Source organism: Phragmites australis, chromosome 2 (assembly GCF_958298935.1).
Source record: "Phragmites australis chromosome 2, lpPhrAust1.1, whole genome shotgun sequence".
Classification (NCBI taxonomy): Eukaryota; Viridiplantae; Streptophyta; class Magnoliopsida; order Poales; family Poaceae; genus Phragmites; species Phragmites australis.
Window position 1 is genome coordinate 34,905,606 of NC_084922.1, and position 144,179 is coordinate 35,049,784.

A 144,179-nucleotide genomic window follows, 5' to 3' on the forward strand; every position below is an offset into this window, starting at 1 on the left:
AAACTATAAATATTTTGACAAAATTATCGTAAATCACAAAATTACATATTTAAACAATAGTTTCACAAAACTACAAATTTAGCGTCGTTTTTATCATAAAACTATAGATATTATCGTAGACCTGTTAACCTGACGAATGGGCTCTGCTTGCAGTCATAAACTCCTGAACAGACCGTTTCATAAGCTAACAGCTGCTATGAGATTGCCAGTATGGCTCAACCGTCATGGTAACAGGGTTACGAACATCTCCTTAGAATTTGTAGTTTTTTATAAAATCAACGTTAAATCTGTAGTTTTATAAAATTATTGTTTAAATATATAGTTTTGAGATAATTTTACGAAAGTATAGGTAGTTTTGCGATAATTGGTACTAATCTGTAGTTCTGTGAAACTACTATTTAAATATGTCGTTTTATGATAATTTTATTAAAATATATGTAGTTTTGTAAAATTTACTTAAACTTATTAGAGTGGGTTGATGAAATAGAATAATAATAACTCATGCTTATAGATGACTTCCAAATATCTGTGTCGTGCGATTGGTTTGGTGCAATGGCCCTGTTGGCACTGATTTATCTCGCATGTACATCACACCAATACCTTCACGTGTGATGCATTTACTTTTTACTTGTCTTAAAATGACCCAGAAGCTGGTCTGCCTTTTTAATGTGTGGATGAATAATTTGGTGAAGGAAATTGAGTTCATGCAGCAAATGTATATGGTAATCTCACGTGATATATGTGGACGATGATCCTAATCTTCATGATGTCTCGTATCAATCCACACAAAGAAAAGGGTAAGGTCTCTCTTTTGCATAAATTTTGGAGCAGTTTAAACAAGAATCCACGCAAAAAAAAAACTGTAAAAGATGGTAAGGTTTCTCTTTTTGCGTGCATTTCGGAACAGTTTACACAAGAAACCACACAAAAAAAAAAACTGTAAAAATGGTAAGGTTTCTCCTTTTTCCTGCATTTCGGAGCAGTTTAAACAAGAAACATAAGTTCATGTGCAACGATTTTTGTTGTCAAAGTTGAGTGAAAAGAGTAGATCATTGTTAAAGAAATAAAATTTATGAGAAATAAGGGCTTACTCGGAATTCATGAACTTAGTAGAAATTGTCATGATAAATAACTATTTTTAAAGATTCATCCAAAAAATCCTACTCTCTGAACAAGTTTCAAACAACGATGATTTTTGCAACACTTATCATCTAGATGGAACACATTTATATTTTTATCATATACACATTTTGCTGTTACCTTTTCCATTATATGGAAATATTTGGAATTAAATTTGTATTGTGTACGACCTTTAAATTTTTATTATATTTCGCTAGCTCACATATATTCTATTGAGTCCTATGGTTGGTAAGCGTACCAATATTGAAACACCATTTCCTCACTACATGAAAATGATAAACTGAACTTAGCTAAAAAATGGTTTCATAATTTTATAGTTTTGTTCAATTTCACAAATATATTATAATGGAAATTCATGATTGAAGTTGTATTTATCCGGAGAGAACCGAACCATACCCAAAAATAACACTTCTTTACTAGTTTTCAATTTGAACAAAAGTTAAAAAAATTCTAGAGCAAACCATCTCCTACAAACAGCTCATGAGTGCTTGTGACGGGTATTCTTTTATCAATCATGGAAATAGGGAAATAAAGAGGTATAGTGTGACCCCTTTGTTACTATCCACTTTTTTCAACATACACAAGACATGACAGAAGCCTATCTTTTTGTTCAACCAAACAAAATTTCTCCACCCGTAAAAGACAGCACACCTAAGCACATCTCCAGAACCCCAAGTCCCAACCAAACAAGACATTATGGGGACCGTTTGGTTGCATGTATATAGCTCAGCAACTAGCAACACGCTCGAATGGTATGCTATATACAATCTCTGTCAGCCTAGTTAATTCTATCTAGTGAACCTAGTCGCCAATGCAACATCCTCTCTGATTCAAAGGAAGCCTTATAGTCTACCTCACCGGCCATATTTTTGGCATGGAAATTGAGTAAGCAGTGAAGCATTTCCCTGCGTGCAGATCTTGCCAAGAACGAAAAGAGAGGCAGGATATATCAGATCAGGTAGCACACGGCGTTAATGGAATGCGGTTGCGGCTTCTACATCTCAAAAGGCGCTTTGAGCTAGCCACGGATAGTTTAGTATGTGTCTGGTAAAGCTTAACTTTAAGAATTTTTGAAGCAGATCATTTCTAACTTTAAAAAATTTTAAACTAAAACTACAAACAGATTGATAGTCTTGTTAAATATTTTATTCTTATTTTAGACTGTATATATATATATATATACTACTTTTTTATCCTATAAACTCTAAATCGTACCTAAATCTTAGAGCTAAAGTTTTGTCAAATACGATCTTACTTACCAGACACACCAAAATGTGAGAGATTGATGTGTCCTACACTATCGATTTCCCCACCCAGATCTATCTATCTATCTAGGCAAGGTTTGAAACTTTGTCGAAAATTGGTCGATATTCGTGAAAACTGGCCAATTCTGTCCGCACCGAATTCTAAATTCAACTGGTTTTCGAATTTGAATTCAAAAAATTCAAAAAATCACAAAAAAAATCTAAAAATACTAGAGACAATTTTATGACCTTATATGTTTTTTTTTCAAAAATAATGTCCTTTACATCATATTTGATGGAGAGAAAGTTTGAAAACAAGAAAAGAAAGGTATCTTTAAAAGCGTGCAGTTCATTTAGTAGGGTTCACATTAAGAAAAATATTAACATGCAAATACATATTTTTTGTGTATAGGATGTACCTTAAGAGGATCTATAAAATTAGTTTCACTTCATTTAGAGCTTTATTAATTTCTCCATAATTTTTACAAAGTTCACAAACATAAAGTGAACATGTGAAGAAACAACATTTTAATTAACTTTTTTATGTCTATCATTATTTTTCCTACATAAAGCATAATATAAGTAAGTTAATAAAAATGGTTTCACTAATTTTGGAGGTTTGATGGGTTATTTATGAATTAATTTATTTGCAATACATTTACACAATCCTGCAGGTTACCATAACTATTTCATGAGTTTATGTATTTTCAAAAGACATAGGATTATGTAAGAAGACTAAAAATTGGTTTCATGATATTTAGATTAGCAAATAATTAACTATGTATTTAACTAGGTTTAGCAAATACATTTTCTCACAGAAAATATTCAACATTTTATGATTATAAATACTTTTATCATGTATAACCAATAAAATTTGTTTCACTTGATTTGAAGCTTAGATGAATTAGTTATTGATTTTATAAAGTTGAGATATTTTTTGATTTTTTGTTGAACTTCACTTAAATTTGAGAAATACGCTCGGTAAATTGGGAAATTCGACTGGTTTTTGATTGACTCGTTTAAAATTGTTCAATGTGAAAAATACGATCGGTAAATTGGAGAATTCGCTCGATTTTCGGTGAAATTCAACCGGTTTTCGCTGACTCAATTCAGTCGGTTTTTATCTCTGATTTATAAATTTAACCAAGTGAATATGTGTGAATTCTCGCTGAATTTTTACCGGTTTTTTTGGTTCTCATGAATTTCGAAAACTTGGTGAGGAGCGGTTTTTGTTGACCAAACGAATTTTAGATCCTTGGTTGTTGGTAGTCGTGGACTAGTTTTATTGGCTCAAGGAACGTGAAAAGTTTTGCAGCAGCATCTTTTCGGGGGTCATGGACAATAATAGTGTAGCAGTTACTCGATTTCGAAGAAGAAATATGCAGTCATTTCTAAATGGATCGATGTGTTTTATTGGCTCACGCGGCTTTGCTTGACACCATGTGATGCAACAACATTTCAGGCACGTAAATATCTATCTTCACTTCTTCAGTAGCGAGCATAGGCATAGCCAGGAGCGAAGCTACTTGTAACTTTGGGTAGTCTATTGGCGATTTTTTTTAATAATCTGTCCATATCAACCATATAAAATTAAACATATTATTAAATATATAATGAAGCGGCATCGGATCATTTCGGCTTAAGCTGGCCCCTGACAGCGACGGACGAGCGTGAGGAACGGCGTCAGCGTGCACTCGTCCCAGACCGCGAGGCACTTTGCCACTTGTGCCGCGGCGTGGCGCGACAGAATGTGGTAGGATCCGAGTGCGCCGACGAGTCGATCTCGCTGCCGGATATGTCGTGGGCAGTGGGAGTGCTTAGCGTTTATTTGATAGAGTTTTTAAATAATTTTTTTTGGAATTATAGGAGTTATGTTTTCAGTTTTTATTATATAAGTGGAATTCGTAGGTGTAATTTATTTGAAGTGAACTAGAAGTTGAGGAGTTTAAAAAAATAATTTTTTCAAATTTACTTTCTGTATAGTATCACTTTCTCTATATAATTTATTTTAAAAAATCACTTTCAAATACAGAATCGCTGCCTTAAAAAAATTATTCTCCACGTAGAATTTAAATAAAAAAAACTACTAAATAGTCCGTTATTTCGCATCTGGTAGCCAAACGAAAGTCATCTCCGTGGATCGACTCATCATACGGTCACAGAAACACATCCTCTCCTAGATCAGCTGGTACTGTTCAAACCGCCGTTCAAGATTTCGAGCGCAAGACGACGTGCAAATACACAATTTCAGGTGTCGAAAATATCTCGACCGACAGTCAAGGACACGAACAGAGGACTCTTCCACATCAACTGTCACGTCACGACTCACCTCTGCCACGACATGCTCGGCGATGATGGGCATGCAGCAGGGCGGCATGCCTCTACGTACGCCGGTCGCTTGACTTCTGAAACCTAGCCAGAAAAAAAAATAAATTAAACACACATATGTGATGTGTATGGTATAACTTGAGTTAATAGCTACTCCATCCAATTATATATATCATCTTACAAATAATTAACTAAAATTTTAAAACTTTAACTAACAATAATTTTTAAAATATTAGTTTAAAAACCTTGAAATTATATTTGTATATTTATTTATATAAATATTTTTATAATATCATAAATTTTAATATTCAATGAATATTATAAATATATTTTAATAAAAATAATGATCGAAAAGACCCTATCTTATTAAAACAACGTATATTTACGACTGCGCGGAGGCCCAGCGTCCTTTTTGTCGCGTGCGGCCGTGTCTTGTAAGCAAATCGTCGGTTAGGACGGCCTGTTTCATGCTGACTCATGCGTGCTAGCTGACAAACAGAACGGGCATTACCACTCCATGGCCCCGGAACAAAAAAACATTTTGCTGTCCTCGAGCTCGAGGTGATCATAAAGGGTACTTTACATCTGTTTGTATTAGGTGCACCATTTGCCCGTGCACAAATGCATGGAGCCGACAGGTTTACCCTGGTTGCCAGTCAGGTCGTCGAGCATGCATCATGGATTCATGGTGCTCTTCGGACTTCTTAATCTGGAATTTATAGCCGAAATTTTTTTATATCGCCTTTGTTCTTTTCAAGACTTGTGCAAATAATACGACAATACCTTACTACAATGATATATTGTGTGTGTATATATATAGACACTTCTATGGTGGGTGCAGACGTTAATGTATAATTCCAACTATCCGGTTCAAATTCTAATGACTATCATTCTACACATACACAATAATTTTTATTGGTAAAACGAGTGTTCACTCTAAATAACTGTATTTGTGTGAGAAAATTTTACGCGCGTCGTTCTTATGATAAAAAAGAAAGAATTGCAAAACACAGACAATAACATAAAGCAAGATTGTACCTGGGAACACTATGCTTTGACCACTTCTTAAATCCACTTTTGTTCCTGAACTATGGTGTTGGGTCGATTTTGATCTTAATTGTAAAACCGTGTAACTCTGACCTAAAACTATTTATCTTGATGCACTGTATACCCTAAGCTCGCTCGAAGCGGTTTAAGGTCGACATGATGGTAGTTTTGTAATCCACGCTGGTGCATGTCTTGCCAACAAATGTCTGATTGCATATCTAAGGGTGGGGTTGCAGACGTATTTGTCGAGCTTATTGTTGTGGATGAACAAGAGGAAGAGTCTGAAAAGCAGGAAGGTAGTGACCGAGAGGAAGAGACTGCAAAGAAAGGAGAGTTGCAGTTATTGACACCAGAAGAAGACAATGTTGAGGTAACAAATGCACTAAAGAATTTGCCTTCTTCTAAGCAAGTAAAAAAGGAGATTGAAGTAGTTAAGAGGTATGATCAATGGGTGGCAACTGATGTGGAGTCAAGCATAGACAGTGATTACATGCCTGGTGATGTTGAAATCAGTGAAGAAGATGAGGAAACAACCCAGATAGAGCTGATATGAAAGAATTTAAGAAAAAATTGAAGGCAAACAATATGATTGTTGATGGGGATGGGGAAGCTGTGAATGTGCATGCACTGTAAGCAACCAATGAAGCAGTGGATGAAAGCCTTGAGGATGGAAATGAGACCCCTTACTTTGACATTAATGAAGATGATGACTCATATGATGAAGAAGGTCCTGATAGAGAGCTTGTGAGAAAAGAAAGGAAGTTCCCTAGGTTTGATAGTGAGGCTGAAGTACCTCACTACACAGTTGGAATGGTTTTTAGTAGCAAAGCAGAGTTCAGGTCAGTTGTGGTCAACCATGGGCTTGTTGAAAGGAAAATACTTAGATTTATGAAAAATAAGGGAACAAAATGTAGAGTTGTATGTACTTGACCCAAGTGCCAATGGGTAATGCATATTTCAAAGACTAGCAAATATGAAAGGTGGCATTTGGCCATATGCAAAGATAGCACACATGTCCTCCTAGAAGAGATAACTCCATGGTCACATTTAGGAGGATAGCAGACAAATATGATAAGTTTATTAAGGATAACCCTACATGAAATCTTGAGCTTACTAGGGAAACAATCTAAGAAGAAATGTTTGCATATCTGAGTATCTCCAAGATCAAGAGGGCCAAATCCCAATAGGGAGTATGGGATGGTGTTTGACTATCAGCTTGAGCTGCTTAGAAGCAACCCGGGTAGTATAGTTGTGGTGAAGCTTAATATAGATATGGTGGACCATATTTTCTTGAGGTTTTATATCTGCTTTGATGCATGTAAGAAGGTCTTTCTTGGTGATTGCAGAAAGATTATTGGTCTCGATGGATGTTTCTTTAAGGGCTTAACTAATGAGGAGTTGTTGTGTGCATTGGGTAGTGAACTTCAATTTTTAACTTTTTTTTTCTCATTTGCTTCCGTCATGTGCATGTCTAAATTTCTATTTCCTATAAATGCAGCCTCGAATGTCTGAACAAAGGATTGTCAGGACTGCTACAAAATCTACTACTGCAAGTCACTCAAATGGTCAAGTATCAATCCATTTGGAGGCTCAAGGTAGAGGAGGTTCAAGTGCAAGGGTCAATGTGACAGTGTTAGGAGTTGCGACTACAAGTGCTTCAGTCCATTCTACTGCACCTCCACCGAAGACAGCTTCTACAAGGCCTCCCTCATTATTGCTTCCGCAAGGCCCAAACCATATGCCACAGTGAAGGCATGATTCTATAATATAGTAGTTACTTTTGTTTAGCCAAACTTGTAGGTTATGAAATGTCAGTGATGTTATCAGCCTGAACATGTGGTTTGTTATGTCATTTGCCGAACATGTGGATTGTTTAGTCATTATAGTCAATATGTGGCTTGTTATGTTAGTTACATTATCTTCCATACTTGTGCCTTATGAGAATTATTGTGTCTCAACAAAATTAGTTGGCTGAACAATTTCATAACAGTGATACATGTATTTCATTCAAGACCTATACAGGCACACCACTATCATCCCTATACAAAAAGCTAATACGTCCAACAACATCGATCTCTCATTCTCAAATTTATGAACTCTAACAGCTAACTCAATACGAACTCTCTCCTTCTTCTCCAAAACACCTCTCGGAGCAAGGACCTCTGTCATGCAGCTGCTATGTACAACTCTCAGAGAATCATCCTCTGTCAACTCTTGAACCTGCCTTCTTGCAACATCAAGCGCACTTTGTAGAGCAGCATTTTCTTTGTGTAATCCCCTCATCACATTACACGAATCAATCACCACCTTCTTCATGAAGCCTTTGATCGGATCATCACACCAGAACAAGAAATCGCAACCTCCATGCTGCACACAAAAGCAAAGATGAGCAAATTAAAAGAACACCAAGCATTGCAACATCACAACTGCAAATCCAAGTTAAATTGATGACTTACCCTTGAGTTAGCACACTTTAGATACCTCCGCACCGGGTTCAAATCGCTCCATGAGATGAATCGGATTGCGTATGTGTTGCATTTGCACATCATGGCAAGCATGTACTGCAATGGCTGATTGCAGTGCGGAATCGGAGATGAGTACTCTTCATGCTCGCCGCCAGACTAGGAGCTCCTTGTCCTTGCATTGGATTAAAGATGCCCAAATGGGCCGTGCCTACTGGGTCAGCCTGAGGCACGACACTGTAGGCACGACCAAAGTCGAGACGGGTCGGGCCGGCACGGCACGAGGCCACAGGCCGTGCCTGGGCCGAGCGAGCGGCACGGCACGGCCTGGCCGAGTCGGGCCGACACGGGCACGGCCCAGCCCAGGCCGGCACGGGCCCGGCACAATCCGACCCGGCACGCATAGGCATGGTTATTTCTATTTTATATATATTTTTTTAATTTTGAAGCTATTTTTATCTTTTTTATTTTTTTATCTATTTTCTATATATTTTTTAATTCTGTAGCTATTTTTTTTATGTTTTTGGGCTGACTGTGCCAACGGGCCGCCCGTGGTACCGTGCCCGCCGGGCCAACCGTGCCCGCCGAGCTGAAATCGTGCTCGGATCGGCCCGGCACGGCACGGTGACCGATGAGCCGTGCCGTGGGCCGAGGGGGAGGCACGCGGGCCGGCACGGCACGTCCCGTTACAGTAGCTAGGCTGTTCGGGAAGTGCTATAGCCGAGCCGTGTCGAGCCAGGCCCGTGCCGGGCCGGGCCGAATGGCCCATTTGGCCATCTCTGCGTTGGATGCACTCGAGCTCGCCATCTCGGATCACAGATTGCAGAGCTAGAGTTCCGATTTGGTAAAAGGAAAGGGGAAAGTGACGAGCGAGAGAGAGGGCAACAAGGTTGTTTATAGGCCGCAACGAGCCGATGTGGCCGCAACAAGCTATTACAAAATCACTGCCATGTCAACCTTAAACTACTTCAAACGAGCTTAAAGTGTATAATACGTCAAAATTGGTAGTTTAGGGTCAGAATTGTTTGGTTTTATAATTAGGTTAAAATCGGACAAACACGATAATTGAGTGGCTAAAAGTGGGTTTTTCTCCTAAAACCTAAAGCAAAATTGTACCTGGACAAACACTATGCTTAAGACCAAGAGGATTCCCGCATGGATAAATCGGATTAGAATACAAGTAAATCCCCACGCCACATCATCGCATTCCATTCCCGTTTCGCGTGTACAATTCGGTTGCGGTGCATAGCGATACTGGCTCCGCCCCAGGGAAACAGGAGCTCTGCGGAGGCCAGGCGGGGGCAGGCACGTGGCGGGATGGGCCCGACACGAGCAGATAACGAGCTGGCACGTACCCCCGATGCGTCGGACCACACGTCCTTTGGACCCGGCCGGATTTCTGATAACGACGTTGCAATAAACAGCTCGGCGAGTTCCAACAAGGTTTACAATATAGTTTGCAACCTGAAAACCGGTCCTCAACGGTAATAAAAAATTCATAATTATCATGAAAACCATTCAAAGTTTGTTAGAAATTTGTTCAAAATTCACTTGATCACATTTGAAAATCAGAGAAAAAAATCAGTCAAATCGACATTCGGTAATCGGTCAAATTGCAGCGATAACAGAGCAATTCATCGATTTATCCATCTGTTTTTTCGCATTTTCTAGTTTAACCATATTTCTCGGTAACCTTCAGTTTCCCTATTTATCTTGCGGTCTTCTCGAATTTAAGTGAAGTTTAAAATACTAAAAAATGGCTCAGCATGGTAAAATCAGTAACTAATTCATTTGAGCTTCAAATCAAGTGAAACAAATTTATTATTTTCTTGTAACATGATCTACATAATAAAAGTATTTATACTCATAAAAAAGTTAAATATTTTCTGTGAAAAAATATATTTGCTAAACCTAGTTAAAAACATAGTTAAATCTTTGCTAATCCAAAATCATAAAACTAATTTTGTTAGTCTTCTTACACGATACTATATCTTTTAAAAATACATGAACTTATGAAATAGTTATTATAACATGTAGAATTATATAAATGTGTTGTAACTAGATTAATTCATAACTAACCCATCACACCTACAAAATTAGTGAAACTACTTTTATTAGTTTACTTATACTATATTTTATGTAGAAAAAATAATGGTAGACATCGTAAAGTTAATTACATATGTAGAAAAAATAATGGTAGACATCATAAAGTTAATTACATTGATGTTTCTTAATATATTCACTTTATACTTGTGAGTTTATAAAAATCATGAAGAAATTAATAAAACTTTAAATGAAGTGAAACCAATTTTAAAGAACCTCTGAAGATACAACCTACACAAGAAAAATATATGTTTGCCTATTAAACTTTTTCTTAACCTGAGTTAATAAATGAGCTGCACGTTTCAACTTTTTTCTTTTTTTAACTTACTCCCTATAAAATTTCACGGAGGTCTTAGAACTGTTCTAGTTTTTTAGGATTTTTTTTAAGTTTTTGAATTGTATTATAAAATCGGTATGGACCGATAAGATTGGTAACTGCAATAATCCCACCGTATTTTTGAACCCGTTCCAACATCCAACTACCCAATCGATGATAAACTTCTTTGCTTTGCCTGTTGCAGGTGTGGTTTTACTTTAAGGCAAATGGCTGTTCTAACCTTCCACTAGAGAATAGAAAAAAGTTCAAGCCTTTTGCATAATATGATGTATACTGCTTTTTATATTATTATATCATCTTAGTTTATATCTAAAAGTTTAAAAGAAATAAAAATGTAAAAGATGACATAAATGTAAATCATTGATTACATAGTTTAGTACTTAAACCGTCACCTATTCTTGACGAAGAATTTCATGACTAACACTTTCAATACTTGGCACATAATCATTCTCTCTCGCATGTATCAATCATGTCAATTTCCATTGTTATATTGTTTAAACAATGACTATGAAAACGTTATATTTTCAAATACTTCTCGTAGTGAATCTAATCATAACTTTTCCAATTCACCTGTCTACATATTACTTTGAATATATTTGTGGTCAAGTTGAGGCAGTTTGATCAGACACAGTATAAAACGAAGTATGTTTTTGATTGTAGGGAGCAGGTAAAATTTTGGAATTTACCACTTCATTGCTTAATATTTCAGGACGTGCCACCCCTTGTCTCTGTGATATGTGGTCTTTGGATTCAAATGTCAGTGACGTCAAGTGGCAAATCTAAGGCGCATATGGAGTGACAATGCCGAATTCTCCCATTATTCTAGATTTGAAATTACAATTTTGAGCAAACATATGCTCAAATAAATGATACCGTACCTTTGCGATGAGTAGAATACATGCTTTTGATAGTAGCTCATACACAAAAAAAAATATGTACAAATGACAAATTTGCCTCTCCCGAGTTTCTAGCCAACACAACGGCGATCTAGGTACATTGTTTTTCCTAGGAACATAAAATCACCACCTCGAAAAGAATATGTATGATATTCCTTGTGAGTTGTGATTCATAGCATAAGATTCCGTACATATTTGTAATCAGTTGACCTTAAAGATAATATGTTTGTTGTTGCACAAAAGGTTGACGTCATTCCCCCAATTAAAAACATTGCAAAATATATCTGGTTTGAGCGAGTGATTTTGCATCATTCAGATTGTCCGTGCATGAGCTTTTTTTAGGACCATGCTTAAGCTACTCTAGGACTATGAAACTTCTTATCTCATCATTTATATTTTTAAGCTAATTAACCACTCTCTTTTTTCTCTAAAGACCACTCTCTTTTTAAAATATGAATGTCTGTGACGACATGAGTACATCACATTTTTTAGATAATGGAATGTCGCTATGGCCTCTATATTACATGCATACAGCTAAAGATAACTAAGAATTGGCTTTGGTAGTTAGTGAACGTGGTTATATATCCTACCCACCAAGAACAAATTTTAGATTTGCTCATTGTGTGTTTTATTAAAACAAAATTTTCTTTCAGTGGTAGGCGTCTATCATAGCTCTGCATTTTCAGTCTTCAGCAGGTGCCAGTGTTACACAAATATAGGTGCGGTATCTGATTCGATAAATTCTAAAAAAAATAGAACTTGTGGATTATATATATATATATATATATATATAATTTTATAAAATAAAAATGGAAGTTGAAATTAGAGATAATATGTTGCGACTAATTTTGCATTGCAACTATTATTTTTTCACATTCATGACTGATCAACATAAATCCTCAAGCAAATACATCGCAGTTTAATAAGAAAAGAAAAGAAAACATAATAAATGATTAGATTAGCTGTTAGCATGCCATTTTATGACTCATCCAGCCTATCTACTTGCCTTGTTTTCCTACCTAACCCCTCCCAAGTCCTCTCCCCCGTCGCCACTGCCTCTCATCCCTTGCCACTACCTCCTCTCCCCTGCCATTGCCTCCTCCTCTCCTCCACCGCTGTTGCCTCCTCCTCTCCCAAGTACTATCGGCTTGCCCCTTTGACGCTCTTTATCCCCCTCCGCTTTCAACCCTCAACGTGGTCTGAAGTGTCTGATCCGTGTCACACTGTGGCGGGCATGATTTGACACGCGGATGTATGTCGGCATGTTGAATTTTTTCGACATGCGTGTCCCATTAACACTGGCAGACGTTATGTGAGTACGTGTATATGATGATATGAGTATGTGCATATGTCTTTATATTATACTTGGGTTTATAAAAAATATACATACAGCCAAAGGACTAGTTACTAGAAAATGATCCGCATCATCTGGTTAACTTAACCCTATCAATGTATAAAGTGATAAGCACGTAATTAGTATAAATGTCCGGATCATTTTCTATCTCTTTGCAAAATATCAGAAGGCACAAAGTTTGTTAAGTACCACATGCGGTCGTTTGTGTAGGACTCCTTGATAGGTCCATCTCAACTAATAATAACTGCTATAATTAGTCTAGAGATGCAAGTACATGCTTACCGCTGTCATTAACAAAGTGGTTGGCTCATGGACATTGATCCTTCAAAAGTGAGGAACATGTGATGAGTTATTGACAATTTTAGATTTGAAATGATTTTAGTTGGTATGAATTTGTTTGTGTGTGATCTTGTTTATGACTAACTAAAGTTTGAATTGGAGCAGACTATTTTAGAGTACAGGAAATTATGTCTCATCGAAATATCTGGTGTGTGGGTTTTTAATCACACCAGATAGTCCGGTGTTACAGAGAAGTGAACATCGGAACATTTTCAGTGCTAAAGCAGAAATAAAAGCAAACATCGGATGGTTCGGTGATGGACTTAGAGAGCGTTGGAGTATTTTCTGTAGAGAGAAGATTTTTGGCGCTAAGTTTGAATATGTAGGCCGGATAGTTCGGTGCTGAGTTTGTGAACACTGGAGAATGTGCCAGACCTTTTGTTATAGAGAGGTTGCAGAAAGGTGGTTCAGTGGATTGGCACACGCCGGATTATACGGTGATGGACATGAGATTACCAGAAGCTTTCACCGGACATTTTCTTGCAGAGAGCAAAATTTTCCTACAGCAGATAGTGCTACACTCGCCGGATGGTCCGGTGTTTAGGAGCAGAACACACCGGAACATTCGGTGTTCATGTTTTCTGCAAGATGTGCTCTGAGTTGAAGTTTTCAATTTTGTTCTAACCTGGAGATATTTTGAAGTATGGATAAATGTGTTTGCTTGTTTCAAGGTGTGTAGGTGACGGATGCAACTTAGCGGTCGACGACAGGTGATTGGGGCTAAGCGGATGCTTGGTGTCGGACGATCAAGTAGGGTTGGGCGGAGTCAATGGTGATCCTAGCTATACACATGAAGGTTAAGCAAAGCATAAAATGGAGGATGAATACAACGTGTTACAAAGTTAAGCGAAGGGGATGCCAATGCAAGTGACAAGGTGGCTCGAGGGATCAGGAAACTTGCCGATGGTCAAAATCGCAAGACGCAGGACACGCGTCATCATCAGAGTGTATGCTTTAGGTGGAAGCAAGTGGCGGCTAGTCACACTTTAAGAAGCATGCTAAGGTTTCGCAATTTGGCCTTAAAACCGTGGGAGGACTAGAGAAGTATGTGGCACCATCGTAAAACTTGCGTCGAGGCAAAGCCAAGTCAAGAAGGCGTCGAGGCTGTCCGATGAATGGAGAAGAAAATTAACTAAAATATACTCGGTGGTAGGTAGGATTATACTACAGGAGATGAGTATTTTGGGGAAAAAAACTAGAAAAGTTAGGGGGTCAAATTTTTCTAAGCCTATAAATAGAGGGGTGGGGCTACGAAAGAGGATGAACTAGCTAATTGAGCCCCTTGTGCCACCTATATGAGAGCATTGTGCTAGAGTTTTAGAGGAGATAAGAATGAGTGCTTAGCCTATGTAATATGTGAGAGTTTTGAGAGAAAAATCTTTGTAATCCGTCTAAAATAGGGTTGACCTCTTTAAGTAATGAAATTTATTTTGTTACATATGCTTGAATTCCCCTCCTTCTAGTTTCCCTCACTTGGTTCCCTTGCCTTGTGTGCAAGTTTTTTCTTTTCAGTGTTGATTTTTGTTTTTCTGTTTGAGCTAAAATTTTAACACCTTAAGAGGTTGTTCTTCTTGATGCTAAAGTCATAAAATTCAAGTGGTTGGGACTTGTTGGGAAATATTGACGTGAGTACCCCTTATATGGACATGTGCGGTCATGCAAACCGCATGATCCTCGAGTTTTGTGGTAAAGTTTTACCCCCTCTGCAGGGTGTAAAAACAATTTAAATTGTCGCGCTCTCGATCATGAGCATGCTTCTATCCATTAGCATGGGTCGTAGAGTTACGAATGTAGGATGGTGGCATGGATGGTATGTTGGGTAATGTTGATGGTTGGCTATTGATGTATTATTATGGTTCCATTTACATTTATGTGCAAGTTGGTAGTTATAGTTTTGGAAGGGTATGTTGGTTAAGTCTAGATGTTCATACATATGTGTCTAGGTTGCGGACGCATATGTTTTAATGAACCTTGTGGCATGTTTCCATGCTAATAGCCCAATGCATATTCCATGGAGTCGGGTTTTTACATTTACCCTATATGGATTAAGTCTTGCGAGTATCTTTGTACTCAGCTGTTCTACAGGTTTTGCAGGTGAGGAAGAGGTGGTGTTTGGCTACTTCACACCTGCCGATGTTAGTAGCGGGATGGAGTAGGCAACTACTTAGAGGTCACGCTTTTGGGGTGAAGCCTAAGGGTATATGGCTTCACCCATCTTTTGTTGTCTTTAGCTTTTGTTTTCGCTACGTAGTTTTCTCTGTTGGCTAGGAGTTGATCAATTTTACTATCCTCCTAGGTTTATTTTACTATAAATTGTTAAACTTGTAAATGCTTAAGAACTTATAATATAATTTAATTACTCACTCTTTATTAAGCTTGGTTGTGATTGCTTATGTTGGAAAGGCATGTGTTCCGATCTTGGGCACAAAACACATGTCAGGACTACCGGAATGATATTATGGTTAATCGTTAAAGTCGTGATTATATAGATGATCGACTTGGTGATTAACTAGAATATTATTTGGACAATTCCCCCTTAACTCTCGTTCCTATAATTGGTATCAAAGTCAGTTTGATCACTTGTTGACCTTAACTAGCTTTGTAATCCGTAGGCAATATGGAGAGAAGTGAAAAGATTCTGTTGTTTGATGGTCATGATTTTTTGTATTGGAAGGTGTGCATGGAGGCTTATCTTCTAAGCCAAGAAAGTGCAATATGAGAAGTAGTTGATTCCAACTACGAGATCCTTGTTGCTCGCACGACTCAAGTTCAAATCGAACAGTATGAGACCAACAATAAGGCCAGAAATACTTTGTTCACTAGCCTAAGTCAGAATGAGTTTGACAGGATCCAATACCTCTGTACTGTCCGGGAGATCTGGAATACTCTAAGTGTCTTTCATGAATGCACTAATCAGAAATGTCTTTCACGAATGCACTAATCAGATTAAGGCTAGACGCCAAAGCACATACAACCAATAATACCAAATGTTTGTGAAAGTACCTGGAGAGTCTTTGGATGCGATGTTTGCTCGCTTTGATGGGATTGTTAGCAATCTTCGATCAACTGGTGTTTTGCCCTATTTTGACCACGAGAGAGCGATCGAGCTTCTCTATGCTCTTGACCGTAACATATGGGAAGTAAAGATCTCAAGTATTGAAGAGTCTTCAACATGTTGATTTGTGATGAGCTCTTCAGCAAGCTTAATTCCACTAAGATTGCCAAGACGGCTCAGATCGGTCTCGGAAATCTCCTGTCTCAGAACATGGTGTTGGTTTCCGGACCTGGTGGTGGCAATCAGTCTGTAGCTGGCTTTTCTTGTGCTAACATTTCATCGAGTGAATTTGCTTTGTCTTCTATGGTTTCTAGATTTGCTTTGTCTTCTATGGTTTCTGTCATAGAGGAGCAGGTGGACACGCTAGATGATGATGACCTTGCGCTGATTGTGAAGAAGTTTACCTGCTTCTACAACAATCACCGAGACCAGATGAGGGGTGGTTCTCATGCCTGCTTTGATTGTGATGACACTACCCACTTCAAGGCAAACTGCCCTAAGCTCAAGAAGAGGGAGGACAGCGACCACGACTACAACAAGCACAAGAAGAACAAGAAGCCCTTCTTTAAGAAGAACTGTGATAAGATGGCCAAGAAGACGGTCAAAACGGCTTTTAGGACATTTGTAGTGGCTCTCAATGACATCGACACCTCTTCCAGCGAGGAGGAGATCTCGAAGGAGGATGAACCACAAGCAAAGAATAAGAAAAAGGTCAAAGACTTCACTAGGCTCTTCTTCATGATGGATGACAACAACCTCGAGCTAGAACCTTCCAAGGTATTGATTTCCTACAACCAGCTTTCCATTCAAGTCGATACCTTAAATGATTATCTCGTTAGCCAGGATAGGTTACTTAAGAAATTTGTATATGAGTTGAAGGATCTTAAGTTTAAGTATGAGTCTGCCTCTAATAAACTTGCATTATTTAGGTCTAGGCTCGATATTGAGAAGTGTGAGAGTTGCTTGATTGTCATGGCTGAACTTGTTGAGCTTCCTAATGTGCATGCTCAAGTCGTCAGTCGGCCTGAGAGTGCCAAGAAGAAGCTCCTTGAGGAGGAGTCTAGGTTTATTCTCTTAGGTTCTTGTAAGAATTGTCATTTGCTTGCAAAGGATGTTAAACTGCAAGACAAGCGTCTGAAGGAGCTAGAGTCTAGATTGAAGAGTACTAGAGTTCTAAGGATGTGCAACTAAATTGTTCCACATGCACCATCTTTCAGGACAAACTCAACTAGGTTAGAGGGCAAGTTCAAAAGCTTTTGACTAAGAATGAGTACCTCCTTTCTCTGGTGGAGAAGTGCTCAAAGGGAAAAAGAAAAATGAATTTGATCTTGGCTAAGGCTAAAATATGTGCTGACAAGGTAAGTTTAGCTCTTGGGTTAGGTTTTGAGAGAGTGGCTTACAGTGGGAAGAGTAAGACTGTGTTCACCACACCTACTACCCTAGAAGCTGAGAAGTCCAAAATCAATGCCACATCACAACCCATCAGGAAACTCATTCCTCCACCCACAAAGAATAAACCTGCACCACAACCCAAGAGAGCTCCACAACCTAAGATTAGAGAGCCCCGAGTGATCAGAAGATGAGTTTATGAGAGACGATATCACTGCACCTACTATCAGAGAAAGGGTCACTTGGTTGGATTTTGCTTTCGCCGTAGGAGAGATGAGCGGCGTGAGTGAGAGTGGAGCACTCGGGGCATGTACCACCTCTCTGTTGGTATATGTCGGTGGATGAACACTGCGAGCGGGGATCCCGAGGGACCCCCTTTGAGATTCGGTCGGGGGGCTGATTCTGGATCTACCTCGTACGTGGATTTAATGCGAATGTGTGAGATCTAGGCGAGACGGATGATCGTCAGCTAGTAGGAGTAAATGCACAGGGGATTTTAGACAGGTTCGGACTGCACGGAGCGTAATACCCTACTCCTGCGTGTATGATATGCTATTAATGCTCTTGGAATGCCTTTCTCTATACCTCTGTTTTACAAGGTTTTTGTGTAAGTCTCGAGCTTCGGTCTTGCTTCTTGCTTCTATTCGCCTCGACTTTAGCCTGTTCTTCTACGAAGTGCTCCCCCTTTTATCCTACCGGGGGAGGCTCGGCGTGCCCAAAACGGGGGCATGAATTCCCATAAGCTATAAATGGAAAGCAACCATTATGGGTCTACAGTTCGATGTTACAGGGGTTGAAAATGCGCCCTTCGGCCGGCCCTGTCGCCAATTACGCCCAACTTTAGCAGGTGCAGGGGGGCCCACCAGGCAGCCGCCGAACAGCCCTGCATGCCCGTTTGGTTAGAGTAGATCTGACATGGCAGGGTGGCAGGCGATACGCCTCGAGCCCAGCGACGATATCTTCAAGCCGTTTCCTTTATGGGCCCCGCAGGATGACGTGCGATGGGACCCATCGCATTCAATGTCCCCATGTCTTCCTGTCAGGCGGTGGCAGGGACTAACGTACTCAGTACGACAAGCGTGGGAGGGAGTGGTTGGATGTGACAGGCCACGCTCCCTCTTAAGTGCAGCATCGGTCCTCCCACCGATTGACACCTAACCGTGAAGTCCTCGTGGGGTCCACCGGCAAGGGGCTTCTCAGATCCTCGGGGAACTCTGGATACTCGGGGACCAACTGTTCATGGCCCCGAGCACCCCTCCCAGAACTGGCTCTTCTCGGGTCCTCGGGGAACTCCAGGTACTCGGGGGCCAACTGTTCATGGCCCCGAGCATCTCTCCTGAAACTGTCTCTTCTCGGGTCCTCGGGGAACTCCGGGCGCTCGGGGGCCAACTGTTCATGGCCCCGAGCACCCCTCCCAGAACTAGATCTTCTTGGGTCCTCGGGGAACTCTGGATACTCAGGGACCAACTGTTCATGGCCCCGAGCATCCCCTCCCGGAACTGTCTTTTCTCGGCCCTTGGGGAAATGGTCCCCGAGGGATGGTGCCACGTGGCATTGTGCTGTCCTAGCCTCGGGACTTGGGAACCCCTGGTTCCCAGATCACCGACAATGTATATGAGTATTTTTATTGCTTGCACTCACGAGTCCCTAGCGTTTTTCAATCTCTTCCTAGTGGTGTTGCCCGGCGTGGATTTTGCCATGACTCATATGGTTTTGGTCCACGTGTAAGAGGCTTTGAGTCCCATCACTTTGGTGGACCATATCTTTCTCATCGTGGTACTCACCCTCAACGTACTAAACTTGCTTTACCTGCACCTGTTTTTACCACTTCAGGGCAGATGACTCAGTATTGGATTCCCAACAGGATTTTGATTATTCCCAGTATTGAGCTATCCATCTATTATTCTTCTCATATGTAGGTAGTAGGCAAAGGCATAGAGAACAAGTGGCTTATTGACTCTGGTTGTTCGCGTCACATGACCAGAGATTCATCATAGTTCTCCAGCACCTAGAACTTGGTATGATAGGCTTATGTCTTTCTTGCTAGAGTATAGGTATATAATGGGGTCAGCTGATAAAACTTTGTTCACTCTTAAACATGACAACGATTTCTTACTTGTTCAGATCTATGTGGATGATATCAATTTTTTGGCTCTTCTCATGCACTTGTGACCAAGTTTGCAGAAATTATGAGTAGGGAGTTCGAGATGTCGATGATGGGTGAGCTCAACTTCTTTTTTGGGCTGTAAATCAAGCAATGCAAGCAAAGTACATTCATCCATCAGACGAAGTACACTAAAGATTTACTGAAGAAATTCGACATGAGTGGTGCGAAGCCCTTGACAACACTAATGGCTACCTTGATCGTGCTTGATCTAGATGAAGATGGTGAGGAGGTGGACCAACAGAAGTACAGGAGCATGATCGGCTCTCTCCTGTACTTGACGGCGACAAGACCTGATACCCGCTTCACTGTTTGCTTGTGTGCTCGCTTCCAGGCTTCACCAAGGAAGTCTCACTACCAAGCGGTGAAACGCATTCTGAGGTACCTCAAGCACACTCTCGAGTATGGGTTTTGGCTTTCTGCTTACTCTTCACTTTCTCTTCAAGGTTTCAAATGCAAATTTTGCTGGTTGTCGAATTAACAGGAAAAGTACTCTGGCACTTGTCACTTTTTAGGTACTTCTTTTGTATGTTGGTCCTCTCACAAACAGTCTAGTGTTGCGTAGTCTACTACTGAAGCTGAATATTTAATTGATGTTAGCTGTTTATCATAGATTTTGTATATGACTGCTACTTTGAGGGATTTTAGATTGAATTTTAGGAGTGTGCCACTTTTGTATGACAACACCAGTGCCATAAGCTTAGCCAACAACCCAATTTAACACTCCATAATCAAACACATAAATGTGAGATTTCACTTTCTAAGAGACCACAATGAGAAGGAAGACATTGAGTTAAGCTACATAGATACCCAATACCAGCTAGCCGATATATTCACCAAGCCTCTAGATACTGTAAGATTTACCTATTTCAGAGGAGATTTGGTGTATGACATCCCTATGGTATTGTGTGAGGGAAAGTTGCTTTTTATACATACTCTATCTTACTTTTGTTGTATTTGCATTACATTTTATTATGTAAGATAATCATAGTAGTTGGGCTTTGACTTATATGTTTTTAGTATTTTCGATTGCTAGACTTGAATTTGGACTAAGTTGAATAGTTGTGTGGAGCAAACTTTTAATCTTAGATTTTTCTTGATGCTTTGACATGATACATTTCAAGTAAGCTTGCTTTTCTTAAGATGAAATTTGGTAATTTTATGAATCATGTAGGATATGAAATGCTACATTCTTGATCACAATGTTTGTAATTGCTTAGGCTTAGTCAATGCTTGTGTTAAGGCTAGTTTGATGAATATCTTGCTCTAGGCCTTCTTGATTGAAGACAGTAAATTGGGGAATATTGCACTATATTTTCTACCTTTGTTAAATATTTAGCTCATGATAGAATCTTGGGGGAACATGTATTCCTTGTGTCGCAAAGACATTACTTAACTTAATCTTGTGACCATCTTGATAACTTGTGTGAATTGAATAATCATGAAAAATCAAGTCTCTTATGCTAAAATATGATCCAATACGGTTGTCTTGAAGTCTCAAAGTGTTTGTCGTACCCAGTCGTACGATATTTTGTTTGGATAAGAGACAACTTGAGGATCAAATAAATACGATATTTTGTTTGGATAAGAGATAACTTGAGGATCAAATAAAATTCAAAGAAATGTTTCTACCTATTAAATTTTTTTAATCACTTGATCAAACTAATTCTTGGTTTCATATATGAGCGTTTGCAAAGCCTACTGTTATGAACACTTGTTTGCCTAGTTTGAGGTTGAAATTGGCTAGTTCTTAATGGTTGTATTGCCTCGGCACAAGTGCATGCTTATATGGTAGTCACTTTGAAAATGATTTGGTTATATAAAATTAAATGTGCTAACTAATTCTTTGGGTTTAGCTTGTCAAGCTTTATACTCTTCTGTCATTGTCTCTTTTTTGAGTCTATATGTGATTGTGAGCTCTACGTCCTATCTTCCGGAGCTCTTTGACATTTCCAACTATCACAAATGCTTTGTGGTGTACTTATAAAAGCTCATCTAGGATTGCATGTTCATAATGTTTTATCCTTAATATTTGTATTACCAAAGAGGGAGAGCATATGCAAAAGATGAGAATATACATAAATATGCTTCAAAAGAAGAGAAATGAGAATATTTGCAACAAACTAAAAAAAATGAAAAATGTGAATTCATCAAGGGAGAGCATTTATTTTGTAGTCCTTGAGTTTTTTTGCTCTTTTGAGGTTTGTGGTTTGTCTTTGCCTGTCTTCGGCCTTTTGCAATCTTTCTTATGCTAAGTAACATGGTTCTTTCTCTTTCTCGAGTTTTGGTCACTTGGACGTGCTTTAATTCTTCAAACCCAAATCTTTGTGTTTTGAGGGTTGTCAATGCACTCATCAAGGGAAAAATTAAGAAACTAAATTGAAATATGCCTTGGTTTGCATGTGATGAGTCATTGACAACGTTGGATTTAAAAAAAATTGGTTGGCATGAGCTTATTTGTGTGCGATCTTGCTTATGGCTAACCAAAGTTTGAGTTGGAACAGACTGTTTCAGAGTCTAAAAAATTATGCCTCACTAGAACATCTGGTGTGTGAGTTTTTGACCACACCGGATAGTCTGTTGTTACGATGAAGTGAGTACCGGAGTATTTTCAGTGCTAAAGCAGAAATAGAAGAAAACACCGGATGATCTGGTGACGACTTAGAGAGCGTCAGAGTATTTTCTGTATAGAGAAGATTTTTGGTGCCAAGTTTGATTATGTACGCCGGATAGTACGGTGCTGAGTTTGTGAACAATGGAGAATGTGGCAGAACTTTTATTGCAGAGAGTTTGCAGAAGGGTGGTTTGATGGATTGGCACACGTCGGATTATCCAGTGATGGACATGAGATCACTAGAAGCTTTCATCGGACCTTTTCTTATAGATAGCAAAAAATTTCTGGAACAGATAGTGCTACACTCACCGAATGGTCCGGTGTTCAGGAGCAGAACACACCGGAACATTCGGTGTTCGTGTTTTCTACATGATGTGCTTTGAGTTAAAGTTTTCGATCTTGTGCTAACCTAGAGATATTTTGAAGTATGAAGAAATGTGTTTGCTTTTTCAAGATGTGCAGGTGACGGATGTAACTTAGTGGTCGATGACGGGTAATCGAGGCTACGTGGGTGCTTGATGTCAGATGATCAAGGAGGGTCAGACGGAGTTAAGAATGATTCTAGTTGTATACAGTAAAGTCAAAGAAAATATGAAACAGAAAATAAAGATGATGTATTGACAAAACTAAACGGATGGGATACCAATCTCTATCTGCGCTGAAATGTCATGTAATTGCAGTAAATCTCTACATGCCGTGCTCATCCAAACATCTCATTTCATCGTCTGTGATAGGTAGGGCTAGGGGATGCAGGAAGGGCGCGTCGCCAGGAGCTAGCTAGGCTACTCAATTTCGAGCTGTGACAAGATACTCTGTTACGTGATCGATTCTCACTGGCCTGATTGAACTGGAGTCACGGGTACTATACGTTCAGGCGAACTCCTCGCGTGAATCGATAGGTTGTTCACTTGGATCGGGTGATCATTTGTACCACCAAGACTGGTCTAATTATTGTGATGATTTAATTCAGACGCGTCGTTAACCGACTAGGAATGAGAGCCCTGGTAACTCTTTCATCCTTTGCTATGCCTCGACGCTACTTCTTTTTCCGATAAAGAAACTTATCGTTACATCAAGGCGCATAACCCAAAAAGAAAAAGAAGAAACTAAAACTAAAAGGAGTAAACAAAAGAACCGGCTCACGGTCTAAATCAGAGTTTCAATCCAAAGTTTATACTTCTATCTAAATAGAGTAAAAATCTCTTCGAATCCCGCTCCATAAGCATACATATTGACGTCTCATATGTTGGTGCTCCTAACACTGTAATACTGTCCATGTAAACTGGACACTGCTCTATTCGATGGATTTCTCTTTATGCCATTGCCAATCCATGCCTTCGGTTTGAAGTGGGGCCGTGGTGGCTAACGCAACAGAGTTGGCAGAGGACCGAAGAAACCAACGGCGTTCCATGTCGCGCTATCTTCCTAGCTGCAACAAAGCATAAACTGGCAGAGTACTCCATGGTCAAACAGACGGCGAATCGGATGGCTCCTTTCGAGATCGAGGCATTGCTCGAACCAGTGTCACTGCTCGGCACACATGCATGCATCTCGAAAGCATGATCATCAAGGCTCCACACACAAACCATGTGAAGGCGGCAACCGATCTACCACAACATGCGCGACGTACGGCACTGTCTGTCTTAGCTAGTGTCCTCTCTTTGGCCAGCTGATTTCACTTGAGCAGCTGAGGCTGACGATTACAATAAAGCTACGCATATACGTACTCACGCCTTTGTTTCCACTTGGATACTTATCACTCAAGCGAAACACGTACTATACGTGATATTGATCGCTGTGAGAAAGATCGATCGGTGTCGACGCATCGCTGAGTAGCCGATCAGCTCTATCCAAGTGAACGTATACGACTCAGAGACCTCCTGCTCCGTTTCACCACGTGGCCAAGTCAATGCTTAAGTCCATCACAAGTATTTCACCGACGTATATACTATTATAATAATGCTACCATATATAGTCTTACCATCTTCAACAGCTACCTTAAAATTTCGTATCTATAACACTATTGCAGTATCCACTATCACTATTACAATATTATTTTTTCCAACCATCTTCAACCGATAATCTATAAATTAACCCTATCTTCTCTCCTATATTATATTGTTTTCCTTTAACCGTTCACTCCCAGCTCTCCTCCATCCGCTGCTGCCTCCCTCCCTCCTCCCTCCTAGCTCTCCTCCATACGCCTCCCTCCCTCCTCCCTGCTCCTCCCTCCCAGCTCTCCTCCATCCGCCGCCTCCCCCCCCCCTCCTCCATCCGCCGCCACCCTCCCTCCTCCATCCGCGCCCCCTGCCTCCTTCATCCGCGCCCCCTTCTCCATCCGTCGCCCCCTTCCCTCCTCCATCCGCTTCCTCCCTCCCTCCTCCATCCCACGGCAGCTCTGACCTCGTCGAGCAGGCGGCCGGGACGCACCCAACGCCGAGGCGTACGCACGCCTCATCCGCACCGGTTCTTGATCCGGTTTGTGGCTTCTTGATCCGCGCCGCTTCTCGCTGCTGGTGGCAGGTCAAGCGCGCGGAGTGGTCGTGGAGCAGGAGAACATGCCGGAGCCGTGGACAGGTTCTTGCCCACTATCTCCTCGTTCCTCCGGCAGCCTTCCGCCCTCCGTCCTTCGCCCGCCGCCCTCCGACAACACACGCTATCCACTTCGGCTTTCTTCAGTGGCCCTCGCGGTTCTATGGCTGCGCGCGTGCGAGGATGGCATGTTGTGCTCGGTGTTGACGAATGTGACGAGGATGCAGGCGGAGTGCAGCAGCCTGGTGAGCTGAAGGGTGGGGGATTTGTGACAAGGATATCAGCGGAGTGCAGAAGCCTGGCGAGCCTGCCGTGCTCGGCGTTGTCGCGGGAAAGAGGCATACAGTGTTGCGGCTCCTCCGTTTCGTCCGCAAAAAAGCCACCCCTCTTTCCTCCTTTTTACCGTCATCGCATTGCTGTAGCACTAGATTCCGGCTCTGTTGGAGGTGGATACAGGCGCTACAGTAGCCCGCAAATCACTGTAGCACTAGATTTTACCGAATTACAGATTCCGTTGGAGTTAGCCTTAGCATAACGGATTTGACGACACTACTGCATGCAATGCCGCATGTAGCTGGCTGGCCACGTACGTAGTGTCACTGCAAGCCGCTACCTAGCTACTTGGTTTGTGCTCTGTTGGGTACGTATCTAGCTAGCTAGGCCTTAGCATATGCTTTTCGTTGGGCTACGCATACATAGGCTGTCATGACAAAACAACAGTGAAAGGCAGGTAGATGAGTTGAAAGTGTTATTAGTACATCGCAAGATTGCACAGCGGAAATCATAGCTTGTTTGTTTGAAGAGTGGGTTGGTGATGGATCATCCCATGCTAACTAGCTCCGAACCTAGCTCCTAGTTTGGTTTGAGGAATGGGACGAGTTGACTCATCGCCATCTCATTCATGTAGACTCATTTCTAGTATAAATATGGAGAATGGAGCCATCCCATCAAAATTCATGAGATCATCTCATGATAGAATCATTCCGTCTAGAATCAATAAACTCCTCAAACCAAATACACAAAATGGCCGATGCAACCAGTGGTTTGATCTCAACGATCAAACGAGACTATGAAGGTCCTATTTAGCGATAAGCTGTGCTAAAAGCTGAGTTGAGTTTATGATGGATTTTGAAAAGCTGATAAATTGATTTTTGATAAAATGAACTAAAAGCTGATAAATTGATTGAGAGTGACTTTTCTAAAAAGCTGTGTGCTGATAAACTAAAAATTAAGACCATAAGCTAATAGCTTTTCATAAAAACCATAAACAGTTTTTCAAAAAAAAGTAGTTTTCACTAAAAGCACGTCAGTTTCAGTTGCGCAAAACAAAACTGAAATCCACTTTGCCTTTTTCCCTCTGAGGGAATGCTAATTTAATTTTCTGCTTAGTATGTTCCCTATTTCTTAATTTCTTGTAACAATATAAAAAAGGTATATAAATGGTACGTCCAGCACTGACCAGCGGCAGAAAGCCCACAGTTTCTCATGAGCACTTTTGACCTCATGCCACTGCCCATTAGTAGTTGGTGCCACAGTTTGTTCTGGCTCGTTCCATTTCCATTTCTACGCTTCTTTAATCATCATTTTTTTAGATGTACATGAGACGTGCTCCATTCTTAAATCAAACGTGCAAGATTTCATCACAGATTTTGACTTCATGATATATATAATTCAATAACTGTACAAGTTCCAGCGCAACTTTGCGTATACAGCTCCAAGTTGAAGTATATACACTTACGTTGACCGGGGATCATAGTACGAACAGAAAACATAAGATAGCTAGCCATCAGAAAGCTCCCAAATGAAACACGCAAGCGGTGGCCAACATGCCGAAGGTGTAGAAATGGACTAAAAACAACATGCGTTCTAGAGGCCACCCCATTGATAGTTTATTGCACGTTTGCATCCACCTGCTTCAGTTTTACAAATAAGCAGCAGCAAGTAGCAAAAAGTATATGATAAATTATATTTATATTATCAAACAACTTGACGACAACATTTGTGCTAAGACATACAATAATTACAAGGAAAATGGCCAAATCAAGAGCTTCCCACAATGGTTATGATAAGCCTTGCAAAGATTGGAGTATTCTGAGTCCTAAGTGGGCCTCAGGTATTTAAGGGAAGGCCTAGATGCAGGTACTTGCAAGTTTGGATCAAATAGTACAACAGAGCAAAATCTAGCTACGATATCTTGAGAAAACATCAGACAAAACTCTGAAAATCAGATACTAACTTGCTGCTCCAGTTCTGAGAATTTTCTCGTTCCAGTGTTCTGCCCGCTGACAAACATGAACCCAGCCAACAACCCGACGATTCCGTGAAAAAGTCTACCCTTTTCTTTGTCCTTCTGTTTTCACTTACCTGCAGTAGGGGTATGTGTTCGCTGTTAGAACATCACTGATCGTTAGAGATTCACATGTTTGCTTTCCTTTCCCATCGTTCTTTAACATCAAGCCTGAAATATATGAAACACAGGAGGTAAGCATCAAAGATCATCATTGCTTTTCACAAGAATGGGTGAACAAAAATGTAATATCAGCATTTCTGAACTGTGGTCATAATAAATGTCACACCATACTGGCATGCTATCGCAACAGGATCCCATCAGAACTTCGAAAATTCTACTTTAACCTTTACTTGTCATGGTTCAAATTGATTGATTTCTTATTTCTTAATGGTAAAAAGGAACTTGACCACAGGGAGAGACGTCCCCTGGAATTTCTCCTAAGGCAGGGAGGTACAGAACCTTGGTTGGCTAGAAACATGCTAGCCAGATATCTCAGGGAGGGACTCATGTTTTTGGGTGCGCCCCGATTTGAACCTGGGTGGGCGACCTCTACGGAAGGCTCTGCCAACCGAGCTATCGTTCGGTTCTCATTTCTTAATGGTAGAGAGTATACCTCATGCTCATCAAATAAAGATGATAACAGAAATCTCAAGATTAGCAATAAAGGCTCTATTCCAATAAAGGACAAGAGTACTTTATTCGTAAATTGCAATGTAAACCCTTGGTACCAAAGTCAAACATGCCTCCTTTTTGAAGAACAAAAGGTGAAGCAGTTCTATTAAAGTTTTTGAACAATTAAAAAGGTTTTCATCCATAAATAAAATTCTAAGACGTAAACAAACTTTTTGAACAATGAAAGGTGAAACAGTGCATGTAGTGTAACATAATGAGTTTTAGCATTTAGATTATACCAAAATTCATTTCTTTTTAAAAATTTCTAATTATTTAAACCAACTTAAAATCGAGGAAATATATATTGAATATATGTATATGCATGTATGTGTATATTCAATATATTATTTTAGCTAAGTATTCCAAAGAATACCAAATTAATTTCTAAATTAATCCCAGCAATAAGATGGTCATATACATCTTTGGTTTAATTTGTTTTTTATGGTTCTTTGAGTGGAGATTTGAATCTGAATCCCTCTCAGATTCAAATCTTAATCCATAGATTCAATTAAGTTGAAATCCCAATAAATTCAAATCCTTTGAATTCAAACCTCGGCAAAAGATAAGGGCTTCAAATCCAAATCCAAATTAAATGAACTTATTTGGATTAATACCAAATCCAAATCAAATTTCAAATTACCCTATTTGAATTTAATCCCAAAATATTTTTCCTTTTCCTTTTCTTCTTCTCGGGCTGCCCCTTTCTCCTTTTCTTTAGCGCGGCCCAGCCAACACAACACCTAGCCTGGCGCGCCCTCTTCCCTTCCTCCGTGTGCATGGGCTACGACATGCACGCCCGCGCAGCCCAGTCGGCGCGCCAGCCCAACCGCATTGTCCCTCTCCTCTCCTACCTCCAGCTCGCCTCCGCCGCGCTGTTCCTAGTCGCTTGCCACGCGCCGTGCCTTTCCCGAGCGGCGTCGTAATCCAAGGCCCCGCCACCGTGCTGTTCAGCGAGAGGATAAGCCACACTTTCTCACCGCCCATCTCTCTCCTCCGCTATAAATGGAGTTCCCGGCCCTGTCCTTCCCCTGTTGCCAAATCGCCACCGCCACCACAAGCCGTCGTTCCAAGCCAAGCGGCCACTTCGATCTGCTAGCCACCATCGTAGAGCCATCACCGGGAGCATGAAGGAGCCGTGGGGGAGCATCTGGAATCGGGAGGAGCACGGGGACGCAAAGCAGGCTCGCTGCTGATGCCACCGCCACGCATCCCTCAACCGTTGGTCGCCACACCCTCTCTTCGCACGCCGATGAGCCTCCCCACTCCTTGATGCCCCCTCCCTGTAGCTTATTAGGTGGCCCGTGTGAGCTAAAAAAACTGTACCAGCAGCCTCTCTGTGCCCTTTGAGTCTATAGCCGCCGAATCTCAAGATTCCTTAAGTTTTCGTATGGCTTCTTTTTTCAATGATCGGTGAAGATTTTAGGTGCAATAGAAAGGAATGCTGTCATCGGGGTGGGTGAACCCTCATAGATATCAGGTGCCCACATATATAGAGTCAAAAGAGAGATTGAGTCCGAGGGATAGGGGGGTTTTCTTGGGGCTCGAGAGATTGAATAAAGTATACCCCTAGGATAAAGAAGAAGAAGAAAGAGCTAAGGAAACTAGCAAGAAAAGTTCCAACCGATCGTCTATTTAAGTTCGAACAGGTTTTCAAAGCACACTCTTCGCAATAGTCCTGGAAAACACTACTGGCGAACTGAGTCATGTTGTCCGTAATTATACAATCTGGACTGTCAAACTGCACTACCAGCCCCCGTATGAACTTAATCACTACAGCGGCGGTGATCTTCCTGATGAGCTTAGCCTCTATCCACTTGGTGAATTTATCAACTGCCACGAACAGGAATTCAAAACCTCATGGGACTTTAGGGAACGGTCCCACGATATCGAGCCTACAGACGGCGAAAGGCTAAGAGAGTGGTATAGTTTGCAGTGCTTGGGTTGATAGGTTGATTTGTCAGCCATGATATTAACATGACTCGCACCGTTTTACCAGCTCGCAAGCATCCTGGATGACAGTAGGCCAATAAAATCCTTGCCGGAACGTTTTTTTAACCAGAGTGCGATACAAAGCATGGCTATCACATATGTCTCCGTAGATATTAGAGAGCATTATGCTCCCCTCTTCCTAAATGATGCATTTCAGTAAAAGGTCGTTACTCCCCCAGCCGTAAAGGCGTCCCTCTATCAGGAATTATCTGCAGGCTTGCCATGAGACCTGATCCATCCAGGTCATACCCGAATCGAGCAAGGCAACCACATAATGGCCACCGAGGTCGACGACACCGAAGGAGGTGTTGCCTCTAGTGCTCCGTTTCCAAGCGGAGCATTCACGTCACCTTGGTCCGAGACCACGGTGGATGGTCGTGTGAGTCTTTCTTCAAAGATTCCGACTGAGACCGATTCGAAAAAGAAGCTAGGCGGGCCAGCTCATCGACTAGGAAGTTGTCCTTGCGAGGGACGTGTCTGACTTCAAAACCGAAAAAACATAGCTTCAATCTTCTCACTTCGATGAGGTATATCACTATTGTCGGATCAGAGTACTGAAACTCCTCATGCACTTGGTTAACAACCAATAGCAAGTCCCCTATTGCTAACAGACGTTTAATCCTAAGTGCGGAGACTGCTCACATTCTAGACAATAGGCCCTCGTATACTGTAATATTGACAGTGGCTGAAAAATATAATTGAACTACATACCTGAGAAGGTCACCGATTGGTGAGGTCAAGACCACTCCAGTCCCTACTCCCTTCAGCGTGAACAATCCGTCAAAGTGCATGGTCCAATGCTTGTTTGTCTCTGGTCGTTATACCTGCTCAGGCTCAAAGGACGACCAATCGGCCATAAAATCGACTAGCGCCTTCAAGGGACAAACTGTAGATCAAACTCCTCAAGCTCTATTGCACACTTTGATGTTCTTCCCTCTACATCCATATTATGGAGAATTTCACTAATCAGGAGCGAAGAGATCAACTTGATTTTGTAGGCCAGAAAGCAGTGTTTGAGCTTGTAAGAGGCATTAAAATGGCATATAGCAATTTCTGAGACTGTGGGTACCGAGCATTCGCATCGTGTAGGACCTCACTGACGTAGTACACTGGTTGCTGAAGACCTTCTCGCTTGACGACTAGTACCACGCTCGCGACCTGTGGGGTAGTTGCAACATAGAGCAAGACCTCCTCATCTGATTGAGGTGTAGTCAGTACGAGAGGGGAGGGAAGGTACCTTTTTAGATCTTGGAAGGTCATTTCCGCTTCTGGAGTCCATCGGAAGTGGTTGCTCTTTAGGAGCTTGAAGAGCGGCAGCCCTTTCAATCCCAGTCTTAAGATGAATCTGCTCAAAGCTGCCACACATCATGCTATTTTTTGGACTTCTTTTAGTCTGGTCAGGGATTTCATCCGGTCGATGACTTCGATCTTGTCAGGGTTTGCCTTTATTCCTCGACTGAAACGAGGAACCCGAGCAACTTCCTTGATAGGACTCTAAACGTGCACTTCCCAAGGTTCAGCTTCATATGGTATTTCGAAGGTTATCGAACGTTTCTTGAAGGTCCGCGACTAGGTCGTCCCTGATTCTACTCTTTACGACCATATCATCAACATACACTTCGACGTTTCTATCGAACTGTGATCGAAGAATGAGCTGAATACAACGCTGGTAAGTGGCACCAGCGTTTTTTAAACCAAAATGCATTTTTACATAGCAAAAGACCCCGAAGGGTGTCAAAAAACAATCTTCTCCTCATCTTTCCTATACATGCTAATCTAGTGGTACCCCGAACAGGCATCTAAGAAGCTTAGAAGATCGTTGCCAGCGGTTGAGTCAACAAGCTGGCCGATCCAGGGTAGAGAGAAGAGATCTTTCGGGCACGCCTTGTTGAGGTCGGTGAATTTATGCACATCCTCCACTTACCATTGTGTTTTTCAGACCATGACTAGGTTAGCTAGCCACTCTGTGTACTGTATTTCTCGGATGAAGCTTGCTTTCAGGAGCTTGCCGATCTCCTTACGAAGTGATTCCTTTCGATCGGCTACGAACCGACGCGCTTTTTGTTTGACTGGTCGCACGTTATGTCGTATTGACAACTTGTGCTCGATCACGAACTCCGGGCATATCAGACAGACTAAAAAAAAGACGACCGCGTTCGCCCGGAGGAAAGTGATGAGCGCAAGTTCCTATTTAGGGTCTAGGTCGGCCCCATTCTGGATCGTTCTGGTCAGGTCAGAGTCGTCAAGGCATACTGCCTTGAGCCGCTCATCATGGTCGGTAGCGACGTGAACTTTCACCGGGCGACCATTAGATGTAGCGTTCATCGGTTGTGACCCGGGAGTTAGCTTAACCATGTCAAGGCTCCTCTCGTCGCAGTGCAGGGCCATCTTTGCGTTGCCAAAGATGGTGATGGCCCTGATCGGACCAGGGATCTTAATCGCCTGATACACGTAGTGTGCGACGGCCATGAACTGGGTCATTGCTGGTCGCCCCAGGATCGTGTTATAAGCGGTCTCGAAGTGCGCCACATCAAATAGGACTTTTTCGGTCCTGAAGTTACTCGACGAGCCGAAGGTGACGGGCAGCTCAACCTACCCCAAGGGCTTAGCCGAAGAGCCCGAGGTAATCCTAAAGAAGGGGGGAGATGGTTTCAACACGTTCTTTGGGATTTGTAGGGCGTCCAGCGTGTGGGCGAAGAGGAGATTGATAGAACTCCCTCCATCGATCAGCACACGACCAAGTCAGATGTTCTGAACGGTGGATTCGACCACAATAGGGTAACGACCAGGTCGCTTGACACTTGTGAGGTGGTCGACCTAACTGAAGGTAAAGGGCACCTCCGACCACTTCAGAGGCAGGCTTGGGCCCAGCATGGTCGTCCAAACCTCCCGGACCACCGACTTGTATTCTCTATTCAAGGAATATGTCGCGGCACCCCCAAAGATATGATGGACCATGTGATCGTCTTGCTGGTACCCCACTGCTGACTGGTCGAGGTCGGCTCCATCCTTACCATCATTGTCGTGTCTGGATTTACGCTCTCCAAGCTCCTTATCAATGATGTCCCGCACTACCTTACACTCGGTCAGGTCGTGGGTATCTGTGCGGTGAATCGGGCAGTAGCCACGACCCTTCTTCCCCTCCTTTTTTTGAAGTGTCGGCGCGGTAAGCCGATCTGCTAGACCGTCATGACGTCAGGCGGTCCTTTCTTGCGTTTGTTCTTCTTTTTCTCCTTCCGGTCGACCCCTTTGGAGGAGACGGGCTGGTCAGAAGTCAGCCACGACCTAGCGTCAATCTGACGCTCTCGGACCTCGACAGCCTATGTGCACTTATCTGCGAGCTCGAAGAGCTCGATAGTGCTTCGGATTTTCTTGATGGCTAGCTTCTCGACCATCTTTTGGTTTCTGACCCCTCTCTTGAATGTTATGACCATGGATTCACCCGTGATCCTTGGAATGGTATTTTAGCGCTCAGTGAAGCGTCGGATGAAGTCTCGCAACGACTCACCTTATTGCTACCTGACTTGGTACAGACCGTCCTCGACCCTGGGTCGGGCATAGGTCCTCTGGAAGTTGGCGACAAACTGGTCGGGCAGATCCTCCCAGGAGCGAACCGACTCGCGAGGAAGATTCATAAGCCAAGACTGGGCTGAACTGGTCAAGACGGTCATGAAGTAGTTGGCCATGACTTTCCCGTGACCTCCCGCGGCCTGCACTATGGTGGTGTAGATATGCATGAACTTCTTGGGGTTGGTGGAGCCATCGTACTTTACGGCTAGGATTGGCCGGAACTTGTCCAGCCAGCGCACCTCGCAGCCAGGCTGATAGAGCGTTGCACCCTGTTCCGTAGGGAGGAGCCACTCGCTGATGGGCGACAACGCGTGCTCGGGGAGAGAGACGACGGTCACGTGGTCCCTGGGAGGGATGGAGGAATCTGACACCTCCCTATGCGGGGAAGGCGAGTGATAGGGCTGCTTGCCCTTTTCCTGCTCTCGTCGGGCGCGGTCCTCCTGCTCTCGGGTAGCCACCTAGCTCTAGATCACGCTGCGGAGGTCGTGTTGGCTCAGAGTTGCGCAGGTTAGAGGATTGGCTGTCCCAACGCGACGGGAGTCTCCGAGCTCTCTCCGCTACCGAGGGAGGACGGGATCTTTCCTGCCGTGGAGCTTGCCACGATTCTTGGCGATCGTGACCTTCACCAGTCATAGTGACGGACGTGGTGTTTGTCGTTGCAGTTTGGCGTCGGGCGGTCTCAACCAGGAGAGCAAAGCACGCAACCATGACGCTACTGGCGAACCCTCCGGTACTGCTACCGGTGGGTGGCTAAGAAACATTCGCACGGTCTGCAGATTCTGTGCAGACGACATGGCCTCATAGTCGAGTTGCCAAGTGTGAAGTGGAGACATACACGAGGAGGGGAACCCCCGACATTTGTGCAGCGTGACGGCCTTGGTGACGCCGCCACCAAGGACCGCGTCCTCTACGACAGCTCCTCCGGGCGACGTTGTGGTGGTTGGGGTTGTGCCAGAGCGTCCCCGTGTCCGACACCGGTTGCCGTGAATACGGCTATGGGTAGCCCAACCTAATCTCCAACACTTACTGAAACGCAGAAACGCGCCCCTATCTAGCGCGCCAACTGTCGAGAGTTAGTCCCTGACAACGATTCCAGGGTGTACCGGTCAATGGACGCGTGAACAACGTTTGCGGTATGCATGTGTTTGTGATGAACTCAAAAACAAAGGAGTTATCCAGGTTCAAGCGTCCCGAAGGATAATAGCTCTACTTTCTGTGTATTTTATTATCAGTGTTTGTGAACTAGTTACAAATGAGTCCCTCTCTTCCTAGACCCATTCTCCTCTTTATATACAAGCGAAGGAGAAATTTAAAGTGAGCCCTTTTCCGCTGACCCATACCTAGCTAGATGTACTTTTCCCAAGCCATCATCGCGCGAAGCGTCCATGTCGCACTTTGCGCCGGTGGTACTGCAGAGCCCGTCCCATCCTCTTAGACGCCTCCACTCTTACTTTACCTTGGTAGCCCTACCTGTCCCCTCGTCGTGCGCCGAAAGCTCATCTGCAAAGTCATTCCATCCCAGCCTTTCGTGAGTCCGCCTGCAAACTCGTCCACTTGTCTGGTCATTCTGCAGACCGTCTCATCTGTTGCGTGGTGCTAAGTTGGTCCGCAACACCCCACTCCATAGCAATTAATGCTACAGGACGGGGCACTATCCATCTGCGTCAACCACGACTTTGTTCGCTGGAGGAGTCTCAGGAAGGAAAACACTCGAGTAGATATCAATAAATGTGTCTAGACAGGTTAGGTATGGACGCCTCGCGACCAACAAGGGTTGGTCATGGGATCACATTAAATCGCAAGGATGCTGGTCACGTAATCCTTGCGCTGGTCGTGCGAGCCAAGGGCTAGTCACGCGATGGGCCATGGTTCAGAAAATATCCCCCATCAAACGCCATATCCCACGTGGGACCTGTTAACCAGGATGCCCCCTTACTCAATACTCTGACACTTGTGTGGTATTCATTGCCAGCTTTGTAGATGCATGCCCCGGCCGCGTAAGTACCGAATTATTGCGTCGTCATGCTAAGCCACCCTAGTGCAACCATACATCTAGTTATGAGTAGGACTTGACTTTTCTATCTCCTAACCAAGCTGGACATTTTATTAAGAGACTGGAGGAGCAACAAGAACCCAAGCATTTGCCAGGTGCTTCGCAGGATGTTCATCGAACCAGACTCTTTACGAAGGTCCAAGTGGTACTCTAACATCCTTTACGTAGGACTGGAGCACTTGGGGTAGCTCGTAGTATAGTCCGACAAAGGAAAGTGATTGAAGCGTCTCAGTATGATTCACTCCTCCACTTGCAACAGTTGGAGAATGAACATATTGCATAGGTACAGTGCTCAACCTTTGTTGAGTGTAAATCTATTTAACCAACTGTATCCACGATCATGGACATACAAAGCAATGACCTCACTTAGTTAGACTCAAGGCATGTGTATTCTTGATGAGTGAGTACGTGAACTAGATGTCCATCTGATGAGGTTGCTGGTTCGATCTGCCAGGAGCTGAGTGGTACTGAAGGTACACCAGACACATTGATAGAGACTGCGGAGTGAGGTGTAGCTCTCACAGGACCGAAAACCCCTAGATATACTTTGATACCTTTTTTAAACTGTTTCAAAGCTAACAGTAGAGAATATAACTAGATATCTGCATAAACTGTTTTACGCTTAAACTAAACCTTAAAACCTTATCCTTGAGTCATCTTTTATGCATCTATCAACCCCTTACAATAGTATATGACTTGTTGAATACCTTTCGTACTCATTGTTGCTATCATTCACATGATGAGATGGATGCCGACTTCACGGGAGACGAAGCCACGAATGAGGAGTAGATTTAGCGGTTACGTTCGCACCCTAGTTGCCTACGGCTTTTGGTTGTTGTTCCGTTGTGCTTTTGTTGGCTGGTTGGTCAGGTTTGTAATGTATCATATGATTTAAGACCGTTTGTACTCATGTAACATTAATCTTTTATATACGATATATGATTGTGATGTCACAATTGTTGTACTATACGTATCGACTATTTGATCCAGGGACTACTATAGAAGACATAGAAAATCCTAGGAAATGGGTCTTACAGGTAGACTGCATGAATACCAAAGGAGTTAAGAGTAACATAATGGTGCTGCAAATAAGTTACTGCACAGTATGATACAATAATGAAAAAGTACCCCCAATGTAACTTCCTTTTGTTCTTTGATGGCAGAGCTAATGCAAGATCCTGCATATATGGCGATAAAACCATCAATATTATTGCATGAAATCATATTTGTATGGTACAAATTAAAGTAAGAAGAGGGTCCTAATGATATCTGTAATCAAAGTCAAATTAGTGTCTTAGAGGATGTAAAGTTGACTAGGATTACCACCTAATGGCAACCAAATATACTCAATTTGGGAACAATGTCAAGAAACGAAATTGCCAAGTTTTATTGTATCAAGATGATGTATACCTGAAAGTGAAAGAACATTGGACAAAATAGTGTAGCACAAGAATTTCTGTTTGTAGTTGGTACTTTTACCTAGAAACAAAACTAAAGACTAAATCACTTTACCATTTAGTTCATTACTTCATTGTTATTAAGACAGTTTAATCATCACCACGTGATACCTGTAAACTATGAAAACAGTTTGTATTTCGCCACAATACTTGCCAAAACTTCCAATCAAGCAGTTTGTTGCCTTACTTGGAACAACTTTCACTACCTAAGATCAATATGAAGATTTACTGGGATTGATGAAGCAAGAATCTGTCGTAATACAGAACTTCATTACTATACGCAACTTTTTTTGACGGTTAATTTGTTGCTGTAAGATGAAAGACTCGAGCAAAAGCAATGTCTTCAGAATTTTGGTCAAAGAAAGTGCCCAATAGTAAGTATAACCATGCATACCCCTTGGATTCCTGTAGTTGATGATGTATGATGTATATCTGATGGAATATTATCAGAAGATTCATCCTTGTCAGTGAATTTATAATCATCAGTTACTTTGGTATTCCTCCCATTGCTTCCTAAAGAGAAATGACACGAAAAATAGCTTAGAACCACTGAGTGGCGAGTCGGCACACCTAGACAAGAGCACATGCATGAGAGAGAGGCACCTTTACATTTTCTTTTCTTCTTTGGCTTTTCTGTTATTTGTAACCGTTTCTTGTGTAATTCCTGCATGGCATGACAGACTAAGTGATTGACCTGGTAACTTCAGAAGAAAATACTCAAATACATCAAGAATGGACATTATAAAGGGAAACCATCATGTCATAGTAAAACACATGACTGAATGATTTCTCTTAAAACAGGACTGGCATTAATGGCGATAACTCTGATACGACATATTAAAGAAGACAAAATAAACCATGAAACCAAATATCACATCCAACATTGACAAGGTAAGGATTGCAATATATGTTCAATGTACCAACCCAGAGTCTAGTATGTGGATAGGGTTTCCAATCAACACTCCTACAAGTGCTATTATTACATTTTCTCAGTTCTTTCATGTACCAACTCAAGAGTCTAGTATGCAGATAGGGTCCAATCAGCACTCCGGAAAAAGTGCTATTATTACATTTCCTTGCTCCTTCTGATGCACCATTTGCTTGACACAAAAAAAAATGCAGTCTTACATTCTTAAAACTGAATGGGTTCCCGTGAATAAATAACCAAAACACCAAGGTCCTGTTTGGATAGATAGGATTGCTCTAGGAATTTGGGATTTAATTCAAATTTGTACGTGATCCTAAGGATTTGGATCCCAATCCCCTAAGCTATCCAAAGAGGCCCTAACTGGGCATTTTCCATGATTAATAGCAAACCATAATAGCATACACTGCCAAACACACCAACAATCAGAAGCCAAATTCTGCCCATGTTGTACAAAGCCCCGACTTCATTGAACCTATACTTTATAGAAGTAGAGTTTAGTGAATTATTCATCTACAGCGACACAAACAAATCTTCGATCCGCAATCCTACTGAATCTCGAACGTGTTCATTTATGCATCAAAATAAGATAAGAAGCAGGACCAATTTTGCCCTTAATCTAAAAAAACAACTTTGCCCTGCCCTAATGAACTCATCCTGTATAGACTGCCTCGAATTAGGCCTCCTATTGAAACGCACGTACTCTCAGAAAATTAAAATCTAGAACAAGCATCCCTGTGTGTGGATCAAAAACGGCGCATTTGCCGTACCGAACATTCGAGAAACCCAAGTACACGAAGGGCACCTTGAACTTGTCGAGCTGATACTGGGACAGCTTGGAGGGCTTGAATCCCGGGTCGAGGAGCCTGCTGCATGCGAGCGCCTCCTCCTCCCTCTTCGCCTCGTCGTCTCCATCGGCGGCATCTCCTGCGGCTCCCCTTCTCCCCATCGCTTGCTGCTTCGCTGGATTGGAAAAATTGATGATTTACCACCGAAAACTTGTCATTTGATTACCATATCGTTAGAGCCAATGAAAAATGAAATCGTCGATTGCTCCATGGATCGCCGAGAAGTAGCAGATGGGTTGGGCTTGGTCGGGTTGGGTTGGGTGGGTCGAGCAGTAGTAGCCCAAGGCCGAGAAAACTCTCCAAGGGCCTGGTCGCATCAGGTCCCGCTGCCGTAACCGCTTTTCTTTTTCAGATTTTTTTAGTTTTTTAGTCTTACTAGTATTTTTTAAATGAAGATTTATTAACTCTTTTTACATTAAACTGGTATAATCATATAAGAATTTATCCTAACATCTACATTACTGAGATGCACATAGCCATAATGTCTGCATAAGAGTAATATTTAAAAAAGACCTTCTCTTGCACGAAACATTGGAGTGTAAAAAAACAAGACTGCACGCTTGCACAACCAATCTTCCAGCAGGTCAAAGTCTTCCATCGCACATTTGATGTTTCCAAGCGTACATAAACACGTAACATAAGAGCATCTCTACCCAGCTCCCCTTAAATTTATCTTTCAGATCTCTCGTATAGGGGCTTTTTTAAAAAAATCATTTTATATCTCTTTACACTCAAATAGATTCTCTAAATCTTATCTCATATATCTTACTGGTATCATGTAAATGATAGCTCGCATGTCAGAGGTGTGCCTAGATGGGGATGGAAGAAGTCTCTTAGAGATGATGAGACTAGTTTAGGGGATCAGAAAATAGAAGATGAGTTAGAGGAGCTTCTAAAGAGTGTGTTTAGACTAAATTCTCCATATTTAACTATTAGGGATGGATTATGGGAGCTGCTAGAGATGCTCTAACACCATGCAACCATATAGTATGTACCAGATTTTTCATACTCACTGTATCGATGCTAGCAAAAGCTAATGTCTCTGATCATCAATACACATTATTTTGGAAAAAATTCAGCCAAATTTTTAAAAATTTGTCTAACAATAGCTTTCAAAATATTTAGTTTAAAAATCTTAAATTATATATCTAGATTTATCTTGAAAAATACTTTTATAATATCACAAATTCAATAAATTTTATAAATATATTTTAATAAAATATAGTAATTAAAACTGTATATTAGATATACATCCCTTATCCAAACCAACTTGTATTTAGATCATTCATGATCGGATCGAGTACACCATGCTACCTACCGGCTGCCGTCTTCGGAGCAGCAACCACCAGCACTCTGGAGCACGTAAGAACAGCGGGGGAACAGCAGATCGGCGATCGCTACGTGACAGGGGACATGTGAGAGGGCAGGGCTACGGGGGAGATTGGCCTGGACTCTAGTAGATCCATGGACCATGGTCGGCCGGCGCTTCACTTTACCGCTTCCTCCGGCTCCCGGCCAAACTCGCCGGTCAAACTGACGAGTTTATCCTCTTGGCCTGGTCTCCCGCACCTGCCCATCACGCCATGATTGATGGTGCCAAGGCGAATCTCCTGTTGATCTCCAGTGATCTGAGGTCGCGAGGAACGGGCGCCAAGAGCTCTCCGCCGATGCGATGGGACTCCTGCCGCTGGCTAATCCCTATCCGCGGCTGGGCCGGTGCGATGCGGACACTTGGATTGGTGCATCCTCTGCGCGTACGCTTTAGTCGGGTGCGTCTGTGGCCACCTTGATGGCGTTCGGTTCGGGGAATTAGAGGCTTCATCTACAAGTCCCCATTGGTTTAACGGGTCAAGATAACTCGATCGAAGCTAATTTGGCGAATAGCTTAACTTAATCGTCAAATATAAAACATTGGCTAACCAAGTTGATGGCTTAAGCTCAACTAACCTTGTATTTGTAACACTGAAGAAAACATAATGTGAGGATTGCTCCTTCCGATTCATCTTTACACCACGTTTAGCCGTTGGCACCAAGGTCCATGAGTTGGCTATAACAAGAAAACTAGCTCCATCAATGTCTCTTTCGTGCTCAATCAGGAGACACGTTTTTTTTTCATAAAAAGAACAAATACATGCGCCCACTGTCACACCTAATTTTAAAGAAACAAATCAAATACATTTTCACATGGATATAAGATCAATTTTATCATATATAGTAATGTCATTAGTGATAGATAGTACCATATCGCATAAAAATAATTTTATTAAAATAAATACTATAGTTTTGAATAGCAACGGAAGAAAAAGAGGAAACTCCAATGAAAACTTCAGGGCGCATCATAAATAATCGAGTGTGGCTAACACGACTTAGGACTCTACGTCTTCCTTGTAGTCTTCAATTTCATTGATTTTGTGTAATTTTTTTTCAATTGAGCAATATTTATTATTGAAAATAGCAAGTGTGAATATATATCGTATTACTCAAGTATGAAAAGGTACGGTATAAAGGTTTAAGAAAAAAAACTTGACTCAAATTTACTCCATCTTATCATAGGGCTAGGGCTAAAAAGACTTAGTAGTTCTATTTATTATATATGACACCAAAAATTTACAAGATACAATTTATCGTATTCTATTTAACTATTAAAACTCACCAGATATTCCATATTCAGCTACTAACTTATCAGGTTACCGCCAACCGACTACCAAAACCAACCATCCAAGATCTCTACTAATTATGAAGAGTTACAAGTCTGTTCCTAACCGTGAGCACGACTAATATAACAGTTTTACACTCTGCAAATATTGTACATTTTACCCACGAGTCGTGATCCTCATGTTGCTTCACACTTTTGAGGTGTAGAGTCGGGATCTCACTCTAAGACCTTTACAAAACGCTTCCAAATATGTATACACCCATTAAAATTTCACCATTAATAGAGATTACATCAACTACAGAGGTCTTATCTTGTGTCACTCAACTACCAATTAATACATATAGAATAAGAATGATATCTAATTAATTAGTTAAATCGTACTTATATAAACATCGTGATTGCACTGTCATGCTAGATTTATGCTTCACAAACCGGTTGTTAATAGCAGTCCTTCTATCATGCCTTACAGTTGCAGTTACATTTTTCTTTCATTTCTTAGGCTATTTCGACAAGAATAAAGACAATCACAAATGTGTCCTACAAAGATGATCCTACCATTCTTGCCTGTAAGCTGATTAATGAGCCATGCTGCCCTTCAGATCCATCAGCGACACCCTGCAGGTCCTTATTTTGAGATTACTTTGGTACAGTTCTGTCTTCCTTTTAATTTTGTTCACTAAACATTGTTTAACACTAGGATTCTTTGTAGGCATGGATAGAAGAGATGGCATATTATGTCAAGTCTCTAGACCGATGGCATCTTATGTCAAGTCTATAGACCTGCGTCACCGTTGCACCACATAGGCGAGCTCCACCACCCCGTGCCTCCTCCTCGTCACGAAGCTCCTCCACGCACCCACAGGCCGGCCACCGAGCTCGCCCTGTACGCAGAGATCTCGTGGCTCATAGATGCTTTTTCATGCATTTGGCATTGTGAGAACTGCAACTAGATTGTCCTGAATGTGAATGATAACTCTTGCTAATTGTTTAGCAATTACCCATTTTGTGTATCCAGACTTGAATGATATTCTACAAGGAGGTTTTATCTTGTGCACTGTATGGCAAGAAATTACAAACAAAAATAACTTTCGTGATAATTTTATTAACGCTTTATTTTCTTTGAGAGAATAGATCGTTACTATCCTTAATATCCATAATTAAAAAATATGTTTAAGGGATAAAAGTACAATCATATCAATAATATTATCTTCATTTGGTGTGTGATTATCTTTCTTTTTTTTTTCTCGGTTATTGCAAGCCTCAACACTCACATCAATGTCCCTATTCTAAACCTCGACACGAGGTAACAAAAACGAAATAGATGGATGTAGTTACAACAGTCAATACTCACGTTATATGGTGTCCTACATCATATATGAGCTGAAATTAGATTTGAAGGTTCAACTATATTCTAAATCTCAATCCAACAGTTAGAGCATTATAGACATAACACACAAAAACACAACCATCCAATACATTCAGAATCAAATATTGGCAAACATTACTCAGCTTTTTATAATTCAACTTTTTATAATCTACAATCCAGAATCAGATTTTCAGAATCTCTATTAAAAACAAACATACCCTTATTACACGCATAAGAGGTAAAATTACCCATTTATGCAAGGATTAATATGAAATGACATGAAGCATTATCTTCATAATTTTAAAATATACTCCATCTGATTATAAATACATACCATTTTGAAAAAGGTTCGATCAAACTTTTAAAACTTTGGCTAATACTAGTTTTCAAAATATTTAGTTTGGAAACATTAAGTCATATGTGTAGATTTATCTTAAAACTTTGACTAATAATACGCATCAAAGACGGTGTCTTATTAAACTACATGTATTTATAGTAATATTTTTAGACAAAGAAACAAAGAGAAAGAAACTTAAGACGTCATGTATCTACAATAGCTGTAGGCAGGGGCGGACCCACATGTAGATAGGGGGGTGCACGGGACACCGGGTAGTTTTCGTTTTTCAGAGATCTATTATGTACATCAGACCCATGTGACACCTCCTGTCTGAATAAATAGGACACCCGAACAGACCGAATATGTATAGTCATGTGTATGGGACACCCGGTTATTTTGGTTCTGGGTCCGCCACTGGCTGTAGGGCTGAGCATTGCGCTTCCTATTTGTAGAAGCCAACAAACTTTTTTTTGAAGATTCACTTCAACACATTACTTTCTATCACCTCTTTTTTACCCTCTCATCTGCAGAAGGAAAAGCAACTATACCTCGTACTTTTCCAATAAAATAAGTTATTGCAATATCTCTGCTCATCGAAATCATTATCACTGCTTTCAAACAAACACGTGCAACAAACCGTCCTTATTTGTCATCACACTGGCTTACCATGCGATGCTTGTGAAATCAAACAAGTTTATATGCCTTTTCTTTTCTCATTTCCCTTTTCATATTTTTCGTCACATAATCATTGCATATCCTCTGCTCTTTAATATGCCAGTACCTCAGTGTACTATTACTGATATAGATTATGTAAAAAGAAACATCATGACGGCCTGCCACATATAGATAAAGTCTATAAAAAGATCAATGCTCTTTTTGCAAAGATGAACTACTAACCGAGTGAGCGCAACACCATAAAGTTAATTTTGCCGCTAACTAGTGTTCTATCGGATCATAAATACATATTGTTTAAAAAAAATATTTGATGAAACTTTTAAAACTTTGATTAACAATAGCTTTTAAAATATCTAGTTTAAAATTTTTAAAATTAGATGTGTAGATTATTTAAAAAAATACTTTTATAATATCATAAATTTAATAAATTTTGTAAATATATTTTAATATAAAATAATAGTCAAAACTATATTTAGAGACAATATCTTATCTAAACCATGTATATTTATGACCGGCACGAGGATTATTTGAAGATGGTTAACACACATGATAAAAGTCATCACCAACCTACCAAGTACCAACCATAGTACAGTTGAACTAGTAGCATGCCAGATTGCCCATACTACTCCAACAACCCAACGCACGCAGCATCGGCCATGGCGGCCACCAGCCTCAGCCGATCCGCGACATTCCTGTCCGGGTGAGGCCAACCGCTTCGCTCCTCTCGGTAAATCGATCCAGGCCCAACTAAAAGCAACGCCCAAATTAAAAAGCAGGAGAGAAAAAAGCTCGAAGAAGTGAGCTCCCACCTTCTCTCTCTCCCCCCGCTCGCACCACCACCGAACCCTCCGATCCAAACCCTCCTCGCATGACGCCGCGCGCCACGAGGCGGCGGCGCTGCTGACCCCCTCCCCCTTGACCCGCCGGGTAGAGACGTCAGGCATGGGCGGCGTGACGTCCAACATCGCCGCGCGCTTCGCCTTCTTCCCGCCCACGCCGCCGTCCTACACCGTTGTCGTCGCCGACGCCGCCACCGGCCGCCTCGCCATCCCCGAGATCTCCCGTCCCCCCGCCCGCCGAAGGAGGCGGGACGGCGCTGGCGGGGACTCCTCCTCGACCTCCGGCACCGGCGCTGAGGAGGAGGACGGCACGGAGGTGGTGCGCCTCCGCACGCGCCGGGGGAACGAGATCGTGGGGGTGTACGTGCGCCACGCGCGGGCCTCCGCTACGTTGCTCTACTCCCACGGGAACGCCGCCGACCTCGGCCAGATGTACGGGCTCTTCGTCGAGCTCAGCCGCCGCCTCCGCGTCAACCTCTTCGGGTAATGCTCTCCGCCCCCCGCTTCAGGACGCGCGATTGCCAATTTAGCTGGATTTGGCTGCGAGTGCGAGCTAGAGGGTTTTCCGTTGGGGGAAACTTACGGGAGGGTTTTGGGAAAGGCACGTACTTGCGGGGGTATTCGATTCCTGGTCTGCATTTATTGTTAGATTTGGTGTGCTTATTATTTCCTGATGGTCGCTGCAGTTATGTAAAGTGATGTGGTTTCCTCTAATTTGGGGACTTTGCAGCGGCGATTCTGTTAGCACATGAAACTGGTGGAAAATAAGATCGGATCACACAGTCGATCTGTTTAGCCGTAGATGCTGAGGAAATTTCCTGTATTTACAGGAGTGAACCCGTAAACCTTTCCCTCCAGTATTACCAGTTTACCACTACAATTTGTCCAACCATGGCAAACAAACCCTTTTCACACCCCAAAGTCATTGTATTTTGAATTTTGATGTTAAGGAGACTCTTGAATTCAGTACATTGCTTTCGAGATTGCGAGCAACATGAAGCGTACATTTACGGATCTTGTTCCAATGAAGAAATAGGTAGTGGCTTCAAAGTACTGAGTACAGGAGTAATTGATGTGGTAATTTTCATTTCATAAAAAGAGAAGTCTGTTTCCTGCGAAATGAAAAGCTGGAAAAATTGGTAACTGCCGTTCAGGTTTGATAATTCAGGCTATCTCTTCTTAGTTTTGCACTAAGAAAGAGACTTTACCGACTATATTGGTGTGCCAGAGAAGCAAAATAATGTATTTTGTGGATGTATCTTGGATTTTGCACCATGAACTTTCTCGATGCTGATGAGATGGTGTCTTGCATTTCGAGGCATGATTAGTGGGTCTGTCTGGTGGATTGCATTATGCAGAGAGGTGTGCATCATATTTTGGATTCCAAGGGATATTTCTCTCTCATGTGTCAACCTGCTGAGGGATGTGGACAGGCTTTGTGATTGTTGAAGAAATTCCGTTTCATGATTATAATTATTCCGTAAGATTTATGTCACACTGAGACTAAATCATGGTTTGTTATTATAACTCTATTGCTAAACAGCATAATGATCTTCTGCATCAAAAGCTTTACACAACCTGCAAAGCATATCCAACATTGCTTACTCTTCCATCCCAAGGTAATGTGATTAGCTTGACAACTGAATCACTGCATTTTAAGTGCTTGGTTTCTGTCTACTGCTTTGTTTAGAGCAATGTTCAGCCTCCTTCCATTGCTCAGGCTTCTCTTCTACACCGATACTTGATTTGTGGTCAAAGTCAGTGCCCTACCCAAGTCTCAAAAGAAAGCAGTTGAAGTTAGGACAAGATTTCTTTTTTCTGAGTAATTTTTAACATACCCATATGTTATTGCAGGTATGATTATTCCGGTTATGGGAGATCTACAGGGAAGGTATCTGCTGTTCTTTTATGCTGGTTGCTTCATTAAAAACTTAAGTAACAAAGCTAATCTTCTCCATAACCATATCTTAATAGACAGTTTATTCTTCCATTGAACAGCCCACTGAGTGTAATACATATGCAGACATTGAAGCAGCATATAACTGCCTCAAGGAAAAATATGGTGTCGCAGATGAGGATATAATATTGTATGGTCAGTCTGTTGGAAGTGGTCCAACCATTGATCTTGCTTCGCGATTGCCAAACTTGCGAGCTGTGGTTTTGCACAGTCCCATATTATCTGGACTAAGAGTACTATATCCAGTCAAACGGACGTTTTGGTTTGACATTTACAAGGTATATTTGGTTCCTTTATTTCCCTAGAGTTATGGTTGGTAAATAACTGATATCTTTCCTCTCATCTCCGTAGAACATCGACAAAATTGGCTTGGTAAATTGTCCCGTGCTCATCATTCATGTGAGTTCAACTATTTTACTCCTTTTTCTTTTTTCACTCATAATCAGTCCCTACATCGGATCCTTGGTGGGGTTGACTTCGGATATGATACACCAGTAGATTGAGCCTGAAGATAGTTGATTCCCTGTCTTTGAGTTGTGTCTAGTGTCTACAAAGTAGAAGGTTCATGAGTAAATACTCAGCACTCACTAAACCAAGCATGGAAAATTTAAAAATGGGCAGTCAGATATAGAGGCCTAGCAACCAATTTTTGAAAACCGCATGTTTGTTTTTAGCATCATTGTTGCTTCCTTAGAATTTTGGTGCTTTTTATACCAGGGTACATCAGATGATGTCGTCGACTGCTCCCATGGAAAACAGCTATGGGAGCTTTGTAAAGTAAAATATTCGCCACTGTGGTTAAGTGGTGGTGGCCACTGCAATCTCGAGCTGTATCCTGATTACATTAGGCACTTAAAGAAGTTTGTGTCAAGCCTGAGCAAAAAATCGTCAAAACCTGACCCAATAGAGATAACAGCAAAGGATGACACTGCTACTAAAGGCACAGAAGCTGCATGCTCGGACAAACCCCAAGAGGCTGCAAAGTGCTCACAGATCTCGCGGAAGAGCCTAGATAGCCGTGTTGGGAAATCTAAAACGGTGAACGTTCCTGAGAAACCGCGGATGAGCTCAGATGATATCGACAAGTTCAGGAGGAGAAGATGCTTGGTTTGGTGATGTGATCTTCTGCACAATGTGTGGAACAGTACTGAATACTATAGCGTGGGAATCAAGCAACTGTATTACATCCTACTGCGAGGAATGGCTTCCAGCGGTTCCTGCAGCGGAGAGAAAGTAGCTGTTAAATAAAGGAAACGAATCAGGAAGCTACTACCATCCATCAAAGAGCTACTACTCAAAACTGGTAGTTTCTCGGTTAATTTAACACTTACACCGTCAGCCTGTTTTGCAGCACCAGTTAGGGTTTCCATCATGTGAAAGTGTACCATTATTGTCTGTAATCACGAGGGACCAATACAAACATTTTCTGCCACTTTGTGCAAAGTCTGAAGCCTTGACGGAATCACGAGTACGATAATCTAATCTGGTTGTCCCAGTATAGGATGCACATGCGTTGTGGATCCATGTGAGCTTTATCTTGTGTACCAATCTACTGCTCATGTCACTGATAACACTAGTGGAACGGAAACGGGCACATCGAAATCAGCAAGGTCAGGCTAGTTCTAGCCGAAGCTTTTATAAAATATAAAAAATATAGTAACCGTTATGGATCGAAATATACTGTAATAATGTTAGTGATATTATAATAGTATTATAGAAGATAAAGTTTTAAAATATATGCTAGAAGTTGTCTTAGAACATCGATACTATCTTACATATGGTATCTACTACTAATGTATATATAAATGTTTTATTTAAAATAAAAAGAGTTATATATTATAAAAATATTTTTTCTGAGAATTTAGTTATATCTGACTTATGTTATTAATCTATATGATTTTTCAGCTATTAATAGTTAAAGGTAAAAATGTTTGACTTAAGATAAATATAAATGGACTTATATTTGGAACGTAGCACTTAATATTCGTATGTATGTAGCATTATCACTTCTATGTACATCCCATCTGTTCTGACAGCACCAACAGAACGCATATTTACATCACCAGGAACTACGAGGCCTGGAAGTAACAAGGCCTCACGCCCTCACACAACAAGCGCATCCCTAAGCAGCAGTGATACAAATATTGTACAAATAAATCTCGATAGGTCTCAACTCTCAAGCACTAATCTAGTCCCCGCGGGTTACTGGCTAGTGTTAGGCGTCGTGGCCCTGCTGTCCCATGGAGCATGGACCGTGTTGGGGGAGAAGGGCCCTTCTTTGTTTTTGTCTCCATCCGTCTCCATCCGGCATTCATCTTGTATGGCCTTGAGCCCCTCGAGCACCTCCTTGATCGGCGGCCGCATCTCGCCGTTCTGCTGCAGGCACCGGAACGCCAGCTCGGCGACCATGGTCATAGCCTTCTTCGTGGCTGGGTCGGCCTCGTAGCCGAGGCCGAGGTCCACGAGCTGCTCGAGCTGGCACTTCTGGATCTTGTTGATGGCCATGTAGGCCAGGTTAATCTCGTTGCGGTGTCGGGTGATGTCTACGGCGGGCTTGGACGAGATGAGCTCCACCAGGACGACGCCGAAACTGTAAACGTCGCTCTTGTCCGTCAGCTGGTAGCACTGATGATACTCCGGATCCACGTACCTGCTCACCACAAGAGCACGACCATCATGCTACCATTTTTACCAACAACATTTGCTCTGCATGAAGTAGCACTCGACATACCCTGGCGTGCCCTGGGGAGCGGTGGAGACGTGCGTGACGTCGAGGGGGAAGAGGCGGGAGAGGCCAAAGTCGGCGACCTTGACGTGGAAGTCGGAGTCGAGGAGGATGTTGGTGGTCTTGACGTCGCGGTGCACGATAGGCGGCTCGATGGCGTGGAGGTACGTGAGCGCCGCGGCGGACTCGACGGCGATGCTGAGGCGGAGCGGCCACGAGAGGGCGTGCTCGGAGGCGCGGTGGCCGTGCAGGTGGTCGGCGACCGTGCCGTTGGCGACGAACTCGTAGACCAGGAGAAGCTCGCGGCTTTGGCTGGACGTGCAGCCGTAGAACATGACCAGGCTCGGGTGGCGCAGTCGGGACAGGATGGCCGCCTCGTTTACGAACTGCTCCACGCGCCGGTAGCTGTTGTTGTACAGCCGCTTCACCGCCACCACGCGCCCGTCCTTTAGGTACCCTGAACACAGACAACCCAACTGGTAAGTACAGCAGGTGGTTTGGCACGTGAAAACTACTTCCATGCGTATGGTAGCACTAATTGAGCAAATTAGCGAATCTAAGAGTATCTATCGATCATCTTTAGTTCAATTAATTAGATAAGTTTTCTAAAATTTGTTCAATTCAAATAAAATAGTATTATTTGTTAAACTAAAGAGTATCAGTGAGTACTCTTAGGTTGACCGATTTGCACCCGTAGATAGCATCATGTTGAGTCCTAGTTTGAGTAAACATATCCATTGCCATGATCAACCTCTTGGAACTGACTTTGTCGAACAATGCAGAATGCCAATTGGCACTATAAATCTGAAGGCAATAGCATAGCTTCAGAGAGCATTTCTACCTTTGTAGACAGTGCCGAAGCCGCCATCACCGAGCTCTCTGTTGTCATTGAAGCAATCGGTCGCTTCCTCGAGCTCCTCGTAGCTGAAGAGGTGAGTCTTCAGGTCCTGGATGCTGCCGGACTCCATGTCGCCACCCCGGGAGCGTGGGGTCCCGCCAGAGCCGCTGTACTTGAGGAGCTTCGAAGATGAGTTGATTTCCTTCCGCTTTCTCTTGCGAATGAACAAAATAGCTGTTACGCCAGCAACGAGAAACACGAAGAATCCACCAACGACACCTGACACAGCAAATGAAGATCGAACAGGTTAGCGATTGACAAGTTGGAGGCAGAAGCAGAACCTACAGAAAAGTAGCACAGAGTACAGATAGGTCATTTGCTAGATATTAACAAAAAAATATTGCAAATCACAATTACTTGTGGATGTTTCATCTCTCAGCTTTCTTCAACTACAAACATTAAGTGATCTAAAAAAAGCTACAAATATTCAGTGTCACAATTGCACAGAGTGGTTTCAGGAGTTGCGGTTTTTAGTGCACCTGAGAGAGTAACATGGTAAAACTAACGTCATCTTATTGGTGCTATGCTACAGTAGCCACGATCTGGAATGCCATTTAAATATAACTGCAAGGAGTCCTTTTTGTCATTTCTTGAGAGAATCATATATTGATGACCAACTAGCGAATATGCTAATTGCTACATACTGTATCATTCAAATGATAAAAAGGTGCAAACTAACTACAAATATGACAATCATTATGAATTTCAAGAAGTTGGTACATGCGGCAAGAAGTACTATGTATGTGTGATTACCTGCTATAATTGCTTTCGTCTTTTTCTTCGGTCCTGCACAATATTGAGAAAAGAAAACCCAAATCTGTCAGTTATTTTTTAATAAGATTAAGAAAAGGTAAAAGTCTATCGATCGTTTTCTGTCAATTGATTCCTATTCTTCATTGGAACCTAAGTGTAGGAGAAGATTTTGCATTTGCCACTGATTCGATACCAAGAAGCAGCACAGGGGAACCTGACCAAGTTGTTGCTTGTCTGTTTCATCCTGGTAAAACTTTCACATGGGCCATAAATGTAAGTAATATGTTTTGACTAGAGGGACAATAACCTAGACTTTGAAAATCCAGAACTAGTACTAACAGTTGAGCAGATGCGGGACCTACCCTTTTTATCAGTTTTATTGACGAAACTAACACATTTTTTATTCTTTTGAAGATATGTTGGGTATGAAAATTCCATGGACTAAAGAGAAATGTGTAGCAAAGAATATTCTGTTTGTTTTCGTCATGGGGTTGATCTTAAAGTCGCAGACAGCATATTGAGTTGTTGACCATGACAGATAGGTAGCACATCCGCATCAGAAAAGAAAACTGAAGAGGTCAAAAAGACAGGCAATAACAAATGATCAAAACACTTGAAATATGTTTACACCTTCTCACAAATGAAAAGGAACATCTAGAATTCATGCCAGAGCTTTTTGAAAGCATTCCAAATCAACGATCAATGGTCCCTAGAGTCTTGGGAGCGAACCAGATCTTTAACCTGCCAATGGCAAGGCCTAATAAGTTGCTGTCTCTAGGCTGTATGGCTCAGGCAATGTGAACACCAGCAGCGAAGGAAATAACCAAACAGTTTGGATTTTTTTTTTTTCAGTTAGAAAGTGTGATAAGATGTCCACCTCTGAAATTAAAAAGACTAAACCAGTGCACATCAACTTTTCCGTACTCCGACATCGACAGGTGGGCCTTGACTCGTCATACCCGCAACCATTAATCCTGCAATTAGTTCTTGCCTGGAAGCGTTGTTTTGGCCGCATTGTCAGGTACGTTCGGCCATAAACACTGGGAGGTGAAAATTGCAATCAGCAACAGAGCACAGGCCTCCAAGCTACAGCAACTCTTCCAGATGAAACCACCACAGTATTATGCAACTGTGATGCGACACTGGGTCTTTGCGAAGGTCGATTCTGGGCCATTACTACGAATACTTCAGTCTACACTCTACAGAATACTGAATCAGCTATGTCAGTGAGTCAGTCACATACTCTGGAACCGCAGGAAGCAGCGGAGGACAGTAGACACAGACAGCACCAAAAGTAGCAGAGATCGATTCAACAAAGCTTGATGATCCTTTTCCGAATTCTGAACTGGTACATGGCCGTGCGAGAGAGAGAGAGAGAGAGAGAGAGAGAGAGAATTAGTCTTGGTGAGACGGAGCTACGTCGCTGTGCCCCCATTAATTTTCCTCTCCGCGTGATCGTACTGAAGCCGACGTTACCAGATTCAAAAGCCCTGGGCATAATCTTCGAGCCCGACTCGTCCCAGCCCCACTGGCGGCAGCCCTTGAAAAACAAGCGCACTGTGCTAATCTACCATCAAGGCATGCTTTTCATACCACGACACATCTCTGTCGAAGGTTAGTGAGCAGAGCTCGAACTGATTGGACTGACGTGCTTTCAGCTCCGGTTCGTTTCACACCCAGATATTTTCCAACTTGCCAGCGTTTCCTCCGGTTAAGAAGAGGAAAGCATGATCGTGCAGGAAGAAGCCATGGCGTGTTGGCGACATGGCATGCAAGCAAAGCTAATCACCCCAAGCAACATAGAGTGCGATAGTTAACGTCACCTGATCAAATGCACGCGACGGGCTAATGATTCGTTTTTTTTTTCGCGGTTTGGACGGCGAAAGCACCGACCGGTTTGATGATCGGAGTGTCGTACGTACGTACCGGGCGAAGAAGGCGTGGTGGAGTCAGAGATCTTACCGCACCCGTTGCTGTCCACGCGGCCGTTGGCGCAGAGGCAGCCCAGGAACGCGCCGGCGCGGCTGTACCCGCACTTGCCGTTGGACTGCTCGCACTGGCCGCACTGCCCGGAGCTCCGGTCCCAGCCCACCAGGAACCCCGCGCGGAGAGCCTTGCCGTAGCCGTCGCTCCTCCACCACGGGTCCTGCTCGCCGGACAGGATGGATTCCCTGAGCACGGGCACTAGGAAAAAGTCCCGGCACGCCCCCGACCAGTCGCCGGGAGGCACCTTATCACGCGGGATCACGTACGACAAGGCGCCGCCGCAGGTGATGGGCTTTATGGTCGGCGGCTTAGGCGGTTTGGGAGCGTCATCACCCCCCGGCTTGGGCCCGCCAAAGGAGCAGCCAACGAAGAAGAACAGGTAGTCGACGACGGAGATGGGAAAGAACAGCCGGACGTCCGGCGGGATGGTCACGTTGTGGTCCACGCTGGGACAGCCGCCGCCGAGCGTGGCCGCGGCGTCCGTGTCGGCGAGGGAGACGGTGAGGTTCGCGTAGTCGATGCGCGAGACCGTGTAGTTGTCGTCGCCGAGCTGCAGGACGGCCTTGCTACCGCCGTCGCAGCGGACGGCCAGGCCCGGGTACCCGCAGTAGGATTCGCCGTCGTGCCCTTTGAGCACCTCCGTCTCGTTAGAGAGGTAGAACGGGTAGCTGATGTGGACGCTGCCGCAGAGGTACGGCTGCCACCGGCACGCGGAGGCAGCGTAAGTGTCATCGCCGCGGGAAGACTCGGCCGCGGCGAGGAAGAGGAGCAGGAGCAGGAGGGAAGGCATGGCAGGTTGGCGACTCTCTTCTCGGTTCAGCTCACAAGGATTTCTGGCGCGAGGTTTGGTTGGTGGATGGCCATGTTTTAATGGGAGATGGTAGCGTCCGGATGTTCTACGGATCGGACGCTCTAACGATTTGAAATGACTGTGTATAACCTCAAAAGATATACACCAAAATAGCACATACATTCGGACAAAAATATCAATTTAAATTAATTCTTATATTTTTGCATCTCCAATATTTTAAATGTTTAAATTTAACATTTCAGACGTTATGAAAATTTATTGTTATAATTATTTTTTATATTGCACTTAGCATCAATCGTTTAGTCTGACGTCTGATTGATCCAAAAAATTATATATTTGTGTTAATACCTATATTTTCACATCTTCAATATTTCGGATGTTCAAATTTAATACCTCAGACGTTATAGAAAATTTTGTTGCAGTTATTTTCGTATGTTGAACCTGGCGTCAGCCGGTCAGTCTATCGTCCGATTGATCCGATCCTTAAAAAAACATCCATTTAAGTTAATTTCTATATTTCTATATCTCTAATATTTCAGATGTTCAAATTTAATATTTATAAAAATTTATTGTCATAGTTATTTTCGTATGTTGCACCTAGCGTCAGTTAGTCCAACGACCGATTGATCCGGATCAAAAAATTATCCATTTAAGTTAATTTCTATATTTTCACATCTATAATATTTTAGATATTCAAATTTAATATTTCAGATGCTATAAAAATTTATTATCATAATTATTTTTTATATTACACCCGGCGCCAGTCAGTTAGTCTGCCGTCCGATTTTTTGTTTGGGCTCGGATGTTTGGAGCAGAGCATTATCGTCTTTTAAATTTCACTTTGGCAAGTGCAGGTACCGGCGAGTGTTGGGTGGCTGACGCTGACGACGGGGCCGGGTCAAGTACATACGGGCACACGATGGCTGATGGGAGGCCCGTAGCAGTTGGCCACTCGCGACGTGCCAGCTTACCGGCACTCTGCGAGGGTCGCCTTGTTACCTCCCCATGTCATTGTCCCGTCGCGAGACGAGCGCCGAGGGTTGGTCACCTTTTTTAATCGGTGTCAAAGGAAAGATGCGCTTGGTCTATGATATTTTCCAGGTTTTCTAGTAGGGCCTGGCTTTCTTTTGGAACGATTCTCCTGCATGTGTGCGACTTAAAGGTCACACGTAGGCGATGCGACTCAACTTGCCGTTTCACAGCAAGTCACTGTGTCCAGATTGAGATCAGAATTGGTCACACCGACTAATTTGGATCAAGTTCGGCTATAAATTTACACGAACACTCTTGTGTACGTATAGGCTTACGGCGGTTTGGAATGTCCAGGTTTTGAGCATAACTTCTCCGGTTTCTGGGTCAAGCGACGTGCACCATTAGCAAGTTGCAAGGACCAACAAGCAGCGGGCGCATGGGAGCATGAACGGATCGGAGGAAAGTATGGCATGAAATTGCGAAACAACCAAAGAAGCTAGTAGTATGGAGGCTCAAAGGAATAAGAAAGGCCCAACTACTGGGTGGTCCGGGATTTGATGTTTGATATGTGATCTCACTGGCTCACTCTGTCAAACTCATTCGTATCAGCCGAAGTTAGACTTGAAATATGCCCTTTTAAAATATGTGCCCTTATAAAATATTATTATAAATATCATCGTTTTAAAATATGTCCTTGCAAATCTAGTATTTATAAACATACCATTATAAATCTTCTAAAATTGAATCCATGCCATTGCAAAATTTGTCTGATTTTTAAGAGTAATGGCACGTATATAATTTCAAAAGATTTGTAATGGTACATTTCTAAATACCAAATTTGTAATGATATATTTTAAAACTGCGATATTAATAATGGTATGAATCGAAATAACCCAACTAAAAAATAATCTAATCATGTTTTCGTGTTATGCTCGAGAGAAGGAAATAATCTCTTCAGAGACCTTTCAAAAATGGTATGATATATAGAAAAATAAAGCACGGCATGATGAATTGAAGCAAAGCGACCAATAATCCCCACCGCAATAGTGCAATTTGGAAAACCAGTATACAAAGCTTTGAAAGGCTTACCGGAATAATTAGCGCTGCAATTGTGAGCGTCGACTCGCCCACCGGAGCAGATGCAGCCTACGAAGAAGTCCCCCACCTGATTGTAGCCACACTGTCCGTTTGATCCCTCGCACTGGCTACACGCCGGGGGCTTTCGGTCCCACGCCATCTGGAAACCGCTACGAAGATAGCTGCGATATCCACCGTCCGTCCACAATGGATCATTTCGTGGATCGGCCGGGAGGCCTAATTTGAGTACAGGCGCTTCAATCACTCTCTGGCACGCCCGCCACCAATCTCCGGCCGGCACGGCACGCCGCGGCAACACGAAAGACAGCCCAGACCCGTCGAAGATTTGGCAGGTGATTTGTTTGATGTTGGCCGGCTTGACGAACCCGTCGAAGGAACAGTCGAGAAAGAAGAGGAGGTAATCGACCGTGTTAGGATAGGACAGCCACGAGGCCTGCGGGAACGTCACGTTGTTATCGACTCTGGGACAGGTCCCCGTCTCCTCCAGGACCTCCTGATCGACCACGGTGACGGTGAGGTCCCGGTAGCCGATGGCCGACACCGTGTAGTTGCCGCTGCCGAGTTGCAGGATGGCCTGCTTGCCGTCCTTGCACAGGATCCCCAAGCCAGGGTAGCCGCAGTACGAACTGTTGTAACCCAGGAGAACTACCGTCTCGTTACGAAGATAGAACGGGTAACCGATGTTGACGTTGCCGCAGGTGTGAGTTTGCCGGCACAGGGAGGAGTCATAGCTGTCTGCGCTGGAAGGAACGCCATGCGAAGCGGCAACCAAGATTAGGAGAAGCAGCAGCGGCAGCCGGTGGCGTAGCAAGAGAGCCATGGCTAAGCAGAGTCAAGCTAAAGTTATTTTTGCCCCTTAGTTTGGTGGCCGCCGGCCTCCGTTTATAAGGTCGCGAGGGCCTGGCGAGCTCTCTCGGAAGGTTGCGTGGCCGACGAGAGGGACATGGCGACACATGATAGGAAGAAGCCGTGCTTGACCAGGACCAACTGGGCCTCGCAACATGTCGATTAGTGCCACGCGACGACGGCTATAACTCCTGCCCCCCGTCGTTGTTCCGTCGAGGCTCGTGTGTCTCTAATTGGTTGAGATCCATGGAAGAAAGCGAAGGTGACATGCCACAGGTAATTATAAATAAAGGGAATGTGACAAAGGTAATTATAAAGAAAATTATATTATATATCTATGTTAATATATTTTTAAATAATATATTATTTCAAGAATGATTATTTTTATATTGATTGATAAGTATGTGATTTATTCATCAAACTCTTTATTTATATCATGATGTTATTCTTAGTCGATCCTTAATCGTATATCGTTATTATGATACATAAGGCTATCACATGTATTAATTGATGACCACGTTTAATGGATCATAGATATAGAAATACTAAGTCAATAATATGGATATTTTTGTTAGAGAATATGATATTGAATAGACCCACCTTGAGATACTGCTGAGATTGTTATTTATGATGTGCATCAGTTGTTATCTCAAATGGTTTATCTACATGATCCTTAGACCTGAGATCATCATTGATTACTAGAATATGTAGTGGCATACTTTGAAGCTATCAAACGCTATTCCGTAACTGAGTAGTTATAAAAATAGTTTTCGAGCTTATCATGAAATATGACGTGAGATGTGAGCGATCAAGATATAATTTACTCCTCCTTGATAACAGGAGAGATATCTGTGGGTCCCTCGAAAAAGTTGGATCTAGAAAGTGCATGATCATGCCAATATGATTAAAGAGTTAGTCATGATAAATCCACTACTTCATCGAGTGGATGATCGAGCTATCACAACGATGTCACGTATCTCGTCTTGAGCTTGACTGGTATCGTGGGGCGAAGGGATCGGTGCATATGTATATCAAGGTTCAGTCGATATGATCTTTCGTGTATACTCGGGAGTTAATATGTCCTGCCAGGGATCGCTATTGATTTCGGTTTGAAAAGAGTTTCTGAGTTGTAGCCATTTGTACATGAACATAACGGGTTACACACTTAATGGGTTGGAATAAAACATGCGAATTGAATTCGTATATGAGTTTTGATTGGATTGTGATCTATAAGAAGTTAGAGTCCTAAAGGCTTCCAACGTGGGAGCCTATTAGCAAGCTCTGTATGGGGAGAGGCGTGGGTAGGGCGTGCTAAGGTTGAGCCACTCCGAAATCTTAGCTGCAACCTTCTACACGATCTCCCAAAACCCTAGCCGCATATGCGATGTTAGCACATCGACGCTCAATATTTATACCCAGTACGTGTGGATAGCGTAGAAGCGTTGCTGCTATTGCGACACTGATCTTCTCGGTAAGTTGATCACGACGTATTCGAGACTGGTTGTCGGCCGTGACGAACTGATCAACGTATCTGCTATTCTGATCGTGGAGCACAACACAACCACACAGATCTGGTCGGACAACACGACACGATCACTCAAAACTGGTCGAGGACGCAACATACCTGATCGGAAGCTGATCGAGGAATTGGTCAAAGAACACAACCACCTGTTCAGAGTTGGTTAGGGAGCATGATCACCTGCGCGGGGCTGGTCGCGGATCTGATCGAGAAACTGCTCGATGAGTTTGACGCGCACGACATTAAATTGGTCTACTCTAACTCTTTTTCTATTATACTGCGCATCAAACAGTAACAATCTATGATAACCTACTAATATACTTTCCTAAATGAATACGGTAAAAAAAATTCCTTTGAACTAACGTAACCTGCCTGTTACCCTACATAAACGCTCCTGGTCATATTTGCGCCTTTTAGCTAGAAGCTTCGAGTGTTCCTAAGTGGTCAGCAGCTAGTAAAAAACTACAGTTATACGCGTACCCAGGATCAGGGACCCAGTCCGCTCTGTTTTGGGAACCACGGAAATGTGAAATCGATTTGAACACAGTGTGCTTTCTCCGACCCCGAAAACACGTCCTCGGACCAAAGCATAGTAATCATACAACGGTCTCTATTCTCACGGCCAGTTTCTCCAGCGAAGAGCCTGCATCAACGAAACTATCACGTGTTCTAGGCGTGTAAGAAAAAAAATCTGGTCACTTGCCGGCCAGAGCCAAATGCTAACTAACTTCTCCACTCGCCGACGCAAGCATGTGTGCTGCCGTGCATTTCCCATTGTTTCACATTGAAGCAGGCACAGACGCACAGTACGGTTCTCTGCTCTACAAAATGCTGTGGAGCACAGCAGGGCGCCTGGGCATGAAAGCGTGTGGAGCAGCAGTGCGAAATTAGAACAAGGAGTGCGAGGTCATAAACAATCCTTGCCGAATGAGGAAAACATGAGCCAGAATTTCAAGTTTAATATCTACCTACCCGCGCACTTAATTTTCAGGCAAACCAAACTAATCCCGGACTAGGTCAAGTCAACGCGCACCATTAGAAAGGGGAAAGCAGCTCTGCAGCTGCAGCTGCAGCAACGCGGGACACACACACCGGAAACAATCAAGGGGGCTACGAGATGCAAATGGCCAAGTAAGAATGAAGGGTAAATTCGAAGGATCAGTTTCTGAAGGACTTACTCGTGTTTTTGCAATCCTGGTTCTGGTTGCCCACCTTCCCGTCGTTGCACAAGCAACCCAGCAAGTCCCCGTTCCGACCGTAGGCGCACCCTCCGCCGGACTGCTCACATCGGTAACACAGGTCTGTCGTCTTCGGGTTCCAGGCCAGCTCGAACCCCTGCCGAAGCACGTAACCGTATCCGCTACTTGTCAGCACGGACGGAATATTGTTTGCCGTCAGAACCTCGCTTCTCACTGGCACGGTGACAATCGCCTTGCAGTACAAGGACAACTCGTGCTCCAGAGGTTTGTCCACCTCTTCAGACGTGAACACGAAGGAGACTCCACCGTCCGCCAAATTATTGAACTCCGCGCAATCGATTTTGTATTTGTCAAAACGAGGCGGCGCGGGATCGCTTGGCGTGGCGTAGCAGCCGAAGAAGAAGGTGAGGTTGTCGTAGGAGCTGGTGTTGTGCAGCCACTCCTGGCCGAAGCTGACGTTGTGGCGAACCCTGGGGCAGCTGCCGCCGCTGAGCGCGTCGCTGTCCGCGAGGATGATGGTGCTGTTGTCGTAGAAGATGTTCTGTACCGTGTAGTTGTCGCCGCCGAGATGGATGATGGGAGTCTTGGTTGCCCCCTCTTCCCGGCAGAAGATCTTCAGATCGGTGTAGCCGCAGGAGAAGGATGTACTGTAATCGGCGGTGTCTTCGGTTGTGTTGGAGAGGTAGAACGGGTAGTGGATATCGACGTCCCCGCACCAGAACGATTCCGAGCACATTGAACGGTCGTAAGTGGGCGGGAGAGAGGCGCCATGTGAGGCGGGGACATGAGCATGGACGACGAGGAAGAGGAAGACGAGGACAGGGCAGCGTGGTAGGTGAGCCATGGTGGCGAGAAGACGAGGCGGACGCATTTGGCTGTTTTGTTAGGCAGCTACCACTAATCGTGTACGAGTTTGGTTTCTTGCGCGCGCCGCGGTTTATAAGTCGCGTGGACTTGACCGGGTTTGGTTGTTGGTGGGCCGGAGGCGGGCCACATGATCACCCGGATTGAGACGTTTGGAGACCGATGAAGCAGCTTTGGACTTTGCGTCTTGCCCGTTGGTGCCAAGCCGTTTGATCAGTGATCGTCGGCTGCCTGCTACTTCATTGTTCATTCCGATCCTTGTTTGGTGCACGCGAGGTAGGATCATCGGATAACCCACTTGGTATGATGTCAGTTGACTTCCATACGGACCATATACCAACCAAAAACCATATAAGCTAGTACTTGACTCTGGATATTTTCTTATGCCTTCTTCTAGAGAAACATCTGTTAATTGATGCTCTAAATTGGAGTGTCTTGGTTCGCATGAACTGCCTTCCATGTGAGCCAATCAGATTAAATTAAACTGGCTGTGCCCTAACAAAAAAATTGAACAGCTTTTGCAATGATAAATTGTCTGTGCCAGAAGTCCTCACTGTTTGTTGAGTTGCAAAGAAGTTTCGTTTCAGCAGATAAAATTGTTATGTAAGAAACGCGTAAGAATCCTAATGGCAAAGGTGCCTTACTGGCTTACTTTAGCAAGACGAAGTAGATTTGAAAAGTGGAAAAAGGTTATTCATGCGCAAATTTCCACACCAAATCGAACGATTTACTCTTGATTTTGTAAACCCACCATGACTTTTAAAATGACAACGCTAGCTTGTGCGGTATGTGTTTGCACACTTCTATTGTTTGTCTACTGTACTAGTTAGCATGTCCCTACCCTTTCCGCAAAATAAAAACATCTAGTAAGCCTTCGGAGCTATCGATTTAGAATAATATCAAATCATGCAGACATTACCACAAGTAGTCGCCTTTGGAGCTATCGATTTAGAATAATATCAAATCATGCAGACAGTACCACAAGTAGTCTTAGTTTGGATGGTTAGTGTAAGTGGTTATCCTTTCTACTATTAGAGATTAAATCTAGGTTTGTTTTTTATCTATTTTATTAAGATAATTTTTTTCAACAGTAGATGATATACTCATTAATAACGAGACGTCTATAATGATTTTGTCGATCTCCAAACCCCGTATCTCCGGTATATGTATATGATTTTTGAGTGTGTAAGTATATCTATAAGTTATTCTGGTATTTTTACAAAACAATATCAAGTATCAACAACCAAAAGTCAACTAAACTCAGGTATTGATCAATGACTAGTAAAGTGATTTATTTTTATTTCTATATTGCCAGGGAAAAAGTGTTTTATTTGGCTTGATCTGCACGTTACTTTCTTTCTTTGCTCTTTTTTTGGTTAGATTCAAATACATATTACAAGCTAGCTGCTAAAGATACCCAAATGGCCTCTGTCTACTGGGCCGGCCCGAGACATAGCACTGTAGGTACAGCTCAGGTATGGTATGGCCCGAGCCAAGATGGGTCGGATTGGTACAAAGTCACGAATTGTGCCTAGACCGAGCACGCGGCACATCCGGCATGACACAATCCGACCCAACACGTCTGGATCTAACTATTTTATATTTTCTATTTTTTAAATTTTTTAGCTATTTTTATCTATTTTCTATATATATTTTTAATTTTGTAGCTATTTTTTTTATTTTTTTCTAACTGTACCAATGGGCTGCCCGAGACGCCATGCCCACCGTGCTTATCGTGCGTCATCAGGCCGCCCGAGACGCCATGCCCACCGTGCTTATCGTGTCCGACGGGCCGCAATCGTGCCCACCCGGCACGGTAAGATATGGTGGCTGACGCCTGACAGACAGTGTCGTGAACCGAGAGAGAGGCACACAGACTGATACAACATAGCCTGTTACAGGAGCTGAACCATTCGAATCATGTCTAAATAGGCTCGTGCCGGACCGACCTGATAGGTCCATTTGGCTATCTCTGCTAGCCGCTGTTGCATCTTACTCGGTAGACACAGTTCCGCTGGGGTGCTGGTGACAAGTGGACAATCACAGCGTAACAATACGGATACTTTCGTTTCGCTGTCTAATTAATCAGAACCGGAAAAATTAAGCCTTTCTGAACAGTGTTCATTGGTGGTTGCAAAAGCTGCTTTATATTATGACACCGATGGGTACGTAGGTTGGTGATCTGGTCATGTCCTGAGGTACAAGAGCTAGTTCTAAATTTTATTCTGGAAAAATAAAGCGATCTGTTTCTGAACTTCTGTTTCTCTGAACATATCTCTCTATCCTCCGCCCGCTTACCGATCGGTTAACTGAAGTTGCTGGTAATTCAATTGGGAAACTCCAGCTTGCTCTCACTTCATCAACCTTACTATAAAACTCTGAAACTTCACTCGTCATCAAGCCATGGCGTACTATGTCACCGGGCAGGCGATATTCAGTATGAACGGAACAACTCCACAAGACGCTCCTGTCAGTCTGACCAATCTTAGCTTACCCCTCGATCTTCAACTTTCCAAATTCCAATCCCAGAAGACATTACAAGGAACGTACGGGAGCCCACCTTCCGTCCACTGAAGTTCAGTGCTACCAAACGTAAGCGACAACTAGCCAATCAGTTCTCCAATCAACAGGGGTTGAAGGATCAATGGGCCGTCGATGCGTGCGCCTGACCGTCGACACAAAAACAAAGGGCTTCTCTCGGCAGCTACTATCACCATGGACCCAACCGTCTTCTAAGTTTCCAAGGACGAGTTTTGCATTCAGAATTACTTTGGTTAGAGTTTTAGGATGCGTTTGGTAGGGTTCCGATTGATATACATATACAGCATGAGCATCATCTCTTATCGTTTCTGAGCAATTGTTGCATGCATTTGAATTTAATTAGAATTGATTAAATTCATGAAAAGTCCATTAATTAAGATGTGTATGTATGTTGAAGATAATTTTAGAAATTTGTCCATTAATTAAGATGAATATTGGCGAATTTTTTCTAATTTTTGGATCCTTTTAAAGCTCTAAAAATTCATCGAAGGTGCAAAAACAGTCAAGTTTAATAAATTTTAATTTGAATTCTATTCAAACTTTTTAAGTGCAACTAGTTAAAATTGATTGCTTATGGATTATAGACATAAAAATTGGTAGATTTTTTGGAGCCTTTTAGAAGGTCTAAACCTATAGGAAAAAGAGATTAAAAATATGGATTTTTGAGGCATCTTGTAACAGCTGAACAGAAGGGCTGAATCGGGGAGAAACATCCTCCCAGCACTTTCGTTGATTCGAGCTGATTCATGGAACGTTTCCTGCTGAAACGTTTCTATGCAGTGCGTTTGGCTTGCTGCAGCGCTGATTCTCCGGAGAAACCGAGGCAACTCAGTTTGCCAAACCACCCTAGAATGACGTGCGTTAGTGGCTCCAGTCGGTCTGTCCTTTTCCCCAATAGTGCTGGCCAAGGCAGAACAACTTTGCCCGTGTCCAGTCCGAAGTCCTAACTTTGTCTGCGCAGCCCGTCCACTTGATCACTCCCTGTCACTCTAATAGACCACTGCGAAAAACACTTGACCGCTGTTCCCGGTTTTTACGAAACCGGAAGTCGGGAGACATCCGACAGAATTTTCAACTATTCAGTTAATTGTTAGCAACAACTAAGCGGCACACGTAATTGCTGAACAAACAGTTGCTTATTCTGGTAGTCTACTAAAGTATGGGGTTTAAAATTTCAGATTACTTTCCTTCATTCGGTTTTTCATCTATTCAGTTAATTGTTAGCAACAAGCAGTGGCCAAGCTAGCGCTCCAAATGTTATGGTACCAGTGGTGCACACGTTTGTTTCTAGGTGGCGCACAAGAGGTGAGAATTAGTTACTAATCGCTGAATTTTTGTTCTAACCCTGATGCCAGTGCACTCGGGTCAGTCTACTAGCTTCGCCCCCGGCAACAAGTCAGCATAAACAAACAAGCAAAAAAAAGTGCGTGCACAACCTCGGCTAATGAACATCCCACATTCGGAAACCCGAAGCAAGCAGAAAACCAAAAAAAGTAATGCCGGGGAAGAGGAGGCATACGTACCGCAACGATCCGAGGTCGGGCCGCCGTCGCAGAAACAGGTGAATCCGAGCCGACCGTGCGTCTCGTTGCGCCGGTAGCCGCACCACCCGCCGGAGCGCTCGCATCGGCCGCACTGCTGGGAGTGAGCGTTGTACATCAACTCGAACCCAGCCCTCACCACGCCACTGAACGATCCGTTCGTCGGAGGCGGAGCGCCAGGGGCGCCCAACATTCCGTCCTTGTGTACGGCCATCACCGGCGCCACCACCACCTCCTCGCACTCGTACTCGTACGCTTCAGCACCCGTGATCCCACCATCCGGCAAGACGTACGACCTCTTGCCATCATAATCTTGGCACCCACTCAATTCCACGGCGGAGGACCAAGATACGTTCTTCTTGCAGTTGTAGAGGAAGGTGATGTTGGAGTCGGAGGGCGTGAGCTGCAGCCAGGAGCTCGTGTAGTCGATGCTGAGGTTCACGTGGAGACGCGGGCAGCCGGGGGCGTACTCGCCGCCACCGACGTCGAGGTCGGAGACCCAGATGGTGTGCGTGGTGTAGTCGATGGCGACGACTCTGTACCAGTGGGACTGGACGGGGAGAAGAGTGGTGTTGTTCTTGCAGGCAAGGCCGAGCCCGGGGTAGCCGCAGTCGGACGCTACTGAAGAGTTGAGCCAGAACGGGTAGGCGATCGTCTGGTCGCCGCAGGTGGTGTTGCTGCAGGTAGCAGGGAAGGCGTCGGCTGCGGCGAGGAGGAGCAGAACACGGAGGAGGTGGAGGAGCAGGGGAGCCATCGCGTGTGTGAATGGGAAGAGGAGGGAGAGACCATGGGGGAGTGCCGGTTTACTCGGCGAGGTTGTGCGTGAGAGTCAAGTGAGGGGGTTAGGCTGAGAGCGACCGGTTCTTCGACTGGCTGTTGAAATTTCGCGCCACGACCCACGAGCCCATGACCAACCACTAGCGCAGCCTACGAGTGCACTATACTGCACCTTGGCAGGGCCTCTCGTCCTTTCATCTCCCCGATATTCACGCGGGATGGCGATTGAGCGGGTTGCTCGCCGGTGAGTAGACACACCGTGTACTGATACAGGTTTTCTGATTTTGATGTATATGGACTCTAGAGTCCCAGAGTCCAATCGATTTTATGTGCAAGAAACAATAATGGCCCTTTTATCACGATGAAAGCTCGCCCACTAGAGGTAATAATGGGCCTGGAAAACTGAGCCAGATTTTGGAGGATCCCTTTTTTCGGCCTAGAGTCCGGCCGCGTAGGCACAACTGTAGCAGTGGCTGGAGTCAGCCGTAGTGCGGCCGCGCTGCGATAGTCTGACAGGCCTGACTTGAAGCCATGTTGGAATGGATGCTAAAGTGCGGAGTTACTAGTGGATTACTCAAATGGATCTTTTTTTTTTATAGAATCTTCAACCGTAGAAACAGCTATACTATTAAACCATCTTCAATCATATTCCCTTACAAATCCGACCCTAACATTTTGTATCTCAGAATGAGATTAAAAATAGAGTCTCATTATTAAATATAAATCACATAGACCTAATTTTTTCGGTTTTCTTTTAGGTCAATATACACAGTATATATATATGTATATGTGTATATATATATGTATATATGTATATGTGTATATATATATGTATATATATGTATATGTGTATATATATATGTATATATGTATATATGTATATATATATATAGGGCTTCTGGGTTTTAGGGGCCGGGGCGGACCTGCTCCCTTCATTTCATTCCCTTTCTGATTCTTTCCACGTTCTCATTCTATTTATTTTCTTCCATCTTCAACCGCTTTCCTTTAAGGGAAATCACAAAATGAAATGTAAGATAATCCCGGCCTAGAGGGAATGAACTTGAGAATCCCTTCGTGACGGGAACCGTGAAGGTAAACCGTTGAAGCGGTGAAGAGAACGAAAATCGCGTCGTGAAGGGAATTTAGACTCCAAAGGGAAACCCTTGGAGATAGTCTTAGTCTCACACTCTCACTCATACTCTATGTAACAACTCAATGCGCGTGCATAATACGGAGGGCAAAAATTAAAAAAATAACATACGATATTATATTTATCAAAATAGATAATATATCATTGGTGTACTTGTAAATTTAGCATTTGTATTTGATATTTCGTTCACCAAAAACCTAGTTTCAGTACGCGAGGCATAAAAAATTATGGGCCTGACCATTTTCGACACCTGAGGTGCCGAATACAGCACTATGTATCGTATTCGGCACCTGAGAGGTGTCGAATACAGACCAGTGGTTTTTGTCACCGCTCCTACGTGCTGCTACTGTCTGCGTCTAGCTCATTAGATCGCACAGTAGCACTGGTGTGCGGCGTGCTGCTGTTGTTCTTGTGTTCTTGTGCAACACAGCTGTTCTTGTGTTGCAACGGTGTGCTGCTGTAAATTTATTTCGATGTAATTTTGTCGACATTTCTTTATTCTCTTAATATAAATTTGTGTGAGTAATTTTTTAGTAAACAATAATAGTTGTAAAGCATAAATCATATAGCCTGGCACAGAGGTTACATATGCTAATAATATTATATGGGACATGGGGTTTTTCAATGCTGCGCGAATGGATCATAACCATAAAGAGATGATGACAACAAATATTGACATGTATGGTAAGACTAAAGACTAACTTAATAGCGTGTCTTAGGGAATGAAAATAGACTGAGTTACATTAGATACTCTCTATTGAGTGCACCTATGATATTTGCCCTTCTTCAAAGCATCGGGGCCCTCCGCCTTAGCATAATGGGCTCTCTCCCGCTTACTTTTCCTCTCTTCTTCGTGAGCTTCAGCCGTGGCGTGCTCCTCCATTGCCTTCCTCATGTGCTCATCCTCTTGACGCGTGAGCCATAGTTCCTCCTGTTGTTGTTCGTACTCTCAACGTTCTTACGCTTCCCTCCTCCATCGTATGCTCATATCGACCCACTGCTTCACCGCTTCTGGTGCTCATTTTGCTCCATGCCCAGCCATTCCATGAAGTCACAGATAGGTGGAGGAGACTGAACAAATTAAATAAGAGGGGAGATTAGTAAGACAGTGCATCAAATCGTATGAAAAGTACCACATGAGTGATCTATGTCGCTATACCGATGGGTATTCATACAGTCTATTTTGAGGCTTGTCGTATTGTTAGTTAGCACACATGAAGATACGTAGGTCATAGGTGTATGAGATGTCTTAGGACTCGTGAAGCCTGCATGGATCGCCACAAAAATATATCGCTGGTTCGACCCCTTGGGAGATGAAAATATCCCAATGTTTTTTCGGTGGCCTTGGTGGAGCTGAGGAAGGAACGGTCTATCCATAATTGAGGGTGAAGTTATTTATGGTGGTTGGGGGCTGGTGCATGGACTGAGTGCATGGAATGGGTGGGGGCTGGAGCACGAGATTTCTTGTGAAAGCTGAAAAAGTTATGGCATTGATGCTTGACATAGATTCTCTATGAAAGCTGTTGCTTGGTGTGGTTATTTCATTCTGCAAAAGTCCAGTAAGGATTTATTGTTGCCTCTGCATGGAAGGATGAGTCAAGATAGAGGTGTTATCATTTAATTTATGATTAAAGATCTGTCATGTGGTCACTTGGTGTCTAAAGCCTGAGCCTGTATAAAGGTTTTGTCATTTTATAGTTAAAGCTGAGTCGTATGGTCACGTCGTGTCTAAAGCCTGAGTTAGGACAGAGGTGTTGTTATTTCATGCTGAAAGCTCTATTGTTTGATCACTTCATGTCTAAAGTCTGATTCACGACAGAGGTTTTGTCCTGTCATACTTAAAGCTCTGTCGTGTGTCACTTCGTGTCTAAAGTGTGAATCACGTCAGAGATGATGTGCTGGCAGAAAGGTGTTGTCATTTCATACTTAAAGCTGAGTCGTTTGATCATTTCATGTCTAAAGCCTGATTCATGATAGAGGTACTATTTTGCAAGTGATGCTATGAACGACTATAAAAGGCAACGTTAAACTGCGTATGTTATCTCTACCCCAAACACAAGATGAAGTAAAGAGATGGCAAACCCTGGTATGCATACGTTTGCTATACCACCGTCGTTGTGTAAGTGCGGTACTGCATGCGAAATGAAGGTATCCCATGAGCTCGAAACATTTGGGAGGAGATTCTTCCGATGTTCAAACTTTGATCATTCGTCCGTGTGTCATGGGGTATTTAATTTATGACATATTTTGCATGATTCATCAACTTTTGATCCGGATAGTAACTAAATCATGTGTACAATCGTCCATTATGCTTTGTGACTTCATAATGTGGATCGACTTCGACATCAAAGCCGAGGACAAGAAACGGGTGAACCTGTTGAAGAAATGGGACATGGAAGACCTCGAGATGCAGTGACAAGTGGAGGAGATGAACGAGAGGTTGAAGAAAATGGGTGAGGACTTTGTGAGGTGGGAGGTAGAGAAAGAAAAGTCATCTCGCGGGAAGGGTGTTTTAACAAGTGTAGACCATTCAGTTTGCTACCGTCAATGTATTTCACGAAAGGCATTCATGTGCCATATGCTACGCATGTTGTCAATTCTGTATGACTAGAAGTAATATATCCCAATGTACAGCCTTAGCCTAATGTAATATTTCATTGTACCGTGTTGTTCGTAATTGAATAAATTGTACCATGTCATGTAACATTATATTAATGTGCAAATGGTTTTGATGTGGAAAGTTGCGAGCCAACGATTTATTGCCTGATAGGACAGCACGCAGATACATTGGAAAGCGGCTAAGTGATGCTTTTCACATGTTGGAAAGATGTGTGCTTGGATAGTACGTTAATATAATACACTAACTATCACATGCTTTAGACATGAAGGTCACAAATAGTTCATAACATAGTACGGTAATATAAGACACTAACCATATACCTATCGAACTGAACTAATGTAATGGTAAGATACACAAAATAAATAGTCGTGCAATAATCTGAACAAAATACATTGCCTAAGCATACAAGTAAAGGAGACTACACCTGACCCTTACCCTGGCTCGTACCCTGACCCATATCCAAAACATTGCCTCTGACACGCTTTGGACAATTGCCTCCTCCTTCACCCGAGGATGGTCGTCGTGGCAAACCTTTGTGGTAGTCTTAATGCGAAAAATACCTGCATCACAATGTGCACAAACAAGTTAGTATTGCCATATAATGTGTACTAACTCAGAGAATATGGAGAATACCTAGATTATCTCAAGATGATGGTGGTGCCAATGCAAAATAGTGGAAGAATGCTCGTTGTGCCAGTCAATGCTGTTAGGGTAAGATGGTTGTCGTCTCCGAGGTGATGATGGTAAGTTGTATGGATAGGTAATAGCCAATCCATCATCATCTTTAGGGTCATAAGTGTCCTCCGGAGATGGAGGCCTCGAAGAGAGGGGTTGTTGTGGCATGAAATCATTGTCGTTGTTGTCATCTTGAGCGATCATGGTACTGTAGACCACTTTGCATCGGTTAAGCACCGATCGTTGGTTGTCGTTGGCTTAAGCACTTAACGTACTCACCACATGCTGATCTAATGGGAAGGTGTGCACGATCCTCGGGGATGGGTCTGGGAGTCGGCTCTACAAGTGCACTGAGTAAGGTGTCATGCGTGCGCGGACGGTACCATGAAAGGTACTCCTAGTATGTGGCGTCGTCTTATTGACTAGCAGGAATGACGACATCCACTGCAGCTGACTCCGTCCACCTTTGTATGTGCTTCACTCCCTGTGCACTCCTCCTGTACATCATATAAACAATTATAATTTGTTAACATGGATCACCTAATGTACTAATGCTACCTACAATAACACACTTACTCGTGCGTACATCCGAAGTCTCGTGGGGGAGGTAGTGACGTCACCTGTCGATACCCGAACTGTCTCTGTACACGCTCAGGACAATATACTTTTACATTGTTCATATACAACAAAAAGCATATGTTCATCCATAAGTCTGAGTCATGCCAACAAGAGGATGCGATGAGCCCTCCAGTCACAATTTCGGTCACTCGTGTCATATGCCATGGATCCCACTCTACGAGATCGGCGCTGAAGATATCCAGATCATTGATCACCCATGAGTAACTACCATGGTCTAACTGCTAGCTCCTTCCCAGCCTAGCATTAATCCACTGATACCTCATCGTATGCCTCATGTCATCTACAATGCTATCAGAGATGGAGACTGGATAGTAGCTCTTAGCTTGATAGCTGTAAGAGGTGTAGGCAGCCTGTAACATATCCCTTCTGGACTGCTGGGTTACAACACACAATCCTCTGTAGGTTGCAGCCAGCATAGCAGATCCCCAACTGTAATATGTCGGTTCATAAGGACATGACATGAGCTGACTCGCTAATCATACAATATGAGGGACGACATAATTGTCTATGTGTTGAAGAATATGATGCCTCCGAGTAGGACGTACAAGTAAATCTTATAGTACTGCATAACTGTAGTCTCGTCCGCATCCGGTGGGTATGGGCCAAACTGTGGTAGCCCATTAATGCAGGACATGGAGACCCCAACATCCTTTATGTCATATTGCACACTAAACCTACAAGATTCATATGGTTAATGAAACTTAAATAACACTATAATATTTGAAGTACATTACATAATACATAATTATATACCATCAATGTAACCCTTCCACTGCTCCTTTACTGGTCGCGAAACTACTAACGGGACGCCCCTAAGTGGCAGCCTGATCAGCATGGCCACGTCCTTCAATGTTACGGCCATATCGCCAAAAGTAAAGTGCAACGTGTGTGTTTCAAGATGCTACCGATTAACGAGACCTGTGAGTAGTGGCTCCTTAATTGGTGGGAGAGGTATCTTGCCACCACCCGCCATGGGAGCTTTGACCATCATGAGAGCGGAAGGTAGAAGTCTGTCACACCCAGTTTTAAGAGACAAAACTAAGTGCGGCTTATGTGTGCCCAGGAAGCTCAACACACATAAGGACATCATAGATGAAGTAACAAAAACAATACTTTTAACTTACAACTGTTTAACTTTTACATTAAATACTTCTCCTTAATAACCTATTAGCTAAATGACACGAGGACCATTCGACTTTTGTAACCCGCTAAAGTTCACACAAGGGGGCACTCGTGTTAGCATTTCCCAATAAGCCCCAACATTTGAAACAGGCATCGCTCGGCACGGAGATAGCTAGAACTATTCCTCGAGCAAACTAGCTACATCTACAAACCTGCCCGCTCACACCATTGATGTTCAAGCCCAAATGATCATAGTTACAGAGGTATTCAGCTCGTCTTACCATTAGATAGCATGTGGTGAGTATGGTAAGTGCTAAAGCCAATGACAGCCAACAGTCGATGCTTAACCAATGCAAAACGGTCTACGGTGTCCGGGTTCCCTTTCCGAACTACCCCGAGGACTCCTCCTGAGCAGAAAACACTCCTAACACCGCCCACATCTCACCTCATTCTCATTTCTCACACAACCGTCTCCATCATACTTTAATTGTGATCAATAATTAAGCCCTAAGCTCGCGAACAATGGCAGAACCATTGTTCGTCTTCTACCGAGGACCTATTGCATTGCTAAGCATTTCGATCAACCTTTGACATTATACATCGACAACAATGCCAATGTACAAGGATATATACATTCAACAACACAAGATATTGATTATGCAATCATCATAGGTTCTACCCATACAAACCCGACATCAACTCACTAAATATGCAAACATACATAAGCATAATTTATCAATTAAGACTCCATTCAATTCAACTAAAGGGAGTGCAATATGCTTAGATGCTTGCCTTGCTGCTCTGCCGATTGCCTGACACTACCCGCATAGAACTCACAAAAGTCATGTGCCTCAACGTCGCCCTCGCTTGCTTGAACCGTCGGTGTAACGTTCTCTAAACGAAATAAGAATGCATAACATAAATAAACAAATGACGGAAATGTGCATATATGATGCATGCTCAAGGTATACTAGAGCGCCGAGGTTCGAAAACACTTGTAAAAGATCACCAATGTAATAGGGTTTCGAAGTTTGAAACCCCGGACAAGCAAACCTAAAGTGCACCTAGCTTTCTGTGGCTGGTGGTCAGACTGGCCTCGAAGTGGCGGCTACATCACCGGCTTGCAGTAGGTTTTGGCCACTGGCGGTCTGACCAAAGTTGAGCTAGCGGTCAGACCGTCCACCAACGGTCAGACCGGCCCTAGTGGCGGTCTGACTTTGAATTTGGTGGCTGACTCATCTTTTTCACCGACCTACTGGTGGTCATACCGACCTGAGCGGTGGTCATACCGCCGGACCTGTCGACAAAACCATTGCGAGGTTGTCGGTGAGGATTCCGGCGAAGCCTTCGGCGACGAAGGGCACCAATGTACTCCCTACAGCTAGGTGAATGTTTTACGTGGTCGTACGGACACCCTGCACGACCTGAACACATAAAACCCTAAAAAGTAGATCTACATCTAGGGTTGAAAATGGGTTTCCTGGCAAAAACCGAAACGGCGACCGCCTAGAGCTAGGAAACGATGGAAGATGGGTATGAGGAGGTTCACCTTGACGTATAAGATCTTTGTATTGGATCACTTTGCTTCTGGAATGCTTCAATCCACCAATCCGGCCTCCGGAGGGTGACGGAGCCCGTTGGGGAGAAACGTTGAAGATCAACTTTCTGGCAAGGGGAAAGGGGAAAAGTGCTTGGTGAAGCCCTTCGGGAACCTCATGGGAGTCCCCACCTCCGATATTCGGCCTTCGATCGCTAAAAACCGAAATCCCTCCAAAACCTAGGGTTTAGTGGAGAGAGAGGGGAGGGGAGAGACCTAATGAGAAAGGGAGAGAGCGAGAGGGAGGCCGATTGCCTTAAGTGACACCTCTGCTGAAAGCTGGCGGTCAGACCGACTTGGGTCTCGGTCAGACTGCGAGGGCACACGTGGTAAGCCCACATGGCAGGACACTTGGCGGTCAGACCGTGGGTAGCCCCGGTTAGACCGCAGTTTGGGTTTCTTGCTAAATTGGTTCTAACTCTCCCCTCTTCGATACTCTTTCATCACCGAGGCACTTAGGGTTTCTCTAAGTGGCTCTAAACCACCTCTAAGGGATTTGAAACACGTTCAACTAAACTTTACGAACCAACACGCAATAACACATGAGACAATACATGCGATAATGTCTATTCATTGCTTAAGTACGCAATTAGCGATTTGGGCCGTGACAGAAGGCCGAGTTCGGCACGGTGTAAGACACAGTGGCGCAAGGCAGGGAGGTGTAGGGCCATTTGACAGCTACCACGTAGGGGAGAAGGAGGTGGCGGCACTCGGTAGCTCGCCGGCGTTGCACGTGAAGGAGGAGGAGGTCACGATCACACCATTTGATGGCTGGCTCATGAGAATGGGGGTGGATCTCGCAAGATCCGCATTAAAATCCGTAAGCCCCTTCTCAGATTCAGAACTCTCATATAAGGGCTCCACCATCAATTTCAACGATGGCATTAGGCAAACAGAAGCGGCAGCTCGTGAGGGGGCCGCATACGTGAGGAAGAAGGTAGTTCTAGGATGAAAACTATTTATAGATCCAAAATTGTTATTAGTCTATATATTGATTTTTTATGTTTTTGTTTTGTGTAGCCATGTGGATGCACTGTATATATTTATATTGGATTTTGCTCGCGCCCAGTTCACGGTTGGAAAATGCGTCGGTAACCGACAAAAAATCGCGATTATCAGCCTTCTCGGTCTGGCTCGGTTTCAAAATTCGAGCGGTAACCGAATTTGAATTCAAAAAATTCAAACCGATTTTGAAAAAACTCAAAAAATCCAAAATAAATCCATAAAAACTAGAGCTAATTTTAAGAGTATCTGTGCAAACAAAATTCGAAACAAATCTCGTTTATAGCTCCAAATTGGCGACCAAAGTTCGAAATTCGGTTAAATGGCCTGATTTGTTAAATGGGCCAAATGCACAGTATTCTACGGCCCGTTTCAGCCCACGTGGAATGGATAAGGTCGCCGTCGGTGTGGAGAGCGTTGTACATCGTAGAAATTCCCCACGCCATTTCTTGCAGCCGAAGACGTAGGTTCGGTGCCCGCCCAACCAAATCCGCCGCTCTCCGGCGGGAGTCTGGCATTCCAGGAGTGGTTATCGAACACTGGGGCTCGGTTACCGATCGCATAACAGCAGTAACTGACCGTCTCCACCGAGCTGCGCGACCATCTCTGCCGCAGGTCAGTAACTGACGAAGCAAGATCGGTAATCGTTCAAACTCAGCAATTTATCTTGTTTCTCGGTCGGTAATCGTGGATATGGGGTCGGTAGGGGTTGTCTGCGTTCGATTCCGACGATGTAGTGCGTGATGCGTTCGGTTGTCGATCGTTTAGTAGCGTTCTTTCATGTATTATGGTTGGTAAGCAGTGTTAGAAGGGCAGCAGTTCATCGTGTAGTCGATTAGGAAGATGTAGCGGTTGATTCGCTCGGTTATGGACCTTATTACATTGGTTACCGTATACATGCAAATGTTGGTAATATTCGTGCAAGATAATTGACCATTTACTAGCGATTTTAGGTGCAAATGTTGCTAATAGTCGTTCAATTGAGTTTATTAGTTGGCTAACCATTGATAATTTTCGTTCAATTGAGTTTACTAGCGATTTGAACATGTATGGAGATATTTATTAGTAGGCTAACCATTGAGTTTTCTTCTTCCAACAGAGAAAATTCAAATTAATCGATGACGGATAGAGATGTGGTGTGGCACTACGTGGACAATTTGACCTCGAGGTTTAGGTGTAATTACTGCAATAGGGAAAGAAAGGCGATGGTGCCACATGGTTGAAAGAACATTTGGCAGGACGCGGATTGAATGTTATATATTGTGATAGGGTGCCTCCAGATGTGCGTGATTATTTCAGATGTGAGCTGGATAGGGCAAGATATAAGAGGAAGGGAAAGGCTGAGGAGAGGGTTCAGAAGCAATAATCAGCAAGAGTTCAGGTAGATTTGACAAACGACAATGATGAAACAGAAGAGGAACATGTGCAGCGTGCCGTGGCTCAGTCGAGGAACGAGGAAGAGGACAGGCGAGTCCTACGAGCATGGAGGTGGTAGTGGTAGTGACAGAGGGGGCTCTGTGTCAACGAGGATGCTAAGGAGAGCATCTTCAACAAGAGAGCCACCACCAAGTGTCAGAGATTACAATGTTGCTTTAGCAAAATCCCCTGTGCAGCCGAGGATTGACACCGGGTCATGGAGTGCGAAGGGAAAGAAAGTGAAGAAAGCTATTGGTTTGGCATGGTCCAAATTTTTGCACACTTCAGGCATTCTTGGTAGAAGGGCGGACGATGCATTCTTTGTCGCTGCAGTGAAAGAAACACAGAAATGGGGTGACTGATTAAGTTTGTAATGAAATTATTGTTGTCATATTTCTTTCTTTTTGACTTCTGACCATTTGTTCCGTAACAGGCGAGGGGGTACCATCTCCAACTAGTCGGGATATTGATGGTAAGTATCTAGATGAGAACGAAAGTGCATTGAAGACAATATTAGAAAAATAGAAGCTAGAATGGCGAGAGTATGGTGTGACCATAATGTGCGATTCGTGGACGGGACCGACGCACATGAGTATTATTAATTTTCTCTTATATTGCAATGGTCGAATGTTTTTTCACAAGTCTATAGATGCGACTGGCTATAGTCAAGATGCAAAGTATTTGAATAAGGTACATTATTTTGCTAAGTTGGTAATATAGTATTTCAATTGTTGCATATTTATTTGGTTCATTCTTTTAAGCAGGAGATAAGAGCAGTGGTCAATGATTGGTCAATGATTTGGGGTCACAAAATATTGTGCAGATTGTGACTGATAACGGGTCCAACTACAAGAAGGCCTGTCAGGTTCTCAGAAGGGAATATCCAGCTATCACGTGGCAGCCTTATGTGGCGCACACGGTAAATTTAATGTTGAGATCAGTTGGTGATTTTAGAGAACACAACATGGTCATCCAAAGTGCAAGATCCATATCGCGATGGTTGTACAATCATTCAAAACTACATGAAATGATGAAGGTCGCGATTGGTGGAGAGTTGGTGAGGTGGAATGCCACAAGATTTGGCACAAACTACCTATATCTTGATAGCATTCTACGTCGAAAGGATAGGTTAATGCAATGGATGGCATCTAGTGAGCTCCAACAATCTCGATACATTAGTTCTGATATTGGGAGATATGCACACAGTTGCCTATCCAGCTTACCTTGGTGGGACAATCTTAAAATAGTTGTCGATTCTGTCCAACCATTGTATGCATTCCTCCGCTTTGCTGATCAGGACAAGGCGCCAACATTAAGTGAGGTGCTCCTGAGATACACTATTGTGAAGAAGGAGTATGAGGCGTTGTATCGCAGTGATAGGGATTCTTTTAAAAAGTACATGGCAATTATCGATTGCAGAATGCATGATCTAGCCAATGGGACCTACATGAATGCCGGTAATACACTCCTACCACTTGTTGTCTTATTTATACTGATGCTTGTGTTTCTAATACTTATGGTACTAATGCTTCGATCATCAACTTGCAGCGGCCGCTTTGAACCCCCGCACGCATTACGCGTATGGCACGGGTCCAAACTTGTTCAAAGATCTCCGTGCGGTATTCGAGAGGATGATCGATGTTAGTACTGCTGTGGAAGCACTTATTGAGGCTGAAACATATCGGACAAAGTCTCTCTCATTCGCAGGTCCGCTCGCTGCACGGATGGCTTGTGACGGCAGGACTCATCCTGGTATGAAAACCTTTACATATCTATCCGTTGCATCATTTATCTACTTTTCCGAGCCTCATATCACTTTACCTACTTGCAGCGTAATGGTGGTCTATGTTTGGTTCGTCTACACCTACATTATCAATGCTTGCCAGACGCCTAGTGTCTCAGTGCGCTTCATCTAGTGGGTGTGAGAGGAACTAGAGTACATTTGCATTTGTCCACACCAAAGTTCGCAACCGTTTAAGCTACACGAAGCTCCATAAGTTGGTATATGTCAACTGCAACTTGAGAATACAAAACAATTTGGATGCAGGTATCAGGTCGATTGTTGATGATGATCCATTTCAGCGGCTTATGGAGCTCACATTGAACGAGGAGAACAATCCGCTCCGGAACTTGATGGAGACCGGCAGATCAAATGCAACCCCTGAGCTTGATGAGGAGGACATAGATAGTGACATACCCCTGCCTACTCACCTAGTGATAGACACAACGAACACATAGGACTTACAGCAGTGGGCTGGTACAGTGGTTGGTGACACACACGAGAAAGAGGAAGAAGCAAATTACGCCTACAAAAAAGAGCAAGAAGACTAAGGGTAAGGGCAAAAGACAAATGCAAAGCGATGAGAGCACGGATAGTGACCCAAAGAGCCCAACTTACCAAGAATCGAATGACAACAGCTCAAAGATAGACATTGGTGATGATGATGGTTAAGGCGATGATGTTTGTCCATGCCAATCCTCTGTCGTTCCTTCCGTGCAATTCACTGGTGAGAGTCAGTTTTGCATGCCACACAGGATCAGGACCATGATGCCCCATCCTCACAGAGGCATATAATACAGGGTGGCCACAATGGACCACAAGATAGTGTGAGCTATTCCAGCAGCTATGGCATGGAGAGTAGTTCTGGATCATATCCGTACCACTATCCTATCCACGATGCTCAGTCAGAGCCTCCTATTCAGTGGGTCTATGAGTAGCAAGACCTTGAGTTTTATGCCATTTTGCAAGAACAATGGTCAACCACTTCTACATGGATAAGGCAAACATGGGCTGCGTTTAAGGCAGAGTTGCTATCGATATGATGGATAATGCTAATATCCACCGAGAAGTACAATATGGCTGAATTTCATCGTCCCCCAAGCTGGTGGTTCTAAAGGTGATAAAAATTTACTTGTTGCAATTACTTTATTTACATACCATGGTATTATACTATTTTTTTTCCATTTCGTAGGTTGCACATGGCGTGGATACCATGGTAAGTGCTGATGGATGGGATGTAATTGCGTTTTTAGCTTTACTACGGACAATTTGATATATATTTATTAATTTCAGACGCTGCATATGTAATGTACGTATATATTCGATGAAACAATTATATGTTCGTGCTCGCATTGCTATTACTATCTGTTTGTTGTCTTGGAAACTTCCAAAATATAGCAAAGGTCATGTCAAATTTGTTTCTGATGTAACAAAACATACCATGATATTATACTATTTTTTCCCTGATTTATTGGTGATTTTTTTATGTCTTTTATGATTTTCCTACATAATTATTGATAACGCGCACATACCACTCGGTAATCGCTCAAAATCGTTCGGTTTTCACTGCAAATCGGTAGGTCTTTGGACTCTCGGTTACCGTGTAAACCTATCGATTTACCGCAAAAACCGCTCGGTAACTGGTTCAATTCGACCGGTTACCGAGGGGCTAAATTCGCGATTTTTCCCCAAATTTTATTTTTTTCATATGAATTTTGTCCGAATTTTTTTAAAAATTCAAGTAGTTATTGCAGTTACCATAGTTTTTGGTTACCACTGGAGCTCGATTACCGAACTTTGATTGGTAACGTGAACCATGGTCCAGTTGTGTGTTTATTTGTTGAGAGGGCGTTGAATTGAAAGCCCGCTAATTGGAAGAACCAGAAGCGTACTTGTCAATTCCGATCCAGGGGTCATTCTAATTTCTTCCTGGTTTTGGTGTTTTAGTATTAAACGATACCGGTGTGCTATTTCAGAATGTAGTAATAAAACAATATAATTTATTTCTTACGTGCATTCATTCTTATAATCCATATATATGTTTTTAAAACAAAACAGTTTATTTATCATATGTATTCATTATTAAAATTGGAGAATTGCATATTTGCCACTCTTTTGACCTCCAATCTGAAATTTGCTACTATAAAACACGAATTGCAATTTGCCATCGAACCCCCCTGCCGTCAAGAATCCATATTTTGGGGGCCAAAAAATAATTAACAAAATTAAAAAGAAAAATTACAGTGACATGAAAAGATAATGTTGCCCATGCCCTATCTCTATCCTCGAGAGCTCGCACGCCCATCATCCGAGCGACCCCCATCAAACGGAACCCCATCTCTCGAGCTCGTTCTCATGCATGAATGCTGGATCCCCAAATCCTCCTATCATTACCTCGAGTAATTGTGTAGACGTTTTTCATTAGAAAAAAAAGGCGTGTATACGTGTATGCTAGTGCTGATCGAGAACGCATGTCCGGTCCGAGACCTCCGGGTTGGTCTTATGACTTTGTGCAAAGTCGCGCCACGTGCTTTAGCTTTGACGCGAGCTACGGGGACAACTATTCCTCAAACTTGTTGAAACCGAGCACATTTTGTTTCGATTGCGAGCCCTGGGCTGGGAACGAGTAGGCACGGGCATTCGTTTTTTCTGAATTTTTAGTTTGTTTTTTTGGTGTATGAACAATTCGGTTTTCAGAATATGCAAGCTGAATTTGACAGAAAATATTGGAAAAATGTCTAATTTGATTTTAGTTTTCGGTTTTCACCGAACTTTATATCAGATTGTTTTGAGTATCCAAGCAATGGCTAGGGTTTTGGAGGCTGAGGATTCAGGAAAATGGGGAACAGGTGGGGGCTACTGGGGTGGGTCAAGCCATGTGGATCGGTGGATGAGGTCAGCTGGCCAGTGGAGTCGATCAGTACAAAAATACGAACCGAATCGGCTACCGAACATCAGAAAAACGGTCAATATTGGTGGTTCGATTTTTCGGTTTAGGGGATTTTTGCCCAAGCCTAGGAACGAGATATATACGTTCACAGGCGTGCGTCCGGTATACATGATACCCAAACTCCGGCTCATTTCTTACACACAAGTCTCGTGTACCGATAACCATTTTTATTTCCTTTTTTGTGTTTATGTGTGGATGAGTGCGGCTCCGGCGGTGTAGGCGACTAGGGTCAGGTCTGGTGATTGCTGCATTTAATCTGAGCACATAACGAGCGTGGTCTAGTTCTAGAAACAAAGCTCCCTTTCAAAGAAGAAAGATATATCATGAAGAAATGTTTGTGTCCTCTATGCAACATTTACAATCATTAACACATAACATATAAAAGTCTTGTTTGAGAATATGATGGAGATGCTGTACTTTTTTTAATAAAATGAGATTTTTTTGGAGATAAAAAAAATAAGATGTCGTATTGTTGCATTGTATTAAGACAGGTAAATCTACAGTTGAGATACAACGCCCCTCATCCAGCCCGCCACCGCAAAAGATACTCTGCTAGTGCAGTCCCGGCCTCCTGGGCACCAGGCCGTGCCCACCCGCCACATCCCCTTCTCGCGGGGATGCGGTGACTGGGGATTCCGGTGAGAGATCTCTAGGCCTCGATTCAGGCGGAGGCAACAAGGGCGGCAGGCGGCACCGCTACGACAAACGGTGACCTTTGACATCTGAAATCTGAACTGCATTGCTCCTATTTGGGCACTCCAACTTAGGTAAGTTCTGACCCTAAATTCATCATGCCCAATTATCAGTTCATGAATTCAAAATTGGGCATCGTAGTTCACATCTGAGTGTTACATGAAATATTTTACTTGCCATTCATAGTTTGTATTCTACTTCCAAGGGATTGATTGTTATTTAAATCCCGACTCAACTACCGAATTTATGATGCAGTTGTCAAATAATTTGAGTGCAAGTGATTTATTCATTCTCTCTTCTATATAGGTAAAATTTTGATATAACATCTCTTATAGCTAGCTAATATGTATTGTTGGAGATTTCTAAAGCATTCTAGCAAAATATAAACAGATTGCGAGTCTTTCATTCGGAGTACACCCCGTCGCTGTTCCGTCGAGACTGCTGAGTCTTTCATTGGTTGACGGTTCGCCCGGGGAAGTAATCACTTGGTTTCCGATGCAATTTAATTAGTTGGTCGCGGCATAAAGCCAAACGAAGTTCCTCGCAAAAGAAACGAACAAGAAATTGTATGCGCAACCTCAACAAATTAACATTCCACCGTCTGAAATCCAAGCGCGCAGAAAATCAAAGAAAAAGAAATGCGGGAGAAGAGGAGACATACGTACCGCAACGATCCGAGGTGAGGCCGCCGTCGCAGAAACAGGTGAACCCGAGCCCACCGTGCGTCTCGCTGCGCCGGTAGCCGCACCACCCGCCGGAGCGCTCGCATCGGCCGCACTGCTGGGAGTGAGCGTTGTACATCAACTCGAACCCAGCCCTCACTAAGCCACCGAACGATCTGTTCGTCAGAGGCGGAGCGCCAGGGGCGCCCAACATTCCGTCCTTGTGTAAGGCCATCACCGGCGCCACCACCACCTCCTCGCACTCGTACTCGTACGCTTCAGCACCCGTGATCCCACCATCCGGCAAGACGTACGACCTCTTGCCCTCATAATCTTGGCACTCGCTCAATTCCACGGCGGAGGACCAAGATACGTTCTTCTTGCAGTTGTAGAGGAAGGTGATGTTGGAGTCGGAGGGCGTGAGCTGCAGCCAGGAGCTCGTGTAGTCGATGCTGAGGTTCACGTGGAGACGCGGGCAGCCGGGGGCGTACTCGCCGCCACCGACGTCGAGGTCGGAGACCCAGATGGTGTGCGTGGTGTAGTCGATGGCGACGACTCTGTACCAGTGGGACTGGACGGGGAGAAGAGTGGTGTTGTTCTTGCAGGCAAGGCCGAGCCCGGGGTAGCCGCAGTCGGACGCTACTGAAGAGTTGAGCCAGAACGGGTAGGCGATCGTCTGGTCGCCGCAGGTGGTGTTGCTGCAGGTAGCAGGGAAGGCGTCGGCTGCGGCGAGGAGGAGCAGAACACGGAGGAGGTGGAGGAGCAGGGGAGCCATCGCGTGTGTGAATGGGAAGAGGAGGGAGAGACCATGGGGGAGTGCCGGTTTACTCGGCGAGGTTGTGCGTGAGAGTCAAGTGAGGGGGTTAGGCTGAGAGCGACCGGTTCTTCGACTGGCTGTTGAAATTTCGCGCCACGACCCACGAGCCCATGACCAACCACTAGCGCAGCCTACGAGTGCACTATACTGCACCTTGGCAGGGCCTCTCGTCCTTTCATCTCCCCGATATTCACGCGGGATGGCGATTGAGCGGGTTGCTCGCCGGTGAGTAGTCACACCGTGTACTGATACAGGTTTTCTGATTTTGATGTATATGGACTCTAGAGTCCCAGAGTCCAATCGATTTTATGTGCAAGAAACAATAATGGCCCTTTTATAGGGGTGGAAATGGATGGCAGGAAATCCGAATTATCCGATTCCGTATCCGTTAAAATGCGAATATGGATATCCGTATTCGTATTCGTTTCTGAAATGGATACTAAAATGGATATATCCGAATTCGTTTTCGAGATTCGGATTCAAATGTGGATATCCGAATTCGAGATATATCCGATTCGTATCCGTATCCGCCAACCAGGGAACTAAATTTTGCTAAAGTTTTAGAAATTTCAGATATGAACGAAATTCCAACCCAATCAAATTGGAACAATTTCAGTCAAATTTCATCAAATTTTAGTTAAATTTGATCAAAAATTTAAATTTTCAACATGAATTTTGAACAAAATTTGTAAAATTCCGGCCCAATCAAAGTAGAACAAATTTCATTCGAATTTTATCAAATTTCAGTCAATTTTTTTCAAAAATTTAAATTTCCAACCTGAATTTCGAAGATCGAGTAGATATCCGAATGCGGATTCGTATTCGAACTATCCGATTCGTATTCGTATTCGTATTCGAAGATATCCGGATCCGTATTCGTATTCGGATTAAAATGTGGTAAATCGTACTATCCGAATTCGATTCCATGCGTATCCGATCCGTTTCCATCCCTACCCTTTTATCACGATGAAAGCTCGCCCACTAGAGGTAATAATGGGCCTGGAAAACTGAGCCAGATTTTGGAGGATCCCTTTTTTCGGCCTAGAGTCCGGCCGCGTAGGCACAACTGTAGCAGTGGCTGGAGTCAGCCGTAGTGCGGCCGCGCTGCGATAGTCTGACAGGCCTGACTTGAAGCCATGTTGGAATATATATATGGATGCTAAAGTGCGGGGTTACTAGTGGATTACTCAAATGGACCTTTTTTTTTATAGAATCTTCAACCGTAGAAACAGCTATACTATTAAACCATCTTCGACCATATTCCCTTTCAAGTCCGACCCTAACATTTCGATGTCTCGAAATGAGATTAAAAATAGAGTCTCATTATTAAATATAAATCACACAGATCTAATTTTTTCAGTTTTCTTTTAGGTCAATATACACAGTGTATATATATATGGGGTTTCTGGGTTTTGGGGGCCCGGGACGGACCTGCTCCCTTCATTTTATTCCCTTTCTGATTCTTTTCACGTTCTCATTCTTTTTATTTTCTCCCATCTTCAACCGCTTTCCTTCAAGGGGAATCGCAAAGTGAAATGAAAGATAATCCCGGCCTAGAGGGAATGAATTTGAGAATCCCTTCGTGACGGGAACCGTGAAGGGAAACCATTGAAGCAATGAAGAGAACGAAAATTTCGTCGTGAAAGGAATTTAGACTCCGAAGGGAAACCCTTGGAGATAGTCTTAGTCTCACACTCTCACTCATACTCCATGTAACAACTCAATGCGCGTGCATAATACGGAGGGCAAAAATTAAAAAAATAACATACGGTATTATATTTATCAAAATAGATAATATATCATTGGTGTACTTGTAAATTTAGCATTTGTATTTGATATTTTGTTCACCGAAAACCTAGTTTCAGTACGCGAGGCATAAAAAATTATGGGCGTGACCATTTTCGACACCTGAGGTGCCGAATACGGCACTATGAATCGTATTCGGTACCTGAGAGGTGTCGAATACAGACCAGTGGTTTTGTCACCGCTCCTACGTGCTGCTGTTGTCTGCGTCTAGCTCATTAGGTCGCACAGTAGCACTGGTGTGCGGCGTGCTGCTGCTGTTCTTATGTTCTGGTGCAACACATCTGTTCTTGTGTTGCAACGGTGTGCTGCTGTAAATTTATTTCGATGTAATTTTGTCGACATTTCTTTATTCTCTTAATATAAATTTGTGTGAGTAATTTTTTAGTAAACAATAATAGTTGTAAAGCATAAATCATATAGCCTGGCACAGAGGTTACATATGCTAATAATATTATATGGAACATGGGGTTTTTCAATGCCGCGCGAATGAACCATAACCATAAAGAGATGATGACAACAAATATTGACATGTATGGTAAGACTAAAGACTAACTTAATAGCGTGTCTTAGGGAATAAAAAATAGACTGAGTTACATTAGATACTCTACTGAGTGCACCTATGATATTTGCCCTTCTTCAAAGCATCGGGGCCCTCCGCCTTAGCATAATGGGCTCTCTCCCGCTTACTTTTCCTCTCTTCTTTGTGAGCTTCAGCCGTGGCGTGCTCCTCCATTGCCTTCCTCATATGCTCATCCTCTTGACGCGTGAGCCATAGTTCCTCCTGTTGTTGTTCGTACTCTCAACGTTCTTACGCTTCCCTCCTCCATCGTATGCTCATATCGACCCACTGCTTCACCGCTTCTGGTGCTCATTTTGCTCCATGCCCAGCCATTCCATGAAGTTACAGATAGGTGGAGGAGACTGAACAAATTAAATAAGAGGGGAGATTAGTAAGACAGTGCATCAAATCGTATGAAAAGTACCACATGAGTGATCTATGTCGCTATACCGATGGGTATTCATACAGTCCATTTTTTAGGCTTGTCGTACTGTTAGTTAGCACACATGAAGATACGTAGGTCATAGGTGTATGAGATGTCTTAGGACTCGTGAAGCCTGCATGGGTCGCCACAAAAACATATCGCTGGTTCGACCCCTTTGGAGATAAAAATATCCCAATGTTTTTTCGGTGGCCTTGGTGGAGCCGAGGAAGGAACGGTCTATCCATAATTGAGGGTGAAGTTATTTATGGTGGTTGGGGGCTGGTGCATGGACTGAGTGCATGGAATAGGTGGGGGCTGGAGCACGAGATTTCTTGTGAAAGCTGAGAAAGTTGTGGCATTAATGCTTGATATAGATTCTCTATGAAAGCTGTTGCTTGGTGTGGTTATTTCATTCTGCAAAAGTCCAGTAAGGATTTATTGTTGCCTCTGCATGGAAGGATGAGTCAATATAGAGGTGTTATCATTTAATTTATGATTAAAGATCTGTCATGTGGTCACTTGGTGTCTAAAGCCTGAGCCTGTATAAAGGTTTTGTCATTTTATAGTTAAAGCTGAGTCGTGTGGTCACTTCGTGTCTAAAGCCTGAGTTAGGACAGAGGTGTTGTTATTTCATGCTGAAAGCTCTATTGTTTGATCACTTCATGTCTAAAGTCTGATTCACGATAGAGGTTTTGTCCTGTCATACTTAAAGCTCTGTCGTGTGTCACTTCGTGTCTAAAGTGTGAATCACGTCAGAGATGATGTGCTGGCAGAAAGGTGTTGTCATTTCATACTTAAAGCTGAGTCGTTTGATCATTTCATGTCTAAAGCCTGATTCATGACAGAGGTACTATTTTGCAAGTGATGCTGTGAACGACTATAAAAGGCAACGTTAAACTGCGTATGTTATCTCTATCCCAAACACAAGATGAAGTAAAGAGATGGCAAACCCTGGTATGCATACGTTTGCTATACCACCGTCGTTGTGCAAGTGCGGTACTGCATGCGAAATGAAGGTATCCCATGAGCTCGAAACATTTGGGAGGAGATTCTTCCGATGTTCAAACTTTGATCATTCGTCCGTGTGTCATGGGGTATTTAATTTATGACATATTTTGCATGATTCATCAACTTTTGATCCAGATAGTAACTAAATCATGTGTACAATCGTCCATTAGGCTTTGTGACTTCATAATGTGGATCGACTTTGACATCAAAGCCGAGGACAAGAAACGGGTGAACCTGTTGAAGAAATGGGACATGGAAGACCTCGAGATGCAGTGACAAGCGGAGGAGATGAACGAGAGGTTGAAGAAAATGGGTGAGGACTTTGTGAGGTGGGAGGTAGAGAAAGAAAAGTCATCTCGCGGGAAGGGTGTTTTAACAAGAGTAGACCATTGAGTTTGCTACGCCAATGTATTTGACGAAAGGCATTCATGTGCCATATGCTACGCATGTTGTCAATTCTGTATGACTAGAAGTAATGTATCCCAATGTACAGCCTTAGCCTAATGTAATATTTCATTGTACCGTGTTGTTCGTAATTGAATAAATTGTACCATGTCATGTAACATTATATTAATGTGCAAATGGTTTTGATGTGGAAAGTTGCGAGCCAACGATTTATTGCCTAATAGGACAGCACGCAGATACATTTGAAAGCGGCTAAGTGATGCTTTTCACATGTTGGAAATATGTGTGCTTGGGTAGTACGTTAATATAATACACTAACTATCACATGCTTTAGACATGAAGGTCACAAATAGTTCATAACATAGTACGGTAATATAAGACACTAACCATATACCTATCGAACTGAACTAATGTAATGGAAGGTTACACAAAATAAATAGTCGTGCAATAATCTGAACAAAATACATTGCCTAAGCATACAAGTAAAGGAGACTACACCTGACCCTTACCCTGGCTCGTACCCTGACCCTTATCCAAAACATTGCCTCTGACACGCTTTGTCCTACGTATCGATGCTTGGACAATTGCCTCCTCCTTCACCCGAGGATGGTCGTCGTGGCAAACCTGTGTGGTAGTCTTAATGCGAAAAATACCTGCATCACAATGTGCACAAACAAGTTAGTATTGCCATATAATGTGTACTAACTCAGAGAATATGGAGAATACCTAGATTATCTCAAGATGATGGTGGTGCCGATGCAAAATAGTGGCATTAATTCGTGTGTCTTGCACATCTAACATGTTTTTATGCATATTGTGGCATGCATTGTTGCACTTCAATCATACTCATCATTGCATGCATTCTTCTCTTGTGAAAGGAGAACTGGCGCGTGACCCGGTGGTGATTGAAGACGACGTCCATCTCCCCGAATTTTGCGAGTGTTGCGCGGGTAGCATAAGGCAAACTCCAGAGCTGCAATGAAAGTATCTAAGTATACTTATCCCAATACTTTGGATCTCGTATGGTATAAATTGATAAAAATACCTTATGTATGTATGCATGAGTTTGAGTTGAAGTCGGAATAAGGTGAGTAGAACTTATGTAGATGCATGATCTTTTCCTTCAATTGTTGTTGATCCATATCCTTGTAGCCCGGGCATAGTCATGTTAATATCTAACTTAAAATGTGATATGAGTTGCTTATTATTGCATAGGTTTACGATAGAAGTCGAGCGGTGAAATGTTTCATCGTTCGCGAGCATAGGCTTAATAATTACTTACACAATGATATTGATGATGAGTTGATGAGTGGTGAGCATGAGACGAGATGTGAGCGGTGTTAGGGGTATCATCTGCCCCGGAGGAGGTTCCCAGGCTAGTTCGGGGAAGGAGCCCGGGTACCGTAGACCACTTTGCATCGGTTAAGCACCGATCGTTGGTTGTTGTTGGCTTAAGCACTTAACGTACTCGCCACATGCTGATCTAATGGTAAGGCGAGTCGAATACCTTTGTAGATATGATCATTTAGGTCTGAACATCGATGGTGTGAGCGGGCGGGCTTGCAAGAGGTATCTAATTTGCATCGGGAGTTGTTCTAGATACCTTTGTGCCGAGCGATGCATGTATCAAATGGTTGGGCTTTGGGAAAGGTTGTCACGAGTACCTCCCTGTGTGCACTTTAGCGGGTGGCACAAGCCGAATGATTCTCGTGTCGTGTGGGTAAAGGAGTATCCCATTTATAGGGTGTAAAAACATTTCGAAATACCACGCTCTCGGTCATGAGCTTGCCTTCTGGTCATGCGCACCATCGTAGAATTCCATTGTAGATTGTGTCGGTTATGTTGGTTATGGTGGAGATGGTTCGTGTTACATTTATATTCGTTATGGTTCAAGTTACAATTATGTACAGATGGTCTTTGCAGAGCATAGTGCTATTGTTGTTTGTTATGTTTAAGTGCTCACACATGTATGTGTCAAGTTGCTTTTCCATGTACATTTTACTTAACCATGTGGCCGTTTTCTTGCTAACATTCAAATGCATGATCCTTGGAGTCGAACTAATTATAAATTGCCCTTTATGGATTAAGTCTTGCGAGTACCTTCGTACTCAGCTGTTCTACCGGTTTTCCAGGTAAGGAGGAGTTGGTCTTTGGCTACTTCACACCTGTCGAGGGTGGTGGCGGGTATGAGTAGTGCATCCTACTCTGTTGGTATGCTTTTGTGATGGAGTCTAAGGGCATGTGGCTCCATCATGCTTTTGTTGTATAGTTTTAGCCTTCCACTGTGTAGTTTCTTTTGCAGGTTAGGAGTTGAGCATATTTTAGTCTCATCCTAACTCTCTTTTGCTGTAAATTGCAATAACTTGGTAAATCCTTAAGAATTTTTAATGCAATTTAATTACTTACTTTTTCTAAAGCTGTGTTGTGATGCTATATGTTGTAAAGGCATGTGAATAATGATCTTCCTGGTGATTAACTAGAATACTGTTTGGATGGTTTTCCCAAAAGAGATCGTCCTTCTCTCCACGCACAACTTGCAATGAGACATTAAATGCTATATCGATCGTTGTAGGTGTCCATAAAAAGTATAAACTAGAAGATTCGGCTATAGATTTATTGATTCTTGACTACAATATTTTAGCTCTGCGTAAAAGCATGAATCTCTGATTATTTAACAAACATGAAACTAGTATTAAATATCATAATTAATATGTAACAATACTTAATAAATAAAGTTATGTGCCATAATTATTTGATAAATATTAAATAAGTTAAAAGTAATTACATTAACAATACAATGAATAAGACATAATAGGGATGACTACTACATTAAAGTGAATAGTACATATGTCATGAACAAGTACAAGTGCACCGAACAACTGCACTGGCTACTCAACGATGACGATACCGCACACAATTCCAAGAGTGTAAGCGTATGGCTGGTGTGTGGCCCTTATCTCAGCGGCCTGCACTGGCCCCTGCCTCGTGTGCCCTTGTCCGTCATCATCATCGTCCTCCAATGTGGGACTCCACTGAATGTGTATCTAGACCTGCTAACTCGGCCATGCATGTACCATGATGAAAGATCCTCATGCGAAAGTGTGGATGCCCCTAGAACATGCTTCGATGGAGTCTGGTGTGCCGAAAGCTCACCCTACTGGTACCAATTAGAACCCCGAGGTGCATCGGGATATTGGGGCTACTGTTCGCTAAGGAGATCGGTGAAGCTTGAGGTCTGCATTTCAGCAACTCAGTCAAAATCATGCGCGCTGGTCTAGTCAAGCATCAACTGCGTGCAGTCAACGATGTCCACTGCAGGCAGAGATGTCATCATAATCTGAGGAGGCTGTGTCCACTGCAGGCCCTATGAACCTAGTGTACACTACTTAAGCTCAGGAGCCTACGTGCACTCCTCGTCCTAAGCACAAAAACGCGACACTTGATGCTCCGAAGCCAAAGATGTCTCTCGTGAGTGTGCCCGAATGAGTTCGTCACGGGCACTAGACGAACGCCTGTTATGGGAGGCACGTGACGGGTCCATGGCTGGTAGGTTATTCCCCCTCCAACGTGGGGCACAACCACCTAGATCACGTTTAGCGAATAGGAAGTGGGACCCACTCGTCCTCATGTAGTCCCGAAGAGGGTTCTGATCCCTCCGCATTGATGACCCTCTTGCTTCCCCCACAAGCTTGCTCCACCTGTGTATGTATGTTGTATGTTTTTTTGGTCTGTATAAGATGAGGGTCATGTTAGTAATACAGAGGTTTAACCAATAAAAATTATTATAAGTACCGCATTACATACCACAACATAAAGAAGGTGTGCACGTTCCTCGGGGAAGGGTCTGGGAGTCGGCTCTACAAGTGCACTGAGTAAGGTGTCATGCGTGCGCGGACGGTACCACGAAAGGTACTCCTAGTATGTGGCGTCGTCTTATTGACTAGCAGGAATGACGGCATCCACCGCAGCTGACTCCGTCCACCTTTGTATGTGCTTCACTCCCTGTGCACTCCTCCTGTACATCATATAAACAGTTATAATTTGTTAACATGGATCATCTAATGTACTAATGCTACCTACAATAACACACTTACTCGTGCGTACATCCGAAGTCTCGTGGGGGAGGTAGTGACATCACCTGTCGATACCCGAACTGTCTCTGTACACACTCAGGACAATATACTTTTACATTGTTCATATACAACAAAAAGCATATGTTCATCCATAAGTCTGAGTCATGCCGACAAGAGGATGCGATGAGCCCTCTAGTCACAATTTCGGTCACTCGTGTCATATGCCATGGATCCCACTCTACGAGATCGGCGCTAAAGACATCCAGATCACTGATCACCCATGAGTAACTACCATGGTCTAACTACTAGCTCCTTCCCAGCCTAGCATTAATCCACTGATACCTCATCGTATGCCTCATGTCATCTACAATGCCATCAGAGATGGAGACTGGATAGTAGCTCTTGAGCACCCAAGGTCGACAAATTGGGAGGTACTCCTAGCTTGATAGCTGTAAGAGGTGTAGGCAACCTGTAACATATCCCTTCTGGACTGCTGGGTTACAACACACAATCCTCTGTAGGTTGCAGCCAGCATAGCAGATCCCCAACTGTAATATGTCGGTTCATAAGGACGTGACATGAGCTGACTCGCTAATCATACAATATGAGGGACGACATAATTGTCTATGTGTTGAAGAATATGATGCCTCCTAGTAGGACGTACAAGTAAATCTCATAGTGCTGCATAACTGTAGTCTCGTCCGCATCCGGTGGGTATGGGCCAAACTATAGTAGCCCATTAATGCAGGACATGGAGACCCCAACATCATTTATGTCATATTGCACACTAAAACTACAAGATTCATATGGTTAATGAAACTTAAATAACATTATAATATTTGAAGTACATTACATAATAAATAATTATCTACCATCAATGTAACCCTTCCACTGCTCCTTTACTAGTCGCGAAACTACTAACGGGGTGCCCCTAATTGGCAGCCTGATCAGCATGGCCACGTCTTCAATGTTACGACCATATCGCCAAAAGGAAAGTGAAACGTGTGTATTTCAGGACGCTACCGATTAACGAGACCTGTGAGTAGTGGCTCCTTAATTGGTGGGAGAGGTATCTTGCCACCACCCGCCATGGGAGCTTCGACCATCATGAGAGCGGAAGATAGAAGTCTGTCACACCCAGTTTTAACAGACAAAACTAAGTGCGGCTTATGTGTGCCCAAGAAGCTCAACACACATAAGGACATCACAGATGAAGTAACAAAAACAATACTTTTAACTTACAACTGTTTAACTTTTACATTAAATACTTCACCTAAATAACCTATTAGCTAAATGACACGAGGACTGTCGGAGGATTAACTCCTGTCGCAGGGATCCCGAGAGACCCCTTTTTAGAGATTCGGTCGGGGGGATGATCCTGAATAAGTTCGTCGGAGAAATGAATGAGAGTAAATGCAACGGCCGGTGGTGGGGGTGATGACCTAGTGCAAAAAGAAGTAAATGCACCGGAATTTAGATAGGTTCGGGCCGCACGGGGGCGTAATACCCTACTCCTGTATGGATGCAATAACTGTCCTGAGGAAGTCTCTCAAGGATGTTGCTGGTTACAAGAATATTGGCCTAACTAAGAGCTTGAGGCTCCTTGTTCTTCGGTTGAAACTGTACTCAACCTAGCTCACAGTGTCTCTCGTTCTTCTTTGTTGACGTTGTGCCTTGTGCGTTGTGTTGTTTTCTTGTTCTCTGGCTCTGGATCTATATCTTCGATTCTTGTGGTCTATCCCCATTGCTTCTGTGTTGCCGGCTCTTTTAAGTACCTGCCGGCTGAGACATGCCCCGAACGGGAAGGAGGGGGCACAAGTTCCAAGACGCCATGACTGGGAAATGTGTCGTCATTTCTTCTGGGTGAGGTGACCGGGGGTGGAAAAAACGCCGCAAGCCCGGTCACCTGTCACCATAAACGCCCTGGCAACGGGCGCCGTAGAGAGGGCCCACCGGGCAGCCGCAGAGCAACCCGGCGTGCCCGCCCTGTCTTGTTCCTCTGCCACGGTAGGGCGGCAGACGGAACGCCTTGATCCTCGCGATGTTATCCCAAGACAAGCCGGATGATACGGGACGGGACCCGCGCAATTAATAGCCCCACGCCTCTCTGCCAAAACATGGCAGGAACTGACGCCGCGGCAGGAGCAGTTGGAGATGTCAGGCCACGCACGCTCATTAAATGCGGCCTCGGACTTCTAACTGGTGGACACCTCATCGGCGGGCCCCTCGGGGGCCTTTCTGGGTCGTCGGGGCACCTAGTGCTCAGGGGTACTGTTCACCTCCCCGAGCACTGTCTCCCAAGAATGCCTATCCTTGTCCTCGTGGTACCGGGTGCTCGGGGGGTACTGTTCACCTCCTCGAGCACTCTCTCCCGAGCATTCTTGCACGATCCTTCGGGGAACCGAGTGCTCGGGGGCTGCCACGTGTAGCCCCGAGCACTCTCTCCCGAGCACTCTTACACAGATCCTCGGGGAACCGAGCGCTCGGGAGCTGCCGCACGCAGTCCCGAGCACTCTCTCCCGGAACTGAGCTCTTCTGATCGTCGGGGGACTAGGGTGCTCGGGGGTGACCGGGCACCTCCCCGAGCACTTTCTTCCCGGTACTTTAGGCTCTGTGGATCATCGGGGAACTGGGGCGCTCGAGGACCACCGACTGTGGCCCCGAGCACCTTCTCCCGGGACTTGAGCTTTTCTCATCCTTTAGGAGGGACCTCGTGGAATGGCGCCATGTGGCGGATGGCTGGCCGGGCCTCGGGGCTCAGGGACCCCCGGTTCCTGATACACCGACAAGGACCATTCGGCTTTTGTAACCCGCTAAAGTTCTCACAAGGGGGCACTCGTGACAGCATTTCCCAATAAGCCCCAACATTTGAAACAGGCATCGCTCGTCACGGAGATAGCTAGAACTATTCCTCGAGCAAACTAGCTACATCTACAAGCCTGTCCGCTCACACCATTGATGTTCAAGCCCAAATGATCATAGTTACAGAGGTATTCAGCTCGTCTTACCATTAGATAACATGTGGTGAGTATGGTAAGTGCTAAAGCCAATGACAGCCAACAGTCGATGCTTAACCAATGCAAAACGGTCTACGGTGCCCGGGTTCCCTTTCCGAACTACCCCGAGGACTCCTCCTGAGCAAAAAACACCCCTAACACTGCCCACATCTCATCTCATTCTCATTTCTCACACAACCGTCTCCATCATACTTTAATTGTGATCAATAATTAAGCCCTAAGCTCGCGAACAATGGCAGAACCATTGTTCGTCTTTTACCGAGGACCTATTGCATTGCTAAGCATTTCGATCAACCTTTGACATTATACATCGACAACAATGCCAAGGTACAAGGATATATACATTCAACAACACAAGATATTGATTATGCAATCATCATAGGTTCTACCCATACAAACCCGACATCAACTCACTAAATATGCAAACATACATAAGCATAATTTATCAATTAAGACTCCATTCAATTCAACTAAAGGGAGTGCAATATGCTTAGATGCTTGCCTTGCTGCTCTGCCGATTGCCTGACACTACCCGCATAGAACTCACAAAAGTCGTGTGCCTCAGCGTCGCCCTCGCTTGCTTGAACCGTCAGTGTAACGTTCTCTAAACGAAATAAGAATGCATAACATAAATAAACAAATGACGGAAATGTGCATATATGATGCATGCTCAAGGTATACTAGAGCGCCGAGGTTCAAAAACACTTGTAAAAGATCACCAATGTAATAGGGTTTCAAAGTTTGAAACCCCGGACAAGCAAACCTAAAGTGCACCTAGCTTTATGTGGCTGGTGGTCAGACTGGCCTTGAAGTGGCAGCTAGATCACCGGCTTGCACTAGGTTTTGGCCACTGGCGGTCTGACCAAAGTTGAGCTAGCGGTCAGACCGCCCACCAATGGTTAGACCGGCCCTAGTGGTGGTCTGACTTTGAATTTGGTGGCTGACTCATCTTTTTCACCGACCTACTGGTGGTCATACCGGCCTGAGCGGTGGTCAGACCGCCGGACCTGTCGACCAAACCATTGCGAGGTTGTCGGTGAGGATTCCGGCGAAGCCTTCGGCGATGAAGGGCACCAATGTACTCCCTACAGCTAGGTGAATGTTTTACGTGGTCGTACGGACACCCTGCACGACCTGAAAACATAAAACCCTAAAAAGTAGATCTACATCTAGGGTTGAAAACGGGTTTCCCGGCAAAAACCGAAACGGCGACCGCCTAGAGCTAGGAAACGATGGAACATGGGTATGAGGAGGTTCACCTTGACGTATAAGATCTTTGTATTGGATCACTTCGCTTCTGGAATGCTTCAATCCACCGATCCGGCCTCCGGAGGGTGACGGAGCCCGCTGGGGAGAAACGTCGAAGATCAACTTTCTGGCAAGGGGAAAGGGGAAAAGTGCTTGGTGAAGCCCTTCGGGAACCTCATGGGAGTCCCCACCTCCGATATTCGGCCTTCGATCGCTAAAAACCGAAATCCCTCCAAAACCTAGGGTTTGGTGGAGAGAGAGGGGAGGGGAGAGACCTAATGAGAAAGGGAGAGAGCGAGAGGGAGGCCGATTGCCTTAAGTGACACCTCTGCTGAAAGCTGGCGGTCAGACCGACTTGGGTCTCGGTCAGACTACGAGGGCACACGTGGTAAGCCCACATGGCAGGACACTTGGCGGTCAGACACCTGTGCAGCCGAGGATTGACACCGAGTCAAGGAGTGCGAAGGGAAAGAAAGTGAAGAAAGCTATTGGTTTGGCATGGTCCAAATTTTTGCACACTTCAGGCATTCTTGGTAGAAGGGCGGACGATGCATTCTTTGTCGCTGCAGTGAAAGAAACACAGAAATGGGGTGACTGATTAAGTTTGTAATGAAATTATTGTTTTCATATTTCTTTCTTTTTGACTTCTGACCATTTGTTCCGTAACAGGCGAGGGGGTACCATCTCCAACTAGTCGGGATATTGATGGTAAGTATCTAGATGAGAACGAAAGTGCATTGAAGAAAATATTAGAAAAGTAGAAGCTAGAATGGCCAGAGTATGGTGTGACCATAATGTGCGATTCGTGGACGGGACCAACGCACATGAGTATTATTAATTTTCTCTTATATTGCAATGGTCGAATGTTTTTTCACAAGTCTATAGATGCGACTGGCTACAGTCAAGATGCAAAGTATTTGAATAAGGTACATTATTTTGCTAAGTTGGTAATATAGTATTTCAATTGTTGCATATTTATTTGGTTCATTCTTTTATGCAGGAGATAAGAGCAGTGGTCAATGATTTGGGGCCACAAAATATTCTGCAGATTGTGACTGATAACGGGTCCAACTACAAGAAGGCCTGTCAGGTTCTCAGAAGGGAATATCCAGCTATCGCGTGGCAGCCTTATGTGGCGCACACGATAAATTTAATGTTGAGATCAGTTGGTGATTTTAGAGAACACGACATGGTCATCCAAAGTGCAAGGTCCATATCGCGATGGTTGTACAATCATTCAAAACTACATGAAATGATGAAGGTCGCGATTGGTGGAGAGTTGGTGAGGTGGAATGCCACAAGATTTGGCACAAACTACCTATTTCTTGATAGCATTCTACGTCGAAAGGATAGGTTAATGCAATGGATGGCATCTAGTGAGCTCCAACAATCTCGATACATTAGTTTTGATATTGGGAGATATGCACACAATTGCCTATCCAGCTTACCATGGTGGGACAATCTTAAAATGGTTGTTGATTCTGTCCAACCATTGTATGCATTCCTCCGCTTTGCTGATCAGGACAAGGCGTCAACATTAAGTGAGGTGCTCCTGAGATACACCATTGTGAAGAAGGAGTATGAGGCGTTGTATCGCAGTGATAGGGATTCTTTTAAAAAGTACATGGCAATTATCGATTGCAGAATGCATGATCTAGCCAATGGGACCTACATGAATGCCGGTAATACACTCCTACCACTTGCTATCTTATTTATACTGATGCTTGTGTTTCTAATGCTTATGGTACTAATGCTTCGATCATCAACTTGCAGCGGCCGCTTTGAACCCCCGCACGCATTACGCGTATGGCACGAGTCCAAACTTGTTCAAAGATCTCTGTGCGGTATTCGAGAGGATGATTGATGTTAGTACTGCTGTAGAAGCACTTATTGAGGCTGAAACATATCGGACAAAGTCTCTCTCATTCGCAGGTCCGCTCGCTGCACGGATGGCTTGTGACGGCAGGACTCATCCTGGTATGAAAACCTTTACATATCTATCCGTTGCATCATTTATCTACTTTTCCGAGCCTCATATCACTTTACCTACTTGCAGCGTAATGGTGGTCTATGTTTGGTTCGTCTACACCTACATTATCAATGCTTGCCAGACGCCTAGTGTCTCAGTGCGCTTCATCTAGTGGGTGTGAGAGGAACTAGAGTACATTTGCATTTGTCCACACCAAAATTCGCAACCGTTTAAGCTACACGAAGCTCCATAAGTTGGTATATGTCAACTGCAACTTGAGAATACAAAACAATTTGGAAGCAGGTATCAGGTCGATTGTTGATGATGATCCATTTCAGCGGCTTATGGAGCTCACATTGAACGAGGAGAACAATCCGCTCCGGGACTGGATGGAGACCGGCAGATCAAATGTAACCCCTGAGCTTGATGAGGAGGACATAGATAGTGACATACCCCTGCCTACTCACCTAGTGATAGACACAGCGAACACATAGGACTTACAGCAGTGGGCTGGTACAGTGGTTGGTGACACACACGAGAAAGAGGAAGAAGCAAATTACGCGTACAAAAAAGAGCAAGAAGACTAAGGGTAAGGGCAAAAGACAAGTGCAAAGCGATGAGAGCACGGATAGTGACCCAAAGAGCCCAACTTACCAAGAATCGAATGACAGCAGCTCAAAGATAGACATTGGTGATGATGATGGTTAAGGCGGCGATGTTCGTCCATGCCAATCCTCTGTCGTTCCTCCCGTGCAATTCATTGGTGAGAGTCAGTTTTACATGCCACACAGGATCAGGACCATGGTGCCCTATCCTCACAGAGGCATATAATACAGGGTGGCCACGATGGACCACAAGATAGTGTGAGCTATTCCAGCAGCTATGGTATAGAGAGTAGTTCTGGATCATATCCGTATCACTATCCTATCCACGATGCTCAGTCAGAGCCTCCTATTCAGTGGGTCTATGAGTGGCAAGATCCTGAGTTTTATGCCATTTTGCAAGAACAATGGTCAACCACTTCTACATGGACAAGGCAAACATGGGCTGCGTTTAAGGCAGAGTTGCTATCGACACGATGGATAATGCTAATATCCACCGAGGAGTACAATATGGCTGAATTTCATCGTCCCCCAAGCTGGTGGTTCTAAAGGTGATAAAAATTTACTTTTTGCAACTACTTTATTTTCATACCATGGTATTATACTATTTTTTTTTCCATTTCGTAGGTTGCACATGGCGTGGATACCATGGTAAGTGCTGATGGATGGGATGTAATTGCGTTTTTAGCTTTACTACGGACAATTCAATATATATTTATTAATTTCAGACGCTGCATATGTAATGTACGTATATATTCGATGAAACAATTATATGTTCGTGCTCGCATTGCTATTACTATCTGTTTGTTGTCTTGGAAACTTCCAAAATATAGCAAAGGTCATGTCAAATTTTTTTTCTGATGTAACAAAACATACCATGGTATTATACTATTTTTTCCCTGATTTATTGGTGATTTTTTTATGTCTTTTATGATTTTCCTACATAATTATTGATAATGCGCACATACCACTCGGTAATCGCTCAAAATCGTTCGGTTTTCGCTGCAAATCGGTAGGTCTTTAGACTCTCGGTTACCGTGTAAACCTATCGATTTACCGCAAAAACCGCTCGGTAACCGGTCCAATTCGACCGGTTACCGAGGGGCTAAATTCGCGATTTTCCCTAAAATTTAATTTTTTTTTCAAATGAATTTTGTCCAAATTTTTTTTAAAATTCAAACAATTATCGTAATTACCACATTTTTTGGTTACTGCTGGAGCTCGATTACCGAACATCGATTGGTAACGTGAATCATGGTCCAGTTGTGTGTTTATTTGTTGAGAGGGCGTTGAATTGAAAGCCCGCTAATTGGAAGGACCAGAAGCGTACTTGTCAATTCCGATCCAGGGGTCATTCTAATTTCTTCCTGGTTTGGGGTGTTTTAGTATTAAACGATACCGGTGTGCTATTTCAGAATGTAGTAATAAAACAATATAATTTATTTCTTACGTGCATTCATTCTTATAATCCATATATATGTTTTTAAAACAAAACAGTTTATTTATCATATGTATTCATTATTAAAATTGGAGAATTGCATATTTGCCACTCTTTTGACCTCCAATCTGAAATTTGCTACTATAAAACACGAATTGCAATTCGCCATCGAACCCCCTTGCCGTCAAGAATCCATATTTTGGGGGCCAAAAAATAATTAACGAAATTAAAAAGAAAAATTACAGTGACAAGAAAAGATAATGTTGCCCATGCCCTATCTCTATCCTCGAGAGCTCGCACGCCCATCATCCGAGTGACCCCCATCAAACGGAACCCCATCTCTCGAGCTCGTTCTCAGGCATGAACGCTGGATCCCCAAATCCTCCTATCATTACCTCGAGTAATTGTGTATACGTTTTTCATCAGAGAAAAAAGTGCGTGTATACGTGCATGCTAGTGCTGATCGAGAACGCATGTCCGATCCGAGACCTCCGGGTTGGTCTTATGACTTTGTGCAAAGTCGCGCCACGTGCTTTAGCTTTGACGCGAGCTAGGGGGACAACTATTCCTCAAACTTGTTGAAACCGAGCACATTTTGTTTCGATTTCGAGCCCTGGGCTGGGAACGAGTAGGCATGGGCATTCGTTTTTCTGGATTTTTAGTTTGTTTTTTTGGTGTATGAACAATTCGGTTTTCAGAATATGCAAGCTGAATATGATAGAAAATATTGGAAAAATGTCTAATTTGATTTTAGTTTTCGGTTTTCACCGAACTTTATATCAGATTGTTTTGAGTATCCAAGCAATGGCTAGGGTTTTGGAGGCTGAGGATTCAGGAAAATGGGGAACATGTGGAGGCTGCTAGGGTGGGTCAAGCCATGTGGATCGGTGGATGAGGTCAGCTGGCCAGTGGAGTCGATCAGTACAAAAATACGAACCGAATCGGCTACCGAACATCAGAAAAACGGTCAATATTGGTGGTTCGATTTTGGTTCGGTTCGATTTTTCGGTTCTAGGGGATTTTTGCCCAAGCCTAGGAACGAGATATATACGTTCACAGGTGTGCGTCCGGTATACATGATACCCAAACTCCGGCTCATTTCTTACACACAAGTCTCGTGTACCGATAACCATTTTTATTTCCTTTTTTGTGTTTATGTGTGGACGAGTGCGGCTCCGGCGGTGTAGGCTGACTAGGGTCAGGTCTGCTGATTGCTGCATTTAATCTGAGCACATAACGAGCGTGGTCTAGTTCTAGAAACAAAGCTCCCTTTCAAAGAAGAAAGATATATCATGAAGAAATGTTTGTGTCCTCTATGCAACATTTACAATCATTAACACATAACATATAAAAGTCTTGTTTGAGAATATGATGGAGATGCTGTACTTTTTTTTTAATAAAATGAGATTTTTTTGGAGATAAAAAAATGAGATGTCGTATTGTTGCATTGTATTAAGATAGGTAAATCTACAGTTGAGATACAACGCCCCTCATCCAGCCCGCCACCGCAAAAGATACTCTGCTAGTGCAGTCCCGGCCTCCTGGGCACCAGGCCGTGCCCACCCGCCACATCCCCTTCTCTCGCGGGGATGCGGTGACTGGGGCTTCCGGTGAGAGATCTCTAGGCCTCGACTCAGGCGGAGGCAACAGCGACGCAGGCGGCAGGCGGCACCGCTACGACAGACGGTGACCTTTGACATCTGAAATCTGAACTGCATTGCTCCTATTTGGGCACTCCAACTTAGGTAAGTTCTGACCCTAAATTCATCATGCCCAATTATCAGTTCATGAATTCAACATTGGGCATCGTAGTTCACATCTGAGTGTTACATGAAATATTTTACTTGCCATTCATAGTTTGTATTCTATTTAAGGGATTGATTGTTATTTGAATCCCGACTCAACTACTGAATTTATGATACAGTTGTCAAATAATTTGAGTGCAAGTGCACAAAAGAGAGTCAGTACATGTAGCGAGTCTGATCCAAATGATACAATCATACAACTTTATATTAGCAAACCCACTAAACAATCCTTAGTTTCGTCGCCATTTAGCATTTACATACCAACATCATCATTTGATGCGTGCCTTTAATTTTTGTGAATTACATAAATGTTTGCAGTGGAATGAGTTACCTTTTAATAGGAACATATGGATGCTTATCAACTCAGGAGCACCCTTGGTGGCAATTCCAGATTACCTGTGCTACCTTCTAGCATCTCGACAACTCTAGTCATTGTTGGCCGATCAGTTGGAATCACTTGTATACACCACAAACCTACCACTATCATCTTTCTCACGAGTTCCGTGGTCTCACCATTAATCTCGAAAGCACTGCTACAGTAGTCATCCAAATGCTCATAAATCCACTGAGGAAAATATTGGCTACTAGACTCACTATTTGCATTGATATTCTTGTCCCTTGCCCCAACCATCTCAAGGACCATCATTCCATTGCTGTAGACATCAGATTTGCTACTTATTGTTCCAAATTGCTTTGAGTAGACCTCTGGGGCAATATAGCCTATTGTTCCTCTTGCACCAACAATTGAGATAGCACTCTCTTTGTTCAGGCATAGCTTGGCCAATCCAAAATCAGAGATCTTAGGACAGAAATCTTGATCTATTAGAATGTTGTGGGGTTTGATGTCAAAATGCACGATGCGAGTATTGCATCCTCTGTGGAGATATTCAAGTCCTCGAGCAATGCCAATTGCTATGTCAAATAATTTCTCCCAAGTTAGTGTATTTTCACTTGTTGTGTTGTTATTGAAGGCATACCTTTCAAGTGAACCATTAGGCATGTACTCGTAAATGAGTGCCCTTTTGGATCCTTGCAAGCAAAATCCTAATAGGGTAACAACATTGACATGAGAAGTTCTGCTAATGCTAGCAACCTCATTCATAAATTCCTCCCCATCACCCTTGTTGTCTTTTAGCATCTTAACTGCTACCTGGCGGCCATCGGAGAGGTTGCCTCTGTATACATCACCAAATCCACCTTGGCCTAGCTTTACAGAAAAAGACTTTGTCATTCTTTTCAGTTCTGCATAAGTGTATCTTTTTGGATGTAAATTTCTATTCTTTTGTAGAAAGGACTCAATGCTTGGTGCGTCCTTCGATTTAATGGACAACAAACCATGTTTGTGAGCCAAGAAGAATGCTAGGATAAGTAGACACAGCAGCAGTAGGGCCGAGGTGCTGACAATAGCATCTGCATCAGCAACAAGGCATCAAGAGTGAATCCAATCTGCAAAGTGCTCTTAAAATCAAATTTGCAAATAATGTTTGGGAACATTCATATTTTTTTTTCCTCAAAAGGAAGGATATTTTCTCAACTGTGTGTCAGTGGATATTTTTTCTTCTTATGTCTAGAAGTAAGGTTTCAAAAAATAATTGATTTCAAAACATGGCATGTCAGTTGTTTGCATGTATTTCAAATTAGATGAAGAAAGGTACTGAGTACTGACTATATAAGCATGTGATTGAATCAGGTTTGGTAAAAGATGAACATGCAAATAAGCATAGGAAACACAAAACACTGAAAGTGAGTCAAAGATTGAGGTTCCTTACACATTCTAGTTATGTTGTGATGCCCTGCAACCATTGAAGATAAGAAACTTGTAAGTGCATAGAAATTTTATAAATAAACAGATTGCAAAACTTAAGAATCTCCAACAATATAGATACCTGCTATCTATAAGAGTTGCACATGTCATCAATAAGTAGTACAATAGTCAACTTCTCTAATAGCATAATTATAGCATTATCTATAAAATTAATACAGACCCACATGAAATAGACTACATATCATTGTCTTTAATGAGTAGACTATCTACTGATCAGTAGCTAGCTTTTCTCTCTCTTCATTCATTCTCACCTCTATATAGGCAAAATTTTGATGTGACATCTCTTATAGCTAGTTAATATGGATTGTTGGAGACGCCTGTCGGAGGGTTAACTGCTGTCGCAGGGATCCTGAGGGACCCCTTTTTAGAGATTCGGCTGAGGGGATGATTCTGAATATGTTTGTCGGAGAAATAAATGGATATGAATGCGATGGCTGGCGGGGTAGAATAATCTAGTGCGGAATGAAGTAAATGCACTGGGGTTTAGACAGGTTCGGACCGCACGGAGGCGTAACACCCTACTCCTGTATGGATGCTGTAAATGCCCTAAGAATGTCCCTCAAGGAGGTTGCTGGTTACAAGAATATTTGTCTATCCTAGAGCATGGGGCTCCTTGTTCTTCGGTCTGTGTGTATCTGTTGGCTTTGGGTGCCCTTGGTCTTCTCGATCTTCTCTACTTCCTTAACTGCTTCAACCGTGCAGAGCTTGCCGAGAGATATTCACTTCTCCAGAGATTGTCTTGCTTTCAACTTTTTTTTCCTGTCTTTGTCCGTGCTGCCGGCTGCTTTAAATACCCGCCGGCAGTAGCGTGCCCCGAATGAGAGGGCACGAGTTCCAAGGCACCATAAATGGAAAGGGCGTCATCATAGCCTCTGTGCGAAGTGACCGGGGGTTGAAAACGCGCCCCGCGCCCGGTCATCTGTCGCCATAATGGCACTGGCAACGGGCGCCGTGGAGAGGGCCCACCGGGCAGCCGCAGAGCGGCCCCGCGTGCCCGCCCTGTCTTGTTCTCCTGCCACAGCAACGAGGCAGACGGAACGCCTCGGCCCTTGTGACTTTATCTAGAGGCGCGCCGGATGGCACGAGATGGGACCCGTGCATTTAATGTCCCCACGCCCTTCTGCCAGAATATGGCAGGAACTGACACCGAGCGTGGCGGGAGCAGTTAGAGGTGACAGGCCACGCACGCTCTTAAATGCGGCCTCGGGCCTTTCGTTGGCTGACACCTCATCGCTGGACCCCTATGGGGGACACTGTCAGGGGGCTTCCTGGGTCGTCGGGGAACCGAGTGCTCGGGGGTCATTGTTCACCTCCCCGAGCACTCTCTCCCGAGAATGCCCTTCCTCGGTCCTCGGGGAACCGAGTGCTCGGGGACCACTGTTCACGGCCCGAGCACTCTCTCCCGGTCTTGACTGTACGGATCCTCGGGGAACCAAGTGCTCGGGGGCCGCTGCACGTAGCCCCGAGCACTCTCTCCCGGAACTTCCTTCATTGGGCCCTCGGGGTACTCGGGGGCCCGGGGGGCTACTGCTCGCAGCCCCGGGCACACCCCTCCCGGTATTTGGTTCTCCTGGTCGTCGGGGGACTTGGGTGCTCGGGGATCACCGTTTACCTCCCCGAGCACTTTCTTCCCGTCACTTAGTCTTCACAGATCATCGGGGAACCTGGGTACTCGGGGACCGCTGACTGTAGCCCCGAACGCCCTCTCCCGGGACTTAGTCTTTTTTACCTCGCGGATGTGACCCCGCGGGATGGCACCACGTGGCGGATTGCTGGCCTGGCCTCGGGATTCGGGGACCCCTGGTTCCTGATTCACCGACAACACCCTAAAGCATTCTAGCAAAATATAAAGAGATTGCGATTAGGTAATGGATAAGGACGGATCGTGTTAGGTCAACGATAGATAGGGAAGATGGGTTGCAACTTTTCCTCCAAGGTAGTGCATGCGTATTTGGGATTACGCTTTACTTGGCAAAAAAAAAAAGAATGATTCACGCTGACGCTTGACTGTAGGAGCTTTCGAAATACAATCAACACAACATTAGTAACAAAAGAGTTTTTAAAAGGACTATTGGTTGGCTTTGTTGATCTGTATAACTGTAATTCAAGGTACCTTACTTCTCTACGAGGGCTAGAGATTCCCATGCTAACCTGTAAATGGGAGAGGAAATGACGTACACCTCTTATTTTGGTGGAGTCGGATTACAAAGGTATATAGTGGACTAGATAGATATCACAGTTCTCATTGTCGTTTCCGCTTAGTAGATTAAATACAATTCTATTGCTACAAGTAATTAACCTATGCACGATATGACTTTCAAGCTTCTTTTTTCATGGAAATCTTTATTATTGCAGTTTGGACGATCTAGAAACAAAGATATGACTTTATTTTCAGACAATTTCAACCCTCCTTTCAGACTTGGTTGATAGATTTTAAGGAAGAAGTCTCTATGCAACTTCATATATTCAAGTTTCAGCTTCATTGTTCAGTTTCCAACTGGCTTAGTCTTCTTGTGTAGATTCCTTTTCTGCTTTTCTTTCTTTTGTTCTTTGCAAAGCTTTGTACAGTATGTTCTCGTGTTTTTATTTTAATAATACCTACCCCTACTCCCCTACTGTTTTTCCTAAAAAAATCTTATGCACGTGTGGCAACTGGCATGGGGAGATAAAGCGAGTGTATGGCATGTGTGTGACAGACAGACAGAGAACATAGTATGGAAAACCAAAGAGAGTAAGAAAGGCCAAACTAATTGGCAGTCTGGAATTGTTGGGGTAGGTTGATTTTTCATCGTATTGAGGGATTTGATATTGCAAGCTCATCGTATCTTACTCATACCCATCCATCATAGTTGAACAAATCTATTCAGGCTAACCTTAGGAGAAGTAATTAGTTTATTTCAAAGCCCTAGGAAGAAACTGGAACAAGTAATACCCATCATTACAGATTTGCAGTCATCAATTGACGGGTTAGAATACAAATTCTTGCGAGTTGCACATGATAATTGATAAGATTTTTTTTAAGTTGATTCAGTGTTTTTATAGCTTTGCACTAGTTTTCAACTGCTAATGTATTTTTTTCCAATTTTCAGCATGTTCTTGATATCATGTCTTCTAGAAAGCATGCATATGGTAGAGAAAAAAAGAAACAAGTATATGAGTTGATATAATCACATAAGGGAGTCATTGATAAAAAATTTAAGAGTAATACCGGTAGTTTAAGGAATTTTTTAAGAACTCAAAGCATTCAAAAGTATATTTGGTTTATTATTGAGCTTGACAACCTTGAAGTTATCGGATGATATTAAACTGAAAGATTGCTACGCTAAATTTGTAAATACTTTCGCTCTAGATGGTTCATATGATGTTGAGTTAAATGATCTAATGTCCGAGATAAGGGTTATGTAATTGACTTTGCCAGATAAGTCAATATCTTTTATGGAGATTTTTAGTATATCAGAGAAACAGATTGTTATCTTAATATTTCTATTGCTTATTGAATTTTATTTACTATGTTGGTGACTATGGCATCAACTGAAAAAAAAATTCAAAGTTAAAATTATTGAAGAACTATTTGAGGTTCACAATGTCTCAAGAAATATTAAATAGTTAGCAACTTTATGCATTAAGAAGAAATTGTTGAATGAGATTGATGTTGATATAATCATCTATGACTTCGAATCTAAAAATATTAGAATAAATTGTTTAAGATGATCTTTAGAAAATATTTCAAGTGAGCATTGTTTTTAATATACTTTTAGTGTTTATCGGAAATAATTTTTTAATACAACGAATATTATCTTTACAATTTATATAATAATTTTTTTTTGAAATTTTAAATTAATGGTCCTTTTTAGTTTCGTGCTGCGCCACCAAAATCTCATACAATAGGATGAAGTGAAGCAAAGCGACCAATAATACCCACCGCAATAGTGCAATTTGGAAAACCAGTATACAAAGCTTTGAAAGGCTTACCGGAATAATTAGCGCTGCAATTGTGAGCGTCGACTCGCCCACCGGAGCAGATGCAGCCTACGAAGAAGTCCCCCGCCTGATTGTAGCCGCACTGTCCGTTTGATCCCTCGCACTGGCTACACGCCGAGGGCTTTCGGTCCCACGCCATCTGGAAACCGCTACGAAGATAGCTGCGATATCCACCGTCCGTCCACAATGGATCATTTCGTGGATCGGCCGGGAGGCCTAATTTGAGTATAGACGCTTCAATCACTCTCTGGCACGCCCGCCACCAATCTCCGACCGGCACGGCACGCCGCGGCAACACGAAAGACAGCCCAGACCCGTTGAAGATTTGGCAGGTGATTTGTTTGATGTTGGCCGGCTTGACAAACCCGGTGTCGAAGGAACAGTCAAGAAAGAAGAGGAGGTAATCGACCGTGCTGTTAGGATAAGACAGTGTCGGAGGGTTAGCTTCTGTCGCAGGCATCCTGAGAGACCCCTTTTTAGATATTCGGCCGGGGGGATGATTCTGAATATGTTTGTTGGAGAAATAAATGAATGTAAATGCGATGGCATGTGGGATGGAGCGATCTAATGCAGAAAGGAGTAAATGCACTGGAGGGATTTTTAGACAGGTTTGGGCCACACTGCGCGTAACACCCTACTCCTGTGTGGATGCTATAAATGTTATGAGAATGTCTCTCAGGAATGTGCTGGTTACACGAATGTTTGTCTATCCTAGAGCCTTGAGCTCCTTGTTCTTTGGTGGTCTCAACTTCTATGCTTGTACGAAGGTGTTTTTCGATCTCTGAGCAAGCGCTAGAGAGTTCGAGCGCTCCTCTGTACCAACTCAGACTCAATCTCGATCTCCGCTTCCTCCCCTTTTCTGTTCGCGCCCGCCGGCTTCTTAAATATCCGCCGGCAATAGCGTACCCCGAATGGGAGGGCACGAGTTTCAAAACGTCATAAATAGAAAAAACAATCATGATCTCTGCGCGAAGTAAAAGGGGTTTGGTGGCCGCCGGCCTCCGTTTATAAGGTCGCGAGGGCCTGGCGAACTCTCTCGGAAGTTGCGTGGCCGACGAGAGGGACATGGCGGCACATGATAGGAAGAAGCCGTGCTTGACCAGGACCAACTGGGACTCGCAACATGTCGATTAGTCCCGTCGTTGTTCCGTCGAGGCTTGTGTGTCTCTAATTGGTTGACATCCATGGAAGAAAGGCTCCTGGTCATATTTCCGCCTTTTAGCTAAAAGCTTCGAGTGTTCCTAAGTGGTCAGCAACTAGTAAAAAACTACAGTTGTACGCGTACCCAGGATCAGGGACCCAGTCCGCACTGTTTTGGAAACCACTGAAATGTGAAATCGATTTGAACACAAAGTGTGCTTTCTCCGACCCCGAAAACACGTCCTCGGACCAAGGCATAGCAATCATACAACGTTCTCTACTCGCACGGCCAGTTTCTCCAGCAAAGAGCCTACATCAACGAAACTATCACGTGTTCTAGGAGTGTAAGAAAGAAATCTGGTCACTTGCCGGCCAGAGCCAAATGCTAACTAACTTCTCCACTCGCCGACGCAAGCATGTGTGCTGCCGTGCATTTCCCTATTGTTTCACATTGAAGCAGGCACAGACGCACAGTACGGTTCTCTGCTCTACAAAATGCTGTGGGGCACAGCAGGGCACCTGGGCATGAAAACGTGTGGAGCAGCAGTGCGAAATTAGAACAAGGAGTGCTAGGTCATAAACAACCCATGTCGAATGAGGAAAACATGAACCAGAATTTCAAGTTTAATATCTACCTACCCGCGCACTTAATTTTCAGGCAAACCAAACTAATCCCGGACAAGGTCAAGTCAACGCGCACCATTAGAAAGGGGCAGGCAGCTCTGCAGCTGCAGCAGCAGCAACGCGGGACACACTCACACACCGGAAACAATCAAGGGGGCTACGAGATGCAAATGGCCAAGTAAGAATGAAGGGTAAATTCGAAGGATCAGTTTCTGAAGGACTTACTCGATGGCGACGCTCCTGTGCTGGCTCCACTGTTTTTGCAATCCTTCCCGTCGGTGCACAAGCAACCCATCAAGTCCCCGTTCCGACCGTAGGCGCACCGTCCGCCGGACTGCTCACATCGGTAACACAGGTCTGTCGTCTTCCGGATCCAGGCCAGCTCGAACCCCTGCCGAAGCACGTAACCGTATCCGCTACTTGTCAGCACGGACGGAATATTGTTTGCCGTCAGAACCTCGCTTCTCACTGGCACGGTGACAATCGCCTTGCAGTACAGGGACAACTCGTGCTCCAGAGGTTTGTCCACCTCTTCAGACGTGAACACGAAGGAGACTCCACCGTCCGCCGAATTATTGAACTCCGCGCAATCGATTTTGTATTTGTCAAAACGAGGCGGCGCGGGATCGCTTGGCGTGGCGTAGCAGCCGAAGAAGAAGGTGAGGTTGTCGTAGGAGCTGGTGTTGTGCAGCCACTCCTGGCCGAAGCTGACGTTGTGGCGAACCCTGGGGCAGCTGCGGCCGCTGAGCGCGTCGCTGTCCGCGAGGATGATGGTGCTGGTGTTGTAGAAGATGTTCTGTACCGTGTAGTTGTCGCCGCCGAGATGGATGATGGGGGTCTTGGTTGCCCCCTCCTCCCGGCAGAAGATCATCAGATCGGTGTAGCCGCAGGAGAAGGATGGACTGTAATCGGCGGTGTCTTCGGTTGTGTTGGAGAGGTAGAACGGGTAGTGGATATCGACGTCCCCGCACCAGAACGATTCCGAGCACATTGAACGGTCGTAAGTGGGCGGGAGAGAGGCGCCATGGGAGGCGGGGACATGAGCATGGACGACGAGGAAGAGGAAGACGAGGACGGGGCAGCGTGGTAGGTGAGCCATGGTGGCGAGAAGACGAGGCGGACGCATTTGGCTGTTTTGTTAGGCAGCTACCACTAATCGTGTACGAGTTTGGTTTCTTGCGCGCGCCGCGGTTTATAAGTCGCGTGGACTTGACCGGGTTTGGTTGTTGGTGGGCCGGAGGCGGGCCACATGATCACCCGGATTGAGACGTTTGGAGACTGATGAAGCAGCTTTGGACTTTGCGTCTTGCCCGTTGGTGCCAAGCCGTTTGATCAGTGATCGTCGGCTGCCTGTTACTTCATTGTTCATTCCGATCCTTGTTTGGTGCACGCGAGGTAGGATCATCGGATAACCCACTTGGTATGATTTCAGTTGACTTCCATACGGACCATATACCAATCAAAAATCATATAAGCTAGTACTTGACTCTGGATATTTTCTTATGCCTTCTTCTAGAGAAACATCTGTTAATTGATGCTCTAAATTGGAGTGTCTTGGTTCGCATGAACTGCCTTCCATGTGAGCCAATCAGATTAAATTAAACTGGCTGTGCCCTAACAAAAAAATTGAACAGCTTTTGCAATGATAAATTGTCTGTGCCAGAAGTTCTCACTGTTTGTTGAGTTGCAAAGAAGTTTCGTTTCAGCAGATAAAATTGTTATGTAAGAAACGCGTAAGAATCCTAATGGCAAAGGTGCCTTACTGGCTTACTTTAGCAAGACGAAGTAGATTTGAAAAGTGGAAAAAGGTTATTCATGCGCAAATTTCCACACCAAATCGAACGATTTACTCTTGATTTTGTAATCCCACCATGACTTTTAAAATGACAACGCTAGCTTGTGCGGTATGTGTCTGCACACTTCTATTGTTTGCCTACTGTACTAGTTAGCATATCCCTACCCTTTCCGCAAAATAAAAACATCTAGTAAACCTTCGGAGCTATCGATTTAGAATAATATCAAATCATGCAGACAGTACCACAAGTAGTCGCCTTTGGAGCTATCGATTTAGAATAATATCAAATCATGCAGACAGTACCACAAGTAGTCTTAGTTTGGATGGTTAGTGCAAGTGGTTATCCTTTCTACTATTAGAGATTAAATCTAGGTTTGTTTTTTTTATCTATTTTATTAAGATAATTTTTTTCAACGGTAAATGATATACTCATTAATAGCGAGACGTCTATAATGATTTTGTCGACCTCCAAATCCCGTATCTCCAGTATATGTATATGATAGTGTGAGTGTGTAAATATATCTATAAGTTATTCTAATATTCCTACAAAACAATATCAAGTATCAACAACCAAAAGTTCTAGTTGTAAGCAAAACTCAAGTATTGATCAATGACTAGTAAAGTGATTTATTTTTATTTCTATATTGCCAGGGAAAAAGTGTTTTATTTGGCTTGATCTGGACGTTACTTTCTTTCTTTGCTCTCTTTTTCGTTAGATTCAAATACATATTACAAGCTAGCCGCTAAAGATATCTAAATGGCCTCTGTCTACTGTGCCGATCCGAGATATAGCACTGTAGGCACAGCTCAGGTATGGTATGGCCCGAACCAAGATGGGTCGAACCGGTACGAAGTCACGAGCCGTGCCTAAGCCGAGCACGCGGCACGGCACCACACAATCCGACTCGACATGACACGTCTGGATCCGACTATTTTATATTTTATATTTTATTAATTTTATAGCTATTTTTATCTATTTTCTTTATATATTTTAAATTTTGTAGCTATTTTTTTATTTTTTTGCTAGCGGTGCAAATGGGTCGCCTGTGAGTCATCGGGCCGCCCGAGACGCCATGCCCACCGTGCTTGTTGTGTCCGACGGGCCGTAATCGTGCCCACCCGACACGGTAGGATATGGTGGCTGACGGACCGTGCCGTGGACTGAGAGAGAGACGCAGACTGACACAACATAACCCGTTACAGTAGCTGGACCATTCGAATCATGACTAAACTGACTCGTGCCGGACCAACCTGATAGGTCCATTTGGCTATCTCCGCTAGCCTCTGTTGCATCTTACTCGGTAGACACAGTTCCGCTGGGGGTGCTGGTGACAAGTGGACAAGCACAGCGTAACAATACGGATACTTTCGTTTCGCTGTCCAATTAATCAGAACCGGAAAAATTAAGCCTTTCTGAACAGTGTTCATTGGTGGTTGCAAAAGCTGCTTTATATTATGACACCGATGGGTACGTAGGTTGGTGATCTGGTCATGTCCTGAGGTACAAGAGCTAGTTCTAAATTTTATTCTGGAAAAAGAAAGCGATCTGTTTCTGAACTTCTGTTTCTCTGAACATATCCCTCTATCCTCCGCCCGCTTACCGATCGGTTAACTGAAGTTGCTGGTAATTCAATCGGGAAACTCCAGCTTGCTCTCACTTCATCAACCTTACTATAAAACTCTGAAACTTCACTCGTCATCAAGCCATGGCGTACTATGTCACCGGGCAGGCGATAATCAGTATGAACGGAACAACTCCACAAGACGCTCCTGTCAGTCTGACCAATCTTAGCTTACCCCTCGATCTTCAACTTTCCAAATTCCAATCCCAGAAGACATTACAAGGAACGTACGGGAGCCCACCTTACGTCCACTGAAGTTCAGTGCTACCAAACGTAAGCGACAACTAGCCAATCAGTTCTCCAATCAACAGGGGTTGAAGGACCAATGGGCCGTCGATGCGTGTGCCTGACCGTCGACACAAAAACAAAGGGCTTCTCTCGGCAGCTACTATCACCATGACACCATGGACCCAACCTTGCGAGTCTTCTAAGTTTCCAAGGACGAGTTTTGCATTCAGAATTACTTTGGTTAGAGTTTTAGGATGCGTTTGGTAGGGTTCCGATTTATCTTTAAAATGTTTTGATTCTGAATTCTCTTTGAAAATGTTCTTTGTGAATCAGAACCACCTCTAAAAACTATTTGGCTACTCATCTGATTTAGTTTCAAGAGAGAATGATGGTGCAATTAACTACTTTATCTTTTACTGATATGTTTTTTGGTTTTTTGCAATAACAACAATTGATATACATATACAGCATGAGCATCATCTCTTATCGTTTTTTAGCAATTGTTGCATGCATTTGAATTTAATTAGAATTGATTAAATTCATGAAAAGTCCATTAATTAAGATGTGTATGTATGTTGAAGATAATTTTAGAAATTTGTCCATTAATTAAGATGAATATTGGCGATTTTTTTCTAATTTTTGGATCCTTTTAAAGCTCTAAAAATTCATCGAAGGTGCAAAAACAGTCAAGTTTAATAAATTTTAATTTGAATTCTATTCAAACTTTTTAAGTGCAACTAGTTAAAATTGGTTGCTTATGGATTATAGACATAAAAATTGGTAGATTTTTTGGAGCCTTTTAGAAGGTCTAAATCTATAGGAAAAAGAGATTAAAAATATGGATTTTTGAGGCATCTTGTAACAGCTGAACAGAAGGGCTGAATCGGGGAGAAACATCCTCCCAGCACTTTCGTTGATTCGAGCTGATTCATGGAACGTTTCCTGCTGAAACGTTTCTATGCAGTGCGTTTGGCTTGCTGCAGCGCTGATTCTCCGGAGAAACCGAGGCAACTCAGTTTGCCAAACCACCCTAGAATGACGTACGTTAGTGGCTCCAGTCGGTCTGTCCTTTTCTCCAATAGTGCTGGCCAAGGCAGAACAACTTTGCCCGTGTCCAGTCCGAAGTCCTAACTTTGTCTGCGCAGCCCGTCCACTTGATCACTCCCTGTCACTCTAATAGACCACTGCGAAAAACACTTGACCGCTGTTCCCGGTTTTTACGAAACCGGAAGTCGGGAGACATCCGACAGAATTTTCAACTATTCAGTTAATTGTTAGCAACAACTAAGCGGCACACGTAATTGCTGAACAAACAGCTGCTTATTCTGGTAGTCTACTAAAGTATGGGGTTTAAAATTTCAGATTACTTTCCTTCATTCGGTTTTTCATCTATTCAGTTAATTGTTAGCAACAAGCAGTGGCCAAGCTAGCGCTCCAAATGTTATGGTACCAGTGGTGCACACGTTTGTTTCTAGGTGGCGCACAAGAGGTGAGAATTAGTTACTAATCGCTGAATTTTTGTTCTAACCCTGATGCCAGTGCACTCGGGTCAGTCTACTAGCTTTGCCCCCGGCAACAAGTCAGCATAAACAAACAAGCAAAAAAAAAAAAAGTGCGCGCACAACCTCGGCTAATGAACATCCCACATTCGGAAACCCGAAGCAAGCAGAAAACCAAAAAAAAGTAATGCCGGGGAAGAGGAGGCATACGTACCGCAACGATCCGAGGTCGGGCCGCCGTCGCAGAAACAGGTGAATCCGAGCCGACCGTGCGTCTCGTTGCGCCGGTAGCCGCACCACCCGCCGGAGCGCTCGCATCCGCTGCACTCCTGGGAGTGAGCGTTGTACATCAACTCGAACCCAGCCCTCACTACGCCACCGAACGATCCGTTCGTCAGAGGCGGAGCGCCAGGGGCGCCCAACATTCCGTCCTTGTGTAGGGCCATCACCGGCGCCACCACCACCTCCTCGCACTCGTACTCGTACGCTTCAGCACCCGTGATCCCACCATCCGGCAAGACGTACGACCTCTTGCCCTCATAATCTTGACACCCACTCAATTCCACGGCGGAGGACCAAGATACGTTCTTCTTGCAGTTGTAGAGGAAGGTGATGTTGGAGTCGGAGGGCGTGAGCTGCAACCAGGAGCTCGTGTAGTCGATGCTGAGGTTCACGTGGAGGCGCGGGCAGCCGGGGCCGTACTCGCCAACACCGACGTCGAGGTCGGAGACCCAGATGGTGTGCGTGGTGTAGTCGATGGCGACGACTCTGTACCAGTGGGACTGGACGGGGAGAAGAGTGGTGTTGTTCTTGCAGGCAAGGCCGAGCCCGGGGTAGCCGCAGTCGGACGCTACTGAAGAGTTGAGCCAGAACGGGTAGGCGATCGTCTGGTCGCCGCAGGTGGTGTTGCTGCAGGTAGCAGGGAAGGCGTCGGCTGCGGCGAGGAGGAGCAGAACATGGAGGAGGTGGAGGAGCAGGGGAGCCATCGCGCGTGTGAATGGGACGAGGAGGGAGAGACCAGGGGGAGTGCCGGTTTACTCGGCGAGGTTGTGCGTGAGAGTCAAGTGAGGGGGTTAGGCTGAGAGCGACCGGTTCTTCGACTGGCTGTTGAAATTTCGCGCCACGACCCACGAACCCATGACCAACCACTAGCGCAGCCTACGAGTGCACTATACTGCACCTTTGCAGGGCCTCTCGTCCTTTCATCTCCCCGATATTCACGCGGGATGGCGATTGAGCGGGTTGCTCGCTGGTGAGTAGTCACACCGTGTACTGATACAGGTTTTCTGATTTTGATGTATATGGACTCTAGAGTCCAATCGATTTTATGTGCAAGAAACAATAATGGCCCTTTTATCACGATGAAAGCTCGCCCACTAGAGGTAATAATGGGCCTGGAAAACTGAGCCAGATTTTGGAGGATCGCTTTTTTTCGGCCTAGAGTCCGGCCGCGTAGGCACAACTGTAGCAGTGGCTGGAGTCAGCCGTAGTTAGGGTTGAAAACGGACGAAACAGTCGGGAAACCCTCTAATCGTTTTCACTTTTATATTTTATCTCGAAAATGAAAATGAAAATCGGAAAGTCGGAAACGGGTACGAACTCGGAAATGTCGGGATATCGGAAACGAATTAAACCGAACGGAAACACGTCGGTATCGGTCAGGAACCAGTAATTCAAACCGAACATAACCGATCAATTTTCATACACTAGATGTTTGAATACTGTCATACTAGTACACCACATTCAACCGTGTTCGTTCACATAATGACATATGAGTCACAAATAGAAAATTCACACATCGACACAATATAGTCACAATAATAGTCTAATAGGAATATAGGATAGCAAAAGTGCAAAACACATAGACAAATATTCTTCCACGTAGCTGATAGCTCATCACTCATCAGCATTATTCATCATATCTGGATCACTTTCTGTTTCTTCTTTCTCCTCATTCTCATTCTCCTACATTTCAAACACGCAGAACATGAGAATCAGCAGCACTAAAATTGAAGCAACATTATTAGCCATAGAGTAGACAGAACCTCAAGATCACTAAAATTGAAGCAACGATGTTGCATATTTTATGGAACATACCTCAATCAACATTTTATTAGCCATGGCAGTAGACAAAACCTCAAGATCACTCACAATTGAAGCAACATTGTTAGAATCTGAAAATTCAAAGCGAAAGACAAAGCCAATAAACAGTTACATTAGTAAATGAAAAAAAATCAATCCTTGCACAATTGTAACTAAATAAAGTATCACCTTTTCTTGCGGTCTTTACCCAATCTTTAGTGCAAATCAAAGCTTCTACCATCTCTGGATCAAGACGACTACGGTAAGGATCAATGACACGACCATCAGCACTAAAAGCAGACTCAGATGCAACCGTTGATACTTGTATGGCCATCACATCACGAACAATTTGTGAAAGAATAGGATACTCTTCTCTCTTATTCTTCCACCATGCTAAAATATCAAATTCACCACTAATCTTCAAAAGTGGATCTGACATGTATTTCTCCAACTCATTTGACATGTACATATCAGGTTCACTTGTATCATATAAGAAGCTTTCTAGTTCATCATCTACATTTTCCATTAACACATCACCTGTGTTACAAGTTTCATGTGCTTTACTCTTTATTGTTGAAGATGAAGGTGCAGAAGTAACATAAGATTGATACAATTTCTTTATCACACTAACAATCTCATCAAATTCAACTTGATACATATCACCATAGAACTTCTTCATATAGAATTCTATTAACTTTTTCTTGTACCTAGGATCAAGGAAGCATGCCACAGCAAGAGTAATGTTGGATTTCTTCTAATATTTCTCAAACTTTGTACTCATAGCAGTTGCCATTTTACTAATAATACTGTCCTCATGAACACACCATTCAGCAAGCAAAACCTTAATCTCACAAAAACCTCTATAAGATAAGTTTGCAGTTGGATATGCAGTAACAGAGAGAATGTTAGTAAGATCATAGAATTTCTTCAAGAATTGAAAAAGTTGTAGTGCCTTGTTCCATTCAGCAGGAGATGGAGATATTTTCTCATACTTACGGCGATTTGAAGACTTAAGCCTCACAAAAGCAGCCTTGTAGTACAAGGCATCCCTCAGCATCAGATAGGTTGAATTCCACCTCGTTCAAACATCAAGTGAGAGACCCTTCGATGTGTCCAATCCAGACTCAGTAGCACACTTCATAAGTTCCTCCCACTGCAATGGAGAGCTTTTCACAGCTAGCACAAGTGCTTTCACTTTGTCAATTGTTCCTGAAATTACTTTCAATCCATCTCTAGCAACCAGATTAAGTATATGACAGGCACATCTCACATGAAAAAACAGACCTTCACAAACTAAAGAAGCATGAACATTCACATTGAGATCGGAAATTATATCATTGACTGCTACTTCATTTGCACTAGCATTATCCAAAGTCAAAGCAAATAATTTCTTCTCAATGTACCATCTAACCATAACTTCAGTGAAGGTCTCTGACAACCTTTCACCAGTATGCCGTCCTTCCACATGAAAGAAACCAATAATTCTCTTCTGAATATTCCAATCTTCATCTATCCAATGAATGGTGACACAGATGTATGATTTATTCTGACATGATGTCCACATATCCATGGTTGCACTAAATCGACAATGGACAGTTTTAAAGTATGCATACAACTTCTCCTTTTCTTTCAAATATATATCCATTATTTCTTTTCTAACAGTGACACGAGACTTGATTGGAAAGCTTGGGCGCAGGGACTTAATGAAATCAACAAGATATTCGTGCTCAACTATATTGAAAGGGTACTCATGCATAGTTATTGCCAAGGAAAATTTCTTTACGCTAGCTTCTTGATCATACCTATAAGTTTGAACATGAGTAATGTCACTTCCATGATCTTTACCAACTTTGAGCTGTTGTTGTCCTTTTACAATACTATGTGCTGACTTTAGATGGTTCTTAAATCCAGTGGTTCCATGGTTACTCTTAGCTCTATATTTGGTCTTGCAATTTGGAAAATTGCAATACCCCCACAACTGTTCAAACTTCTGCCCGTTCACCACTACTATCTCTTTTTTCTTGGTAAAGTACTTTCAGACTTCAGATGTGCACTTCTTTTGTCTCTTTCCAGTAAGCTGAGGTTGCTCTTCCTCTTGCTCATCAATACAACAACATCTGGAGTTGCAACTACATCACCAATGCCACTGCCAATAGTTCTATGTGCATCTTCACTTGGCACATAACCCCTCTCACTCTCAGATGCTGCAGGAGTTGAGCTAGCTGTAACACTCGCACTTGCAGGCCTCTTACATCCTGCAATATATTATAGATCAAACAAAGACAAATATCCATCTCATAGGCTTGGGAGAAACTGAAACATGAGTTAGACTTTGCCAAGTGATGTTGGAGCATGATAAATGATGATAAGAAACTGGGTTCTGTTTTAGTGGACTGGGATATTCTCTGTTCATTTAGTGTAAAAAATGTTGGTGCCTATGATGATTTGATTTACATATTGTCACATCTGTAATTTTCAAAACCTCTGTTATGTTTAAAATATTTGAATTTGGTAGTGCATTTATTACTTTACCTGCTGTTGTTCAACACGAGTCATCTTCCAATACTTAGTTTCAGAACGAAGGATCACATTTAGAAATGGACTATGGATTTCTTCAAAAGGGGCATAACAGTTGTGATAATTCCCTTGGTCCATTCTGATATAGTATTTTTCAATGAAAATTCAAAGTTAAATATACACTATAGATACCTTCTAAAAGGTCCATTCTGAATTTCTGATATATGACGAGTGGACGACGGCGTGCTGAGTGTCGGGCGCCCGGGCCTGCTGGCCAAACCACTGCCCCGCGCACTGGCGCCTGGCTGGGGATGGCGCTGCCGCTGGGGACGACTGACGAGCGCTGTGGACGACGCGTTGGCTGGAGACGGGGCGACGGGCGGTGCTGGCTGGGGACGGGCGACGCAGGCTGGGGACGGGGCGACGGGCGGCGCAGGCTGGGCACGGGCGACGGGCGACGCTGCCTGGGGACGGGGCGACGGGCGACGGGCGGCGCTGCCTGGGGACGGGGCGACGGGCGACGGGCGGCGCTGCCTGGGGACAGGGCGACGGGCGACGGGCGGCGCTACCTGGGGACGGGGCGACGGGCAGCGCAGCCGTGCAGGCTGGAGATGGACGACGGGCGGTGTAGACGCGCAGGTTGGGGACAGGCGACGGGCGGCGCAGGCTGGGGATGGGAGACGGGCAGCGTTGGCTGGGGAGTGGGGATCGGTAGATCTAGCCGGACTGCGTACGGATTGCAGAGCCAGTCCAGCCGGAGTGCCGAGGTAGGCAGGTAGCGCCTCTGCGAAGTGCGGCCTGTCGACGTGGTGTGGGACTGTGGGCTGTGGGCTGGGCTAAAATTGAAAACGGGATTTCGGCGAAAAAATCCCGAATAAATACGGTATTTTGAAAATACGGTAGGGATAACAGAGATACCGTTTTTGATCCCGTTTTCGCATGGACTTTCCCGTTTTTGAACCGTTTTCGCATAATTCCGAAAATACGAAATCGGTCGGGAAAAAAGTAGAAAACAGGACGGGACGGGACGGGATTTTTCCCGCCCATTTTCAACCCTAGCCGTAGTCTGGCCGCGCTGCGATAGTCTGACAGGCCTGACTTGAAGGCATGTTGGAATATATATGGATGCTAAAGTGCGGAGTTACTAGTGGATTACTCAAATGGAACTTTTTTATGGAATCTTCAACCGTAAAAACAGCTATACTATTAAACCATCTTCAATCATATTCCCTTCATTCCATTCTTTTTCCGATTTCCTTCCACGTTCTCATTCCCTTTATTTTCTCTCATCTCCAACCGCTTCCCTTCGAACAGAATCACAAAGGGAAAGGAGAGAGAATCCCGATCTGGAGAGAATGACCTTGGTAATTTCTTCGTGATGGGAATTGTGAAGGGAAATCGTTGAAGCGTTGAAGGGAATGAAAATCCCGACGTAAAAGGAATTTAGACTCCGAAGGAAAACCCTTGGAGTTAATCTTAGTCTCACACTCTCACTCATACTCCATGTAACAACTCAATGCGCATGCATAATACGGAGGACAAAAATTAAAAAAAGATAACATACGGTATTATATTTATCAAAATAAATAATATATCAGTGTACTTGTAAATTTAGCATTTGTATTTGATATTTCGTTCACCGAAAACCTAGTTTGGGTACGCGAGGCATAAAAAACTATGGGCCTGACCATTTTCAACCCCTGAGGTGCCGAATACGGTACTATGCATCGTATTTGGCACTTGAGTTGTCGAAAACGGCTTGTAGCCGAATACGATGCACTGCCATATTCGACACATGAGGTGTCGAATACAGACCAGTGGTTTTATCACCACTCCTGCGTGCTGCTGCTGTCTGCATCTTGCTCATTCGGTCACACAGTAGCACTGGCGTGCGGCGTGCTGCTACTGTTCTTGTGTTCTTGTGCAACACATCTGTTCTTGTGTTGGCAACGACGTGCTGCTGTAAATTTATTTCGATGTAATTTTATCGATATTTTTTTATTCTCTTAATATAAATTTGTGTGAGTAATTTTTTAGTAAACAATAATAGTTGTAAAGCATAAATCATATAACCTGGCACAGAGGTTAATATGCTAATAACATTACATGTGACATGGGGTTTTTCAATGCTGCGCGAATGGACCATAACCATAAAGTGATGACAACAAATATTGACATATATGGTAAGACTAAAGACTAACTTAATAGCGTGTCTTAGGGAATGAAAATAGACTGAGTTACATTAGATACTCTCTACTGAGTGCACCTATGATATTTGCCCTTCATCAAAGCATCGGGGCCCTCCGCCTTAGCATAATGGGCCCTCTCCCGCTTCCTTTTCCTCTCTCCTTCGTGAGCTTCAGCCGTGGCGTGTTCCTCCATTTCCTTTCTCATGTGCTTATCCTCTTGACGTATGAGCCATAGTTCCTCCTGTTGTTGTTCGTACTCTTGACGTTCTTACGCTTTCCTCCTCCATCGTATGCTCATATCGACCCACCGCTTTACCGTTTCTGGTGCTAATTTTGCTCCATGCCTAGCCATTCCATGAAGTCACAGATAGGTGGAGGAGACTAAACAAATGAAATAAGAGGGGAGATTAGTAAGACAGTGCATCAAATCATATGAAAAGTACCACATGGGTGATCTATGTCGCTATACCGATGGGTATTCATACAGTCCATTTTGAGGCTTGTCGTATTGTTAGTTGGCACACATGAAGATACGTAGGTCATAGGTGTATGAAATGTCTTAGGACTCGTGAAGCCTGCACGGGTCGCCACAAAAGCATATCGCTGGTTCGACCCCTTGGGAGATGAAAATATCCCAATGTTTTTTCGGTGGCCTTGGTGGAGCTGATCAATAATTAAGCCCTAAGCTCTGCCGGTTGCCTGACACTACCCGCATAGAACTCCCAAAAGTCGTGTGCCTCGGCGTCGCCCTCACTTGCTTGAACCGTCGGTGTAACGTTCTCTAAACGAAATAAGAATGCATAACATAAATAAACAAATGACGGAAATGTGCATATATGATGCATTCTCAAGGTATACTAGAGCGCCGAGGTTCAAAAACACTTGTAAAAGATCACCAATGTAATAGGGTTTTGAAGTTTGAAACCTCGGACAAACAAACCTAAAGTGCACCTAGCCTTCTGTGGCTGGTGGTCAGACTGGCCTCGAAGTGGCGGCTAGATCACCGGCTTGCAGTAGGTTTTGGCCACTGGCGGTCTGACCGAAGTTGAGCTAGCGGTCAGACCGCCCACCAACGGTCAGACCGTCCCTAGTGGCGGTTTGACTTTGAATTTGGTGGCTGACTGATCTTTTTCACTGACCTATTGGCGGTCACACCGGCCTGAGCGGTGGTCAGACCGCCAGACTAGTCGGCAAAACCTTTGCGAGGTTGTCAGTGAGGATTTCGGCAAAGCCTTCGGTGACAAAGGGCACCAATGTACTCCCTACAGCTAGGCGAATGTTTTACATGGTTGTTCAGACACCATGCACGACCTGAACACGTAAAATCCTAAAAAGTATATCTACATCTTGGGTTCAAAATGGGTTTCCCATCAAAAACCGAAACGGCGATCGCCTAGATTTGGAAACGATGGAAGATGGGTATGAGGACGTTCACCTTGACATATAAGATCTTTGTACTGGATAACTTCGCTTCTGGAACGCTTCAATCCACCGATCCGGCCTCCGGAGGGTGACGGAGCCCGCTGGGGAGAAACGGCGAAGATCAACTTTCTGGCAAGGGGAAAGGGGAAAAGAGCTTGGTGAAGCCCTTCGGGAACCTCATGGGAGTCCCCACCTCCGATATTCGGCCTTTGATCGCTACGAACCGAAATCCCTCCAAAACCCAGGGTTTGGTGGAGAGAGAGGGGGGAGAGACCAAATGAGAGAGGGAGAGAGCGAGAGGGAGAGGCCGATTGCCTTAAGTGGCACCTCTGTTGAAAGCTGGCGGTCAGACCGACTTGGGTCTCGGTCAGACTGCAAGGGCACACGTGGTAAGCCCACATGGCAGGACACCTGGCGGTCAGACCACAGCTAGGGTTTCTTGCTGAATTGGCTTTAACTCTCCCCTCTTCGATACTCTTTCATCACCGAGGCACTTAGGGTTTCTCTAAGTGGCTCTAAACCACATCTAAGGGATTTGAAACATGTTCAACAAAACTTTACAGACCAACACGCAATAACACATGCGACAATACATGCGATAATGACTATTCATTGCTTAAGTACGTAATTAGCGATTTGGGCCGTGACAGAAGGCCGAGTTCAGCACGGCGTGCGACGCGGCAGCGCGAGGCAGGGAGGCGCGGGGCCGTTTGACAGCTACCACGCAGGGGAGAAGGAGGTGGCAGCACTCGGTAGCTCGCCGGCATCGCACGTGAAGGAGGAGGAGGTCGCGGTCACACCATTTGGTGGCTGGCTCAAGGATGGGGGTGGATCTCGCAGGATCGGCATTAAAACCTGTAAGCCCCTTCTCATATTCAGAACTCTCATATAGGGGCTCCACCGTCAATTTCAACGGTGGCATTAGGCAAACAGAGGCAACAGCTCGTGCGGGGACCGCATACGTGAGGAAGAAGGCAGTTCTAGGATGAAAACTATTTATAGATCCAAAATTGTTGTTAGTCTATATATTGATTTTTCATGTTTTTGTTTTGTGTAGCCATGTGGATGCACTGTATATATTTATATTGGATTTTGCTCGCGTCCAGTTCACGGTTGGAAAATGCAACGGTAACAAAAAAAAAATCGCGATTACCGGCCTTCTCAGTCTGACACAGTTTCAAAATTCGAGCGGTAACCAAATTTGAATTCAAAAAATTCAAACCAATTTTGAAAAAACTCAAAAAATCCAAAACAAAATCGATAAAAAAACTAGAGCTAATTTTAAGAGTATCTGTGCAAACAAAATTCAAAACAAATCTTGTTCCAAATTGGCGACCAAAGTTCGGAATTCGGTTAAATGGGCCGATTTGTTAAATGGGCCGAATGCACAGTATTCTGCGGCCCGTTTTGGCCCACGTGGAATAGATAAGATCGTTGTCGGTGTGGAGAGCGTTGTGCACAGCAGAAATTCCCCACGCCATTTCTCGCAGCCGAAGGCGTAGGTTCGGCACTCGCCCGACCAAATCGGCCGCTCTCCGGCGGGAATCTGGTGTTCCAAGAGCGGTTATCGAGCGCTGGGGCTCGGTTACCAACCACATCACAGTGGTAACTGACCGTCTCCACAGAGCTACGCGATCGTCTTCGCTGCAGGTCGGTAACCGACGAAGCAAGCTCGATAATCGTTCAAACTCAGCGATTTATCTTGTTTCTCGGTCGGTAATCGTGGATATGGGGTCGGTAGGGTTTGTCTGCGTTCGATTCCGACGATGCAGTGCGTGATGCGTTCGGTTGTCGATCGTTTAGTAGCATTCTTTTTGTGTATTATGGTCGGTAAGCAGTGTTAGAAGGGCAGCAGTTCGTCATGTAGTCAATTAGGAAGATGTAGCGGTTGATTCGCTCGGTTATGGACCTTATTACATCAGTTACCGTATACATGCGAATGTTGGTAATATTCGTGCAAGATAATTGACCATTTTCTAGCGATTTTAGGTGCAAATGTTGCTAATAGTCGTTCAATTGAGTTTATTAGTTGGCTAACCATTGATAATTTTTGTTCAATTGAGTTTACTAGCGATTTGAACATGTATGGAGATATTTATTAGTAGGCTAACCATTGAGTTTTCTTCTTCCAACAGAGAAATTGCAAATTAATCGATGACGGATAGAGATGTGGTGTGGCAACACGTGGATAATTTGGCCCTAGGGTTTAAGTGCAATTACTGCAATAAGGAAAAGAAAGACAGTTGTGCCACAAGGTTGAAAGAATATTTGGCAGGGCGCAGATCGAATGTTATATATTATGATAGGGTGCCTCCAGATGTGCGTGATTATTTCAGATGTGAGCTGGATATGGCAAGATATAAGAGGAAGGGAAAGGCTGAGGAGAGGGTTCAGAGGCAAGAGTCAGCAAGAGTTCACGTAGATTTGACAAGTGACAATGAGGACACAGAAGAGGAACAGGTGCAACATGCCATGGCTCAGTCGAGGGACGAGGAAGAGGGCAGGCGAGTCCTATGAGCATGGAGGTGGTAGTGGTAGTGATAGAGAGGGCTCTGTGTTAACGAGGATGCATAGGAGAGCATCTTCAACAAGAGAGCCACCACCAAGTGTCAAAGATTACAATATTACTTTAGCAAAAGCCCCTGTGCAGCTGAGGATTGACACCAGGTCATGGAGTGCGAAGGGAAATAAAGCGAAGGAAGCTATTGGTTTGGCATGGTCCAAATTTTTCCACACTTCAGGCATTCTTGGTAGAAGGGCGGACGATGCATTCTTTATCGCTGCAGTGAAAGAAACACAGAAATAGGGTGAATGATTAAGTTTGTAATAAATTTATTGTTGTCATATTTCTTTCTTTTTGACTTCTGACCATTTGTTCCATAACAGGCGAGGAGGTATCATCTCCAACTGGTCGTGATATAGATGGTAAGTATCTGGACGAGAATGAAAGTGCATTGAAGAAAATATTAGAAAAGTGGAAGCTAGAATGGCCAGAGTATAGTGTGACCATAATGTGCGATTCGTGGACGGGATCGACGCACATGAATGTTATTAATTTTCTCTTATATTGCAATGGTCGAATGTTTTTTCACAACTCTATAGATGCGACTGGCTACAGTCAAGATGCAAAGTATTTGAATAAGGTACATTATTTTGCTAAGTTGGTAACATAGTATTTCAATTGTTGCATATTTATTTGGTTCATTCTTTTATGCAGGAGATAAGAGCAGTGGTCAATGATTTGGGGTCACAAAATATTGTGCAGATTGTGACTGATAATGGATCCAACTACAAGAAGGTCTGTCAGGTTCTCAGAAGGGAATATCCTGCTATCACGTAGCAGCCTTGTGTGGCGCACATGATAAATTTAATGTTGAAATTAGTTGGTGATTTTACAGAACACGACATGGTCATCCAAAGTGTAAGGTCCATATCGTGATGGCTGTACAATCATTCAAAACTACATAAAATGATGAAGATCGCGATTGGTGGAGAGTTGGTGAGGTGAAATGCCACAAGATTTTTCACAAACTACCTATTTCTTTATAGCATTCTACGTTGAAAGGATAGGTTAATGCAATGGATGGCATCTAGTGAGCTCCAACAGTCTCGATACATTAGTTCTGATATTGGGAGATATGCACACAGTTGTCTATCCGACTTACCATGGTGGGACAATCTTAAAATGGTTATCGATTCTGTCCAGCCATTGTATGCATTCCTCTGCTATGCTGATCAGGACAAGGTGCCAACATTAAGTGAGGTGCTCCTGAGATACACCATTGTGAAGTAGGAGTATGAGGCGTTGTATCGCAATGATATGGATTCTATTAAAAAGTACATGGCAATTATCGATCGAAGAATGCATGATCTAGCCAATGGGACCTACATGAATGCCGATAATACACTCCTACCACTTGCTGTCTTACCTACATGAATGCCGGTAATACACTCCTACCACTTGCTGTCTTACCTACATGAATGCCGGTAATACACTCCTACCACTTGCTGTCTTATTTATACGGATGTTTGTGTTTCTAATGCTTATGGTACTAATACTTCAATCATGAACTTGCAGCGGCCGCTCTGAACCCCCGCACGCATTACGCGTATGGCACGGGTCCAAACTTGTTCAAAGATCTCCGTGCGGCATTCGAGAGGATGACTGATGTTAGTACTGCTGTGGAAGCAATTATTGAGGCTGAAACATATCGGACAAAGTCTCTCTCGTTCGCAGGTCCACTCGCTACACGGATGGCTTATGACGGTAGGACTCATCCTAGTACAAAAACCTTTACATATCTATCCGTTGCATCATTTATCTACTTTTCTGAGCCTCATATCACTTTATCTACTTGCAGCACAATGGTGGTCTATGTTTGGTTTGTCTACACCTACATTATCAATGCTTGCCAGACGCCTAGTGTCTCAGTGCGCTTCATCTAGTGGGTATGAGAGGAACTAGAGTACATTTGCATTTGTCCATACCAAAGTTCGCAACCGTTTAAGCTACAAGAAGCTCCATGAGTTGGTATATGTCAACTACAACCTGAGAATACAGAACAATTTGGATGTAGGTATCAGGTCGACTGTTGATGATGATCCATTTCAGCGGCTTATGGAGCTCACATTGAACGAGAACAATCCACTCTGGGACTGGATGGAGACCGGCAGATCAAATGCAGCCCCTGAGCTTGATGAGGAGGACACAGATAGTGACATACCCCTGCCTACTCACCTAGTGACAGACACAACGAACACACAGGACTTACAGCAGTGGGCTGTTACAGTGGTTGGTGACACACACACACAGGAAAGAGGAAGAAGCAAATGACGCATATAGAGAAGAGCAAGAAGACTAAGGGTAAGGGCAAAAAAACAAGTGCAAAGTGCTAAGAGCACGGATAGTGATCCAAAGAGCCTAACTTACCAAGAATCGAATGACAGCAGCTCAAAGATAGACAGCGATTGTCGGTGACATGAGAACCGGGGTCCACGAGTCCTGAGGCCAGGACAGCAGAATGCCACGTGGCGCCTTCCCTCGGGGACTATCACCCCGAGGCCCGAGAAGACCCAGTTCCGGGAGGGGTGCTCGGGGTCGTGAACAGTGATCCCCGAGTACCCATAGTTCCTCGAGGACCTGAGGAGACACAGTTCCGGGAGAGGGCACTCGGGGCCATGAACAGTGGTCCCTAAGTACCCGTAGTTCCCCGAGGACCCGAGAAGACACAGTTCCGGGAGAGGGCGCTCGGGGCCATGAACAGTGGTCCCCGAGGACCCATAGTTCCCCGAGGATCCAAGAAGACACCGTCCCAGGAGAGGGTGCTCGGGGCCATGAACAGTGGCCCCGGAGCACCCGGAGTTCCCCGAGGACTGAGAAGAGACATATCCGAAAGAGGGCGCTCGGGGCTATGAATAGTAGTCCCCGGGCATCCAGAGTTCCCCGAGGACCTGACAAGCACCTTGCCGGTGGACCCCACAAGGGCTCGGCGGTGAGGTGTCAGTTGGTGAGAGACCCGATGCTGCATTTAAGAGGGAGCATGGCCTGTCACTTTCAACCACTCCCCCCACGCGGCAATAAGTATTCACTACTTAAGTACGCAATTAGTGATTTGGGCCGTGACAGAAGGCCGAGTTTAGCACAGCGTGTGACGCGGCGGCGCAAGGCAGGGAGGTGCGGGGCCGTTTGACAGCTACCACGCAGGGGAGAAGGAGGTGGCGGCACTCGGCAGCTCGCCGGCGTTGCACGTGAAGGAGGAGGAGGTCGCGGTCACACCATTCGGCGGCTGGCTCACGACGATGGGGGTGGATCTCGCAGGATCCGCATTAAAATCCGTAAGCCCCTTCTCATATTCGAAACTCTCATATAGGGGTTCCACCATCAATTTCAACGATGGCGTTAGGCAAACAGAGGCGGCAGCTCGTGCGGGGGCCACATATGTGAGGAAGAAGGCAATTCTAGGATGAAAACTATTTATAGATCCAAAATTGCTATTAGTCTCTATATTGATTTTTTATGTTTTTGTTTTGTGTAGCCATGTGGATGCACTGTATATATTTATATTGGATTTTGCTCGCGTCCAGTTGTGTGTTTATTTCTTGAGAGGGCATTGAATTGAAAGCCCGCTAATTGGAAGGACCAGAAGCGTACTTGTCAATTCCGATCCAGGGGTCATTCTAATTTCTTCCTGGTTTGGGTGTTTTAGTATTAAACGATACCGGTGTGCTATTTCAGAATGTAGTAATAAAACAATATAATTTATTTCTTACGTGCATTCATTCTTATAGTCCATATATATGTTTTTAAAACAAAACAGTTTATTTATCATATGTATTCATTATTAAAATTGGAGAATTGCATATTTGCCACTCTTTTGACCTCCAATCTGAAATTTGCTACTATAAAACACGAATTGCAATTTGCCATCGAACCCCCTGCCGTCAAGAATCCATATTTTGGGGGCCAAAATATAATTAACGAAATTAAAAAGAAAAATTACAGTGACATGAAAAGATAATGTTGCCCATGCCCTATCTCTATCCTCGAGAGCTCGCACGCCCATCATCCGAGCGACCCCCATCAAACGGAACCCCATCTCTCGAGCTCGTTCTCAGGCATGAACGCTGGATCCCCAAATCCTCCTATCACTACCTCGAGTAATTGTGTATACGTTTTTCATCAAAAAAAAGTGCGTGTATACGTGCATGGTAGTGCTGATCGAGAACGCATGTCCGGTCCGAGACCTCCGGGTTGGTCTTATGACTTTGTGCAAAGTCGCGCCACGTGCTTTAGCTTTGACGCGAGCTAGGGGGACAACTATTCCTCAAACTTGTTGAAACCGAGCACATTTTGTTTCGATTTCGAGCCCTGGGCTGGGAACGAGTAGGCACGGGCATTCGTTTTTTTTTTTTTAGTTTGTTTTTTTTCGGTGTATGAACAATTCGGTTTTCAGAATATGAAGCTGAATATGATAGAAAATATTGGAAAACCGTCCAATTTGATTTTAGTTTTCGGTTTTCACCGAACTTTATATCAAATTGTTTTAAGTATCCAATCAACAACGGGTAGTGGCTAGTGTTTTGGAGGCTGAGGATTCAGGAAAATGGGGAACGAGTGGGGGCTGCTGGGTGGGTCAGGCCATGTGGATCGGTAGATGAGCAGGACTGCTGGCCAGTGGAGTCGGTCTTCAGTGATTCGGTGTTTGACACCCTAAAACCGAACCAACCACCATAAATTGAACAGCACAAAAATACGAACCGAATCAGCTACCGAACACCAGAAAAATGGCCAATATTGATGGTTCAATTTTGGTTCGGTTCGATTCTTCGGTTCCAGGGGATTTTTGCCCAAGCCTAGGAACGAGATATATACGTTCACAGGCGTGCGTCCGGTATACATGATACCCAAACTCCGGCTCATTTCTTACACACAAGTCTCGTGTACCGATAACCATTTTTATTTCCTTTTTTGTGTTTATGTGTGGACGAGTGCGGCTCCGGTGGTGTAGGCGACTAGGGTCAGGTCTGCTGATTGCTGCATTTAATCTGAGCACATAATGAGCGTGGTCTAGTTCTAGAAACAAAGCTCCCTTTCGAAGAAGAAAGATACAGCATGAAGAAATGTCTGTGTCCTCTATGCAACATTTACAATAATTAACACATAACATATAAAAGTCTTGTTTGAGAATATGATGGAGATGCTGTACAGACGGTGACCTTTGACATCTGAAATCTGAACTGCATTGCTCCTATTTGGGCACTCCAACTTAGGTAAGTTCTGACCCTAAATCCATCATGCCCAATTATCAGTTCATGAATTCAAAATTGGGCGTCGTAGTTCACATCTGAGTGTTACATGAAATATTTTACTTGCCATTTATAGTTTGTATTCTACTTCCAAGGGATTGATTGTTATTTGAATCCCGACTCAACTACTGAATTTATGATGCAGTTGTCGAATAATTTGAGTGCAAGTGCACAAAAGAGAGTCAGTACATGTAGCGAGTCTGATCCAAATGATACAATCATACAACTTTATATTAGCAAACCCACTAAACAATCCTTAGTTTTGTCGCCATTTAGCATTTACATACCAACATCATCATTTGATGAGTGCCTTTAATTTTTGTGAATTACATAAATGTTTGCAGTGGAATGAGTTACCTTTTAATAGAAACATATGGATGCTTATCAACTCAGGAGCACCCTTGGTGGCAATTCCAGATTACCTGTGCTACCTTCTAGCATCTCGACAACTCTAGTCATTGTTGGCCGATCAGTTGGAATCACTTGTATACACCACAAACCTACCACTATCATCTTTCTCACGAGTTCTGTGGTCTCACCATTAATCTCGGAAGCACTGCTACAGTAGTCATCCAAATGCTCATAAATCCACTGAGGAAAATATTGGCTACTAGACTCACTATTTGCATTGATACTCTTGTCCCTTGCCCCAACCATCTCAAGGACCATCATTCCGTAACTGTAGACATCAGATTTGCTACTTACTGTTCCAAATTGCTTTGAGTAGACCTCTGGGGCAATATAGCCTATTGTTCCTCTTGCACCAACAATTGAGATAGCACTCTCTTTGTTCAGGCATAGCTTGGCCAATCCAAAATCAGAGATCTTAGGACAGAAATCTTGATCTATTAGAATGTTGTGGGGTTTGATGTCAAAATGCACGATGCGAGTATTGCATCCTCTGTGGAGATATTCAAGTCCTCGAGCAATACCAACTGCTATGTCAAATAATTTCTCCCAAGTTAGTGTATTTTCACTTTTTATGTTGTTATTGAAGTCATACCTTTCAAGTGAACCATTAGGCATGTACTCGTAAATGAGTGCCCTTTTGGATCCTTGCAAGAAAAATCCTAATAAGGTAACAACATTGACATGAGAAGTTCTGCTAATGCTAGCAACCTCATTCATAAATTCCTCCCCATCACCCTTGGTGTCTTTTAGCATCTTAACTGCTACCTGGCGGCCATCGGAGAGGTTGCCTCTGTATACATCACCAAATCCACCTTGGCCTAGCCTTACAGAAAAATACTTTGTCATTCTTTTCACTTCTGCATAAGTGTATCTTTTTGGATGTAAATTTCTATTCTTTTGTAGAAAGGACTCAATGCTTGGTGCGTCCTTCGATTTAATGGACAACAAACTATGTTTGTGAGCCAAGAAGAATGCTAGGATAAGTAGACACAGCAGCAGTAGGGCCGAGGTGCTGACAATAGCATCTGCATCAGCAACAAGGCATCAATAGTGAATCCAATCTGCAAAGTGCTCTTGAAATCCAATTTGCAAATAAAGTTTGGGAACATTCATATTTTTTTTCCTCAAAAGGAAGGATATTTTCTCAACTGTGTGCCAGTGAATATTTTTTCTTCTTATGTCTAGAAGTAAGGTTTCAAAAAATAATGGATTTCAAAACATGGCATGTCAGTTGTTTGCATGTATTTCAAATTAGATGAAGAAAGGTACTGAGTACTGACTATATAAGCATATGATTGAATCAGGTTTGGTAAAAGATGAACATGCAAATAAGCATAGGAAACACAAAACACTGAAAGTGAGTCAAAGATTGAGGTTTCTTACACATTCTAATTCTGTTGTGATGCCCTGCAACCATTGAAGATAAGAAACTTGTAAGTGCATAGAAATTTTATGAATAAACAGATCGCAAAACTTAAGAGTATCTTCAACAATATAGATACCTGTTGTCTATAAGAGTTGCACATATCATCAATAGATAGCACAATAGTCAACTTCTCTAATAGCATAATTATAGCATCAATACTTATATATTAAAGCTCCAAGAATTGAAGTGATTCTAGGGCCTAAGTAACTGTAACTACTGTTCATGTAACTGTAACTACTGTTCATGTGGTCCTACGTATGTATATATGTATATATACAGATACAGATATGCATATACATATATATGTATGTACCTATATTTACATGTATAATATAATTTTTTGGGAAATTTCAGAAAAATAGCGAAAGTTATAATAGTTATATTGATAAATTGGTTAGAAATAATCTAAAATACACAGAAAAATATCTAAAACTCAAAAAAAATATGAAGCAAATTTTGTTAGATTCGTATTAAAATTATGTGCATGTTTAAAAATAATATTATTTTTTCCATAATTAAATGAATGTATTAAATATTAATAAATTCATAAATAAATATTGAGATACCCAAAATTGGTGAACATAATTTTTTTACTTCTTTTATCATGTTTTGTGAAAAAAAACGGGTGCAGCGTAGACGACTCCGTATCATTGTCTTTAATGAGTAGACTATCTGATCACTAGCTAGCTTTTCTCTCTCTTCGTTCATTCTCTCTTCTATATACGCAAAAATTTGATATGATATCTCTTATAAAGAGCTAATATGTATTGTTGGAGATGCCCTAAAGCATTCTAGCAAAATATAAACAGATTGCGAGTCTTTCATTCGGTTGACGGTTCGCCCGGGGAAGTAATGCACTTGGTTTCCGATGCAATTTAATTAGTTGGTCGCGGCATAAAGCAAAACGAAGTTCCTCGCAAAAGAAACGAACAAGAAATTGTATGCGCAACCTCAACAAATTAACATTCCACCGTCTGAAATCCAAGCGCGCAGAAAATCAAAGAAAAAGAAATGCGGGGGAAGAGGAGACATACGTACCGCAACGATCCGAGGTCAGGCCGCCGTCGCAGAAACAGGTGAATCCGAGCCCACCGTGCGTCTCGCTGCGCCGGTAGCCGCACCACCCGCCGGAGCGCTCGCATCGGCCGCACTGCTGGGAGTGAGCGTTGTACATCAACTCGAACCCAGCCCTCACCAGGCCACCGAACGATCCGTTCGCCAGAGGCGGAACGCCAGGGGCGCCCAACATTCCGTCCTTGTGTAAGGCCATCACCGGCGCCACCACCACCTCCTCGCACTCGTACTCGTACGCTTCAGCACCCGTGATCCCACCATCCGGGAAGACGTACGACCTCTTGCCATCATAATCTTGGCACCCACTCAATTCCACGGCGGAGGACCAAGATACGTTCTTCTTGCAGTTGTAGAGGAAGGTGATGTTGGAGTCGGAGGGCGTGAGCTGCAACCAGGAGCTCGTGTAGTCGATGCTGAGGTTCACGTGGAGGCGCGGGCAGCCGGGGCCGTACTCGCCAACACCGACGTCGAGGTCGGAGACCCAGATGGTGTGCGTGGTGTAGTCGATGGCGACGACTCTGTACCAGTGGGACTGGACGGGGAGGAGCAGACTGGCGTTGTTCTTGCAGGCAAGGCCGAGCCCGGGGTAGCCGCAGTCGGACGCTACTGAAGAGTTGAGCCAGAACGGGTAGGCGATCGTCTGGTCGCCGCAGGTGGTGTTGCTGCAGGTAGCAGGGAAGGCGTCGGCTGCGGCGAGGAGGAGCAGAACATGGAGGAGGTGGAGGAGCAGGGGAGCCATCGCGCGTGTGAATGGGACGAGGAGGGAGAGACCAGGGGGGAGTGCCGGTTTACTCGGGGAGGTTGTGCGTGAGAGTCAAGTGAGGGGGTTAGGCTGAGAGCGACCGGTCCTTCGACTGGCTGTTGAAATTTCGCGCCACGACCCACGAGCCCATGACCAACCACTAGCGCAGCCTACGAGTGCACTATACTGCACCTTGGCAGGGCCTCTCGTCCTTTCATCTCCCCGATATTCACGCGGGATGGCGATTGAGCGGGTTGCTCGCCGGTGAGTAGACACACCGTGTACTGATACAGGTTTTCTGATTTTGATGTATATGGACTCTAGAGTCCCATAGTCCAATCGATTTTATGTGCAAGAAACAATAATGGCCCTTTTATCACGATGAAAGCTCGCCCACTAGAGGTAATAATGGGCCTGGAAAACTGAGCCAGATTTTGGAGGATCCCTTTTTTTCGGCCTAGAGTCCGGCCGCGTAGGCACAACTGTAGCAGTGGCTGGAGTCAGCCGTAGTGCGGCCGCGCTGCGATAGTCTGACAGGCCTGACTTGAAGGCATGTTGGAATATATATGGATGCTAAAGTGCGGAGTTACTAGTGGATTACTCAAATGGACCTTTTTTTTTATAGAATCTTCAACCGTAAAAACAGCTATACTATTAAATCATCTTCAACCATATTCTCTTCCAGATCCGACTCTAACATTTCGGTGATTCAAGACGAGATTAAAAATAGAGTCTCATTATTAAATATAAATCACACAGATCTAATTTTTTCAGTTTTCTTTTAGGTCAATATACACAGTATATATATATATATATATAGGACACCTATTCTATACTCCTAGAGTATGTACTCCCACATGCAATATACCACCTAAACAAACACTTTATACTCTTTTATCATTTTTAGTATACTCTCATACTAATTCTAAGATACTCCAATATGAGTTGTATGAAAAAAAATTCAATATTAGCCTTTCATTTTTGCTATATACTCTTTTTTATACATAAAAGAAGTATATACGTAAATTATGATAAAAATCATGGAATTTCATAAAATTTTTCTTGGGATTTGTATTGTAGTATCTTATAATTACTAATGAAGTATATTTAAAGTGATAAAGAAGTATAACACACGTGTAAAAGTGGTATATGAGAGGTGGGAGTACATACACCCAGGAGTACATACTAGTTTTCCTATATATATATATATATATATATGGGGCTTCTGGGTTTTGGGGGCCCGAGGCGGTCGCCCCGCTCGACCCCCTAGGGCCGGACCTGCTCCCTTCATTTCATTCCCTTTCTGATTCTTTTCACGTTCTCGTTCTTTTTATTTTCTCCTATCTACAACCGCTTTCCTTCGAAGGGAATCGCTAAGTGAAATGAAAGATAATCCTAGCATGGAGGGAATGAACTTGAGAATCCCTTCGTGACGGGAACCGTGAAGGGAAACCGTTGAAACGATGAAGGGAACGAAAATCCCGTCGTGAAGGGAATTTAGACTCCGAAGGGAAACCCCTGGAGATAGTCTTAGTCTCACACTCTCACTAATACTCCATGTAACAACTCAATGCGCGTGCATAATACGGAGGGCAAAAATTAAAAAAATAACATACGGTATTATATTTATCAAAATATATAATATATCATTGGTGTACTTGTAAATTTAGCATTTGTATTTGATATTTCGTTCACCGAAAACCTAGTTTCAGTACGCGAGGCATAAAAAATTATGGGCCTGACCATTTTGGACACCTGAGGTGCCGAATACAGCACTATGCATCGTATTCGGCACCTGAGAGGTGTCGAATACAGACCAATGGTTTTGTCACCGCTCCTACGTGCTGCTGCTGTCTGCGTCTAGCTCATTAGGTCGCACAGTAGCACTGGTGTGCGGCGTGCTGCTGCTGTTCTTGTGTTCTTGTGCAACACATCTGTTCTTGTGTTGCAACGGCGTGCTGCTGTAAATTTATTTCGATGTAATTTTGTCGACATTTCTTTATTCTCTTAATATAAATTTGTGTGAGTAATTTTTTAGTAAACAATAATAGTTGTAAAGCATAAATCATATAGCCTGGCACAGAGGTTACATATGCTAATAATATTACATGGGACATGGGGTTTTTCAATGCTGGGCGAATGGACCATAACCATAAAGAGATGATGACAACAAATATTGACATGTATGGTAAGACTAAAGACTAACTTAATAGCATGTCTTAGAGAATGAAAATAGACTGAGTTACATTAGATACTCTCTACTGAGTGCACCTATGATATTTGCCCTTCTTCAAAGCATCGGGGCCCTCCGCCCTAGCATAATGGGCTCTCTCCCGCTTCCTTTTCCTCTCTTCTTCGTGAGCTTCAGCCGTGGCGTGCTCCTCCATTGCCTTCCTCACGTGCTCATCCTCTTGATGCGTGAGCCATAGTTCCTCCTGTTGTTGTTCGTACTCTCAACATTCTTACGCTTCCCTCCTCCATTGTATGCTCATATCGACCCACTGCTTCACCGTTTCTGGTGCTCATTTTGCTCCATACCCAGCCATTCCATGAAGTCACAGATAGGTGGAGGAGACTGAACAAATTAAATAAGAGGGGCGATTAGTAATACAGTGCATCAAATCGTATGAAAAGTACCACATAAGTGATCTATGTCGCTATACCGATGGGTATTCATACAGTCCATTTTGAGGCTTGTCGTACTGTTAGTTAGCACACATGAAGATACGTAGGTCATAGGTGTATGAGATGTCTTAGGGCTCGTGAAGCCTGCATGGGTCGCCACAAAAATGTATCGCTGGTTCGACCCCTTGGGAGATGAAAATATCCCAATGTTTTTTCGGTGACCTTGGTGGAGCTGAGGAAGGAACGGTCTATCCATAATTGAGGGTGAAGTTATTTATGGTGGTTGGGGGCTGGTGCATGGAATGGGTGGGGGCTGGAGCACGAGATTTCTTGTGAAAGCTGAAAAAGTTGTGGCATTGATGCTTGACATAGATTCTCTATGAAAGCTGTTGCTTGGTGTGGTTATTTCATTCTGCAAAAGTCTAGTAAGGATTTATTGTTGCCTCTGCATGGAAAGATGAGTCAAGATAGAGGTGTTATCATTTAATTTATGATTAAAGATCTGTCATGTGGTCACTTGGTGTCTAAAGCCTGAGCCTGTATAAAGGTTTTGTCATTTTATAGTTAAAGCTGAGTCGTGTGGTCACTTCGTGTCTAAAGCCTGAGTTAGGACAGATGTGTTGTTATTTCATGCTGAAAGCTCTATGGTGTGATCACTTCGTGTCTAAAGTCTGATTAACGACAGAGGTTTTGTCCTGTCATACTTAAAGCTCTGTCGTGTGTCACTTCGTGTCTAAAGTGTGAATCACGTTAGAGATGATGTGCTGGCAGAAAGGTGTTGTCATTTCATACTTAAAGCTGAGTCGTTTGATCATTTCATGTCTAAAGCCTGACTCATGACAGAGGTACTATTTTGCAAGTGATGCTGTGAACGACTATAAAAGGCAACGTTAAACTGCGTATGTTATCTCTACCCCAAACACAAGATGACGTAAAGAGATGGCAAACCCTGGTATGCATACGTTTGCTATACCACCGTCGTTGTGCAAGTGCGGTACTGCATGCGAAATGAAGGTATCCCATGAGCTCGAAACATTTGGGAGGAGATTCTTCCGATGTTCAAACTTTGATCATTCGTCTGTGTGTCACGGGGTATTTAATTTATGACATATTTTGCATGATTCATCAACTTTTGATCCGGATAGTAACTAAATCATGTGTACAATCGTCCATTAGGCTTTGTGACTTTATAATGTGGATCGACTTCGACATCAAAGCCGAGGACAAGAAACGGGTGAACCTGTTGAAGAAATGGGACATGGAAGACCTCGAGATGCAGTGACAAGCGGAGGAGATGAACGAGAGGTTGAAGAAAATGGGTGAGGACTTTGTGAGGTGGGAGGTAGAGAAAGAAAAGTCATCTCGCGGGAAGGGTGTTTTAACAAGTGTAGACCATTGAGTTTGCTACCGCCAATGTATTTCACGAAAGGCATTCATGTGCCATATGCTACACATGTTGTCAATTCTGTATGACTAGAAGCAATGTATCCCAATGTACAGCCTTAGCCTAATGTAATATTTCATTGTACCGTGTTGTTCGTAGTTGAATAAATTGTACCATATCATGTAACATTATATTAATGTGCACATGGTTTTGATGTGGAAAGTTGCGAGCCAACGATTTATTGCCTGATAGGACAGCACGCAGATACATTCGAAAGCGGCTAAGTGATGCTTTTCACATGTTGGAAAGAAGTGTGCTTGGATAGTACATTAATATAATACACTAACTATCACATGCTTTAGACATGAAGGTCACAAATAGTTCATAACATAATACGGTAATATAAGACACTAACCATATACCTATCGAACTGAACTAATGTAATGGAAAGATACACAAAATAAATAGTCGTGCAATAATCTGAACAAAATACATTGCCTAAGCATACAAGTAAAGGAGACTACACCTAACCCTTACCCTGGCTCGTACCCTGACCCTTATCCAAAACATTGCCTCTGACACGCTTTGGCCTGCGTATCGATGCTTGGACAACTACCTCCTCCTTCACCCGAGGATGGTCGTCGTGGCAAACCTGTGTGGTAGTCTTAATGCGAAAAATACCTGCATCACAATGTGCACAAACAAGTTAGTATTGCCATATAATGTGTACTAACTCAGAGAATATGGAGAATACCTAGATTATCTCAAGATGATGGTGCTGCCGATGCAAAATAGTGGAAGAATGCTCGTTGTGCCAGTCAATGTTGTTAGGGTAAGATGGTTGTCGTCTCCGAGGTGATGATGGTAAGTTGTATGGATAGGTAATAGCAAATCCATCATCATCTTTAGGGTCATAAGTGTCCTCCGGAGATGGAGGCCTCGAAGAGAGGGGTTGTTGTGGCATGAAATTATTGTCGTTGTTGTCATCTTGAGCGATCATGGTACGAGCACGTCCTATTTCGTTGTTGTTTGTATGCCATCTCGATGTGGTGCGTAAACGTCCTCTTGTAGTGTTTCTTAAACATTCTTCTGTATTCCTGCTACAACATCGAGGCATTGGTGGTATGAAATCATCATCCTCATTGTCCTCATCATTTTCTGCTTGAATAGTAGAGGGCACGCCTATACCCCTTAGGTTCGCTGATCTTCGTCGTCTTCTACGTGAACCAGACATCATACTCCCGTCGAAGAGCATATACATCACCAAGAAGTTTGGAATTTCTTTGTTGACCAACTCTGCACCTTTTGGGAACACCTAACGCAAAAGAGGAGTGTTCGAATCAGTGTAAAAAAGATAAGTAGGGTAACCAAATAGAAAATAATGAACCTGAAAGTGGGATGCCTCCTAGAGAAACCTAACACAGAAGGATGATAGGCTAGTTTGCACATCCTGAGATACCTTTGACGTCGCTCGTGCAATAGGGCCCTAAGGTCATATGTTGAAGTAGAGCGATTAACGCAGAACAAAAGGGTTTTGCATGCAATTTGGACACGACTTGGATTAGATTGTTCTCCTTTAAGGGATGTCACGTCCTAAATCCTTAATTACGCAATTAAGCGTAATCACGCTTCTTAAGGATTATATTTAATTTTGTGTAATTTTATTTTGGAACGCTAATGCAATTCGTCTAAAGTCAATTGTATGAGATAAATGAATTATTGAGAGAAAATAATGAAATTCGAAATAAAACAGACCCTTTCTTTAACATGTGGGCCTCATATGTGGGCCCACCACCCTAACCACCTAGAGGGGCAGCAACCACCTGCTCCCTCTCTCTCTCCCTCACCCCCACGCCTCCCTCTCCCTCTCCAGCTTGCCAAGCAAGGGAGGAGCTCCCCCTCTCACTCTCTCTCAAGCATTCTATCCCTCTCCCCAAAATCCGACCTCAAGAGAAGGATTTGAGGTATGCATGTGGCATCCACACGATCACAAGCTCATGAACTACTCGTCTATCCAATTCATTATTGTTTTCATGAAGGAATCAAGTTGTTCTTGAGTTCTTTAGATGTTCTTGAGTTTTTAGAGCAAAATGTAGTTTTGGGCGAATTTGAGCTATGAAGTCATGTTACTAGGTTGATGAGTGAGTTCCAGACTCCTTGAACTATCCCTAGTATGTTTCCCTTAGACTTGGTGTGGCTCACAAATCAAATCGACTCCAAAATTCCCTCGAAAACAGTTGTTCTAGACAGCCCGGATACTCTGGGTAAATCCGGATATTCCAGGTTCAGCAGAAGAAAGCCCATTGAATTGTATTAAAAAATCGTTAGGGTTTAGGATGCAAGTTGGGTCTAGAATCCTTTGGATAGGGCATATAAATATTTATATAGCATAGATCTGTCATGTGAGTCGAATCACCGGAGGAATTTTTTTTGAGAATATCAAAGTCTGCCCCACCCAGATAATCCGGGTATGCCCGGAGGGTCTGGGTTAAACTGGCAGATTTAACCGAGCACCCTCACCCGAAGCCTCACCCGAAGTGTCCGGCACAACCCGGATAGTCCGGACTAAACTTGAGGTTCCGGGTTAAATAAAAAATGGCTAACAGAGAACCCTCTCTCGGAAGTTGGCCCGGAGGCTTCGGAACCCAGATACTCCGAGTCAACCCGGATACTCTAGCCTCCTGATATTTTTCCGACTTCATTTAGATCACTTAGTGTGATATTAATTCGTGTGTCTTGCACATCTAACATGTTTTTATGCATATTGTGGCATGCATTGTTACACTTCAATCATACTCATCATTGCATGCGTTCTTCTCTTGTGAGCGGAGAACTGGCGCGTGACCCAGTGGTGATTGAAGACGACGTCCATCTCCCCGAATTTTGCGAGTGTTGCGCGGGTAGCATAAGGCAAACTCCAGAGCTGCAATGCAAGTATCTAAGCATACTTATCCCAATACTTTGGATCTCGTATGGTATAAATTGATAAAAATACCTTATGTATGTATGCATGAGTTTGAGTCGAAGTCGGAATAAGGTGAGTAGAACCTATGTAGATGCATGATCTTTTCCTTCAATTGTTGTTGATCCATATCCTTGTAGCCTGGGCATAGTCATGTTAATATCTAACTTAAAATGTGATATGAGTTGCTTATTATTGCATAGGTTTACGATATAAGTCGAGCGGTGAAATGTTTCATCGTTCGCGAGCATAGGCTTAATAATTACTTACACAATGATATTGATGATGAGTTGATGAGTGGTGAGCATGAGACGAGATGTGAGCGGTGTTAGGGGTATCATCTGCCCCGGAGGAGGTTCCCAGGCTAGTTCGGGGAAGGAGCCCAGGTACCGTAGACCACTTTGTATCGGTTAAGCACCGATCGTTGGTTGTCGTTGGCTTAAGCACTTAACGTACTCGCCACATGCTGATCTATTGGTAAGGCGAGTCGAATACCTTTGTAGATGTGATCATTTAGGCCTGAACATCGACGGTGTGAACGGGCGGGCTTGCAAGAGGTATCTAATTTGCATTGGGAGTTGTTCTAGATACCTTTGTGCCGAGCGATGCATGTATCAAATGGTTGGGCTTTGGGAAAGGTTGTCACGAGTACCTCCCTGTGTGCACTTTAGTGGGTGGCACAAGCCGAATGATTCTCGTGTCGTGTGGGTAAAGGAGTATCCCCCTTATAGGGTGTAAAAACATTTTGAAATACCGCGCTCTCGGTCATGAACTTGCCTTCTGGTCATGCGCACCATCGTAGAATTCCATTGTAGATTGTGATCGGTTATGTTGGTTATGGTGGAGATGGTTCGTGTTACATTTATGTTCGTTATGGTTCAAGTTACAATTATGTACAGATGGTCTTTACAGAGCATAGTGCTATTGTTGTTTGTTAAGTTTAGGTGCTCACACATGTATGTGTCAAGTTGCTTTTGCATGTAAATTTTACTTAACCATGTGACCGTTTTCTTGCTAACATTCAAATGCATGATCCTTGGAGTCGGACTAATTATAAGTTGCCCTTTATGGATTAAGTCTTGCGAGTACGTTCGTACTCAGCTGTTCTACCGGTTTTCCAAGTAAGGAGGAGTTGGTCTTTGGCTAATTCACACCTGTCGAGGGTGGTGGCGGGTATGAGTAGTGCATCCTACTCTGTTGGTATGCTTTTGTGATGAAATCTAAGGGCATGTGGCTCCATCCTGCTTTTGTTGTATAGTTTTAGCCTTCCACTGGGTAGTTTCTTTTGCAGGTTAGGAGTTGAGCATGTTTTAGTCTCCTCCTAACTCTCTTTTGCTGTAAATTGTAATAACTTGTTAAATCCTTAAGAATTTTTAATGTAATTTAATTACTTACTTTTTCTAAAGCTGTGTTGTGATGCTATATGTTGTAAAGGCATGTGAATAATGATCTTTCTGGTGATTAACTAGAATACTGTTTGGATGGTTTTCCCAAAGGAGATCATCCTTCTCTCCACTCACAACTTGCAATGAGACATTAAATGCTATATCGATCGTTGTAGGTGTCCATAAAAAGCATAAACTAGAAGATTCGGCTATAGATTTATTGATTCTAGACTACAATATTTTAGCTCTGCGTAAAAGCATGAATCTCTGATTATTTAACAAACATTAAACTAGTATTAAATATCATAATTAATATGTAACAATACTTAATAAATAAAGTTATGTGCCATAATTATTTGATAAATATTAAATAAATTAAAAGTAATTACATTAACAATACAATGAATAAGACATAATAGGGATGACTACTACATTAAAGTGAATAGTACATATGTCATGAACAAGTACAAGTGCACCGAACAACTACACTGGCTACTCAACGATGACAATACTGCACGCAATTCCAAGAGTGTAAGCGTATGGCGGGTGTGTGGCCCTTATCTCAGCGGCCTGCACTGGCCCCTGCCTCGTGTGCCCTTGTCTGTCATCATCATCGTCCTCCAATGTGGGATTCCACTGAATGTGTATCTAGACCCGCTAACTCGGCCATGCATGTATCATGATGAAAGATCCTCATGCGAAAGTGTGGATGCCCCTAGAACATGCTTTGATGGAGTCTGGTGTGCCGAAAGCTCACCCTACTGGTACCGCTTAGAACCCCGAGGTGCATCGGGATATTAGGGCTAGTATTCGCTAAGGAGATCGGTGAAGCTTGAGGTCTGCATTTCAGCAACTCAGTCAAAATCATGCGCGCTGGTCTAGTCAAGCATCAACTGCGTGCAGTCAACGATGTCCACTGCAGGAAGAGATGTCATCATAGTCTGAGGAGGCTGTATCCACTGCGGGCCCTATGAACCTAGTGTACACTGCTTAAGCTCAGGAGCCTACGTGCACTCCTCGTCCTCAGGACAAAAACGCGACACATGATGCTCCGAAGCCAAAGATGTCTCTCGTGAGTGTGCCCGAATGAGTTCGTCACGGGCACTAGACGAGCGCCTGCTATGGGAGGCACGTGACGGGTCCATGGCTGGTAGGTTTTCCCCCCTCCAACGTGGGGCACAACCACCCAAATCACGTTTATTGGATAGGAAGTGGGACCCACTCGTCCTCATGTAGTCCCGAAGAGGGTTCTGATCCCTCCGCATTGATGACCCTCTTGCTTCCCCCACAAGCTTGCTCCACCTGCGTATGTATGTTGTATGCCTTTTTGGTCTGTATAAGATGAGGGTCATGTTAGTAATACAGAGGTTTAACCAATAAAAATTATTATAAGTACCGCATTACATACCACAACATAAAGAAGGTGTGCATGATCCTCGGGGAAGGGTCTGGGAGTCGGCTCTACAAGTGCACTGAGTAAGGTGTCATGCGTGCGCAGACGGTACCACCAAAGGTACTCCTAGTACGTGGCGTCGTCTTATTGACTAGCAGGAATGACGACATCCACCGCAGCTGACTCCGTCCACCTTTGTATGTGCTTCACTCCCTGTGCACTCCTCCTGTACATCATATAAACAGTTATAATTTGTTAACATGGATCACCTAATGTACTAATGCTACCTACAATAACACACTTACTCGTGCATACGTCCGAAGTCTCGTGGGGGAGGTAGTGACATCACCTGTCGATACCCGAACTGTCTCTGTACACGCTCAGGATAATATACTTTTACATTGTTCATATACAATAAAAAGCATATGTTCATCCATAAGTCTGAGTCATGCCAACAAGAGGATGCGATGAACCCTCCAGTCATAATTTCGGTCACTCGTGTCATATGCCATGGATCCCACTCTACGAGATCGGCGCTGAAGACATCCAGATCACTGATCACCCATGAGTAACTACCATGGTCTAACTGCTAGCTCCTTCCTAGCCTAGCATTAATCCACTGATACCTCATCGTATGCCTCATGTCATCTACAATGCCATCGGAGATGGAGACTAGATAGTAGCTCTTGAGCACCCAAGGTCGATAAATTGGGAGGTACTCCTAGCTTGATAGCTGTAAGAGGTGTAGGCAGCCTGTAACATATCCCTTCTGGACTGTTGGGTTACACCACACAATCCTCTATAGGTTGCAGCCAACATAGCAGATCCCCAACTGTAATATGTCGGTTCATAAGGACGTGACATGAGGTGACTCGCTAATCATACAATATGAGGGACGACATAATTGTCTATCGTGTTGAAGAATATGATGCTTCCTAGTAGGACGTACAAGTAAATCTCATAGTACTGCATAGTTGTAGTCTCGTCCGCATCCGGTGGGTATGGGCCAAACTGTGGTAGCCCATTAATGCAGGACATGGAGACCCCAACATTCTTTATGTCATATTGCACACTAAACCTACAAGATTCATATGGTTAATGAAACTTAAATAACACTATAATATTTGAAGTACATTACATAATAAATAATTATCTACCATCAATGTAACCCTTCCACTGCTCCTTTACTGGTCGCGAAACTACTAACGGGGCGCCCCTAATTGGCAGCCTAATCAGCATGGCCACGTCCTTCAATGTTACGGCCATATCACCAAAAGGAAAGTGAAACGTGTGTGTTTCAGGACACTACCGATTAACGAGACCTGTGAGTAGTGGCTCCTTAATTGGTGGGAGAGGTATCTTGCCACCACCCGCCATGAGAGCTTCGACCATCATGAGAGCG

The 144,179-nt window shown here is 43.6% G+C and overlaps 7 protein-coding genes across 11 annotated transcripts; 1 reads left to right on the plus strand and 6 right to left on the minus strand.

Annotated features, from left to right (window-relative positions):
* Positions 1-26,944: 26,944 nt before the first annotated feature.
* On the minus strand, positions 26,945-38,997 carry LOC133908515 (uncharacterized). The gene is made up of 5 exons (XM_062350580.1): positions 38,766-38,997; positions 37,639-37,699; positions 37,430-37,548; positions 36,707-36,756; positions 26,945-27,462 (listed from the first exon to the last, which is right to left on the minus strand). Exons 1-5 carry the CDS (start codon positions 38,907-38,909, stop codon positions 27,420-27,422), a joined length of 417 nt encoding a protein of 138 aa, XP_062206564.1. The 5' UTR covers positions 38,910-38,997; the 3' UTR covers positions 26,945-27,419.
* A 5,458-nt stretch (positions 38,998-44,455) lies between these two features.
* LOC133908517 (uncharacterized) lies at positions 44,456-48,100 on the plus strand. The gene is made up of 5 exons (XM_062350581.1): positions 44,456-45,164; positions 46,536-46,572; positions 46,680-46,916; positions 46,990-47,037; positions 47,356-48,100. Exons 1-5 carry the CDS (start codon positions 44,785-44,787, stop codon positions 47,752-47,754), a joined length of 1,101 nt encoding a protein of 366 aa, XP_062206565.1. The 5' UTR covers positions 44,456-44,784; the 3' UTR covers positions 47,755-48,100.
* Positions 48,101-48,582: 482 nt separating this feature from the next.
* Positions 48,583-109,640, minus strand: LOC133908518 (LEAF RUST 10 DISEASE-RESISTANCE LOCUS RECEPTOR-LIKE PROTEIN KINASE-like 1.2). Of its 4 annotated transcripts, none has more exons than XM_062350583.1 (5): positions 108,441-109,640; positions 51,015-51,047; positions 50,205-50,480; positions 49,370-49,820; positions 48,583-49,288 (listed from the first exon to the last, which is right to left on the minus strand). In XM_062350583.1, exons 1-5 carry the CDS (start codon positions 109,339-109,341, stop codon positions 48,841-48,843), a joined length of 2,109 nt encoding a protein of 702 aa, XP_062206567.1. In that variant the 5' UTR covers positions 109,342-109,640; the 3' UTR covers positions 48,583-48,840. The 4 variants fall into 4 exon arrangements, with proteins under 4 accessions (XP_062206567.1, XP_062206568.1, XP_062206570.1 ...); XM_062350584.1 differs by lacking the exon at positions 108,441-109,640 and adding an exon at positions 59,425-60,455; XM_062350586.1 differs by lacking the exon at positions 108,441-109,640 and adding an exon at positions 55,873-56,889.
* LOC133908522 (LEAF RUST 10 DISEASE-RESISTANCE LOCUS RECEPTOR-LIKE PROTEIN KINASE-like 1.2) lies at positions 60,619-65,263 on the minus strand. Its single transcript, XM_062350591.1, has 2 exons — positions 64,374-65,263; positions 60,619-60,804 (listed from the first exon to the last, which is right to left on the minus strand). Exons 1-2 carry the CDS (start codon positions 65,143-65,145, stop codon positions 60,779-60,781), a joined length of 798 nt encoding a protein of 265 aa, XP_062206575.1. The 5' UTR covers positions 65,146-65,263; the 3' UTR covers positions 60,619-60,778.
* LOC133910034 (LEAF RUST 10 DISEASE-RESISTANCE LOCUS RECEPTOR-LIKE PROTEIN KINASE-like 1.2) lies at positions 69,318-82,430 on the minus strand. Its single transcript, XM_062352558.1, has 2 exons — positions 81,478-82,430; positions 69,318-69,498 (listed from the first exon to the last, which is right to left on the minus strand). The coding sequence occupies exons 1-2, from the start codon at positions 82,247-82,249 to the stop codon at positions 69,335-69,337; spliced, it is 936 nt and encodes a 311-aa protein (XP_062208542.1). The 5' UTR covers positions 82,250-82,430; the 3' UTR covers positions 69,318-69,334.
* Positions 100,773-114,487, minus strand: LOC133908521 (LEAF RUST 10 DISEASE-RESISTANCE LOCUS RECEPTOR-LIKE PROTEIN KINASE-like 2.1). 2 transcript variants are annotated; one of them, XM_062350589.1, is made up of 3 exons: positions 113,574-114,487; positions 102,415-102,438; positions 100,773-102,055 (listed from the first exon to the last, which is right to left on the minus strand). In XM_062350589.1, exons 1-3 carry the CDS (start codon positions 114,343-114,345, stop codon positions 101,004-101,006), a joined length of 1,848 nt encoding a protein of 615 aa, XP_062206573.1. In that variant the 5' UTR covers positions 114,346-114,487; the 3' UTR covers positions 100,773-101,003. The 2 variants fall into 2 exon arrangements, with proteins under 2 accessions (XP_062206573.1, XP_062206574.1); XM_062350590.1 differs by lacking the exon at positions 113,574-114,487 and adding an exon at positions 106,443-108,433.
* Positions 114,488-129,420: 14,933 nt separating this feature from the next.
* LOC133908520 (LEAF RUST 10 DISEASE-RESISTANCE LOCUS RECEPTOR-LIKE PROTEIN KINASE-like 2.1) lies at positions 129,421-133,094 on the minus strand. Its single transcript, XM_062350588.1, has 3 exons — positions 132,251-133,094; positions 131,170-131,193; positions 129,421-130,811 (listed from the first exon to the last, which is right to left on the minus strand). Exons 1-3 carry the CDS (start codon positions 133,023-133,025, stop codon positions 129,760-129,762), a joined length of 1,851 nt encoding a protein of 616 aa, XP_062206572.1. The 5' UTR covers positions 133,026-133,094; the 3' UTR covers positions 129,421-129,759.
* Positions 133,095-144,179: the final 11,085 nt, after the last annotated feature.

Bases quoted from the DNA above. Each gene is read 5' to 3' on its own strand.
- LOC133908515 (XM_062350580.1), bottom strand. From the start codon at position 38,909: ATGGGGAGAAGGGGAGCCGCAGGAGATGCCGCCGATGGAGACGACGAG. The intron at 37,549-37,638 runs GTGCCTCTCTCT...ATTTCTCTTTAG, and splicing joins GAAGAAAAGAAAATGTAAAG to GAAGCAATGGGAGGAATACC. The intron at 27,463-36,706 runs GTACTTTTTCAT...CATATATTTCAG, and splicing joins AAAAGGAAGTTACATTGGGG to GCTTGATGTTAAAGAACGAT.
- LOC133908517 (XM_062350581.1), top strand. From the start codon at position 44,785: ATGGGCGGCGTGACGTCCAACATCGCCGCGCGCTTCGCCTTCTTCCCG. The intron at 46,573-46,679 runs GTATCTGCTGTT...TCCATTGAACAG, and splicing joins ATGGGAGATCTACAGGGAAG to CCCACTGAGTGTAATACATA. The intron at 47,038-47,355 runs GTGAGTTCAACT...TTTTTATACCAG, and splicing joins GTCCCGTGCTCATCATTCAT to GGTACATCAGATGATGTCGT.
- LOC133908518 (XM_062350582.1), bottom strand. From the start codon at position 53,973: ATGTATGTGCTATTTTGGTGTATATCTTTTGAGGTTATACACAGTCAT. The intron at 51,048-52,976 runs GTAAGATCTCTG...AATATTGTGCAG, and splicing joins CGTGGACAGCAACGGGTGCG to GACCGAAGAAAAAGACGAAA. The intron at 49,821-50,204 runs GTAGAAATGCTC...GTCTGTGTTCAG, and splicing joins CTTCGGCACTGTCTACAAAG to GGTACCTAAAGGACGGGCGC.
- LOC133908522 (XM_062350591.1), bottom strand. From the start codon at position 65,145: ATGGCTCCCCTGCTCCTCCACCTCCTCCGTGTTCTGCTCCTCCTCGCC. The intron at 60,805-64,373 runs GTACGTATGCCT...TTTTTTTGTTAG, and splicing joins CCCGACCTCGGATCGTTGCG to GGCACAGCCAGTTTAATTTA.
- LOC133910034 (XM_062352558.1), bottom strand. From the start codon at position 82,249: ATGGCTCCCCTGCTCCTCCACCTCCTCCGTGTTCTGCTCCTCCTCGCC. The intron at 69,499-81,477 runs GTACGTATGTCT...ATTGTGATGCAG, and splicing joins CCTCACCTCGGATCGTTGCG to GTATTTTTCGCATTAAGACT.
- LOC133908521 (XM_062350589.1), bottom strand. From the start codon at position 114,345: ATGGCTCCCCTGCTCCTCCACCTCCTCCATGTTCTGCTCCTCCTCGCC. The intron at 102,439-113,573 runs GTACGTATGCCT...CAATGGTTGCAG, and splicing joins CCCGACCTCGGATCGTTGCG to GGCATCACAACATAACTAGA. The intron at 102,056-102,414 runs GTAAGGAACCTC...TTGCTGATGCAG, and splicing joins TCACAACATAACTAGAATGT to ATGCTATTGTCAGCACCTCG.
- LOC133908520 (XM_062350588.1), bottom strand. From the start codon at position 133,025: ATGGCTCCCCTGCTCCTCCACCTCCTCCATGTTCTGCTCCTCCTCGCC. The intron at 131,194-132,250 runs GTACGTATGTCT...CAATGGTTGCAG, and splicing joins CCTGACCTCGGATCGTTGCG to GGCATCACAACAGAATTAGA. The intron at 130,812-131,169 runs GTAAGAAACCTC...TTGCTGATGCAG, and splicing joins TCACAACAGAATTAGAATGT to ATGCTATTGTCAGCACCTCG.